This window comes from Gorilla gorilla, chromosome 21 (assembly GCF_029281585.2).
Source record: "Gorilla gorilla gorilla isolate KB3781 chromosome 21, NHGRI_mGorGor1-v2.1_pri, whole genome shotgun sequence".
Taxonomy (NCBI): Eukaryota; Metazoa; Chordata; class Mammalia; order Primates; family Hominidae; genus Gorilla; species Gorilla gorilla.
Window position 1 is genome coordinate 44,568,853 of NC_073245.2, and position 104,095 is coordinate 44,672,947.

The 104,095-nt window shown below is 42.9% G+C and overlaps 1 protein-coding gene and 1 long non-coding RNA gene across 12 annotated transcripts; one reads left to right on the top strand and one right to left on the bottom strand.

The window, feature by feature from the left end:
- The first annotated feature begins 22,247 nt into the window (after window positions 1-22,247).
- Window positions 22,248-103,144, top strand: ASXL1 (ASXL transcriptional regulator 1). Of its 11 annotated transcripts, none has more exons than XM_063702095.1 (13): window positions 22,267-22,904; window positions 30,518-30,600; window positions 33,151-33,259; window positions 55,265-55,357; window positions 91,965-92,085; window positions 92,162-92,259; window positions 93,161-93,254; window positions 93,724-93,876; window positions 95,145-95,308; window positions 95,407-95,503; window positions 96,704-96,809; window positions 97,110-97,743; window positions 98,259-103,144. In XM_063702095.1, the coding sequence occupies exons 1-13, from the start codon at window positions 22,848-22,850 to the stop codon at window positions 101,160-101,162; spliced, it is 4,713 nt and encodes a 1,570-aa protein (XP_063558165.1). In that variant the 5' UTR covers window positions 22,267-22,847; the 3' UTR covers window positions 101,163-103,144. The 11 variants fall into 11 exon arrangements, with proteins under 11 accessions (XP_063558170.1, XP_055229277.1, XP_063558165.1 ...); XM_063702097.1 differs by lacking the exon at window positions 22,267-22,904 and adding an exon at window positions 23,062-24,886; XM_063702096.1 differs by lacking the exon at window positions 22,267-22,904 and adding an exon at window positions 23,077-23,416.
- LOC109024366 (uncharacterized) lies at window positions 27,469-57,058 on the bottom strand. Its single transcript, XR_002003870.2, has 3 exons — window positions 56,979-57,058; window positions 29,444-29,665; window positions 27,469-27,688 (listed from the first exon to the last, which is right to left on the bottom strand). It is a non-coding gene; the product is annotated as an uncharacterized lncRNA (long non-coding RNA).
- Window positions 103,145-104,095: the final 951 nt, after the last annotated feature.

Consider the following 104,095-nt stretch of genomic DNA (forward strand, 5'->3'; position numbering starts at 1 on the left):
GGTGGAAGGAGCACAGACCCTGGACTCCAAGCTGGGTTTGAATTCTAGTATTGCCACCACTTACTAGCCATATGACTAGGAGGAATTTAATTGACCTCTCTGAACTTTGGGGCCTTTGTCTGTAAAGTGGAGTGATTATCCCCACTTTGAAGGGCCATTTTGAGGATCAGCGATACATTTAAAGCAGCAAGTACAGTATGGGATAGAGCAAACATGAAAAAAATGTGGTTATTGCTGTGATAAGGCACTGTGTTTAGAAGATACCATGAACACTTTGTGTCCCGAGAAACTAGAAGTCAGTATTGGACATACCATCTTTAGAAAATCCTAAAGAAAAGCTGTTAACTGTTTAGTAATGTGTATTGAGTACCTACTATTTGTCAAGCTGTTCTAGGCACTAGATGTATAGACATAACACCAGGAACCTGCCCACATGGAACTTGCACTTTAATGGGGATGGAGGATGGGTAAATGTTAAATTAACCAAATGCACACAAATATATGATTATTAATTGTGTCAAATGTCATGAAGTTATAATAGGTTTTGTTTTTATTTTTGTTGTGAGACGAGCTCTCGCTCTGTCACCCAGGCTGAAGTACAGTGGCGTGATCATGGCTCACTGTAGCCTCGACCTCCTGGGCTCAAACGATCCTCCTGCCTCGGTCCCCCAAGTAACTGGGACCAAGGTGCGAACCACCACGGCTGACTAATTTTTTAAAATTTTTTATAGAGATAGGATTTTGTCATTTTGCCCAGGATGGTCTTGAACTTATGGGCTCAAGTGATGCTCCTGCCTCAGCTTCCCAAAGTGCTGGAATTATATGTGTGAGCCACCCTGTGTGGCCAATATAATAGAATATTATAAAAGGAGAGTGGAGACCTAATTTAGATGGGATGGGTAAAGTAGGAAAGGGCTCTGAAGAAATGACAGTTACAGTGAGATCTAGAGGACAGGAGTTAGCTGGGCAAGGAGGAGGGAAGGGCATTTGTGAAGGGATGGGGGAACAGTGTTTGCGAGGGTTTTGCAGAACAAACTCGAATTTCACAAGAAGGTATCTGCAGTCCCTTTTTACCCTCACTAGAGGGTAGCATGGAGAACTGTAGAAAAGATTACAGTCTAGGACTTTAAAGATAGCAACAAAAAATGTAAAGAGCACAAAGGGGACAGTGGCCTGTGCAACTCGGGCAAACGTTTCATAATTGTGTTTCTTCATAAGACGCTTTCAAACTATGTGTAATGTCTGTTTACTCCCCACCCTTCCAAAAAGAATTAAGAAACAGCTTGGCTTAGCCTCTGTAATTACTAGTTTAGAATAGTTCAGAATCCATTACCCAGAAAGCAAGAGTTCAAAGTAGGATTTGAAGAACTGTGAGTGTGTTCTTGAAAATGACAGAATTTGCTGGGCACGGTGGCTCACACCTGTAATCCCAGCACTTTGGGAGGCTGAGGTGGGCAGATCACCTGAGGTCAGGAGTTCGAGACCAGCCTGACCAACATGGAGAATCCCCGTCTCTACCAAAAATACAAAATTAGCCAGGCGTGGTGGAACATCCCTGTAATCCCAGCTACTCAGGAGGCTGAGGGAGGAGAATCGCTTGAACTCAGGAGGCAGAGGTTGTGGTGAGCCGAGATCGCTCCATTGCACTGCAGCCTGGGCAATAAGAGTGAAACTCCATCCATCCATCTTAAAAAAAAAAAAAAAAAAGAAAAGGACAGAATTCTTGGTTGGGCCAGAGGCTAATTCATCAGGGGAAATACAGGACAGACGGGGCACCTGGCAACTTGGAAATTCCTACCAACTCAGCTTTGTTTTTATCTTTTGGATTTTTAAAATTTTAATCAACAAACTACTGAATTTTGGAAACTGTATTTTGAACTTCAAACTGATAATTTAAGTCTTGGGGGCTGTGATTTTGGCAGGCCCTCTTATATTAGAGTTACCATCTGATTGAAGCTTACCCTGAGATTCTGGTCTCCAAGGACCATGTGGTGGTCACATCTGCCAACTGGGTTGTCGGTGGCATTTGTCAAGGACGTAACTGTAGCTCTTGCCGCTGCTCCTGTTTCATCCTCCATTTCTTTCACTAGTCTTGTGGTTAACTGGTCCCTGGGTGCTTCAGTTAGGCGTGCCAACTGGGGACTTGCTGTTGGGGTGGAGGGATGGGCAGAGGGAGTGATGGCTCACCGCATCTCTGGGGACGGTGTAGCCCACAGGCACTTGTTGAGTGCCCTCTATGCACCAGGTGCCTTGCCCTGCACTGGAGATAGGGAGGGGAGTAGATGTACCATGGCCCTTCTGAGGAGAGGGGAGACAGAAACACAAGGATGGCAATTCAGAGCACTTGCTGCGTAGGAGGCCTGCCTCCTCTCCTCACACAGCCCTCCTAGTCCTCTGAGGCCGGAGCTACACAGGCCTCCATTTGGTTCCTGGGTTATGCCATGTGCTTTCCTGCCTGGCACCTTCACACCTTCACACATGCCATATGCCTTCTGCCTGAAACATTTTCTCCTCATTCTTTGCTCGGCTAACTCCTTCTCATCCATCAGGAACCAGTTGAATGTCACCTCCTCAGAGAAGCCTTCCCCAGCCATTTGTTGTGGTTTTCCCCATCTCCGCCTCCCGGCTTCAAGCAATTGTCCTGCCTCAGCCTCCCGAGTAGCTGGGACTATAGGCTGGTGCCACCATGCCCAGCTAATTTTTTATATTTTTAGTAGAGATGGGGTTTCACCTGTGTTAACCAGGATGGTCTCGATCTCCTGACCTCATGACCTGCCTGCCTCAGCCTCCCAAATTACAGGCGTGAGCCACCGCGTCCAGCCACAAAAAAAATTCTTTAATTCGTCAGGCATAGTGGCATGAACCTGTAGTCCCAGCTACTCGGAAGGTTGAGGTTGGAGGCTCACTTGAGCCTAGGAGGTCAAGGGTGCAGTGAGTTACGATTGCATGACTGCACTCCAGCCTGGGTGACAGAGGAAGGAAGGACAAGCATGCCAGACAAAGGGGACAACATGAATAAATGCAAGGAGAGTTCCTGGTGACTGCAGAATCTGATGGGCCTGGAGTGATGGAATGGGGATGGAGAACGGGGCTGGGAGGGTCTGGACTCCATGGCTCAAGTTAGAGGGAGAGCCCTTGGAGGCTTTTGTGTGTTTTGGAGACCAGGGGAGTGAAGCGCAGCCCTATTTACACTCGAGTATTTTCCCCGTAAGCCAGCCTGGCAGGCTATTATTTCTTTTTGAGATAACAGAAAGCAATTTCACTAAGTGCCTGCTTTAAGTTTGCCTGCTGTTCACACAGCTTTCTGGGCTTAGTTGGCAAATTGCATTCTGCCAGGAGCTTTCCCTGGCACAGCTCACTACCCAAGGAATTCTAAGGAGCACTTGAGCTTGACTCCAAGGTCTTAGTTCCCTAGGAATGGGGCCTAGTCTTTTTTCAGGGCAGTGGGCTGGAAGGTGGCCCCTATTCTGCATTTGGCAGCAGAGAAATTAAACTTCTGCCATTGGTTTGGGGATTTGTTTTTCTGTTCAGTCAACAAAAGATTAAATAACCTATGCTGTTCAAGACTCTACGTCATGGGCTACAGCAGCCATGAACCCTGCCCTTCCAGAACTCTCAGTCTGGAGGAAATTCTGGCCATTCACAAATAAGTAAATTTAAGGTGAGCAGTGGCACAGATACAGCACAAAGGAGGCGTCACAGATTTCCATAAGGGGCTTTGTTAATGCAGTGATCACCCTCTGCTAGATTATTCCAGGGACAGTGAGGAGCCAGGACTTTGGCATCAGATTCATTTATTCATTCTTTGAGCATCTACTAAGTACTGGGCATTCTTCTAGATCCTAGGGATACAGAAGGCAGCTCCTGTCCTAAGGAATGTCACATCCTAATAGTGGAGGCAGATGGTTGTCAAAGGACAAACATGCTGTGTCTAATGGTGGTCAGAGTGCTCTGAAGTAAAACCAGGCAGGTCAGAAAGTAAAGAGCTGGGGTGTGGCTGAGCTGGATTGGGAGGGCAGGGGAAAGCATCTCTGGAGTGATGAGATGTACATTTGAGCAGAGCCCTGAGTGAAATTAGGGAGCAAGCTGTGTGTCTGGTACCTGGAGGCAGAATATTCTAGGAAATAAGAGTCAGAGTGTGGCTGGGCATGGTGGCTCACACCTGAAATCCCAGCACTTTGAGAGGCCGAGGCAGGCAGATCACCTGAGGTCAGGAGTTCGAGACCAGCCTGGCCAACATGGTGAAATCCTGTCTCTACTAAAAATACAACAATTAGCCAGGCATGGTGACATGCGCCTGTAATCACAGCTACTCAGGAGGCTGAGGCAGGAGAATTATTTGAACCTAGGAGGTGGAGGTTGCAGTGAGCCGAGGTTGTGCCATTGCACTCCAGCCTGGGCAACAGAGTAAGACTCCGTCTCAAAAAAAAAAAAAAAGGAGTGCAAAGGAGGTGGGAGTGCATTTAGAGACAGGAAGGGGACAAGTGTGCTTAGTGGGCAGTAGGTTAGGAAGGTGGGCAGAGGCAAGTCATAAGTGAATTTTATTTTTGAGCCATTGGACACTTCTGAGCAAAAGAGGGAAATGATCTGACAGGAATGCTCTCAAAGGATCCCTCTGGCTGCTTGGTGGAGACAAACTGTAGGGAGCAGAAGGGGAAGTGAGGAGACTGCTTGGAGCAGCAGGGGGCTTGGGGACACGGGGATGGGGTGAGGGGGGTGCAGTGGGGCCGCAAAGGTAATGCAGATGAGAGAGGGCAGCTTGGACCAGGCGGTGGGGACAGAGAAGTAGGAACATGCCTTAGATTTATTTTGTCTGCTGATAATCAGAGATGAGAGGGGAGATAAAAAGAAGCAGCAATAGTTCCAAGGTTTTTGATCTGAAACTTATTGAAATTCAACCTATGCCACTTGCTTCCATGTGTTTTTTTCCCTTTTCTTTCTTTCTTTCTTTTTTTTTTTTTTTTTTTTTTTTTGAGACAGAGTCTTGCTCTGTCGCCCAGGCTGGAGTGCAGTGGCATAATCTTGGCTCACTGCAACCTCCGCCTCCCGAGTTCAAGCGATTCTCCTGCCTCAACCTCCTGAGTAGCTAGAATTACAGGCATGTGCCACCATGCCTGGCTAATTTTTGTATTTTTAGTAGAGACAGGGTTTCACCGTGTTGGTCAAGCTGGTCTTGAACTCCTGACCTTGTGATCCACCCACCTCAGCCTCCCAAAGTGCTAGGATTACAGGCATGAGCCACCACGCCCAGCCTGTTTTTTCCCTTTTTAAAAAACAAAAATACAACAAAACCCACACAACTTTATTGAGATTTACAGTCATGCATTGCTTAACAATGGGGAGAGCATCTGAGAAATGCATCATTAGGTGATTTCATCACTGTGTGATCACTATGAAGTGTATGTGCACAAGCTTACTGGTATAGCCTACCACACAATTAGGCTATATAGTATAGCCTATTGCTCCTAGGCTACAAAGTTGTAAAGCATGTTACTGCACTGAATACTGTAGGCAATTGTAACACAATGGTAAGTGTTTGTGTGGCTAAACATTTCTAAACAGAAAAGGTACAGTAAAAATGTTATTATAATCTTATGGGACCACCGTGGTATATGCAGTCTGTCATTAACCAAAATGTCCTTATGTGGTGTGTGGCTGTAATTCACTTAACATACAATTCACCCATTTAGTATACAATCCAATGCTTTTTTAGTGTATTCGCAGTTGTGCAACCATCACCATCATTAATTTTAGTTGATTTTTTATTTTTATTTTTTGAGATGGAGTCTCACTCTGTCACCCAGACTGGAGTGCAGTGACATGATCTCGGCTCACTGCAACCTCCGCCTCCCAGGTTCAAGCGATTCTCTGGCCTCAGCCTCCAGAGTAGCTGGGATTACAGGTGCCCACCACCACGCCCAGCTAATTTTTGTATTTTTGGTAGAGGCAGGGTTTCACCATGTTGGCCAGGCTGGTCTCCAACTCTTGACCTCGGGTGATCTGCCTGCCTTGCCCTCCCAAAGTGCTGGATTACAGGCGTGAGCCACAGCACTCAGCCACTATCATTAATTTTAAAACATTTTCAGGCCGGGCCCAGTGGCTCACTCCTGTAATCCTAGCACTTTGGGAGGCCGAGGCTGGTGGATCATTCAAGTTTAGGAGTTCAAGACCAGCCTGACCAACATGGTGAAACCCTGTCTCTACTAAAAATACAAAAAATTAGTTGGGCATGGTGGTGCACACCTGTAATCTCAGCTACTCGGGAGGCTGAGTCATGAGAATCGCTTGAACCTGGGAGGCGGGGGTTGTAGTGAGCCAAGATTGTGCCACCATACTCCAGCCTGGGCAACAGAGGAGGACTCCATCCCCAAAACAAAACAAAAAAACATTTTCATCACCCCAAGTATGCATTACCAGTCACTCCCCATTTTCTTTGAACTCTGTGGCCCTAGGCAACCTCTAATCCGCTGTGTCTCGTCTGCTCCTGGCTCTTTTTGGGTCTTATCTGTATTGCTATTTGCTCATCTGTAACTTCACAGGGTAACTGTGAGGTTTCAGAAGGTGATGTGAAAACATGAGAGCTTGTCTAGCAGGCCAAACAAAGTGGCTGTGCCCTTCACTGCTGCCCTGACTCCTGGTTTGCCATCCCAGAGCAGGACAGCTCTGACGATGCGTTACTGAGGCAGTGTGAGCTGTAGTGAAGAGTGTGGGTGCCAGACCCAGACGGCTGGATTGGGAATTCTGAACTCACGATTTACTAGCTTTGCAATTCTGGCAATGTTTCTAGACCTCCTTGGGGTTTCAGATTCCTCAACTGTCAAAAATGAGTCATAGCAAGTATAGTCATGCATCCCTTAATGTTGGGATACTTTCTGATAAATGCATTATTTAGGCAATTTTGTCATTGTGTGAGCATCATAGAGTGTACTTACACAAATCTAGATGGCATATACATTTTATTTATATATTTTTTATTCTCTTTTTTTTTTTCTTGAGACAGGGTCTCACTCTGTCACCCAGGCTCAAGTGATCCTCCCACCTCAGCCTCCCCAGTAGCTGGGACCACAGGTGTGCACCACCACACCCAGCTAAGTTTTTAATTTTTTGGTAGAGACGGGGGTCTCCCTGTGTTGCCCAGACTGGTCTTGAGCTCCTGGGCTCAAGCCATTCTCCTATATTTTTTCATGTGGAAAACGCAATGTCCCAGCACCGTTACTGAATATCACTCATCTCCTCTACTTGAGCTGCAATGTCAATATCAAGTACCATATGTCAGATTTCCATTTTTTTCTTTCTTTCTTTCTTTCTTTCTTTTTTTTTTTTTTAAAAAAAAGACAGGGTCTCACTCTGATGCCCAGGGGAGAGTGCAGTAGCAGAATTCTGAAACTCCTGTGCTCAAGCAATCCTCCCAGCTCAGCCTCCTGAGTAGCTAGGACTACAGGCTTGTGCCACTACCTCCGACTAATTTTTGTATTTTTTGTAGAGATGGGGGTCTCACTATGTTGCCCAGGCTAGTTTCAAACTCCTAGCCTCAAGTCAGTCTCCCACCTTGGCCTTTTAAAGTGCTGAGATTACAGGCATGAGCCACTGTGCCTGGCCTTATGTTTCTGTATATGCTCCACTATAATCTTATGGGACCACTGTCTTATATGTGGTCCTTCGTTGACTGAAGCATTATTATGCAATGCATGACTATAATTCTTAAGTTGCCGTGAGTCACACATGTGAAGCACTGGGAACAGTGCCTGGTATGTGGCAATGTTAATGTGAATGTTAATTGGTACCGTGTTATCTTTATTAGTCAATTAAGAAGTCCTGCAGACAGGTGGTGGCTCCCAACTTCATGACCAGGAGTGGACATTTCTGAATCCAGGTGGTTGCAAGGGTGATAGGTTGCAAGGGCAATAGGGTGACCTGTTTTTAGTGCTGGCTGTGCCTTTTGTTGGATCTGTACCTTTGGAAAAGTCACTTACCCCTCTAAGCCTTAAGTTGCTCATCTGTAAAATGGAGGTTAAAATCATCCTTACTTCAGGCCTGGCACAGTGGCTCAAAGCACATAATTTCAGGACTTTGGATGGCCAAGGCGGGAGGATTGCTTGAGGCACTGAGTTCAAGACTAGCCTGGGCTGGCCAGGCGCAGTGGCTCACGCCTGTAATCCCAGCACTTTGGGAGGCCGAGGCGGGCGGATCACGAGGTTAGGAGATCAAGACCATCCTGGCTAACACAGTGAAACCCCATCTCTACTAAAAATACAAAAAATTAGCTGGTGTGGTGGTGGGCACCTGTAGTCCCAGCTATTCGGGAGGCTGAGGCAGGAGAATGGTGTGAACCCAGAAGGCGGAGCTTGCAGTGAGCCGAGATCACGCCACTGCACTCCAGCCTGGGTGACAGAGCGAGACTCCGTCTCAAAAAAATAAAAATAAAAATAAAAATAATAAAAAGACTAGCCTGGGCAACATAGCAAGACCCCTGTCTCTACAAAAAAATTGATAAATTAGCCGAGTGTGATGGCACACACCTGTAGTCCCAAGTACTCAGGAGTCTGAGGCAGAAGCATCTCTTGAGCCCAGGAGTTGGAGGCTGCAGTGAGTTGTTATCACACCACTGTACTCCAGACTGGGTGACAGAGGAGAGACCCTATTAAAAAAAAAAATCCTCCTTACTTCATGGAGCTCTGTGAAGAATTCAATGACCTATTTAATACCTACTATGTGCCCAGCACTGTTTTGAACACCACAGACAAAAACCTCTGCCCTCCTGGAGCTTGTGTGGAGCTGGTGCAGAGGGACCGAAATTAATAATCATCACAGTAATCCTAATAAAATAAGAAAGCATATTTGTAAAGCACCTAGTGCCTGGCATGTGGTGAGCTCTCTAGAAGTAGTAGCAGTTAGGGTTATTATGTGAAAGCATTTTGTAAAGCTGGATAGCACAGCAGAGAGGTAGGTCTCAAGGTGACTGTGCCATGAACATGTGGCCTTCATTGAAGCCTTACCTCATCTCTGCTCAATTGAATTTCATTCAGCCTCCAAGGCCCCCATCTTGTTGCCTGGGTGAAATCTTTGTCTCAGGGTGTAGAGCTTTCTCCTTTCCTCTTTTCATCCAGCGTTTACTGAATGCCACTTTGGGCTGAGCATCCTGCTGGGCGCTGGGGCTATTGAGCTGCAAAACCCAGAAGGAGCATGGTCAGGAGCCTGCAGGAGGGAGCCCAGGGCATTCTGGGAGCCTTGTGGCCATGCACATTAGAGCTAGACTGTGAAGGAACCTAGCTGCTGAGTTTTGCTTTTATTCTGCCAGGGGAGACTCTGAAGGCTTCTGAGCTGGGTGATAAAGTTCGTGGATAAACTAAGAGTTCACAACATTCTTGTTTAAGTACTGCATGGTAAAAGTAAATATTTGCATTATGGTTAAATCCATAATCTATATTTAAGCACTGCAGTCAAACCAAAAAGCTACAAGATGGAGATGTAAAGGCATGTAGAGGAGCACAGACCTCAGGGCAAATAACGTCTCCAATCGAAGACAGTACACTACTAAATTAGCAGGAAATGTAGCCAAATGGAGCAGGGAGGTTTTGAAGCCGGATAAACCAGGGTTGGCACTTACTATCTGTTTTGAGCTATTGCACGTCTGGGGGAGGGTTAATACCCTGCAGGGTTGCTGAAGGGATTAAAGAAATATCCATCAAGTGCCTGGCACTTAATAGGCACACAATATGAGGGATATATTATTAGATATTAATAGCAATATTAAGATAAGTAGTGGAGCATCATGGAAAGAGTTCTTGAGTCAGCCAGCCCTGTGTTCAAATTCTGATACATCCAGAGCAAGCTTCTTAACCTTTCTGAGCCTTTAGTTGTCTCCTCACCTGCAAAATAAACAAGTAAGACCTCCTATGTAGGGTTGATGTAGGGAATAAATAAGAATATAGACTTTGTAGGCTATGTAATAGATGTTCAGTTAACTGCTATTTTAAAACCAAAATGCAGTGAGCTCTATTGAAATTTTTTGTTTGTTTGTTTATTTTTGAGACAGGGTCTTGCCCTGTTTCACAGGCTGAAGTGCGGTGGCACCATCTTAGTTCAGTGCAACATCCACCTCCCTGGCTCAAGTGATCCTTCCACCTGGCCCTCCCAAGTAGCCGGGAGTACAGGCGTGCACCACCATGCCCAGCTAATTTTTTGTATTTTGTGTAGAAACATGGTTTTGCAGGTGGGGCGCGGTGGCTCACACCTGTAATCCCAGCACTTTGGGAGGCTGAGGGGAGCGGATCGATCACAAGGTCAGGAGTTTGAGACCAGCCTGGCCAACAGGGTGAAACTCTGTCTGTACTAGAAATACAAAAATTAGCCGAGCGTGGTGGCGCATGCCTGTAATCCCAGCTGCTTGGGAGGCTAAGGCAGGAGAATTGCTTGAACCTGGGAGGCAGAGGTTGCAGTGAGCTGAGATCACGTCACTGCACTCCAGCCTGGGTGACAGAGCAACACTCTGTCTCGGGAAAAAAAAAAGAAACATGGTTTTGCCATGTTGCCTAGGCTGGTACTGAATATTTTGATTATAAAAGTTACATCTTCTAATGGTAAAAAATTCAAACAATACAAAAACATTTTAAGAAAGTAATTACAAATCACTGGAAACTCCGTTACCCAGAGCCAGTGATTATCTTTTGGATACCTCTTTGTGCAAACTCTTTTAGTTTGACCATCATAGTATATGTAAGTTTATTCTACCCACCTGTCCTATTTTCACTCAATGATATGTTGTGGACATATATCCAGTTAATTTAAATTTATATTATTGTTTTAAATCAGTACCTTGCATTATATTATATTATATTGTACCAGAATTTATTTAACACTATTGATGGTCATTGAAGCTATTTCCAGATTTTTACCATTTTATACAATGCTATATTAAGCAACCTTGGATAAAGATCACTGTTCGCTTGTTTAATTTCCTCCTGGAATAAATCACTGTACATGAATTACCAAATCAAAAGGTTTTCCCATTATAATTTTATTAATTTTTTTTTTTTTTGAGATGGAGTTTTGCTCTTGTTGCCCAGGCTGGAGGGCAATACAGTGATCTTGGCTCACCGCAACTTCCGCCTCCCGTGTTCAAGTGATTCTCCTGCCTCGGCATCCCAAGTAGCTGGGATTACAGGCATGCGCCACCACACCCAGCTAATTTTGTACTTTTAGTAGAGACGGGGTTTCTCCATGTTGGTCAGGCTGGTCTACCTCAGGTGATCCACCCGCCTCAGCCTCCCAAAGTGCTAGGATCACAGGCGTGAGCCACCATGCCCGGCTAAAATCTTTTAAATTGTTATTTTTTATAAAGAGACAGGGTCTCACTGTGTTGCCCAGGATGGTCTTGAACTCCTGGGCTCAAGCAGTCTTCTCACCTCAGCCTCCCAAAGTGCTGAGATTACAGGCGTGAGCCACCACTGTTGGCCTATAATTTTCTTGTGTTAGCCAGACTTGTGTTCAAATCCTGATACACCCAGAGCAAGTATGATTTTGTTACATATTGCTAACCTGCCTCCCAAATCAATTGTATGAATTGGCACTCCCATCAACAGTGCATGAGTTGTGTCTGTTTCCCTCCATCTTTGCTGAATTCTGCCAATCTTTTTAACCTTTGCCACTCTGATCTATTGAAAAATATCTCAATCTTGTTTTAATCTGTAGTTCCATTCCTAATGAGGCTGAAAATCTTTTCAAGTATTTATTTCCATTTGTATTTCTTCTTTTGTTAATAGCATGTTTAGGCCTCTTTTTTTTTTTTTTTTTTTGAGACAGAGTCTCCCTCTGTCACCCAGGCTGAAGTGCAACGGCGCAATCTTGGCTTACTGCAAACTCTGCCTCCCGGGTTCAAGCGATTCTCCTGCCTCAGCCTCTCAAGCAGCTGGGACTACAGGCATGTGCCACCACGCCGGGCTAATTTTTGTAATTTTAGTAGAGACGGGGTTTCACCATGTTGTCCAGGCTGGTCTCCAACTCCTGACCTCAAGTGATCTACCTGCCTCAGCGTCACAAAGTGCTGGGATTGCAGGCATGAGCCACCGCGCCCGGCCCCCAAGGATTTTTTAACTTCCATATTGTGCTTAGGAAAACTGCCTAATTATTAAAATATAGTTAAAAGATTAATAGTTCCAGGATTATAAAAATATCCATTTGTTTCTTTCAATACTTTTATTGTTTATCACGTGTAAATTTTTGATCTAGGTGGAATTTATTTAGATTTAATGAGAGAGGTGGAGCTCTAGCTTAATTTTTCTCCAAGTGGCTAGTCTGTGGCTAGTCCCATTCTGTTTATTGACTTCTTTTTCTCCACCAGTTGGAAATGTCACCTTTATCATACACTACAATTCCTCATACACCTGGCTCTGTTTCTATACTCTGTTTGGTTTAATAGGACTGTATTTCTTTGTTGAAATTGCTGTTTTAGCTGTTGTAGCTATCTAATGCATTTTAATATCTGGTAGAACAAGTCCCAGCTCGTTAATCTTCTTCAAAGTTTTCCTGGCAGTAGAGCAAAGTGGTTAAATTCATGGACCTTGAAGTCAGCCCGCCTGAGCTTTAATCCCAGGTTAGCCGCTAACTAGCTGTGTTACCTTGAACAAGTTATTTTTTTGCTCTCTGAACTTCTGCTTCCTCATCTGTATAATGTTAACAATAACAGTATCTACCTCACAGTGTGTTTGTGAAGATGTGATGAGACGATGCATAGCAAGTCCTCAGGATGGCACCTGGCACATGGTGAGTGGTCAGTAAATGTTAGGTCTTTTTTTTATGAAAATGATGCACCTATTTTTCCAGTTGAATTTTAGGATTGTTTTGACAATAAAATCCCACTGGGATCTTCATTGGGATGACGTTTACTTGGTGGGATGATTTTGGGATAATTAATATCCACGTTATAGGACCTTCCACTCTAAGGAAAGCTCTGATTTCCACGGGTCCAACATGTTATGCTCTTCAGTAGAGTTTCATAGTTTTCTTTTTATAAGACCTGTACATTTTTGTTAACTTTATTTCCAGATGGTGTAATTTTTTTTATCTATTACTATTATTATTATTCTTTTTTGAGACAGAGTCTCACTCTGTCACCCAGGCTGGAGTGCAGTGACACCATCTTGGCTCACTGCAACTTCCACCTCCAAGGTTCAAGCAATTCTCCTGCCTCAGCCTCCCAAGTAGCCGGAATTAGAGGCATGCGCCACCATGCCTGGCTAATTTTTGTATTTTTAGTAGAGACTGGTTTCACCATGTTGGTCAGGCTGGTCTCAAACTCCTGACCTCAAGTGATCCTCCCGCCTCGGCCTCCCAAAGTGCTGGGTTTACAAGTGTGAGCCACTGTGCCCAGCCCAGATGATGTAATATTTTAATTGCTCTTGTGAATGGAATCCTTTTTTTCCCACCATTTTTTTTTCTCCCAACCCATTTTGTTTTTTTCTCCCAACCTATTTCCTGTTTTTGAGACATGTCTCACTCTGTTGCCCAGACTGGAGTGCAATGGCATGATCAGAGGTCACTGCAACATTGAACTCCTAGGCTCAAGCAGCTCTCCTGCCCCAGCCTCCCAAGTAGCTGGGACTACAGGTGTGCATCACCATACCCAGCTAATTTATTTTATTTTTAGTATAGATGAAGTCTTGTTATATTGTGCAGGCTGGTCTTGAACTCCTGGGCTGAAATTATACCCTTGCCTCAGCCTCCCAAAATGCTGAGATTGCAGGTGTGAACCACTGTGCCCAGCCATCTCACCATTATTATTATTATTATCTTCTCCTTCTCCTTCTTCCTCTTCCTCTTTTCTTCTTATTCTTCTTTTCCCTCTTCTTCTTCCTCTTCCTCCTTCTCCTTCTTTTTTCTTCTTGTTTTTTTTTTGAGACACGGTCTCACTATGTTGCCCAGGCTGGTCTTGAATGCCTGGCCTCAAGCAACCCTACCACCTTGGTCTCCCAAAGTGCTAGGATTACGGGCATGAGCCACTGTGCCTGGCCCTCATCGCACCATTTTCTAATGAAATTATTAGTAGTACATTAAAAGTTATTCATTTTTGAATGCTTATTTTGCACCCAAAGTGACTATAATTGTTGAGTTTGGAACTAATTTCTCCCCTACCTGGTGTCAGCTTTCAGACATCCCCTTCTCTCAACTCTAACAGCACCCCAGGCTTCTATCTGCTAGGGCACCTACTACGTTGGCTTGCCATCATTTGTAATCCATCTGTGTAAACACAGGAACTGTGTCTATCTAGGCTGTAAGTCCCCAGGGCTCAGCACAGGGCTGGCATCCCAGTAAGAGGCTATCAGTGCCAATGGAAGAAGGTGCCCCATGCTGTATTACTGTTGTTTTCTGGGATAGAGGAGTCTTTCCTCTAGGATGGAGAGCAGAGCAGTGAAGAAGCAAGCAGTCCCTTACATCATCTGGCTGACTGTCTAATTTGGAGTAGACATTGAAGTCATCGTTAATGTCAAGAGTGAATTAGATTTTTCATTATATGTTGAAGAACGCATTGAGTGGTATGGGAGGATGGACGGCTTAATGAATGTAGGAAATCAGGCAAAACCTTGCCAAAGAAATGACATTCAAGGAGGCATCAAGGGTGACTCTGCAACCCTGTCTTGCTTTCCCTGCCCCAACTGCAGACCAGTCTTAGCACCCAGTTCTGCTTGAATGAATTCATTCAGCAAACGTTGACAAACACCTGTGTCAGGGCCTCTGCTGTTGGGTCTGGGGCCACAGGGTTGGGTAAGAGCCAATATATGAGCTCAGATCATAGCTCTATTGAGCTGGTTGTTACAGGAGGTGGTCAAGACTTTGCTTGAGATCTGCCCAGCCCACCTTTCTGGCTTTGTCTCCTGCTCCTGCCCCTCTGGACTGCTGGCCTGTCCCCAAGTGAACACACTTGCTCTTTCACACACAGACCCATGGAGACCACTCCCTATCATACTCACTGGCACTTCTACCCAGAATTCACCTGAGCCACCCTCTTTCCTTTGGGCTTTCAAGGCCCAGCTAAAGTATTAGCTCCTCTGTGAAGGCTGCCCTCTCGGAGTTTGTTGCTGCCTCCTTGTCCAAAAGGACCTAAGATAATAGGTTTTAATAATGTGTACAGTTATTTATTTCCATCTCTAAGATCCCATTAGACCAGGGGCCCTCGGAGTCAGTGAGCTTGTCTTTGTGTTTTTGCTGGGACCTAATACACAATGGGTCACTCAGGAATTGCAATTAAAATGGGTCCAGAGAAATGTGACCTGCAAGAATAAAGGGATAGGGCAACCCGCTCTGGTCCCCTTCCACGCTGTGGAAGCTTTGTTCTTTCGCTCTTCACAATAAATCTTGCTGCTGCTCACTCTTAAAAAAAAAAAAAAAAAGAATAAAGGGATAGAATGCAGAAGGAAGATGAAGATGCAAGGACAACTTAACTTAGAGCAGTGGTTCTGAACCCAGGCCTCCAGGAAGGCAGAACGGCAAAGGGGCAGAGGATGTGAGCTGTGTAGTTGAGGTAGTTGGGTTTGAATCCTGGCTCTGGCATCTATTAACTCCATAAACTGGGACATGTAGTTGTATTTCTTGGGGTTTCAAGAGGGGCCAGGAATACCTTGGAACACTATAGAGAATTTCATATAAATAGGTATAAGTTTTTCTGGAAAGAGAGTCCATTGCTTTTTAACAGGCTTCACAAAAGGTAAGCACCACTCAGAAGGGGAGACACTATGTCTTTATTAGTTGTCAATTGCTGTGAAACGAATTACCTCAAAATTTAGTGACTTAAAACAATCAACATTTCGGCTGGGCACGGTGGCCCTCACCTGTAATCCCAGCATTTTGGGAGGCTGAGTTGGGTGGATCATGAGGTCAGGAGTTCAAGACCAGCCTGGCCAACATGGTGAAACCCCACCTTTACTAAAAATACAAAAATTAGCTGGGCCCGATGGCAGGCACCTGTAATCCCAGCTACTTGGGAGGCTGAGGCAGGAGAATTGCCTGAACCCGGGTGGCAGAGGTTGCAGTGAGCTGAGATCACACCACTGCACTCCAGCCTGGGCGACAGAGTGAGACTCCATCTCAAAAAAACAAAAAACAAAAAACCAAAAAAAAAAAAAAAACCACCACAACAACAACAACAAAAAATCAACATATCATGTCTCACTGTTTCTGTGGGTCTGGAATCCAGCTTATGTGGATGATTCTGGCTTGGGGTCTTTCGTGAGGTTGTAGGCAAGATGTTGGCCAAGGCTGAAGTCATGTGAAAGTTTGTCTGGGGCTACTGTCATATAGACGTCTCCAGAAAGCTGCTTGAGTGTCCTTATGACATGGTGGCTAGTTTCCCCCAGAGCATGTGACCTGGAACAAGGCAGAGCTGCAATGTTTTCTCTGACCTAGCCCCAGAAGCCACGTATGCTCATTTCCACAGTTACAGAGTTTAGCCCTAATCAAAGTGGGAGGGGACTAAAAAACGATATGAATGTGAGGAGGTGGCCATTTCTAAGGCTACCACAGTGCCTTAGAAAGAACTTGGAATGAGGAGCTTGGGGTTTAAATGTTGACTCCAGCAACAACCAATTGTGCAATCTTGGGAAAGTGTCTTTTCTTTACTGGCCCACTTTTCTCATTCACCTCGTATGATGGTTTTGGAATTCAAGAGTTAAGTCCTGTGAAAAGCCATTTATATAAGCCCCCAACTTCACATTTAGATGTTAGAGGAAGAAAAGGCATTTAGGGTAGGGTGTAAGTTGATGTTTTTATTATAAATCATGGGAAACAAAGAAATAACCCATTCACCGCTCTCATCACTTTGGCACACCACCCGCTCAGCATTTTGATGTTAAAATACATTTTAAAGGTTCTTTTCCTTCTTTCACAGAGGAAATAATAGAGGAAATGGCTTAAATTGAGGCCAGAAGCATTATGGTGGATGTGAGTAAATCTCTGCATTATTAAGAGAGATTAAAAATTGGGACGGGTACCTTATTGAGGTCCTGAAATCTATACTTGAAAACCTTAAAGCATCAGAGAGCTGCCATTTTCCATGATTTCGGTAAAAAGCAGCTCAGGTTATCCTTCCTTTGAGGCCATTCTAGGGGGTCCCACAAATCTTTTTAAGCAAAATAAAAATATTAATAATTATTAAAGTTGTTTTCACATTGTTGAGGTATATTGCATTGAGAATGGAATTTGTTTTTCCATCATAAAAGTAGCACATACTAACTCTAGGTTTTGAAAATACAAATATAAAAAAGAAAAAATATTACCCATAGCTACTACCTTAATCTAAATGTTCTATGTTTTGTGGTTGAAATGAAAAAGAATTTTTTTCAATTAAAAAGTGTAATATGGGCCGGGCGTGGTGGCTCATGCCTATAATCCCAGCACTTTGGGAGGCTGAGGCAGGCAGATCACTTGAAGTCTGGAGTTTGAGACCAGCCTGGCCAAACATGGAGAAACCCCGTCTCTACTAAAAATACAGAAATTAACCTGGTGTCGTGGCACATGCCTGTTATCCCAGCAACTGAGGTAGGAAGATTGCTTGAACCTGGGAGGCAGAGGTTGCTATAAGCCAAGATCATGCCACTGCACTCCACCCTGGATGACAGAGCAAGACTTTGTCTCAAAAACAAAAGGTAATATGTCCATGGCTCACAACTGTAATGCCAGCACTTTGGGAGGCCGAGGCAGGAGGATCACTTGAGGTTAGGAGTTCGAGACTATCCTGGGCAACATAGCGAGACCCTGTCTCTATAAAAAATTAAAAAAAAAATTAGCTGGGGGTGGTGGGATGTGTCTGTGGCCCTACCTACTCCTAGCTACTCAGGAGTCTGAGGTGGGAGGATGGCTTAAGCCCAGGAGGTCAAGACTGCGGTGAGCCATGATCATGCTACTGCACTCCAGCCTGGGTGACAGAGTGAGACCTTGTCTCAAAAAAAAAAAAAAGACAATCAAAAGTTGCCATAGTCTTATGGTTACCCAGAGGTAACCATTATTGACATTTTGTTGCCAGGCACAGTGGCTCATGCCTGCAATCTCAGCACTTTGGGAGGCTGAGGTGGGAGAATTACTTGAGCCCAGGAGGTCAAGGCTACAATGAGCTGAGAGATTGCACCATTGCACTCCAGTGTAGGCAACAGAGAGACCCTGTCTCAAGCAAACGAAAAAGACATTTTGGTAATTTAAACACGTTTTCCTCCCTACTGGGAGACTGAACAGCAGGATTTAAACGATGGTGAATGGAAGGTGAGCTATGAGTTAGGGCTGCCCATCACATGGGCAGATTCTGTGACTTAATGACAATAATAAGGTCATGAAGTCTCCTATACAGGGTCTTGCTCTGTCACCCAAGCTGGAGTGCAATGGCGCAACCATGGCTCACTGCAGCCTCAAACTCTTGGGCTCAAATGATCCTCCTGCCTCAGCCTCCTGAGTAGCTGGGACTATAGGCACATGCTGCCACGCCCAGCTGAAGTCATGCTCTCTATCCATGAGCATCTTTATAACTTGCATAGATATATTTGTGTGAAATCCTGTCTTGGTCTTTCCCAATTCTCCCTGAGCAGGTTCCAAACATTGTTTAGGGCTCAAAGGGAAATTAGTCTTCAGAGTTTCTCCAACAAAGTAATTACGGAGATCGGGTCATTTATTCAACAGATTGGGTGCCTACCATGTGCCAAGACTGTGCCAGGCATTGGGGATATGATGATGAAACCAAAGATGCTAGCATGAACACAATCACTAAACCAAAGTCACACAAAGAAATTAAATGTGGGAGGGACAAGGAGAGCTATACATGTACTGATCATCTGCTATGCTGGAAGCTTATTTAGCAAATGTAATCTTATTTAATCATCTGGACCCGGGGGAGGTAATCTGACCTCTCTGAATCTCAGCTTCATGTGAAAACGGGGATAATATTATTGAGAGAGAACATTTGTTACAGGGGCAAACCCTGTTCCAAGGTTTCTTTCACTCAAAGTATAAACAATGAGGCACTTTTTACACTTTAGACACTAAAACTTTTTGGAGGCAAAGAGGGCTGGTATTTAGTGAGTATCTACTATGTGCTAGGCACTTTACAAAGATCTCATTTAATCTCAGTTCCATTCTTTGAATTTGCTACGTACCCTGCTGTCCAAATGACGGCACTGACTCAGTGAGAGGTTTCATAACTTGCCCAAGGCCACAGAGCTGGATGGAGAAAGACTGCAGAGATTCAAACCCAGGCCTGCTGACATGCAGAGCCAATGAGAATATATTATCTTGCAGTGCAGTTTATGGGATATATGTGTCCCTTTGGGAATTCCTGGGTGTCTGCTGGTGGCCTGTTAACTTGGTTCTTGAATATGCACTTTGCTTATAACTGTGCAGTTTGAAAACAGTGACTCATCCCCAAACTAGGCAGGGTTGAGTATCTGTCCTATTTATCTTCCACATGCCACCTGCACTAACTTCTGAAGATAATCTATAATAAAAGCACTGTGATTAAAAAACAGAAAAACACACACCAAAAATGTATAGGTTTGTCTGTTGGTGCTTCTGACAAGAAAATAAACTCATGAATCTCATTAACTTTAAAAAAATCACATCTACTTAAGGTTTAATGACTAAAGCCAACTTTCTAACATATCTGTACAGTTCTCTGAACATACTGTTTTCACACTTAACTACGATGTTGTCACTTGTTTCTGTTTAATTCTGCAAGGGCAGAGACCTTGAAATATTCAAATCTGGAGTCCCCCATGGTTTGACCCAGCTGAAGTCAGGCAATGTTCGCTGAAAGAAATAAAGGTGTTTCCATAATGCCTGTATTAGCTTTCTTTTGGGGCTGTAAGAAGTTACCACAGATTTAGTGTCATAAAACAATATTCATTTCTGTTTCACGCTTCTTGTGGGCCCGACGTCTGGATTCCATGGCTCAGCTGATTCTCTGCTTCCAATCTCACAAGGCTGAAATCAAGGTGTCTATATTCCTTTCTAGAGAGTTGGGGAGGGGGTATAATCTGTTCTCAAGTTGATTCAGCTTGTCAGAATTCAGCTCTGTGAGGTTGTAGGACTGAAGTCCCCATTTCCTTGCTGGCTCTTGGCAGGACTTCCTCTGAGCTTTTGGAGGCTGCCTGGATTCCCTGGCTTGTGGCCACTTTCAAAGCCAGTAACAGTGGGTTGAATTCCTGTCATACTTTGAATTTAATTCCTCTGCCTCATCTCTCCAAAACATCTTTTGCCTCCCTTTTCTGCTTTTAAGGGTTCATGTGATTACACTGGGCTCACCCATATAATATGGAATCATGTCATTTTAAGGGCTTTTTTTCCATTGGCAAAATATCTTTTGCCAAAGAATGCTGGCTGGTAATCCCAGCACTTTGGGAGGCCGAGATGGGTGGATCACCTGAGGTCAGGAGTTCAAGACCAGCCTGGCCAACATGGAGAAACCCAGTCACTACTAAAGATACAAAAATTAGCTGGGCATGGTAGCGCATGCCTGTAATCTCAGCTACTTGGGAGGCTGAGGCAGGAGGATCACATGAACCCGGGAGGCGGAGGTTGCAGTTAGCCAAGATCACGCCACTGCACTCCAGCCTGGGTAACACAGCGAGACTCTGTCTCAAAAAATAAATAAATAAATAAAAAAGCAACATATTCACAGGTTCCAGGGACTAGGGCTTGGACAGTTTTGGGCAAGGGGGGAAGACATTATTCTGTCTACCACAGTACCTGTATTAAACATGTAAATTTCAGTTATTCCCTGTAGGTCAGAGGGCAGTAAAGCTACTTCAGAAGACATCGGAAAGAAGCCAAATGACTTGCCAAAGAGTACTGTATCGGCCGTAGATTGAAAAAAAAAAAAGTTAAAAATCCTTTGTAAAAAATCAAGTCAAACAGTTTTTTGAGGGACGGTAGTTCCTCCTTTCTCTCAGGGTAAAGCTAGAGAGATTTTAAGAGGTGTCTTATTCTAACTTACAGTCTTTTCCCTTTGTAGGATTTTGCTTACCGGACTCACAAGTTTTCTGTGACCAGTATTAGAAGCAGAGAACACTGAACCCCTTGGCGTTAGAGTTTGGGCTACACCATAATGGTCTCCTATCAATACTGGCTCTCGCTACGTGTTAACATTAGGGAGTGGAGAGTGTGTTTCCTCACCCAGGGAAACCGTTTAAATGTGGCCACTGATCCTGCCTTCATAGTTTTTAAGAGCTGGCATCAATCCAACTCCGGACGGACTCTAGAAATGTTTCTGGACAACGACTGAACCTATAGTTACAGAAAACCTATGTGCTGGGCGCTCGGAATTTCATTTCAGGTTCTAAAACTAAGGCTCAGAGAGGCTAAGTATATTGCCTATTGTTTCTCAGCTGGTAATAACAGCTACCATTTATTAAACATTTGCTCTATGCCAGGCGCCAAATCATACGGACCTGATAATGTCAAGATCTCCCTTCACATCCTCTTCCAATCTGTCAAGGATTGTATGTTAATTTTAATTCCAATAATGCCATGAAATACAAGACAAATGCAGATCAGAAAACTGAGGCTCAGAGAGGTTGAGTGGACAGCCAGGGAGTGACTCAGCCAAGATTCCAGTCTAGGTCCGCTGGACTCCAGGGCCTGAATTCTCTCCAGGGTACTGCCTCTAAAAACGCCCTCAGGTGCATTCTGGTCAGTATGGCCCCAGAGTCCAAGTTCTTTACACGACCCGTCAACATATCACCAAGTTCCTAAGAACGCTCTAGGCTGCTGGTGCAGGCTCTGCAAATACACAGCGGCCTGAAAGCACAGGAAGAAATGAGGAACCGTCTAAGTCCATCAGCCGTGGAATAACCGTTTTACTGGTATGAGGGTCTTTTTGTCTCATTATTATGTGGCAGTGAGTCATTTAGAGGTGACCAAAAGGGAAAGTCCTGCCTCTCGTCCCCTACGAGAAGTGTAGGTGAGAACCGTTTAGGCGAGGAGAAGCACGAAGTGGTAACTGCGAGTCGAGCTCCCCATCCTCACTCCCCACCCGCACCCGCCCGGAGGTCCTGAAGCAAAAAGCACCGAAGGGGTTAAGGGTGGCCGGGCGAGCCCAGCCACCGCCCCTTCCCAGCATCGCCTCCCAGAATCCCGCAGGCCCCCAGCCAGTTCTCGCACCTCGCGAGACTCCACGCAGCCCCTTCCCCGAACAGCGACCCGTCCCCGTTCCTAGCTGAGGTCGGTGCTAGGCGGAGGACGCGAGAGGGAGAGCGGAAGGGGGCCGCCGGGCACGCCGGGAAGTGTGGTCCACGCGCTTGACGCGGCCATATTCTTCCGGAGCGGGGGAGGCCAGAGAGGCCGTTGGGACTACGACTCCCAGGCGCCCTTTCGGTTTGTTTTTGTTCAAAAAAAAAAAACCCCACACTCCCCCTCCTCACTCTTCACACACACTCACACACACCCACGGCAGACACGCACGCACCCGGGCGCCGAAGGGAAAGCCGCGTCTCGCCCTCCCGCCCCGCCGTCGGTCCTGTCTCAGTCCCTCAGCAGAGCGGGAAAGCGGAGGCCGGAGCCGTGACCTCTGACCCCGTGGTTATGCGGAGCCGCCGCATTCCTTAGCGATCGCGGGGCAGCCGCCGCTGCCGCCGTGGGCGACTGACGCAGCGCGGGCGCGTGGAGCCGCCGCCGCCCCTCCCCCACCGCCGCTCTCGCGCCAGCCGGTCCCCGCGTGCCCGCCCCTTCTCCCCGGCCGCACCCGAGACCTCGCGCGCCGCCGCTGCCACGCGCCCCCCCCACCGCCGCCGCCGCCCCAGCCCCGCGCCACCGCCCCAGCCCGCCCAGCCCGGAGGTCCCGCGTGGAGCTGCCGCCGCCGCCGCCGCCGGGGAGAAGGATGAAGGACAAACAGAAGAAGAAGAAGGAGCGCACGTGGGCCGAGGCCGCGCGCCTGGTGAGGCGGGCAGCCGAGGGGGGGCTCCGTGGGGCCCGGGGTGGGGGGGGCTCGCCGCGCACCCCCCCACTGGGAGGAGGGGCGAGGCCCTGCCCACCGCGGGAGGGGGCGGGGCCATCTTCCTTTAAGAACGGGACAGCCCCGCAAGGCGAGGGGTGGGGAGCGCTCCGCCGGGATGGGATGTGGCGCCTTTTTCCGCTCGCCCTCGCGCCCCCCTCCCCGCCCCCCCGCCCCGCGCAGCTAAATTCCTGCGGAGGGGCGAGCTGGCAGGCCGGCTCCTCCCACTCTGGGCAGCGGGGTCCCGTCTCCCCTCCCCCACTATTTGGCAGCGTCTGGGGGTCTGGGGCAGCTTCGTTCATTCACCAGGGGGAGTTGGGTTTCCGGGAAGGGTCGGAAGCTCCTCCCTCGCTTCCTGGTGGGTAATGGGGTGGTGCCTTTGACTCCGGGGGTGGAAAAGCGACCCCACATTCAAGGACGCCAATGGCATGTTGAGCTTTCCCAATCTAAACCAGGTGCGTGGAGGGAAGCAAGTGCTTACTCCCAGCTTGAACCCTGAGCAGCGGTTCTCTAACTTTAGTGTCCTGTGGGCGACACCTGGGAGGCGGTTAGGAACGCTCCTCCTAGGGCCCTTCGTAAGACCTGCTGAGCCTCAGGGTCTGGGATAGAGCCTGGGAATCTGCGCTTTCAGCAGCTTCCCAGGTGATTCAAACACAGTGGCTCACGGACCCCACTTTGAGAAAGGCTGACTGGGGTGCTTGCCTTCAGAAGCTGGACTGGAAATTGGTATTTTGAGGAGAACTGAATCCACTTTGCAAAGAATGTATATTGGACAAAGACAAAGTGTCTCTGTTGGGAGACGTTGTTCACTGAGGATTTAGCAAGGGAGAGCGTAATTTGAGTGTTTGAAGCCGTCTCGTTCAACTGATGGGGGTTGTGAATTTTGTGTTCAGAGCGTCAGAGGACTTGCAGGTGAAATAGCTTCCTTTTGGATTACTCCCACAAAGCTCAGACACTTTGAGACATATTCGGGTAATTATCTGCTGATACCAGTAGTAACAGGTTATACTAAGATGTCAGTTCCTAAGATCTGTCACACAGCGAGGTTGTGGTGCGGATAGCATAAGTGTCTCTTGACACTGTAGTTTATATGTAATGGTTGTAATTCAGTTTTAATGATGAGTGAAGCTCAGACTTAATTTTCTCTCTTATTTTGAAATGAGTTTTCTGCTTCAAAGGTGTTGTGCAAAAAAAAAAAAAAAGATTGTATGGGGGGGTTGACACAAACCTGAAGTACACCTTTTTCTTTCTCGAAGTCTGTAAAAGTTACGGATTTATAAAAACTGAAGGAATTTGGCCTACAGAATTTTCATTGGTGCTTGCTATCCTCTTCCCTAGTCATTTGTTGCCCAGGGAACAAAAATAGCAATTGTTTGTATGCCGAAGTTTTGTGCTTCAGTTTATTTTGGCCTGACATGTGAAGTTTGAAGATTTTGAGGTTCCGAAATATTTTTTTTCTGATTCAGTCAAAATTGGAAGCTTGGGCTAGTTTTCAGGATCTTGTAGAAATTTCAAGATTTCTCTAACGGTTCTTCACCTGGAAACAAATATAGGCCTGATGGGGAGTGGGAGAGAGCTCTCGTTCTCCTCCTCGACGATGAGTTTTGTGTGTTCATTGACATTCTCCTTGGCGTTCCTGTTATGCGGGTGTTTATGACCCTGGGCACCCAAGGAAATTTGCTTGCCAGAGTTTTACTTGTTAGAGGTAGGTGAAAGTACCTTTAAGTCTTGTGTTATTTATGTCTTGACAGAATTATGAAATCTGTTTGTCTCAAAGTTCTGTTGGCTCTTACTAGTTGACTTTAGGAATTTGGGGTCCACTGTTAAGTCTCTTTAGATTCTCGAATTTACTGTGGTCTGAACTTCAACATCGAGGTTGCTATTTCTGTTTTATCATTGACTCAACTTCAAGCCAGGTTATCAGGGTAAGTTATTCCTCTTTTTCTTCTAAGGCTCTTCATTAAAAATAGTAATATGAATAGGAATTACTTTGTTTGTTTTTCGTTTGTTTGCCACCACACCCGGCTAATTTTTTATTTTTAGTAAAGATGGGGTTTTTCCATGTTGGTCAGGCTGGTCTCGAACTCGTGACCTTAGGTTATCCACGCACCTTGGCCTCCCAAAGTGCTGGGATTACAGGCGTGAGCCACCGCGCCCAGCCTATGAGTAGGAATTACTTTGTGGTGCTGTTATACATGTGAAAAAGGATTTGCGAGACTTTGGGAGGCTGAGGTGGAATAATCACTTGAGGCTAGGAATTCGAGATGAGCCTGGGCAACATAGACCCGGTCTCTACAACAACAGCAACAAAATGAGCTGGGCATGGTGGTACACACCTGTGGTCCTAGCTACTCAGGAGGCTGAGGATAGCTTAGGCTGAGGAGTTGGAGGCTGCAGTGCCCAATGATTGATTGTACTCCAGCCTGGGTGATAGAGGGAGACCCTGACTCTAAAAAAATAATGAGGCTGGGGGCTGTGGCTCACACCTGTAATCCCAGCACTTTGGGACGCCGAGGTGGGTGGATCACAGGGTCAGGAGTTCTAGACCAGCTTGGCCAACATGGTAAAACCCAGTCTCTACTAAAAATACAAAAATTAGCCGGGTGTGGTGGTGCACGCCTGTAATCCCAGCTACTGAGGGGGCTGAGACAGGAGAATCACTTGAACTCGGGAGGTGGAGGTTGCAGAGAGCCAAGGCCATGCCACTGCACTCCAGCCTGGGTGACAGAGCAAGACTCGTCTCAAAAAAAAAAAAAAAAAAGAAAAAAAGAAAAAAGGACTTGTTGAGAATGTGATAGGCAATTTGAGTATCTTGTGTGTGTTTTTTGTTTTAGAATTTTCCATTTCTTTGAATGGGACTGGATGGTAGGTGAAGGGGAACTTTTTAAGAGTCCTAGGCCAGGCGCGGTGGCTCATGCCTGTAATCCCAGCTCTTTGGGAGGCCGAGGCAGACGGATCACCTGAGGTCAGAAGTTCGAGACCAGCCTGGCCAACATGGTGAAACTCCGTCTCTACTAAAAATACAAAAATTAGCCAGGCATGGTGATGGTGCATGCCTGTAACCTCAGCTACTCGGGAGGCTGAGGCAGGAGAATCACTTGAACTCGGGAGGTGGAGGTTGCAGTGAACCCAGATCGCGCCACTGCACTCCAGCGGCGACAGTGAGACTCCGTCTCAAAAACAAAACAAAAGAAAAAACCAGTCCTCTTAATGTTTAAAAAAAGTTGCTGTAACACTGTGCTGGAGAATTTGTGAGAGCGTACACTGGACTGAGAGAAACTTGACTAGGAGGGAACGTAGGACAGTTGATTAGAACACCTGAACACTTCTCTTTGGGCAGGTGAATTTGGAGTGCTTGCAATGGCAATTGTATGCACTTCCATGGGAAGTGCTTTCAGATTGCTCCTCACCCCACTCAGATTGGTGACTAGAGTGTTACTGGGAATCCTTTTAAAAATTGTTTTTGTAGGCTGGGCGCGGTGGCTCACGCCTGTAATCCCAGCACTTTGGGAGGCCGAGGCGGGCGGATCACGAGGTCAGGAGATCGAGACCATCCTGGCTAACACGGTGAAACCCCATCTCTACTAAAAATACAAAAAATTAGCCAGGCGTGGTGGCGAGTGCCTGTAGTCCCAGCTACTCGGGAGGCTGAGGCAGGAGAATGGTGTGAACGCGGGAGGCGGAGCTTGCAGTGAGCCGAGATCGAGCTACTGCACTCCATCCAGCCTGGGCGACAGAGCAAGACTCCGTCTCAAAAACAAACAAACAAAACAACAACAACAACAACAAAACCTTTCGTAGAGGAAAGAAGATTCTTCTTAAGAATTTCAGTATAGTGTACCCCAGGAGATTGATTTTTGCAGATGTTAATTATGCTTTTGAAAAATAGTCTTTCTTTCACACATTTTGTAGTATTGTCTTTTCTAGATGTAGGAAGTAGACCTTATGTGGCTGAGTGGATATAAATCCTCCAACTTGTTATGAACAGTTTGTTTGGGAGAAATAGCCAAGGGGATTTCCCTTTAAATCGAAGACGCTAAATGGATTCTCCCTGGCTTCGAGAAACTCTTTGTTGTGTGCTTTATCTTTTACTTTGATTCATGACTGACCAGTTCTTACATCAAACATTTTTTTCCCCTTTGAAGTAAGAGAAGAGATACTTAAAAAAAAAAATGTAGTCTAGAAAGAGACTAGGAATAGAACACTGCTGACTTGTTCTTATACCAAGAGCTGGAGGCATAAACAGTTTTAATAAAAGTGAATACTTTGTATCTTTTGATGTAACTTCCCTTTAGAGATTCTGTTTCCCCTGTCTTAAATTCTCAGGCTATTTCTGATTGCTGTTTAAATAATTGGTAGTTACTGTTTGAGTCATGCTTCTTAAAAAAAAAAGATATAAAAATTGGCCAGCTCAGCTTTCATTTAATTAGTATCAAAGAAATGATATCTGTGGCAGTGAACATTAGTAGCTTGTTCCAGGGTTTATTGTAGGTTTGTTCAAGTCAGTACTGCCCATCCTGGCACTTAGGTTCTTGGAATACAGAGGTGGATAAGGTTTGCCCCTCAGGGCTTACGGTCTTCTGGGGATGAAGAAGGTCCAGATGCAGGAACAGAATTTTACTACAGTCATGATACGTGTTATCATAGTTGTATAAATCATAAACAGATATCCCAGTTGCTGCCTCTTGTCCAGTCATAAATAGTTTCTCCTTTCACTCTCAACTGTCCTGGTTTGGAAGATAATTGTATGTGTTATGAAACAATGGGAACATTGAAAAGAGACATTTACCTCTGCCTGGCAGAGATCAGGGAAGGCTTCCTGGAGGAAGGTGCTTTCTGAGCTGAATCTTGAAGGGTAACTAGGAGTTAGGCCAATCACAGAGGGCATAAGCAGGAGCTGGTGACAACACATAGCAGGAGAGAAAGAGTCAGAGTGGGAGAGAGAGAGAAAGGGTGAGAGGGAGTGTGTGTATTTGCAAAGTGTGGGAATTAGGTATATCTACAAATTATTGGAACATAAAGTTTGTAGAGTGTCACTGTGGATGGGTAGAGAGGCAGAGACCAGATTGTGAGGGTTCCATATGCCAGGCCAGTGAGCACCTACTCTGTGCCAGACATTGTAGGCATTACTTACATTGTCTCTAATCTGTCCAACAACTCTGAGAGGAAGACATCAGTATCCTTCAAAAGAGAACCTAGGTTCAGGTTGGGTTGTAATTGCCCCAGTTTAGAATGTAAAAATTTGAATCTAACTCTAGATCCTGTTCTTTACCGGTGGGCCAGTGGACTTTGAAAGCTTCAGCTTTTGCAGTATGTGATTAAGGAGCTGTTGAAGGATTTTATTTGCTTTCTATTATTATTATTACTATTTTTTGAGACAGGGTCTCACTCTGTCACCCTGGCTGAAGTGCAGTGGTGCCATCACAGCTCACTGCAACTTCCACTTCCTGGGCTCAGATGATTCTCCCACCTCAGCCTCCTGTGTAGCTGGGATTACAGGCATGCACCACCATGCCCAGCTAGTTTTTTGTATTTTTTTTTTTTGTAGAGACAGGGTTTCACCATGTTGCCCAGGCTGGTTTTGAACTCCTAGGCTCAAGCAATCTGCCCACCTTGGTCTCCCAAAGTGCTGGGATTACAGATGTGACCCACTTTACCCAGCCATATATGTTTTTTAAATTCTTTAAAGAGATGAGGTTTCACTGTGTTGCCCAGGCTGGAGTGCAGTGGCTATGCACAGGCACGATCATGGTGCACTACAGCCTGGAGCTCCTGAGCGCAAGTGACCCTCCTGCCTCAGTCTCAGCTGAGACTATAGGTGTGCACCACCGTGCCTGGCCTGTTGAAGGATTTTAGAGCTGAAGGTGATGAGGGCAGGTTTGCTTTGCTGGGTTGACCTCAGGCTATAACATGTAAGTTCTACCAGAGCAGGGATTTGGTCTTGTTTACTGTGAATCCCTAGAATTGTGTCTGGCACAAGGTACGTGTTCCATGTGTTTGTTGAATGAAGGATGACAACAGAGTCAATGGATTTGAGGAAAGCAGGACTGGATAGAGGGATAAATATTAAGAGGCTGTTGCGTTGGGTCAGGTAAGAGACTGGTTTTGGGACTTGGCGGACAGATGAGTGAGAAAGATGACACCTGCGTTTCTGAATTAGGTGATTATACAGGCTGTCAATCAAGGTAGGGAATACAGGAAGAAGAGTGGGTCTGGAGAAGAGGTGAATTAGAGTTGCCAATTAGATGAATTAAGAGTAGAGCTGAATTAGAGTAGATAATGAAGGGGTATAGTCAGTACACAACTGAATATTTGAATCTGAAATTTGGGGGAGAGGTCAGAGCTAGAGGTAGAGATTAGGTAGTTATCAGAATTTAGGTAGTAGCTGAAACTGAGATGATAATGTTACCCACGGAGAATGGAAAATCTGAAAAGAGAAGCAAAGAATAGGACCATGGGAAATAGGGGTTTTATTTTAGTACCTTCTCCAAACCTTGACTTTGGTGCTGAGGTCTTATGTTCTTCCATAGAGAGTACCTTCCGCAGCAGACCTATCAGACGAGATCGGGCACATTCAGGGTGGTGTGGCTGTAGACAGCAGCATCCTATCAGACTTCTTTATGTTTTGCTTGTGACAGCAGTACTTGGTTATGGTAGTTAAATGGACTGTAAGATGTTAGCTTGATTTGGAGTACCCTGAGTAGCTGCACAGGTAGACAAAGTACAAAGATATTGACAGCTTTTTTCTTCCTTTAGAAGAATAACATATCTAAAACAACTCTTAAAGCAAGAGAGCTGCAGTTGCACACTAAGAAAATACTGCGATACTGCCATGACTTGGTTATAGGTGATGCTAACATAAATGGGATATTCTGTTTCTCATTGCACCAGTCATGCAGAATCATAGCATCATGTGCCAAATGGCAGAATGTACTGTGGCAGTTAACACCACAAATTAACAACACAGTGGCAAAAAGCACCGTTTAAAAATATGAGTACTTTGCCGGGTGTGGTGGCTCACTTCTATAATCCCAGCACTTTAGGAGGCTGAGGCGGGCAGATCACCTGAGGTCAGGAGTTCGAGACTAGCTCTAGTCTCTACTAAAATACAAAAATTAGTGTGTGTGTGTGTATATATATATATATATATATATATATACATATACATATGTACTAATCAAACTTCCTTGGGAAAGAAAATGTGAATACATTTCTGTCTCATACATTTCTTGTGCAGCGCTATATATTCTGTGGTTTAGCAGTATTAACAGCATCAAGCTAAACAGTAACCAGTGTTGCTAAGGTCTCGCATACTATACCATGTATGCTGAGAAGATATGCCTCCTTAGAATTGAGAATTAGAACATTTCAGTTAATTGCAGTAACTTTTCAGTAACTAGATATGTGTGTAATTTGATTTCTGAAATAATTTTAACTGTGGAAAAACTAAGTTGTCACCAGCGGTACCTCATAGCATAACTTTAGCCCATGATATATGGACGGATGGATATAAATGGAAATTGCACACTGAAATTAGGACGTTTATATTTCTTCAGGTATTAGAAAACTACTCGGATGCTCCGATGACACCAAAACAGATTCTGCAGGTCATAGAGGCAGAAGGACTAAAGGAAATGAGGTTTGTATTGTTCTTGTTGCTTAACATGAAGGTTTCATAGGATATGTGTCTTTCTGTAGTTGTGTAGTGATACGAGTAAGTACACCTGTGTATGTATTCGTGCTTCTGTGTCTGGTAGTGAGATGGAACTATCCATTTCCCAAATTGTGTGTTGTCTGAGTGGAGGGTGGCAGTGGGTGAACATCCATTTGTTTTCATTTAGAGGTGCAGTGGCTTTCCCCATCTCCTTGTTCTTCCTTAAATCTTGGCATAGAGCTTGTTTTTTGTGTAAGGAGTCAGGGCACATTTTGTCTTGTGCTGTTTCGGAAGTTTCAGACCTGATAGCCTCTATTGTGCCTAACGCTACCCTTTTCTCTATGCCGTATCACTGAAGTTCTTTCTTTTAGAATAAAAGAACAGTGGTCTCATCAACATAAAAAACCACTGACTTTTTTCCCCCTACTAATTGCAGTCATATATGATATGAATTTACTAAATTTTGAGGTGACCTTTATTTTCCAAATTTATGGTGTAGTTTTCCTGGAGAAGTAACAAGTTAGAAACATAGAATTGCTGGCTTGAAAGCCAGGACTATCTTTAATCTTTCTTTTTCCTCATCCTAACTTCAAACTTTAAAAAAAAAAAAAAAAAAAAAAGCTGGCTGTAGTGGCCCACGCCTGTAATCCCAGCACTTTGGGAGGCCAAGGCAGGCAGATCACTTAGGTCAGGAGTTCGAGACCAGCCTGGCCAACATGGCAAAACCCCGTCTCTACTAACAATACAAAGATTAGCCGGCATGGTGACGCGTGCCTGTAGCCTGCAGTTCCAGCTTGGGAGGCGGAGGCTGGAGAATCGCTTGAACTCAGGAGACGGAGGTTGCAGTGAGCCGAGATTGCACCACTGCACTTCAGCCTGGACAACAGAATAAGACTGCATCTCAAAAAACAAAACAAAACAAAAAACAAAAAAAAGTACTTAAATGAGGAAAGAGGAGAGCACTACACAGTCCTTGCCTGGGACTCAGAGCAAACTTCATGTTTTTGCTAGTCAAACTTAGCTGCTTTAATTGACCTTTTAGGGTCAAAAGGCCTTCACTTTCCAGTTGTCAGTTCAAACATTCTCAAGTTGATGTTTTGTGGGGAGGGAAGATAAGATTGTCTACATCACATTTATTTGACTTGTACTTATCCACTGTGTAGTGTTATAATTGTGCTTTATTTTTGTTTTTATGGGCTATTTCCCATCATGCTGCTGTCTGCACTGCTGTTGGACCACTTTGCCTATAGAAGGTAAATGAGTCCCTTTGGGACATATGGAATTGAGAACCTTAACTTGTTTCTGCTTCTTGTTCTTAGAGGAATTATGAAGCAGTCATGATGGCTCATGATGAGTGAGCAGCTCTGTAATTTGTAGACAGAGGTATAATATGTAGGAGTCACTGAAGAGCTGTGCCAGCATGCTGTTCCCCTTGTAGCAGAGATGCTAGCACACCCACTTGATACTCCAGATTTTGCATAGGGTTTCTTTTAGAGATTGGTTCTTGGTGAAAAATTTTTTAGCATCCAGTGTGTTCCAAGGCAAAATAAGTAATAGTTTTTTAATGGTTTTTTTAGACTCAGAATTTATTTTTAACACTGCATAAATTAGGGCTTCTAGTGCTGAAAAATGCGAAGAGGCTTACTTAAGCTATTTATGTATTTTTTAACATGCTGGGGAGAGGGAAGAGAGGGTGCACAGGTGACTCCTAGCACTGATATGCTAGTGCCAAACTCAGTTAATATTAATAATGGTCATTTGTTGATATTTTTGGTAGCTTTTCTATTTAAAGATTCAGTAAGTAGCATCCTTCGCACTGAATTGTCACGTTTTGTAACCTGCTGTTGTGGCAGGGACCATGGAACAACTTAGTATGCCATTGTTTCAGTTTAATGTTTAAGCATTACTGAGAACTAAATCCACTTGACTTACTTTTTGCATTTAGGTTTAAATAATTGTTCCTGGGTAGATACAGAATAAAACTAAATCTCCCCACTTCCAGCAGAGAAAAAAACAAATGAAATACTGTTCTTTTTGTGTACTTACTAGAAACTGGAAAAAAAGTTCTGCTTGTTTTATTGGCACAGCACCATTGATTCTGTGATTCTTTGTCATAATATTCTATGGCAGTTTTTGAGTATGGTATGTAGATTGAAATATAGAGGCTAGGAAACTTTTAATAGTAAAATTTTACTAAAATTTAATTTATTAACTTATTAAAATATAACTTGAAAAAATTGTGAGGTTTTTCTAAATTTCTTGGAAATTTGATTTATATTGTCAAAAAGCACTGAAGAAGTGTTAGTTATGGATTTCGGGTATCACATAATGTTTATTCCAGAGTTCTCTGAGTGTGATTTATGTGAATTTCATTTGGTTATTCTTTTACTATTTTCACAGTGAAATTGTCATGAGATTTTTTCTTCTGTATTTCTTGCTTAGCTTCTTCTCATTTAAGAATGAGTTGGAGGGATTAGGTCTTTAAGTAGGCAGATGGATTGTATAACCCTCATCCATTCTTTTGTGGTTTTACAGTGGGACTTCCCCTCTCGCATGCCTCAATGCTATGCTACATTCCAATTCAAGAGGAGGAGAGGGGTTGTTTTATAAACTGCCTGGCCGAATCAGCCTTTTCACACTCAAGGTAAGTGATATGAACTCTCTTTTGGCGCAGTGATTCTTGGACTTTTAATGTGCATAAAAATCACCTGGTAGGTCTGGAATAGGGGCCATGAATTTGCATTTCTCATATGCAGTCAGGTGACACTGATGTTGTTCTTTTTTTTAGACATAGTCTTGCTGTGTCACCCAGGCTGGAGTGCAATGGGGCGAGATCTCGGCCCACTGCAACCTCTGCCTCCCATGTTCAAGTAATTCTCCCACCTCAACCTCCCAAGTAGCTGGGACTACAGGCACATGCCACCACGCCCGGCTAATTTTTTTATTTTTTTTAATAGAGACGGGGTTTCACCATGTTGGCCAGGCTGGTTTCGAAATCCTGACCTCAGGTGATCCACCTGCCTCGGCCTCCCAAAGTGCTGGGATTACAGGCATGAGCCACCGCACCTGGCCAGATGCTGTTGGTTCTAAATGGCACTTTGAGGTGTTCTAATATGAATCAGATATTAGAAATTATTTAGTCATAGCAGCTCTTGTCTGTGTGTTCATCTTTTCTTGTCTATATCTTTGTAGATTGTACAAAACTGAAGCATAACTATGGGGATAATTGCAGATGTGCCTTTTTTTTTTTTTTTTTTTTTTTTATTCTGAGATGGAGTCTCACTCTGTTGCCCAGGCTGGAGTGCAGTGGTGCGATCTCAGCTCATTGCAACCTCCACCTCCCAGGTTCAAGCAATTCTTCTGCCTCAGCCTCCTGAGTAGCTAGGAGTGCACTACCACGCCCAGGTAATTTTTGTATTTTTAGTAGAGACGGGGTTTCACCATGTTGGCCAGGCTCGTCTTGAACTCCTGACCTCGTGATCCGTCCGCCTTAGCCTCCCAAAGTGCTGGGATTACAGGCGTGAGCCACTGCACCTGGCCACAGATGTGCCTTAATTAGGATTTTGTTGTAGTAATGATATGAAGTATAAATTACTGGTCAGCTAATGTAAGACCTACTCTATGGAAAATAACTGAAATGTGAACATATTTGTGGAAATTAAGTGACAGTAATTATAAAGTAAGAGTACTTAAATCAGGTAGAGTTCATAATAAAGCTTAAATAGGGCCGAAATGAACAGGCTAATTATTTTTCCGCCATTTGTGATATATATGGTAATCATTTAGACCGGGGGTCTGCAAAGTTTTTCTGTAAAGGACCAGAAAATCAATGTTTTTTTGTTTTGTGGATCCTACTGTCTTTGTCTTAACCACTCAGGTCTGCCATTGTAGTAGGAAAGCAGCCATACCCAAATGAATGGGCATGGCTGTGTTCCAAAAAAAAAAAATTAATTTATTTACAAATGTTTGTTTTACTTACGAAAACAGGCTGCAGGCCAGATTTGATTTGGGGCTGTACTTTGTCGACCCCTGATTTAGACATAAGATGACTTGTCGACATTGGAGAAACTGAAAATTTGATGCTGACCCTTTCGTTCTTCCATAGTGTGTTATAAATTTTAGCAGTCAGTACAAACTTTTTCCTTTAAGTTTTGTTTTCTTGATGGACTGTATTCAAAATAAATACCTGAACAAATACCAACTATATAACATGAAGCCATAAAACTTGGTCTTTATATATAAATAAAGTTTATCTTGGGGTCAGATGTCTGTGCTGTTTTCTATATTGTTTTTATATCCAATAGTTTGGTCTTTTTCCTTTCAGTTTTGTATGCTTTTCTTGTAATCGAGCCTTGGAAGAGACAGAGCCACTGAGCCCAAAACCTAGCTTTGTGGTCGGGTGTGGTGGCTCATGCCTGTAATCCCAGCACTTTGGAAGGCTAAGGCGGGAGGATTGCTTAAACTCAGGAGTACGAGACCTTGTCTCTATTTAAAAAAAAAAAAAAAAAAAAAAAGCCTTGCATGGTGGTGTGTGTGCTTATAGTCTTAGCTACTCAGGAGGCTGAAGCAGGAGGGTAGCTTGGAGATGGAGGCTGCAGTGAGCTGTGATCACACCACTGCTCTCCAGCCTGGGCCACATAGCAAGACCCTGTCTCAAAACAAAAACCTAGCTTTGTAACCTGGGAGGGATTTAACCCTTCTTTTTGGTGGAATGTGCATCCCTGGCATTGAGTCAGTCCTTAATAAATGATAGCCTTTATGATGATCTGAGGTTTATCATTCTTAATTGCCTGTTAATGGCATTTTTCTATTAATATTATCTATTTTTTGAGATAGGGTCTTGTTCTGTCACCTGGGCTGGAGTGCAGTAGCATAGTCACAGCTCACTGCAGCCATGACCTACTAGGCTCAAGTGATCCTCCCACCTCAGCCTTCTGAGTAGCTAGGACTTCAGGCGCATACCACTATGCCTGGCTAATTTTTTGTATTTTTTGTGGAGAAGGAGTTTTGCCATGTTGCCCAGGCTGGTCTCGAGCTCCTGGGGTCAAGCGATCCACTGGCTTTGACCTCCCAAACTGCCAGGATTACAGACGTGGGCCACACTGCACCTGGCCTATTATTTTTTAATTTAATATTAATTTATATTTTTAGAAACAGGGTCTCACACTGTTGTCCACAGCTGGAGTGCAGTAGTATAATAATAGCTCACCATAGCCTTGAACTCCTGGGCTCAAGCAGTAGTCCCACCTCAGCCTCCCGAGTAGCGTACACCATCACCCCAGCTAATTTTTAAATTTTTTCCTAGAGATGAAGTCTTGCTATGTTGGTTAAACTGGTCTCAAACTCCTGGCCTCAAGTGATCTTCCCACCACAGCTTCACAAAGCACTGGGATTACAGGTGTGAGCAACCATACCTGGCCCTCTATTATCTCATATATAGCGTATTGTTACATATGCTGTAATTATATATAGTTATAATTATTTAATACATATATGTGTATTACAAATATGCCTGTTAATGGTATATTCTGTTTTTAAAAGGAAGGATAATTACTTTTTTCTATGAGTACCTTAAGGGCAGGAACTGAGTTTTATTTGTGTTTGTAGTTTGGCTCTGGGCAGAATTCTTGGCATAGTACGTGCTTTATGTGTGAACTGAATTATATTTCTTCATCTTAATTTTACAGGTGTGAGCCACTGCGCCAGGCCCCTTCATCTTAATTTTAATATATCTTTGAATAAACACCATTGTATGAACCTGCTGTAAGCTTGGGAGTGGTCTGTTAGTCTACAGCTTGTGTCTGAGACGTGCTAATTGAATATTTGCTCAGTACCTCATCTTAACTGCCTTTGGCTTTATGTTGCTTATCCTTCATAGTATCTTGTTCATTGGCCTTTTACATCCATAGGCATCACTTCTCTGATATTCGTTGTGCTCTTTTAATGGATTAATGGTTTGCTTGGTTGGTTCCTTTAGTTAGACTGTAAACTCCTTGAGAGCAAAGTCTATTTTATTAATTACCCACAGTACTAGGTACATAGTTGCCTTCAATAAATATATATTTAATGAATGAATTTAGTGAATAATGGCTACATTTTTGTACTTCGTTATTCTTTTTTTTTTTTTTTTCTGAGACAGAGTCTTGCTCTGTAACCCACGCTGGAGTGCAGTGGTGTGATCTTGGCTCACTGCAACCTCCACCTCCCAGGCTGAAGTGATTCTCCTGTCTCAGCCTCCCGAGTAGCTAGGACTACAGGCGTGCACCACCATGCCTGGCCAATTTTTGTATTTTTAGTAGAGATGGGGTTTTACTATGTTGGCCAGGCTTGTCTTGAACTCTTGACCTCGTGATCCGTCTGCCTCGGCCTCCCAAAGTGCTGGGATTACAGGTGTGAACCACCGCGCCCAGCCTTCATTATTCTTTTGACATTTGATGATAAATACTGTTTATGATTTTCTTTTTCTTTTTTTTTTTTTTGGTAGAGACAGTCTCGCTTTGTTGCCCAGGCTGGTCTTGAACTTTTGGACTCAAGCGATCCACCCACCTCAGCCTCCCAAAGTGTTGGGATTACATGCATGAGCCACCTCGTCTGTCCTTGTTCATAATTTTGATGGGCTGGGCGCAGTGGCTCACGCCTGTAATCCCAGCAATTTGGGAGGCCGAGGTGGGTGGATCACTTGAGGTCAGGAGTTCAAGACCAGCCTGGCCAACATGGCGAAACCCCGTCTCTACGAAAAATACAAAAATTAGCCGGGCGTGGGTGTGCACGCCTGTAATCCTAGCTACTCAAGAGGCTGAGGCAGGAGAATCACTTTAACCCGGGAGATGGAGGTTGCAGTGAGCCGAGATTGTGCCGTTGCACTCCAGCCTGGGCAACAAGAGTGAAGCTCCATCTCAAAAACAGTTTTGATGAAACTGTCCCTAGATTTGCATCTGGCATCTAGCTCATATCTCAGAGCCAGAATGAAGGATGCTTCCCTCTGGGTTTGGTAAATTTTAGCTTGGTTAATTATGTGTGTGCCTTAATTTTTTTGACCTATTATAAAAGCAATATACGTAAATGCAACAGAGAAAATGAAAGTAATCCATAAAATTCTACCTGTGGCCAGCTGCGATGGCTCATGCCTGTAATCCCAGCACTTTGGGAGGTTGAGGCGGGTGGATCACTTGAGGTCAGGAGTTCGAGACCAGCCTGGCCAACATGGTGAAACCCTGTCTCTACTGAAAATGCGAAAATTAGCTGGGCATGGTGGTGGGTGCCTGTAATTCCAGGTACTTGGGGAGGCTGAGGCTGGAGAATTGCTTGAACCCGGGAGGCAGAGGTTGCAGTGAGCCAAGATCGCACCACTGCACTCTAGCCTGGGTGACAGAGACTCTTAAGAAAAAGAAAAAAAAATTCAGATACCTGTAACCTAAATAATTAATATTTGAAAAAAATTCATCATTGCTTCTTTGATTCAGTTAATATATTTTGAACCACTTGCCATGGTGTTATATATAGACATGTCTTATATATGTGTATATATATGTGTGTATTTATTTATTTTTTGAGACAGAGTCTCGCTTTGTCATCCAGGCTGGAGTTCAGTGGTACAATCATGGCTCACTGCACCCTTGACTTCCTGGGCTCAAGCAATCCTTCCAGCTTCCCTAGTAGCTGGGACTACAGGCGCATGCCACCACACCCAGCTAATTTTTGTAGTTTTTGTTGAGGTGGGAATTCACTAGTCTTGAATTCCTGAGCTCAAGCAATCCTCCCATCTTGGCTTCCCAAAGTGCTGGGATTATAGGCATGAGCCACTGTGCTCACCCAGTTTTTTATTTTTAGATACAGGGTCTCGCTCTGTGGCCTAAAGCTAGATGGTGCAGTGGCACCATCATAGCTCACTACAACCTTGAGCTCCTGGGCTCAAGGAATCTTCCTGTCAGCCTCCCCAGTAGCTGGGACCACAGGCATGCACCACTGCACCTAATTAAAAAAATTTTTTTTTATAGAGATGGAGGCGGTCTCATTTTGTTCCTCAGGCTAGTCTCAAACTCCTGGCCTCAAGCAATCCTCTGCTTCAGCCTCCCGAAGTGCTGGGATTACAGGTGTGAGCCACGGTGCCCGGCCCCTTATTCTTTTTGAAGGCTGTTTTAAGAATTCCAGATTTCCAGCCATGAATGTGTGATTACTAACTAGTCTCTTGTTATATGCCTCATCAACACCACACTTCTCCCAGAAGTTGTGCAGGCGTTTAGTTTATTGTTACTCAGGAATGGATGAGAAAGGATATCAAAGATCTGAACCAGCTGATTACCATCTTGGTCACTTGAGAACTCAGGTCTGTCCGATAAACACCCTAATCCAAGGTGGTGTTAAATACATATATATATATTTTTTACTTTACGTTTATTTATTTTGAAAAATTTCAAACCTATAGAAAAATTGAAGCAGTACCATAGTGTCTTAGTCCATTTTCCATTACTTAGAATATCCAAAAGTGAGTAATTTATAAAGAAAAGTAATTTATTTCTTACAGTTATGGAGGCCAAGGTCGAGGGGACATATCTGGTCAGTGTTTTGCCATGTTGGTCAGGCTGGTCTCGAACTCCTGACCTCAAGGCCTGCCTTGGCCTCCCAAAGTGCTGGGATTACGGGCATGAGCCACCGTGCCCAGCCACCTCTGAGCACTTTAGATAGTATGTCTTAAGAACAAAGACATAGCCCGGCGCAGTGGCTCACGCCTGTAATCCCAGCACTTTGGGAGGCTGAGTCGGGCGGATCACCTTAGGTCAGGAGTTCGCGGCAAAACCCCGTTACTACTAAAAATACAAAAAATTAGCTGGGCATGGTGGCGTGCACCTGTAATCCCAGCTACTCGGGAGGCTGAGGCTGGAGAATCACTTGAACCCAGGAGGCAGAGGCTGCAGTGAGCCGAGATGGCACCACTGCACTGTAGCCTGGGTGACAGAGCAAGACTTGGTCTCAAAAAAAAAAAAAAAAGAAAAAAAGAACAAAGATATTTTCCTATATAACCACAATGCCGCTATCACACTCAAGAAACTTAACATTGATATGGTTGTATATAATACATAGTCCATATTCAAATTTTTCTCTCATTTCAAAATTATTCTTTGTGGCCTAAAATCCTGTATCCAATCATGATATTTTTGAACAATCCAGACTAGTTGTTGTATAGAAGTAAGTAGTTGTTTTTTTTTTGTTTGTTTGTTTTTTTTGAGACAGGGCCTGGCTCCGTTGCCCAGGCTGGAGTGCAGTGGCATGATCACGGCTTACTGCAACCTCTGCCTCCTGTGCTCAAGCAGTCTTGTGCCTCAGCTTCCTAAATAACTGGAATTAGAGGTGCGTGACACCACGCCTAGCTAATTTTTGTATTTTTAGTAGAGATGGGGTTTTGTCATGTTGCCCAGGCTGGTCTTGAACTCCTGGACTCAAAGCAATCCTCCCACCTCAGCCTCCCAAAGTGCTGGGATTATAGGTGTGAGCCACCAGGCCTGGCAATTAAGTACATTTTTTAAGGACTAATAAAAATGTAGAAATCTTGGTTATTTCCGGAATCCCTTATGTTTTACTGCCAGTACTAATGTAGTAATGCCAGACAGTAGTCATGTCTACTGTTCCAGGATGTCCAAAGGATTCTGCAGCAAAGGATGAAAGTGGTGGGAAGTTTTGCATAGTGGTCGACCAAGGGCTAGTTTGGTGAGTGTCTTGCCTATGATAATGGACAGGAAGACACCAGTTATTTTATTTTATTTTATTTTATTTTTATTTTGTGTTGTGTTGTGTTATCTTTGAGACGGAGTCTCACTGTATCACCCAGGCTGGAGTGCAGTGGTGCAATCTCGGCTCACTGTAACCTCTGCCTCCCGGGTTGAAGTGATCCTCCTGCCTCAGCCTCTTGAGTAGCTGGGATTATATGCGTGAGCCACCACACCCGACTAATTTTTTGTATTTTTAGCAGAGACGGGGTTTTACCATGTTGGCCAGGCTGGTCTTGAACTCCTTACCTCAGGTGATCCACCCACCGCAGCCCCCCAAAGTGTTGGGATTACAGGCGTGAGCCAGTAATCCCAGCTGACACCAGTTATTTAACTCACATTTCTCTGTTTTCCTTTTAAAGGTAGTAGTGACACCTTTGAAATCTTTTGGCATTTTCTTTGCCTGTTCTCCCTTATGTGTTAAGGATAAGCTTATGTGCAGAATGACTTGTTAAGTTTTTTCTCCTCCGTACTTGGAAATCTCATCTGGTGGGACATTAGGGTCAGAATTTTGTATATTATATATTATATATCTATCATGATATATATAATGTATTTTATATATTATATAATATATAAATATATCTATCATGATATATATAATGTATTTTATATATTATATAATATATAAATATATATATCATGATATATAATATATAATTATATATTATATATTTTATATATATAAAATAAAAATAAAAAATTGCAATTATTTTCAAATAGTAAAACCACGTAGATAAAATATAATTCTGGCCAGGCACGTGGCTCACGCCTGTAATCCCAGCACTTTGGGAGGCTAAGGTAGGTGGATCACCTGAGGTCAGGTGATATACAACAGATATAATATGTCTATTATATATAATGTTATATAGATATCTATATTATATATAATAGATATTATTATATTAATATATCTATTATATATAATATAGATATCTATAATATATCTATGTATATTATATCACCTGACGTCAGGTGATCCGCCCACCTTAGCCTCTCAAAGTGCTGGGATTACAGGCGTGAGCCACGTGCCTGGCCAGAATTATATTTTATCTATGTGGTTTTACTATTTGAAAATAATTGCAATTTTTTATTTTATTTTTTGGTTCTGGAAATATTCGTGTGGACTTACCTATGATTGTCAGGTTTACTGATTTGCTGGAGATTTTTTGGGCATGACAAAGGGTTTCTTCTTTGATAAAAGTTTTTCTGGGTAATGTGATGGTACAGGTTGAGTATCCTTTATCTGAAATGCTTGAGACATGAAGTGTTTTGGATTTGAGAATTTTTAGCATCTTGGAATATTTACCACATACGTAGTAAGGTACCTTGAGGATGGGGCCCAAGTCTAAACACAGAATTCATTTGTGTGTCATGTTTATCTTACATGCATGAAACAAAGTTGTTTGTTTTCTTTTTTTTTGAGACGGAGTCTCACTCTGTCGCCCAGGCTGGAGTGCAATGGCATGGTCTTGGCTCACTGCAACCTCCGCCTCCCAGGTCCAAGCAATTCTCTTACCTCAGCCTCCTGAGTAGCTGGGATTACAGACATGAGGCACCATGCCCGGCAAATTTTTGTATTTTTAGTAGAGATGGGGTTTCACCATGTTGGCCAGGCTGGTCTCAAACCCCTGACCTGAAGTGATCTGCCTGCCTCAGCCTCCCAAAGTCCTGGGATTACAGGTGTGAACCACCGCACCTGGCCCCAAAATAAAGTTTTGACTCTGTGTGTGTGTGTGTGTTTTGGAGACAGAGTCTCACTCTGTCGCCCAGGCTGGAGTGCAGTGGCATGATCACAGCTCACTGCAACCTTAGCTTCCTGGGCTCAAACGATCCTCCCACTTTAGCCTCCCAAGTAGTTGGGACTACAGGTGCGTGCCACTGTGGCTGAGTAATTTTTGTGTGTGTGTGTGTGTTTTTTTTTTTTTTTTTTTAATAGAGATGGGGCTTTGCCATGTTGCCCAGCCTGGTCTTGACCTCCTGGGCTCAAGCCATCTGCCCACCTTGACCTCCCAAAGTGCTAGGATTATAGGCGTGAACCACCATACCCAGCCTTTGACTGTGTTTTGATGGCAACCCATCACGTGAGGTCAGGTGTAGAAATTTCCATTTTTGGCGTCAGGTTGGCACTCCAAAGGTTTCAGATTGTGGAGCTCCTTGGAGTTTTGGATTAGGGATGCTCAGCCTGTACATTTGACAGTTTATATACAGATGCTTGCATCAGTGCTTGGAGCTAGTCCTCAGTGGTGGGATAGGTGAAAATTATCTCTACTTTGAGTTCTTGATTTGAATTCTTTTTTCTTAAGCTTTTCCTAAAGTCATCTGTCAGTGTTGATTATTGCCCGGTTAGAGGTAGGATTTGTATTGTTTTTTTACACTTGGGATTTCCTGTTGTCATAAGATCACTGTGAACTCCCTTGTAGTGTTGTACATTCTTAGGACTTTCATGCTGAAATACTATGCTTTTATAAAATGGTTGTTGTGTCTTTGCTGAGTTTCAATAGGGTCCAGGCCGGGCATGGTGGCTCATGCTTACCCTGTCTCAAAAAAAAAAAACAACAAAAAACCCTCAACTAAATATAGTTAAATAGGCCAGGCTCGGTGGCTCATGCCTGTAATCCCAGCACTTTGGGAGGTGGAGGCGGGCGGATCACTTGAGGTCAGGAGTTCGAGACCAGCCTGGCTAACACGGCGAAGCCCTGTCTCTATTAAAAATAAAAAAAAAAAAAACTAGCCAGGTGTGGTGATGAACGCCTGTAGTCCCAGCTACTCGGGAGGCTGAGGCAGGAGAATCACTTGAACCCAGAGACAGAGTGAGACTCTGTCTCTCTCTCACACACACACACACACACACACACACACACACATACACACACACACAAATAAATAAATTGGGTTCATAAATGGTGATTCCAGCACTCACTGTCAGGTATAGCTTCAGTCTTTTTTTTTTTTTTTTTTGTGAGACAGAGTCTCCGTCTATCACCCAGGCTGGAGAGCAGTGGTGTAGTCTCAGCTCATTGCAACCTCCACCTTCTAGGTTCAAGCAGTTCTCCTGCCTTAGCCTCCCAGGTAGCTGGGATTACAGGTGCAGACCACCACGCCCAACTAATTTATTTATGTATTATTATTATTATTATTTTTTAGTAGAGATGGAGTTTTGCCATGTTGGTCAGGCTGACTTTGAACTCCTGACCTCATGTGATCCACCTGCCTTGGCCTCCCAAAGTGCTGGGATTACAGGTGTGAGCCACTGTGTCCAGCCAACATTATTCACTTTTGTTGTTACATAAGATGTCACGGCCAGGCATGGTGGGTCACACCTGTAATCCCAGCACTTTGGGAGGCCGAGGCGTGTGGATCACTTGAGGTCAGGAGTTTGAGACCAGCCTGGCCAACCTGGTGAAACCCCGTCTCTACTAAAAATATGAAAATTAGCTGGGATTATAGGCGGGCGCCTGTAATCCCAGCTACTAGGGAGGCTGAGGCAGGAGAATCACTTGAACCTGGGAGGCAGAGGTTGCAGTGAGCCGAGATCGTGCCATTGCACTCCAGCCTGGGCGACAGAGCAAGACTGCGTCTCAAAAAAAGAAAAAAATAAAAAGATGTCACTTATGGCTATTTGTACTTTATTATACTTCATGTGATGATATATGGTTCAGCATCAGGGTCTTTTTTCAGTTAAGTTCAGTTGAACCCTTTTCTTGTTTAGAATATTTTTTAAAAGTATAAAAAAACTTAATAAAAGAAATGGATGGCTGGGCATGGTGGCTCACCCCTGTAATCCCAGCACTTTGGGAGGCTGAGGCGGGCAGATCACCTGAGGTCAGGAGTTCAAGACCAGCCTGGCCAACACAGTGAAACTCCATCTCTTCTAAAAATACAAAAATTAGCTGGGCGTGGTGGCAGTTGCCTGTAATCCCAGCCACTTGGGAGGCTGAGGCAGGAGAATCCCTTGAACCCAGGAGGCGGAGATTGCAATGAGCCTATTGCGCAACTGCACTGTAGCCTGGGCGACGAGAAGGAGACTCCGTCCCTCCCATAAAAAAAAGAAATAGATAACTACATTTAAAGTATCTTCCATTTAAATCCATAGTTTACAAATAAAGGAAAAAGCAGTGGAGGAAGAGAGTGAGATAATTACTGCATTTTTACAATGTTAAATAATTACAATTAAAATTTTTGCGTACAATTCCACATTTAATAGCAATTTGCAAATGCCTTATTGCCGGGTGTGGTGTCTTACGCCTGTAATCCCAGTACTTTGAGAGCCTAAGGTGGGAGAATTGCTTGAGCCCTGGAATTCGAGACCAGTCTGGGCAACATAGTGAAACGTTGTCTCTACAAGAAATAAACAAAATTAGCCAGGTGTGGTAGCCTGCATCTGTAGTTGGAGGTACTGGGGAAGCTGACGTGAGAGGATTGCTTGAGCCCAGGAGGTTGAGGCTGCAGCTGACATCAAGCCACTAGACTCTATCCTGGGCGACTAATTGAGACCCTGTCTCAACGAACAAAGAAACAAAAAAAACCCAAATGATTTACTTACCATTAAATACCAAGAAAAGAATGACTGGAGTAAGCTTAGATTTAGATACAATAAAATCATGGAGCTTATCATTTGAAAGGCATTTTTGACTTTTCATAGGTGTGTAGCAAGCAAAGTGGTCCTTTTGAAAAATGCAAGTCACATCATGTCACTTTTCTGCTTGGCCTTTGCCTACTTCTCGAATGGTTCTCCTAGCACATTCTAACTGGTCATTATTCATTGTGTTTCAGCCATTCTGGCCTTCAACCTATTTCTCAAACACCCCAATCTTGGGTATACTTTAGGGCCCTTGCATTTGCTAGCTCGTTTACCTGGAAAATTCTGCGGTAACTTCTTGCACATAATAGGTGCTAATAAATATTGGCTGCATGCAACCAAAAAAGCTGGCTTCGGTAGTAGAAGTAGTAGAAGAGAACATTACCAAAGTCCTTTTTTTTGAGACAAGATTTCCCTCTGTTATCTAGGCTGAGTGCAGTGGTGCCATCACGGCTCACTGCAGCCTTGACTTCTTGGACTCAAATGATCCTCCCACCTCAGCCTCCTGAGAAGCTGGGACCACAGGTGTGTGTCACCATGCCTGGCCAATTTTTTTATTTGTAGAGATGAGGTCTTACTGTGTTGCCCAGAATGGTGTCAAACTCCTGGGCTCAAGTGATCCACCTGCCTCAGCCTCCCAAAATGCTGAGATTATAGGTGTGAGCCACTGGTCCAGCCTCTTACCAAAATCTTTTTTTTTTTTTTTTTGAGACGGAGTCTCGCTGTGTCGCCCAGGCTGGAGTGCAGTGACGGGATCTCGGCTCACTGCAAGCTCCGCCTCCCGGGTTCATGCCATTCTCCTGCCTCAGCCTCCCGAGTAGCTGGGACTACAGGCGCCCGCTACCACGCCCAGCTAATTTTTTATATTTTTAGTAGAGACGGGGTTGCACCATGTTGGCCAGGATGGTCTCGATCTTTTGACCTCATGATCCACCCACCTCGGCCTCCCAAAGTGCTGGGATTACAGGCATGAGCCACCGCGCCTGGCCGCCTCTTATCAAAATCTTAAACTTGTTAATTCTTGTATCTCACCTTGCTTTTATATCAGTTTTTGTTATAGAATGTGCTTTCTTTTTAGGTTATTTTTCTTCTGCTCAGCAAGTTAACTTTGAAGAATCTTTTTTTTCTTGCCTTTTTTTTTTTTTTTTTTTTGAGACAGAATTTTGGTTTTGTTGCCCAGGCTGGAGTGCAATGGCGCGATCTCAGCTAATGGCAACCTCCACTTCCCGGGTTCAAGCGATTCTCCTGCCCCAGCCTCCCGAGTAGCTGGGATTACAGGCATGCGCCACCAGGCCTGGTTATTTTTATTTTTTATTTTTTATTTTTATTTTTTACTAGAGACAGGGTTTTTCCATGTTGGTCAGGCTGGTCTTGAATTCTCGTCCTCAGGTGATCCGCCTGCCTTGGCCTCCTGAAGTCCTGGGATTACAGGCGTGAGCCAGCGTGCCCGGCCTCCTGCCCTCTTTAGAGCGGTTCTACGTAAATCTGTGGAATAATCTGCTGACATTAGAAATAAACCTTTCTCAGGGTGTGGCCATAATCTGGTTCGCTTTAATTGCTGAAGGAAAAAACTGAACCCTTAGGAACAGTTTAAACATTCTAGGTGGTTTTTAGATATATTATTTCTGTTAGAGTTTTGAACTTTGATCATCTTGTTAGAAAAAAGAGGCCAGGCACTGTGCCTCATACCTGTAATCCCAGCATTTTGGAGGCTGAGTCGTCAGGAAGTCACTTGAGCCCAGGAGTTTGGTACCAGCCTGGGCAACATATGGAGACCTCGTCTCTCCAAAAAAAAAAAGAAAAAAAAAACAAAAAACTGTTAGCCAGGCGTGGTGGCGCATGCCTGTGGTCCCAGCTACTCAGGAGGCTGAGATGGAAGGATTGCTTGAGCCTGGGAAGTTGCGGCTGCAGTGAGCTGTGATTGTGCCACTGCACTCCAGCCTGGGCAACAGAGTAAGACCCTGTCTCAAAAAAAATTAATTTTTGCATTCATTTAAAAATGAATGGTAGCAACATTTTAGATAATAACTTAGGTAGTCTGTGTGAATCTCATCAAATATATGTGATTGTTAATGCTTAGAATCCTAGAATTTTAGTGAGGGAGGAGCTCTCAAGTTATCTAATTTACTGTCATTTTACAGATAAAAACTAAACTTCTGATAGATGAAAGGATTTATACCATACATCTATATGATAATTGCATATGGCTGAGTTGAGGTTAGAACCCAGGACCCAATCTTTGATTTGATTTCTTTTCATTATGCCAATTTAGAATAAAATTTTTTCTCTTGGTTTTCTGACCTTTGGCCACTTCATCTTTTGAAGGATCTTGTAAGTTCCTTGATATTTCTCAAAATGTCAGTTTTATTCTCTTCAATGAAAGTTCTTGTTAAGTGAAAGTAGCCTTTCATATCCTTAAATGTGAACCTGTTCCTTAGGCTGGAGTTTTTGTACTCTCCATTATATTGGCATTTATAGTTGTTGGTTTTCTTTTCTTTTTTTTTTTCTTTTGAGACGGAGTCTGTCTCTGTTGCCCAGGCTAGAGTGCAGTGGCGCGATCTCGGCTCACTGCAAGCTCTGCCTCCTGGGTTCACGCCATTCTCCTGCCTCAGCCTCCTGAGTAGCTGGGGCTATAGGCGCCCGCCACCACGCCCGGCTAATTTTTTTGTATTTTTAATAGAGACGGGGTTTCACTGTGTTCGCCAGGATGGTCTCCATCTCCTGACCTCGTGATCCTCCCGCCTCGACCTCCCACAAGTGCTGGGATTACAGGCGTGAGCCACTGCATCCGGCCAGTTGTTGGTTTTCTTTTCTGTGCCAGATTGAGTGATATATGGTGGTACTAAGAGCACTGGAATAGGAGTCAAGGACTGAGGTACAGCATAGCACCTCATGTATTACTTGGTATCTCCACTTGTCTCTAACACTGAAGAGGTATAATTGGTTGTTTAAAAACTGTGGGTGTAAAACGCTAGTATCCCATGAAATGGAACTGCAGAATATAAATGGATGACTCTGAAACTGCTTTTGAAACAACCATGAGGGCTCAGTTTCTCCATCTCTCGTGGGCTCCACCATCACTGTCTGACATCCTGATCTCCTAAGGCATCTTTCCTCCATCCCAGAGCTCTGTTGAAAATCTCTTGGGTTAAAAACCAGTACAGACCTTCTGATACTCACATTCTAGCCTTTTTAGATTGTTGTGTGTGAAGAGTAAGTCAGCTGTGGATATTTTTCTTTCCTATTTTGTGATGCATTTGGTATTTACTGGAGGCTGCCTGTTTTGTTGCAAACCTTGTTCCACTGTGTACTGTAGGAGGTCTGCTCGGAAAGCCTAGTTAGTAGAGCAGTACCATTTGCTTTGGTCAATTGTAGCAGCAGTCTGTTTTTTTTTTTTTTTTTTTTTTTTTTGAGACAGAGTCTTGCTGTGTTGCTCAGGCTGGAGTGCAGTGGTGCGATCTTTGCTCAGTGCAACCTCCGCCTCCTGGTTCAAGCGATTCTCCTGCCTCGGCCTCCCAAGTGGGATTGCAGGTGTGTGCCACCATGCCCGGCTAATTTTGTATTTTTAATAGAGATGGGGTTTCACCCCCAGGCTGGTCTTAAACTCCTAACCTCAAGTGATCCACTTGCTTCAGCCTCCCAAAGTGCTAGGATTACAGGTGTGAGCCACCGTGCCTGGCCAGCAATCTGGTTTTGAAGGAGGCTTTGACCCCTCATTTGGTAAAAGGTTCCTTCTTTGACTAATTCCCAAAGGACATCTCGATCTGTCTTCAAAAGAAGGGGTATTCCATTGTCAGTATTCCTAGCTAGCTCTGGGAGAAGAGAGAACTTGATTGTTTTCAGGGCCCTGGTCAGAGTCTGGTTTTATGCCCAAGAGATGAACTGCCTTTTGTCCTTCTACCTCCTGAAGTTCAGAGCCCTGTGAAAATGAAGTGGTAAAGGTCAAGTAGCAGTAGTTTGAAAAGCACCAGCACTGGGACGATTTTGTGGTAGCCTAGCGGAGTGGGCAGGTTGCTTACTTCAGAGGTGCTAAAGATGTATTTTTTTTGAACAAGAAGGTTATAAATGTTTCTATTAAGTTTGATTTTAAAGCATGAGGGTTCTGGGAAAATGAGAAGATTGTACATACTCTAGGCTTCCTTGGGACTGTATTTGAAAAAAAAAAACTTTGCTTTGGGTCAGCCAGTATGAAAACTGCATTTGATCTCAATCCTTCAGATCAGGCTTTTGGGGAGAGTTAGTTGAAGAATTTGTTTAGTCTAAGAAAGTTGCTTCTAGCTTAGCTAAATCTGGAAGAAAAGATGGAACCTGATGTTTGAGTGCTAACTGTATTCCAGACAGACGTTATACTCCTTATATTGGTCCTTTTGAAGCATAAATATGTTTCCAAGTCCTATAATAATGAGGAAATTGCCTGTGAGAGTTTAAGTAAATTGTACAAAGTAACACTTTTGGTTGAGAGATTTGTTTTTAATACAGAGAGGACGGGTTAGGAACTTTGAAGCTTCAACTAAATGAGTCAGTTCTCAAATGTTTGAGAAGCATGCTCAAGGTTCTGGAGGAATAGCTTAATTTGTACATCGTGAGAGGAGTAGGGAGCAAAAATATGTATAATTTCTTCTGAATGATGCTGTCTTTTTTGGTGCAGTGTTGCTAAATGGGCTTTGCTTGTATGATACTTCTTAAACGCATTAGCTAATTATTTTGTTTTAGTCTTCTTTTTTGAAATACAGATGACTCTTCGAGCTGGTTTTCTTTGGAAAGTTATCTGTCCTGACAATTCTACTTCTAAAACTTCAACTTTTTTTTTTTTTAGTCTTCATTTCCATTGCCACCACCCTATCCTAAATTATCCTCTTATGCTGGATACTGAAATAGCTTCTGCCTGGTCTACTTACTTTCACTTCGCCCCCTTAAGATCCAGTGCTTTGCTCCTTTTAATCCAGTGGCCAGAGGGATTTTTTTAAAAACATAATTTGATTATGACAGATCTATGTTTGATACTTATCCGTGGTTTCCCATGGCAGTTGCAGAAAAATCCAAACCTTGTTTGGCCACACTGCCCTTCTTTCAGTAATTTGAATTCCTTAAGCTTTTTCCAGTTTCAGGATTTCCCATTTTGAACTCTTTCTCCTCCACTTTTTCCTGGCCACAGGTTTCAAGAGCTGACAACTTACCTCAGTTCTTAGGAGGATCCTTCGTTTATCTCTAAATTGGATTTTCCTGTGTCCAAACCTTACTTGTTATCACACGTTTATAATTATTTGGGTGATTGTTTGATGTGTCTCTCCTGACTGGGCCTTAGGGGCGGAGAATCTGTATTATTTTGTTCTTGTTTATATCCCTAGGAGCTCTTATGGTAGGTATTCAATAAATGTTTGTTGAATAAAGGCAGTGGAAAAACACATAGAAGAGGTGCTGTGGCAGCAGTTCTCAGTGCCAACAGTTGAATTGGTTTACAATAGTAATTTTTAGTGTCAACAAGGAGATGTGTAATATGGAATGTTTATTAGCAAGATCTTTTTCTCATGGAATGGAATGTTTGAAAACCTCCAAAGTGTAAGTTTTTTTTTTCTCAAAAGAAAAAAGTCACATTTGGGGTTACTTTTTTTTTTTTGAGACAGAGTTCTGTTGCCCAAGCTGGAGTGCAGTGGCATGATCCCGGCTCACTGCAACCTCCACCTCCCGAGTTTAAGTAATTCTCATGCCTTAGCCACTGGAATAGCTGGGATTACAGGTGTGTGCCACCATGCCCAGCTGTTTTTTGTATAATTATTAGAGATGGGGTTTCGCCATGTTGACCAGGCTGGTCTCAAGCTCCTAGCCTCAAGTGATCTGCCAGCCTTGGCCTCCCAAAGTGCTGGGATTACAGATGAGAGCCACCGTGCCCGGCCCAGTGTTACTTCTGAAATCAAAATCAAATGCCATATTGATTCCTGATCTTTTGTGTATGACCTCTCTCTCTCTTTTTTTTTTTTTTTTTTTTTTTTTTTTTTTTTGCTACTTCTCCCCGAAAGTTTTTAGGATCTTTTTTTCCACGATTATGTACCTTGATGTGGGTCTTTTCTCACCCTTTGTGCTATTAGGTCTAGCAACTCATGTGTCTCAGGTCTGGGAAATGATTTTACAGTTTTTCCAGCTGATGTGTAACTAGCCGTTTGTTCTGATACTGTCAGTATTTAACTTTATGTTAGAAACATTTCATAATGCAAATGAAAAATTTAAGCCAGGTGCAGTGGCTCATGCACTTTGAGAGGCTGAGGTGGGAGGAACACTTGAGGTCAGGAGTTCAAAACCAGCCTGGCCAACATGGTGAAACCCCTTCTACTAAAAAAACAGAAAAACAAAAATTAACTGGGCATGGTTGTGCACCCCCGTAATCCCAGTTACTCAGGAGGCTGAGGTACGAGAATCACTGGAACTGGGAGACAGGTTTCAGTGAGCCGAGACTGTGCGACTGTACTCCAGCCTGGGTAACAGAGCAAGACCCTGTCTCAAAATATAAATAAAATACATAAAAATTTAATATTATGTATATAATATCCAGCCCAGGCTTTTCCATTTGTCATGCCCTGTTTCTTTCACATCATAGCCTTACTCAGATGCCTGCTGATCCTTGATTGAGGTGTGATGCTTGAGAGTCAGGCTCTTAAATACTACTGGCGAATTCAGTGCATTGTGGTTTTGTGACTTCACTTGTCTCTTACAGAAGTGGGGAAGTGGTTTTTACTTCGATGCATGGTTCTGAAGTAGAGATGTCTATCTCCTGATGCACACTTTAAATAATCCCAATGTTTTCCACTCCATACTCCATCCTTGTCTGGTTTAAGCTCTTAGCCTGTCTGCAGTTCAGGGGATGAATCTGCTTGGTTCTTTTCAGCATCTCCCTCTGCAACACTTAGATCTCATCTTCCTTTGCTTTGCTAACTATTCTCTTTGCTTCTCCATTTGTTTCTCTGTCATTGATGACTTCCAAGTTGTATCCCCATCCTGGATATTCCTTTTTGAACGTCAGACTCATATATTCAGTTACCTCCTCAGTATCTCTATTCGGATATCTAATGGCATCTCAAAATTAACATGTGCAAAACCAACCTGTTCCACCCTTGTGTTGGCTGTATAAATTAGAGGGAACTCCATTTTTTAAGTTGCTTAAATCAGAAACCTGGGAGTCATCAATCTTGGAGTCTGTCCCTTTGCTCTTGTGGCACATGTAATCACGAATAAATCCTGTTGGCTCTACCTTCAGAATATATCTCATTTTATCACTCCCTCTGCCACCAGAGTGGTTTAAGCCACCTTCATCTCTTAGGTTATTTTAGTAGCTTCCTAACTGGTCTCCTTCCTTCCATTCTTGCCACCTTCCTCAACACCGAAGATATATTTTATTTATTTATTTATTTATTTTGAGACAGAGTCTTGCTCTGTCGCCCCAGCTGGAATGCGGTGGCTTGATCTTGGCTCACTGCAACCTCTGTCTTCCAGGCTTAAGCAATTCTCCTGCCTCAGCCTCCCGAGCAGCTGGGGCTGCAGGCATGCACCACCATGCCCGGCTAATTTTTGTATTTTTTAGTAGAGATGGAGTTTCACCATGTTGGCCAGGCTGGTCTCGAACTCCTGACCTCAGGTCATCTGCCCGCCTCAGCCTCCCAAAGTGTTGGGATTACAGGCGTCAGCTGCCATGCTTGGCCAAATTTTTTATTCCTTTGGGTAAAGGGATGTATCTTATTTCCTTTAATTTGGTAATGTAGTGAGTTATGTTAATAGATTCTTTTTTTTCCAGTGCTCAAGCATCCTTGCATTCCTAGGATAAATGGTACTTCAACATGATTTTCCTTTTAAATATACATTGCTGGATTTAGGTTATAAATTATTGAGAATTTTTGCATCTGTATTTACAAGTGTTACATTCTAATTTCAGGCCTTTTCCAGTTTTATTATCAAAACAAACGGTGCTGTTTTTCCTCTCTTGATTCTCAGTAGTAGTCTCTTTAACATAGTGATTATTCATTCTTTTTGGTAGATCATGCCTATAAGACCTGGGCATGTATGTTTTTATTGGGGGAATATATTGTTTTTACTTTCCTTGTTATGAAATATATAATTTATTTTAAAATATGTATATACAGAGTTTGTGTTCCTTTAAAGAATAATAGCTAAAAATAAATCGCACGCCCCCACATCCAACCATTGTCAAACAAAACATCTTTTACCCTCTATTTTATTTATTTATTTTCCCCCACCCCTCTAGAGTATACACCCTTTTGGAGCCTCTGAGCATTTTCCTTTCCCTCACTGCTTTAGATAACCTCTATTCAGATTTTCATATTAATGATTCTTTTGCTTTTAACCCACATGTGTTACTGAAGTTTAAGTCCTAAATAATAATTTTTCCTGCTTTAAAATATATTTTTATGTCAATGAAATCATACTGGTGGATGTATTTTCTCTGATTTGCTGCTTTTGCCTCTCATTTCTGAGCTTGATCTATGTTGGTGCATTTATAGAAATACTTCATATTTTCTGCTGTGTACCATCTTATGCTATCAACGTGCCATATGATTTACCTGTTCTTAGCATGTATTTGGGTTGTTTCTGGTTCTTGCTGTAACAAACAGCTGCATTTAGTGCTTGTGTATGTGTCTCCTGATGCATGTGTGCATTCACTTCTCTGGGGTGTATATGTTGCTGGGAATGGGACTGAGTATTGTGAGTGTATAATAGTATCTTGTTTTTGTTTTTTTTCCCTCTCAGTTTATGGCATAATTTACATACAGTAAAATTTACTGCCGCCCCCCTGCCCCGCCTTTTTCTTTTTTTGAAACAGAGTCTCGCTCTGTTGCCCAGGCTGGAGTGCAGTGGCACAATCTCGGCTCACTGCAACCTTTACTTTCTGGGTTCAAGCGATTCTCCTGCCTCAGCCTCACAAGTAGTTGGGATTACAGGTGCCTGCCAGGCTGATTTTTGCATTTTCAGTAGAGATAGGGTTTCACCATGTTGGCCAGGCTGGTCTCAAACTCCTGACCTCAAGTGATCCACCCACCTTGGCCTCCCCAAGTGTTGCGATTATAGGTATGAGCCACCACACCCAGCCAAATTCACCCTTTTTAGTGTACAAGTATACAGCTTTGTGAGAGTTTGATTTCTTTAGTTCAAATTTGTTTTAAAGTTATATTTGGTATTTTAACAGTGCTATTTAAATATATGCCATATATGGCTTGAATGCAATTATCCTAGTACAGATGGTCCTTGACTTATGATGTTTTTGTGTCCCTGTAAACCCACCGTAAGTTGAAAATATTAAGTTGAAAATGCATTTAATATGAATAACCTGCTGTAAATCCTAATTTAGCCTACCTTAAATGCGCTTAGAACACTTAAATTAGTTTACAGTGGGCAAATCATCAAACACAAAGCCTATTTTATAATAAAGTGTTGAATATCTTATTTATTGAATACTAAAGTGAAAAACAATAGTTGTATGAGTAGTCAGAGTATGGCTTCTCTTCAATGCATATCACTTTCATATACCATCGTAAACTCAAAAAATCATAAGTCAGGGTATGCTGTATATTTTATTGGTGCTAACATACTTCTTCCATTTTAAAATACAGGAAATTCACCTTTTTTTGTGTATAGTCTTGTAAGTTTTGACAGATCTATATACAGATATGTAATCCCCACCCATGATTCTTTTTTAACTTAAAAAAATATATTTTTGAGACAGCCTCACTGTCACCCAGGCTGGAATGCAGTGGCATGATCGTAGCTCACTGCAGCCTCAAACTCCTGGCCTTAAGTGATCCTCCTGCCTCAGCCTCCCAAAGTGCTGGGATTACAGGAATGAGCCAGTGTGCCCTGCCACCACCATAATTAAGATCCAGAACAGTTTCATCATCCCAGAAACTTTCCCTGTATCCTTTTGTAGTCAGCTTCTTTTTTCACCCCCAGCTCCTGGTGACCACTGATTTGTTCTCTGTCCTTGCAGTACTGTCTTTTCCAGAATGCCATATAAATTGAATCCTACATTATATAACACTTTGAGTCTGGCGTCTTTTACTTAGTGTGAAGTATTTGAGATTTATTTGTCTTGTGATGTGTATTAGCAATTTATTTCTTTTTTCTTTTTTTTCTTTTTGGAGACAAGGTCTTGCTCTGTCACCCAGGCTGAAGTGCAGTGGCACGATCATAGTTCACTGCAGGCTTAAACTCAAGCAATCCTCCCATTTCAGCCTCCTGAGTAGCTGGGACTGCAGGTGCACACCACCATGTTCAGCTAATTTTTTTTTTTTTTTCTTGGTAGAGACAGGATCTCACTCTGTTGCCCAGGCTGATTTCAAACTCCTGGCCTCAAGGAATCCTCCCACCTATGCCTCTCAAAGTGCTGGGATTACAGGTGTGAACCATTACAGTTGGCTAGCAGTTTATTTCTGTATATTGCAGGATAGTATCTCATTGTATAGATGTACCACATTTTGCCTATTCATTCTTCAGTTGATAGACATTTGGACTGCTTCCTCCTTTTGGCTGCTGTGAGTAATGCTGCTGTGAATAAATATTTGTAAGTTTCTATGTGGACATACAGTTTCATTATTCTTGGGTAGATAAACCTTGGAGTAATTGCTGGGTTGGGTGGTAATTTCTGTTTAAATTTTAAAGAAATAGCTAAGCTGTTTTCCAAAGTGGCTTCACCATCTTAAATTCAAGTTTTTGTTTTCGTTGTATTTGAGGCAGAGCTTTACTCTCTTGCCCAGGCTGGAGTGCAATGGCAAGATTATATTATAGCTCACTGCAGCCTCGATCTTCCAGGCTCAAGCGATCCTCTCACCTCAGCCTCCCAGGTAGCTGAGAGTACAGGTGTGTGTTACCATGCCTGGCTAAGTTTTGATTTTTAGTAGAGATGAGGTCTGGCTATGTTTCCCAGGCTGGTCTTGAACTTCTGAGCTCAAGCAGTCCTCCTGCCTTGGCCTCCCAAAGTGCTGGGATTGCAGGTGTGAGCCACCAAGCCCAGCCAAGGTTTTTGTGTTTTAGTAAAATTTCTGCTCTCCCTGGCAATATTTTTTTCTGAAATTTACTTTGATATTGATATAGTCACTCCAGTTCTTTTCAGTGCTTAGTTTTTGCATGGTATATTTTTTCCATCCTTTTGTGTTATACTGTCTGTTTCATTATATTTGTAGTTGGACCTTGATTTTTTTTTTTTTCCTAATTCTTTTACTTGGGATGCTTGGACCATGTGTATTTAATTATTGATATGGTTGGGTTAAGTCCACCATCTAGCTATTTGTTATTTATTTATTTTTAGAGCCAAGGTCTTGCTGTGTCACCCAGGCTGGGGTGCCAGTGGCATGATCATGGCTCACTGAAGCCTCTAACTTCTGGGCTCAAGCAGTCATCTCACTGCAGTCTCCCGAGAAGCTGGGATTACAGGCGTGTGCCACCAAGCCTAGCTGATTTTTTTTTTTTTTTTTTTTTTTTTGAGATGGAGTTTTGCTCTTGTTGCCCACTCTGGAGTGCAGTGGCTCAATCTTGGCTCACCGCAGCCTCTGCCTTCTGGGTTCAAGCAGTTCTCCTGCCTCAGTCTCCCGAGTAGCTGAGATTACAGGTGCCCGCCACCATGCCCAGCTAATTCTGTATTTTTAGTAGAGATGGGGTTTCACTATGTTGGCCAGGCTGGTCTTGAACTCTTGACCTCGTGATCTGCCCGCCTCGGCCTCCCAAAGTGTTGGAAGGCCGAGGCGGGCAGATCATGCCTGTGCTGGGAGGCTGAGGCAGGTAGCCACTGCTCCCAGCCCTAAAATCTTTCCTCTTTTCTAAGATAGACATTTAATGCACACACACATTTTGATATGCTATGTTTTAATTTTCATTCAGCTTAAAATATCTACTTTTTCTTTTGATTTATTCTTTAACTTACCGATTATTTAGAAGTGTGATATTATATTTTGGGAATAAAAATCCAGAGATCTTTCTGTTACTGATTTTTGATTTAATTCCATTGTGGTAAGAGAACATACCTTGTATGATTTGAATCCTTTTAAATTGATTGAGACTTGTTTTATGGATCAGAATAAGGTGTCTTGATAAAGGTTCCACGGGCACTTGAAAAGAATGTGTGTTCTACTGTTGTTAGGTAGAGCATTCTATTAATGTTGATTGGCTTGTTGATTGATAATGTTCAAGTCTTCTGTATTCTTACCGATTTCCTATTCTATCAGTTATAGACAGAGGGTGTTAAAGTCTCAATTCTGTTTCGCTTGTTGATTGATAATGTTCAAGTCTTCTGTATTCTTACCGATTTTCTGTTCTATCAATTATAGAGAGAGGTGTTAAAATCTCAATTCTGTTTGTTTTTGGTTTGAAATTTACTTGTAAGGTACATAAGCATTTATGATTGTCATCGTCTTGATGAATTGGTCTCTGTCATTTTGAAATGACAGAACTTACTTTGTCTCATAATATAGCTACTCGTGCTTTTCATTTGATTAGTGTTTGGCATATATTTTTATATTTTAAAAAAACTTATCACCTGTGTCTTTATGTTTAAAGTGGTTTTTTTTTCCAGGCATCATGTGTTTGGGATCTTGCTTTTATCCAGTTTGATAGTGTTTGCCTTTTAATTGGAGTTTGTAGACTATTTATGTTTAATGTGATTACTGATTTTTTTTGAGATGGAGTCTCGCTCTGTCGCCCAGGCTGCAGTGCAGTGGCACGATCTCAGCTCACTCCAACCTCCGTTTGCTGGGTTCAAGTCATTCTCTTGCCTCAGCCTCCCAAGTAGCTGGGACTGCAGGCACCTGACACCACGCCCGGCTAATTTTTGTATTTTTAGTAGAGATGGGGTTTCACCATATTGGCCAGGCTGGTCTCAAACTACTGACCTTGTGATCCGCCCACCTCAGCCTCCCAAAGTGCTGGGATTACAGGTGTGAGCCACTGCGGCTGGATGTTTACTGATTTTTTAGAGTTTAAACAACCATCTTTTCTATTTGTCCGATGTGATGTTTTTTTTGTTTTTGTTTTTTTAAGATGGACTGTCACTCTGTCGTCTAGGCTGGAGTGCAGTGGTGCAATCTCAACTCACTGTAACCTTTGCCTCCTGGGTTCAAGCAGTTTTCCTGTCTCAGCCTCCCAAGTAGCTGGGATTACAGGTGTGTGCCACCACACCTGGCAATTTTTTTTTTTTTTTTTTTTGGTTTGAGACAGAGTCTCACACTGTCACCTGGGCTGGAGGGCAGTGGTGCGATCTCAACTCACTGCAATCTCCGCCTCCTGGGTTCAAGCGATTCTCCTGCCTCAGCCTCCCAAGTAGCTGGGATTACAGGCGCCCATCACCACACCCAGCTAATGTTTTGTATTTTTAGTAGAGACAGGGTTTCACTATATTGGCCAGGCTGGTCTCAAATTCCTGACCTTGTGATCTGCCCGCCTCGGCCTCCCAAAGTGCTGGGATTACAGGCGTGAGCCACCGCGCCTGGCCTAATTTTTGTATTTTTAGTAGAGATGGGGTTTCGCCATGTTGGCCAAGCAGGTCTCGAATTCCTGACCTCAAGTGATCCCTGCCCTCGGCCTCCCAAAGTGCTGGGATTACAGGAGTGAGCTACGCCATGCCTGGCCTGGATTGAGGATTTTTTAGTGGTTCATTTTTAAGTCCTTTCTTGGCTCATTAGTACTTTGTTATTTTAGTGGCTGCTTTAGTGTTTATTGAGTTCAACTTGTGAAACTCAGTCTTTAAATTATACCACTTCACCTATATTACAAGAACCTTATTTTCCTTACACTTTCCTTTTTCTCCTTACACTTCATTTTCCTTTCAGACTTTGTGCTGTGTTTGTCATACACTTCTACATATGTTGTAAACTCCACAATTACATTATTATTTTTCATTTAAGTAGTCAATTTTTTTAAAACAATTTTTTTTTTTTTTTGAGATGGAGTCTCACTCGGTTGCCCAGGCTAGAGTGCAGTGGTGCAATCTTGGCTTACTGCAGCCTCTGCCTCCTGGGTTCAAGTGATTCTCATGCCTCAGCCTCCTGAGTAGCTGGGATTACAGGTGCGCCCCATCATGCCTGGCTGATTTTTGTATTATTAGTAGAGATGGGGTTTTGCCACGTTGGCCCAGCAGGTCTCGAACTCCTGAGCTCCAGTGATCCGACTGTCTTGGCCTCCCAAAGTGCTGGGATTACAGGCATGAGCCACCATGCCTGGCCTAAAAAGATTTTAAAAGTAAGAAAAAATGTCTTTTACTTTATATGTTTTCCATTTCTGGTGTTCTTTATTGCCTATGAGCGGTTCCAGATTCTCATCTGCCAGATTTTCTTCAGTTTTTTCTCGTCAGTTCAGATTTTCTTTCTGCCAGAGGACTTCCTTTAATGTGTTTCTTGTAGTGTAGGTCTGCTGGTGATATCTTTAAGCTTTGGTGTGTTTGAAAAAGTACTTCCTCTTGTTTTTAGAAAGATATATTCCTTTGATACAGAATTCTAGGTTGACAGGTTTTTTTCATTGTGTACTTTAAAGATGTTGCTCCACTGTCTCTAGCTTGCATTATTTCTCCTGTAAAATCTGTTGTTATTTTAATCTTTGTTCTTCAGTGAGCAAATTTATCTTTTTTGCCTTTTTTGGTTAATTTTTAAGATTTTCTTTTTATCACTGCTTTTTCAGCAATGTGTTTATTATATACTTTGTTGTAGTTTGCGTCATATTTCTTGTGTTTGAATTCTCTTGAGCTTCATGGATGAAATTTACATATTCAGCTACTATTTCTTGAAATATTTTTCTTTTGTACTTCCCCACCGCATCTGGAGTCTGTAATTACATGTGTATTTGGCTGCTTGAAGTAGTCATACAGCTCACTGATGCACTGTTATGTTTTTTAGTCATTTGATTCTCTTTGTTTTGGGTAGTTTCTACTGATCTTCATTTCACTAGTCTTTATCTTTCCCATGTTAAATCTGTTACTCTTATCCGGAATTATACCTTTTATCTTTAAAAATTCAGTTTTTTTTTTTTTTTTTTTTTTCTTTTTTTTTGAGACGGAGTCTCATTCTGTCACCCAGGCTGAAGTGCAGTGGCATGATCTTGGCTCACTGCAACCTCTGCTTCCCAGGTTCAAGCGATTATCCTGCCTCAGCCTCCCAAGTAGCTGTGATTACAGGCGTGCATCACCATGTCTGGCTAGTTTTTGTATTTTTAGTAGAGACAGGGCTTCACCATGTTTGCCAGGCTGGTCTCAAACCCCTGACTTCAGGTGATCCACCTGCCTCAGCCTCCTAGAGTGCTGGGATTACAGGAATGAGCGACCACACCTGGTTTGCTTCTTAAAAAACGTCTTACATTTCTCTGCTTAACGTGCTCAATGTTGAACATGTGAAATATAATAACTTTTCATAATCTCTTCTGATTCAGTCTCTATATCATCTTTGGGTCTGTTTTTATGTATTCTATTTTTCTTGTCATTATGGGTCAGATTTCCCAGTTCTTTGCAATCCTAATAAATTCTGTTTAGATGAAAGACATTGTGAATTTCACTTTGGGTTGTGGATATTTTTGTATTCATGTTGGTATTTTTGAGATTTGTTCTGGAGTGCAGATGAGTTAGCTGGAAACTAATTCTTTTGAGGCTTGCTTTTTAGCTTTGTTAGGTGGGGCTTATCCTTTCTGTGTTTATTTTTGTAAGGGTATACAGATATGTTTTCTTATTTCCCTCTTTATTTATTCTTATTTAATCTGTAACAATCTTTTTCCTTATATTCATAACATTCTTAGTTAGGGAGTAATTACCTCTTCCCTAACTGTTGCATTAGCTTCTTAATTGGCACTCTAGTTCCCAGACTTTTTCTGTCTCTAATGCAGTGTACAGGCTACTGTCAGAATAATTCTAAAGCACAATTCTGATATTGTCACTGTATTACTTTTCAGTGCCTACAACAGTAGGATTCACTTAAAAAAATTATTCCCCTAATGGTAATATAAAAAAATTTTTTGAGCTCAAACTCTCATTCTCTCTCTGTATACATATTTGTTTATACATGAGGTCACATACTGCTTACTAAGTTAGCATTTTTTATGTGTTCATTTTGAAATAACTCTAAACAGTGGTATCCAATCTTTTGGCTTCCCTGGGCCACATTAGAAGAAGAATTGTCTTGGGCCACACATAAAATACACTAATGATAGCTGAATAGCTAAAAATTAAACATTGCAAAAACAAAAAAAAACAAAAAAACTCACTGTGGCTTTTTTTTTTTTTTTCCCCCTGTATTTTTCTTTTTCCCGAGATGAAGTCATGCTCTGTTGCTCAGGCTGGAGTGCAGTAGTGTGATCTCGGTTCACTGCAACCTCCGCCTCCCAGGTTCAAGCAGTTCTCCTGCCTCAGCCTCCCGAGTAGCTGGGATTAAAGGGGTGAGCCACCATGCCTGGCTTTTTTTTTTTTTTTTTTTTTGTAGAGATGGGGTTTCATCATGTTGGCCAGTCTGGTCTCGAACTCTTGACCTTGTAATCCACCTGCCTTGGCCTCCTAAAGTGTTGGGATTTTTTACAGGTGTGAGCCACCACTCCTGGCCTTTTTTTTTTTTTTTTTTTTTGAGATGGAGTCTCACTTTGTCACCCAGGCTGGAGTGCAGTGGCATGATCTCGGCTCACTGCAGCCACTGCCTCCCGGGTTTAAGCAGTTCTCCTGCCTCACCCTCCCGAGTAGCTGGGATTACAGGTGTGCGCCACCACTCCCAGCTAGTTTTTTGTATTTTTAGTAGAGGCAGGTTTCACCATATTGGCCAGGCTGGTGAACTCCTGACCTCAAGTGATCCACCCACTTGGGCCTCCCAAATGCTGCTGGAATTGCAGGCATGAGCCACCATGCCAAGCCAATTGTGTTTTAAGAAAAGTTTATGAATTAGTGTTGGGCAGCATTGAAAGTTTACAAATTTTGCGTTGGGCCGCATTGAAAGCTGTCCTGGGCTGTGTGCGACCTGCTGGCCGCAGGTTGGACAAACTTGCTCTGGGACATAAGTTTAAAAGTTATAGGCCAAGTGCCTTGGCTCACGCCTGTAATGTCTTTGCATTTCATCAGTTTTTCCACTGTTATCTTTCTGTTACAGTACACGGTCAGAATACCACATTGCGTTTAGTTGTCATGTTTCCTTAGATGTGAAACAAATTTACCAATTGTAGTACGGTATTTACGTATAGATCGGTTCGTTTGTAGCCTTATAGTATCTAGTCAAAACACTGTTATAAAGTTATTGTTATGTATCCTTTTGGGTGTGGTTTCTTTCCTTAGAAAAATACATTTAAAATTCATTCATGTTGTTACATGAATCAATAGTTTGTTTCTCTTTTAAAAATTGAGATGAAATTCACATAACAAAATTAACCATTTTATTATTTTTTTAATTTTTTTTTTTTTGAGACGGAGTCTCGCTCTGTCGCCCAGGCTGGAGTGCAGTGGCGCGATCTCGGCTCACTGCAAGCTCCGCCTCCCGGGTTCACGCCATTCTCCTGCCTCAGCCTCCCGCGTAGCTGGGACTACAGGTTTTTTTAATTTTATATATATTTTCTGAGATGGAGTCTCACTCTGTCGCCCAGGCTGGAGTGCAGTGACGCGATCTCAGCTCACTGCAACATCTGCCTCCTGGGTTCAAGCGATTCTCAGCCTTAACCATTTTAAAGTGCACAGTTAAGTGGCATTTAGTACATTCACAGTGTTGGGTAACCACCATCTTCATCTGGTTCCAAAACATTTTTTTTTTCTTTGAAAGAAAACCCTATATTTATTAAGCATTTTTCTCTCTGTCCTTTTCCCTTCACTCGCTTCTGGCAAACACCAGTCTGCTCTGTTTCTGTGGATTTACCTGTTCTGGATATTTTATACAAATGGAATCATAGCGTATGTAGCCTTTTGTGGCTGGTTTTGTTTTAGTAAGATACTTTTGCTGGATTAAGAATAAGGTTGGGCCAGGGGTGGTGGCTCATGCCTATAATCCCAGCACTTTGGGAGGCCGAGTCGGCCCAGCCTGGCCAACACAGTGAAACCCCATCTTTACTAAAAATACAAAAATTAGTCGGGCATGGTACCTGTAATCCCAGCTACTTGGAAGGCTGAGGCAGGAGAATTGCTTGAACCCGGGAAGCGGAGTTTGCAGTTAGCCAAGATCATGCCACTGCACTCTAGCCTGGGCGACAAGAGCAAGACTCGTTTCAAAGAAAAAAAAAAAGAATATGTAGTTGACAGGTTTTTTTTCTTTCAATACTTTAAAGATGATATACCACTGTCTTGTCACTCATCTTGTTTCTAACAAGAAATCTGCTATCTTTGTTCTGTATTTTGCATGCTTTTTTTTTCCTTGCTGCTTTTATTATTTTCTCTTTATTACTGGTTTTGAGCATTAGATTATGATATGCCAGTATGGTTTTTCTTGTGTTTATTGTGCTTGTGGTTCATTGATGTTGTTGGATATGTCGGTTTATAGCTTTCTTCAGGTTTCGGATTTTTTTTTTTTTTTGGCCGTTTTTTTCAAATTATTTTCCATCTAATTTCTCTTTTCTTTTTAGTCAGGTACTCTTTATCCAAACATTAGGCTGCTTGAAGTTGGCCCATAGCTTACTGATAGTTTTTGTTTTAACCTGTGTTTTATTTGGAAAGATTCTATTTCTGTGCCTTTGAATTTACTTTCTTTTGCAGTGTGTAATCTGAAGTTAGTCACATTTAGCATTTTTAAAAATCTCACATATTTTACTCTTTTTTTTTTTTTTTTAAAGACCGAGTCTCACTCTGTTGCCTGGGGTGGGGTGCAGTGGCACAATTTCAGCTCACTACAACCTCCGCCTCCTGGTTTCAAGCGATCCTCCCGCCTCAGCCTCCCGAGTAGCTGGAACTACAGGCACCCGCCACTACGCCTGGCTCATTTTTGTATTTGTAGTAGAGACGGGGTTTCGCCATGTTGTCCAGGCTGGTCTTGAACTCCTAACCTCAAGTGATCTGCTTGCCTCAGCCTCCCAAATTGATGGGATTACAGGTGTGAGCCACCATGCCGGGCCATATTTTACCTTTTTTTATCGTTAGAATTTTGATTTGGTTTAAAAAAAAAATCTTTCCTGTCTCTACTTAAGTTTTTGAATATATGAAATGCAGATATAACTCTTATAATGTCCTTGTGTACTCATTCTAACATCTGTGTCATTTCAGGGTTGGTTGCAATTGACTATTCTCTTTAGTATACTTTTTTTTCCTTGCCTCTTGCCTGGTGATCTTTGATTGGATTTCAGACATAGTGAGTTTTACCTCGTTGGGTGCTGGGGATATTTGTATTTCTACATATGTTCTTTAACTTTGTTATTGGATGCAGTTAAGTCACTTGAAAACCGTTGATTCCTTTAGGTCTTGTTTGTAAGATTTGTTAGCTGGGAACGGTGTAGTAGTTGGTTTATGGCTAATTCTTCCTCACTTCTGAGACAAGATTCTTCCCAAATCTTGAGGGTTGTCTTGAGATTTCCAGTCTAATAGCTACTTGAGTGGGTAAGGGCAGAGTACTGTTCATAATTCTTTTGGGTGTTGTTTTCCTCTCCTTGCTGCCCATGGTCTTGGGTAGTTTCATCACACTATGGGCCAGTCAGTACTCAGTGAGTACTTCAGAGGTTTCCTCTCTAGATCTCCGCAGCCCTCTACTGTGTGGTATTGTCCCATGAATTCTAGCTGCCTAAGTCCTGCACTCTCAGCTGAGCTCGCTGTCTTCAATTTTGAGTTCTGCAGCCTCCATAGGGCTTCTGCTTCTGCATGGTGCCCAGGAAACTCTCTTCAGGCACTAAGTTTGGCCATCATAGGACTCATATCTTTGTTTCTCTTCCTTTGGGGATTACTGTCTCTCATTGCCTGCTGCGCAGCATCTTGAAAGCTATAGTTTCATGTTTTGTTAGTTATTTTAGTGGTTTAAGGTGAGAGGGTAAATCTGGTCCCTGTTGTGCTTGAAAAGTTTTTTTCAACTTTTCTTTTAGAAATAATTTTAGGTTTACTAAAAGCTGCAGAAATAATACAGAGTTCTGAGGTGTCTTTCACCCACTTCCCCCATGATAACATTTTATATAACCATAGTATAGTTATTAAAACTAGGAAATTGACATTGGTATAATAGTGTTAACTAAACCTCATGCCTTATTTCATATTTTCACATGAACTATTTTGAGCTGGCATGGTTAATATACAGTTCTATGAAGTTTTATCACGTGTATAGATTTCGTGTAATTGTCACTTGTCAGGTTATAGAAGTATTCCATCATTTTAATGAAATGCCTTTGTGTACTACTCCTGTGTAGTCATCATGTCCTCCTTCCAGCCCCCACCACCAATCAACCAACCAACTTTAATCCTGGCAGCTACCAGTTGTCTGAATTTTATCACTTTCGCTATAATTTTATCTTTCTCAGAATGTCATAATACAGTAGTCCCCGTTATCTGTGGTGATATGTTCTAAGACCCCCAGTGGATGCCTGAAACCAGCTATAGTACTGAACCATATATGTGTGTGTGTGTGTGCATGGTTTTTTTTTTCCCCCTTTTTTTTTTTTTGAGACGGAGTCTCACTCTCATCACCCAGACTAGGGTGCAGTGGTGTGATCTTGGCTCACTGCAATCTCCACCTCACAGGTTCAAGTGATTCTTCTGCCTCAGCCTCCTGGGTAACTGGGATTACAGGTTGGTGTTACCATGCCAGGCTAATTTTTTGTATTTTTAGTTGAGGTGGGGTTTCACCGTGTTGGCCAGGCTGGTCTCGAACGCCTGACCTCAAGTGATCCACCCACCTTAGCCTCCCAAAGTACTGGGATTACAGGCGTGAGCCACTGCACCTGGCCTACTATACATATACACCTATGATGAAATTTAATTTATAAATTAGGCACAGTAAGAGATTAACAATAATAAAAAATTATAACAATATACTATAATAAAAGTTATGTGAATGTTGTTTCTCTCTCAAAATACTGTAATATTTTCAGGCTGCAGTTGACCATGCGTGACTGAAAGCAAGGGTAAGTGGTGACTACTGTAAATAGAATCATCTAATATGTTACCTTTGAGATTGGCTTTTCTTTTTTAACTTGGCAAAATGCCTTTGAAATCGATCCAAGTCCTATGTATTAACACTGTTTCTTTTTATTGGTGAGTAGTAGTCTATTCTTGGGCACACTACAGTTTACCCATTCTTCCATTGAGAGCATTTTTCCCCCCTAAATTACAAACAGAGACGGAGTCTTGCTTTGTGGTTGGTCTCCAACTCCTAGGCTCAATCTATCCTCCTGCCTCAGCCTCCCAAAGTGCTGGGATTAGAGGCATGTGCCACTGTGCCTGGCCCCACTGAAGAACATTTGAGTTGTTCCCAGTTTGGGGCTATTACAAATAAAGCTGCTGTGAACATTTGCATGCAGATTTTAGTGTGAAAATATTTTTATTTCTCTAGGATGAATACCTACCTATGAGTGGAATTGCTGGGTCGTATGATACATGTATATTTAACTCTGTAAGAAACGACTACACTGTTTTCCAGAGTGGTGGTAGTTTTTCATTCCCAGTAACAATGTATAAGAAATCCAATTGTTCTGCTTTTTTATTAGCACTTTAGTATTGTCAGTATTTTTCCTTCTGTTCATTGTAATAGATGCATAGTAGTATCTCATGCCTTAAATTTGCATTTCCGTAGTGGCTAATGATGTTGAATATCTTTTCATCTACGTAGGTTCCATTTGAATATTCTCTTTGGTGTAGTTTATGTTCAAGACTTTTCTATTTTCAAATTGGATTTTTTCTTAATGTTCAGTGTTCTAGACACAAGTTATTTGTTGGATACGTGATTTGCAAATATTTTCTCCTAGTCTTTTAATTTGCCTAAGAGTGTGTTTCATAGAGCAAAAGGTTTGAATTCTTATGAAGTCTAATTTATCTATTTTTAAATTTTATAGTTTTTTTTGGTGTCATATCTAAGCACTCTGGCTAACAAAATTTTATCTTTTTTTCTAAAAGTTGTATGCTTTACATTGAAGTCTGTGATCGCATTTGAATTAATTTTTAAATTAAGCATAAGGTTACATCAATGTTCATTTTCCTTTTTGGGGGGCCAATTATTCCAAAACCATTTGCTTAAAATGATTATTCTTTATCTACTGAATTGCTTTCTCACCTCTAGCAAAAGTCAGTTGGCCATATTTTGTGAAAAGTTCTGTTCCTACGCACACTGTTCTGGCTCATTGACCTACGCATCGGTTCCTCTGTCAATACCGTACTGTCTTGATTACTGTAATGTAGCTGTATAGTAAGTCCTAAAATCAGGTAGTGTTATTCCTCCACCTTCGTTTTTCTTTTTCAGAGTTGTTTCAGCTATTCTGGTTTCTTTGTCTTTACATGGAAATTTTATTTATTTTTTATTTATTTTCTTGAGACAGCCTCAGTCTTTTGCCCGGGCTGGGGTGTGGTGGTATGATCATAGTTCACTGCTGCCTCGAATTCCTGAGCTCAAGGGATCCTCCTGCCTCAGCCTTCCAGGTAGCTGGTACTACAGATGTACACCACCACTCCCAGCTAATTTTTACATTTTTTGTAGTGCTGGGGTGTCACCCTGTTGCCCATGTTGGTCTCAAACACCTGGGCTCAAGTGATCTTCCTGCCTCAGCCTCCCAAAGTGCTGGGATTAAAGGCATGAGCCACCACAGTCAGCTGTGTATGAATTTTAGAATCATATTATCTACAATAAAGTTTTGGTGGAGTTTCAATAGTAAATGCATTAAACCCATTGGTTAGTTTGGGGAGAAGTGACATCTTGGCCATGTTGTCTTCCAGTTCATGGATATAATATGTTTTTTTACATTTATTTAGGTTGTCTTTTTTTTTTAAAGGTACATAATAATTGTACATATTTATGGGGCGCATGTGATATTTTGATAGAGGTATGCAGTGTATAATGATCAAAGCAAGGTATTTAGGATATCCATCACCTCAAATATTTATCATTTCTTTATGTTGGGAATTTTTCGACTCTTCCCTTCTAGGTATTTTGAAATATAAAGAAATTATAGTTAACTACAGTCACCATACTGTGCTGTTGAACCCTGGAACTAATTTCTTCTATCTAACTGTATGTTTGTACCCATTGACCAACCCCTCTTTATCTCCCTGCCCCCTTCCCAGCTCTGGTAACGATCATTTTACTCTCTGCCTCCATGAGATCAACTCTTTTAGCTCCCACATAGGAGTGACAACATGTGATATTCATCTTTCTGTGCCTCTTCCTTTACTTAACAATGTATTTAGGTCATCTTTGATATTTTTATCAGCATTTCATAGGTTTTAGCATGCATATTTTGTACAGTTTTGTTAGATATATACCTAGTTTTTTTGGTAAACTATTATAAATGAAATTGTGCTTTTAATTTTTGTTTCTAATTGCTGATTGCTAATATATAGACATTATTGATGTTAGTGTGTTGATCTATATTCTGTGACCTTTATAAACTCACTTATTAGTTCTACAAGTTTTTCTCCTAGAATCTTTGGGATTTTCTCTGTTAGACCATCATATCATCTGTTAATAGGGCTGGTTTAACATATTCCTTTCTGATATGTGTACCTTTTATTTCCTTTTCTTGCTTGATTGCCTAGCTGGGACTTGTTTGCTGTGTCGAATATGAGTGCTTAGTGTGGACATTCTTGCCTTATTCCCGCTTTCAGATAGAAAGCCTTTAGTCTTTCACCACTAGTATGATGTTAGTTATAGACATTTTATAGATGGTCTTTATCAAGTTGAGGACGTTTTCTTCTATTCCTAGTTTACTGAGAGTTTTTATCATGAATGTATATGTTGAATTTTGTCAAAGTTTCTGCATTGATATAAATAATTATGCTTTCTTTTCACATCTTATTGTTTTAGTTTGCATTTCCTTGATGATGAATTCCTTTTCATATGCTTAACTGACCATTTTATCATCTTCCTGCATGAATTTTCTATTAGTTTTGCCCATTTAAAAAAAGTTTTTATTTTGTAGCAATTTTAAGCTTTCATGAAGTTCTAAGTACAGTACAAAGAACTTTATTTTTTCCTGACCCATTTTAGAGCCCTGTTGTTCCTTACTATTTTTATTTATTTTTTGAGACAGGGTCTGTCACTCTGTTGTACAGACTGGAGTGCAGTGGTACTATCATAGCTCACTCCAGGGCATAAGCCATCCTCCTGCCTCAGCCTCCTGAGTAGCTGGGACAAGTGTGTGCCACCATGCCTGGCTAATTTTTTTAATTTTAATTTTTTGATCTTCTGGGCTCAAGCGATCCTCTTGCCTTAGCCTCCCAAAGTGTTGGGATTATAGGCATGCACCACCGCACCTGGCCCTACCCTTAATACTTTAGTATTAATGTTTTAGTGTATTTGCCTTAAAGTTAATGACATTCTCCTTGCTACCTGTCCACAATACATTCATAAAATTCAGAAAATTACACTGAGTCATTATTACCATCTAATCTTCAGATTTCATTAAAGTTTAGCTAATTGTCCATGTAATGTCCTTTTTGTCCAAAGTATCTAGGTCAGAATTATGTGTTGCATGGAGTTGTCATATGTCTTTGGTCTCCTTCATTCTAGAACAGTTCTTTAATCTTTCTTTGATTTTCGTGACCTTGACTCCTTTGAAGACTGCAGACCAGTTATTTTGTGGAATCTTTTTTAGTTTGAATTTTCTCATAATTGGATTCAGGTTTTGCATCTTTGTCAGGTATAGCAGAGAAGTGATGCTAGGTTCTTAGTGTGTCCTGTCAGGTAGCTCTTTATTTCAGTTTGTCCTATTATTGATTATCTCTTTGATCACTTGGTTAAGGTAGCATCTGCCATCCTTCATCACTATAAAGCTCCTTTTTACCCCCACCCCTTTTTTTTTTTGAGATAGAGTTTTGCTCCTCTTGCCCAGGCTGGAGTGCAATGTCTCAAAAAAAAATTAATAGTAATATATACAGTCATAGTTAGAAGCCAAGATCTAGTTTCTAAATATGTTTGCTGCTGTTGGAGTGTTGGTGATCCCAGTTCCTTTCAGTGGGAAGGGGCTAAGGAATATATGGGTATATTTACATACATACACATATGTTCACTCAATCTATATTTATATCTGTATTTATCTAAATATGTTGAAAACTATGAGCTTACCCCAATAATACAAGTTCTAATCCAGTCATTCTAGTTTTTTCCCTTTCCATATGTATAAGTCCTTTTTCCAACAATAATAAATCTGGGCTGGGCGCAGTGGCTTACACCTGTAATCCCAGCACTTTGGGAGGCTGAGGCGGGTGGATTGCTTGAACACAGGAATTCTAGATCAGCCTGGGCAACATGTCAAAACCCCATCTATACGGGAAAAAAAAAAAAAAAGTTAGCCAGGTGTGGTGGCACATGCCTGTAGTCCCAGCTACTCAGGAGGCTGAGGTGGGAGGATCACTTGAGCCCAGGAGGTCAAGGCTACAGCGAGCCGAGATTGCACCACTGCACTCCAGCCAGAGCTACTGAGTGAGACCCTGTCTCAAATCTATTCCCTAATATATTTACCTAATTATTTAATCACCCACTCTTCACTGTTGCCGCCCTTTCTTCGTGCAGATGTCCTCTTTACTTTGCTTGGACTCCAACACCCTGTGTTGGGTTGGCTCCACTCTCATCCCATGGATGAGTTCACTCAAGCTCTGACCAGTCACATCAGGGTGTTCTCCCGTATACATGCCCTCCTCAACCCGCGTGGGCTTCAATACCCTGTCCTTTGTCATTCCCTGTTTGGGCATTTCACTCTTCTTGATCTCCAACTCCCACGTCATACCACATTCAGATACACACAGATACCTTCTGTGCTCCACTCAGGCTCTGACTCTCTACTCTTGTCTACCTAGCCTCAGGCCCCCACTTTTGTATGGATGCCTACCTTGCTGTGTACCATGTAATGGAAGGGAAGACTAGTTTGGGGGAAGAGAAGGGCAGCTCTTCCCATTTAAAAAGATTGGTTTGTCTTTTTGTTTTAGGTTTATAGAATTGAAATATATAGGCTGGGCTTGGTGGCTCATGCATGTAATCCCAGCACTTTGGGAGGCTGAGGCAGGTGGATCACTTTGGTTTAGGAGTTTGAGATCAGCCTGGTCAACATGGTGAAACCCCATCTCTACTAAAAATACAGAAAAATTAGCTGGGTGTGGTGGAGGGCACCTGTAATTCCAGCTACTCAGAAGGCTGAGGCACAAGAATTGCTTGAACCTGGGAGGTGGAGGTTGCAGTGAGCTGAGATTGTGCCACTGCTCTCCAACCTGGGCAACAGAGCTAGACTCCGTCTCGGGGGGAAAAAAAAGAATTGAAATATATGTATACACACACATATACACACTCTGGATACATACTGTATCCTGAGTATGTGTATTGCAAATATTTTCTCCCAGTCTGTGGCCTGCCTTTTATTTCTTTTCTTTTTTTTGAGACAGGGTCTTCCTCTGTCACCCACGCTAGAGTGCGGTAGCACAGTCACAACTCACCGCAGCCTCAACTTCCTGGGCTCAAAGTGATCCTCCCACCTCAGTCTCTTGAGTAGCTGGGACTACAGACACATGCCACCACTCCTGGCCCATTATGTCTGTTTTTTGTAGAGATGAGGTCTCACTATGTTGCCTAGGGTGGTCTCAAACTCCTAGGCTCAAGTGATCATCCCACCTCAGCCTCCCAAAGTGCTGGTGAGCCACCATGCCTGGCCTGGCCTGGCCTGCCTTTGCATTTTTATTAAAGTGTCTTTTGATTAGAAGTTTTTTTGTTTTGAGGAAGTCTATTTTATCCACATTAAAACAATGTGTTTTTAGGAACTTTTGCCTATCTATTAATAGTAGCACAAAAATATTTTTTGGCTTTATATTTTTGGCTCTTAGGTGTGCAATTTATGTCAAATTAATTTTTATTTTTGAGAGGGAGTCTAGCTTTGTCACCCAGGCTGGAGTGCAGTGGCACGATCTTGGCTCACTGCAATCTCCACCTCCCAGGTTCAAGCAATTCTCCTGCCTCAGCCTCCTGAGTAGCTGGGATTATAAGCACTTGCCACCATGCCTATTTTTCTATTTTTAGTAGAGACGGGCTTTTACCATGTTTGCCAGCCTGGTCTTGAACTCCTGACCTCAGGTGACCTGCCCGCCTCAGCCTCCCAAAGTTGCTGGGATTACAGGCTTGAGTCACCATGCCTGGCCTCAAATTAATTTCTATGTACGGTTCGAGGTAGTCATTCAGGTTTGCGTTTTTACGTGTTTATCTTGTTTCAGCTTTATTTGTTGAAATGATGTTCCCCTCTTTATTGAATAGCTTTGGTGCCTTTGTCAAAAATCAGTTGAGTCCATACATAAGGATATGTTTTTGTACTCTGTTCTGTTCCATTAATCTATTTATTTTTATACCAATATTTTACTCTCCTGATTTTAGTATGTCATGAGATTGGATAGTGTTAGTAGTGTGAATCCTCTGTGTTCTTCCTTCTTAAAATTGCTTGGACTGCTTTTGGTTCTTTGCATTTATTTTTCTTTCTTTCTTTTTTAGAGACAAGGTCTTGCTCTGTCGGCAGGCTGTAGTGCAGTGACGCAGTCCTAGCTTACTGCATCCTAAAACTTCTGGGCTCAAGCCATCCTCCTGCCTCAAGCTCCCAAGGCGCTGGGATTATGTGTGTGAGCCACCATGCCCAGCCTTCTTTGCATTTTCATATAAATTTTAGAATCAACTTGTCAATTTTTATCAATTAAAAAAATTGGGATTTTGATTGGGATTATGTTGACTTTGTAGGGAGAATTAACTTCTCAACAGCATTTTTTTTCAATCCATGAACATGGTATAATCTCCAGTTATTATCATCTTTAATTTTTCTTAGTGTTTTATAGTTTCCAGTGAGGTCTTGCATGCCTTAACATTTTTTTCTCAAGTATTTTTATTTTTTTAATTTTTTAAATTAATTTTTTTTTTGAGATGGAGTTTTGCTCTTGTTGCCCAGGCTGGAGTGCAATGGCAGAATCTTGGCTCACTGCAACCTTTGCCTCCCGGTTTCAAGCGATTCACCTGCCTCAGCCTCCCTAGTAGCTGGGATTACAGGCAGGAACCACCATACCTGGCTAATTTTTTGTATTTTTAGTAGAGACAGGGTTTCACCATGTTGGCCAGGCTGTTCTCAAACTCTTGACCTCGTGATCTACCTGCCTTGGCCTTCCAAAGTGCTGGGATTATAGGCGTGAGCCACCATGCCCAGCCTCAGCTATTTTTATTTTTGATGCTATTATACATGGAATTTGTTTTAAAAATTTGTTTCCCAGTTTTTTGCCCTAGCAGGTATATAGCTGATTTTTCAATAACTTGTAATTTTGACATAATTTCAGACACGATTGTATTTGCTTTATAATTCTAGCTACATGTTATTTTTTTCATGTACTAAAGTGCAGACATAATGCCCCCTAACCTCTAAATAGTTATTAACAACAAGTACATTCTCTTTCATAACCACATTGCGATTATCAATGTCAGAAAATTAATGTTGATATGGTACTGCTTGCTGTCTAATGTGCATACTTTGAGCTGGGCTTGGTGGTATACACCTATAGTCCTAGCTACTCAGGAGGCTGAGGTGGGAGGATCGCTTGAGCCTCGGAGTTGAAGGCTGCAGTATGCCATGATCAACCCTGTGAATAGCCACTGTACTCCAGCCTGGGCAACAATAGTGAGATCCCTATCTTTAAAAAAAAAACTGCATATTTTACTGAAATTTTACCTATTGTTTTCTAATGCCAATTATAAAGCAAAATTCTGGTTGAGGATCTCATCCTTGATCCCATGGTACATTTGTTTGTCAAATCTCGTTTTCTTTAATCTGAAAAAGTTCTCACAAACATTGTCTTTTATGACTTAATTTTTTTTAAAGTACAGACCATTTATTTTATATTAATAGTAAGTTCTCCAATATGGATTTGTCTTGATGCTTTTCATTATTAAAGTGATGTTTTTGACAGGAATACCTCAGCATGTCCTCCTCAGTACATTTTATCAGGAGACAGGATACCTGTTTGTCTGATTTCTGATAACGATAACTTCAAACACTTGGTTAAGGTGGTGTCTGCCTTATTTCTCTCCTATAAATAGTACCTTGTAGAGAGATACAGTAGTCCCCTTTATCTGCTGGGGATGTTTCAAGACCAGTGGGTGCCTGAAATTACAGATAGTCCCAAGCCCTATATATACTGTGTTTTTTCCTATGCATACGTACTTATGATAAATTTTATTATTCCTTTATTTAGTTTTTAGAAATACGGTCTTACACCGTTGCCCAGCCTGGTCCTGAATGAACTTCTGGCCTCAAGTGATCCTCCTACATTGGTCTCCCAAAGTGTTGGGATTACAGGTGTGAGCCACTGTGCCCAGCCCCCCAAGTTTAATTTCTAAATTAGGCACAGTAAAAGAATAACAACAATAACAAAGAATAAAATATAACAATTGCAACAGTGTACTATAATCAAAGTTATGTGGATGTGATCCTTCTTTCTCTCTCAAAATACTGTAATTTTTTGGACTGCTGTTGACCACAGGTTATTTAAACTGTGGAAGGTGAAACTTCGGGTAGAGGGCACTTACTGTACTTTGAGACTATATGAATAGTCTCATGTACTTTCATTCACTGGTTTTAGCATCCACTGATGAAGGATTCCTACCTAAAAGAGTTAGTACGCTGAGGCTGGGTGCAGTAGCTCACGCCTGTAATCCCAACACTTTGGGAGACCGAGTTGGGTGGATCATTTGATGTCAGGAGTTTGAGACCAGCCTGGCCAACATGGTGAAACCCTGTCTCTGCTAAAAATACAAAAAAATTAGCTGGACATGATGGTGCACGCCTGTAATCTCAGCTACTGGGGGAGGCTGAGGCAGGAGAATCTCTTGAACCCTGGAGGTGGAGGTTGCAGTGAGCTGAAATCGTGCCACTGCACTCCAGCCTGGGCAACAGAACAAGACTCTGTCTAAAAAAAAAAAAAAAAAAAAAAATTAGTACCCTGAGAGTTGTTGTCAAGTGGTGATTTTTTTTTTTTTAAGTTCCGCCATTTATCTGACATCTATTAGTTGTGGTTTTTCAGTAAGGGGGAGAGCTTTAATTTATCCCCCCATTTGTTTATTCGTTGTGAATTTATGGATTCTTTTTTTTTTTTTTTTTTTTTTTTTTTTTTGAGATGGAGTCTCATGCGCTCTGTCACCCAGGCTGGAATGTAGTGGCACAATCTCGGCTCACTGCAACCTCTGTCTCTTGGGTTCAAGTGATTCATCTTCCTTAGCTTCACGAGTAGCTGGGGTTACAGGTGCCTGCCACCATGCCCGGCTAATTTTTGTCTTTTTAGTAGAGACAGGGTTTCACCATGTTGGCCAGGCTTGTCTCTCCAACTCCTGGCCTCAAGCGATCCACCCGCCTCGGACTCCCAAAGTGCTGGGATTACAGGCATAAGCCACTGTGCCCGGCCATGGATTCCTTTTTTTTTTTTAAAAATACGAAGACTCGCTCTGTTGCCCAGGCTGGAGTGCAGTAGTGCGATCTTGGCTCACTGCAGCTTCTGCCGCCTGGGTTCAAGTGATTCTCCTGCCTCAGCCTCACAAGTAGCTGGGATTACAGGTTTGTGCCACCACACCCAGCTTTTATATTTTTAGTAGAGATGGGGTTTCACCATGTTGGCCAGGCTGGTCTCGAACTCCTGACCTCAAGTTATCCACCCGCTTTGGCCTCCCAAAGTGCTGAGATCATAGGCATGAGCCATTATGCCCAGCCCTACCCATGGATTCTTATTTTATTATTGAGTTATAATCTTACTATCATTTTTAATGTACAAATTGTCGCTGATTTGGCCAGTGGAATTGCATGTACTCCAGCTTTTGTGTCCTTTTAATGTGTCTTCCTCATTCCTGAACACTTCTTTACTTACCTGCTTTCTGACCCAGCAAGATGTTCTGGGCTTAGCTTATATTTTCCCAGCCCCACTTCTAGAATCATCCATTTTCCTGGGGAGCTCTGGTTTCTTTTAGCTTAGAATAGTATGCATGTATACATCTGTACCTGTTTCTCTCTTTGTCTGTCTATAGGTAAATATAGTATTCATACTAATACCTTGAAATTAGTCTCTTACTGGGGGTTTCATTCTAACTTTACCTTTCTACATGTGTATCTTGCTACTCCAACATTGAACAACCTGGCTTCTATTATGTACTTTGTATCTACCTACTTGCTCAGTTTTAGTATAAACACTTAGTAGTTTTATAATTGTTAACCCATTCCACTGTGGAAGAACAAATCTAACTAGAACTCAGTATTTGTTTATTGTTCATTTAGGTTTTTAGCCTAAGGATGTATAGTCAAAATACTTCAAGAATTACTTGGGTTAGATCTGTCCTTGTGCCCCTTCAGTGTGGTTATGTTATTCACTTTATGTCAGTAAAAATTTTAAATGTATCACAACCACTTCCTCTTTTTAGTGCTGTGGGAAAACAAGCACTGTTGCATTACCCTTAAGAAAAGAAATAAATTTTTTTCTTTTTTTTGGAAACAGGTCTCACTCTGTCCCCCAGGCTGGAGGGCAGTGGTGGGATCGTAGCTCACGTCAGCCTCCCAAGTAGCTGGGACTACAGGCATATGCATCCTGGCTGGCTAATTTTTTTTTTTTTTTTTGCAGACATGGGGGTCTCACTATGTTGCCTAGGCTTATCTTGAACTCCTGGGCTCAAGTGATCCTCCCGCCTTGCCCTTCCAAAGTGTTAGGATTACAGGTGTGAGCCACTGTCCCCAGGTCAAGAAAACAAATGGATACTTTTTTTTGTTGGGGGATTTGACACTATTAACAAAATTATATTTGCATCTACCTTTTGACCGATTGTTTCCATTTGATTATTCAAGGCAGTAGTATTTGTAGTTGCAGAATATTAAAAGCCATCTAAATGCTGGTGGTACATGAGGGAGTGGTTATACTTTGATACATCAACATCATGGAGTATCATGCAGCTGAGAAGAAAATGAGGAAGTTTTCATGAAACGATAGAGTAATTTCCAGAATATATTGTTAAGTGAAAAATTGAAGTGCAAAATACTCTCTGAGGCACGCAGATTTTGTTGTTGTTGTTGTTTAAGGATGAAGGATAAATAAAACAGATGTGTATATTATCATTTGTACAAAAAGAAACACAAGAAGAATACACCGGAAACAATGAGGTTGGTTAGGGGACTAACAGGAATGGAATGGAGAGTTGGAGGGGGATGGAAATGGAAGGGATGGTGGGGAGCAGTGTCACTTACTCTGAGTATGACCTTTTATATAGTTTTGATTTGTAATCATGTTATATTTCACATAATTCAATATGTAGATAAAATAACAAAGATGGGAAATAAAAAACAAAATGGGTTACAAACAAAAGATGAAACCCAGTGCTATTAACAGCTGTACAATTCTTGATATGTTCAACGTATTGATTTCATTCTTCTTTCTGAATGTTTGTTCCTGGAGCCATCTTTTTTCCTGCTCTCCGCATGGACAGTTTGTGGTGTAAGGTGGCCAGTCATCCTGGTTTGCCCACGATTGAGGGGTTTCCCGTGGTGTAGGACTTTTGGTGCTAAAACTGGAAACTCCCAGGAAAACTGGGGCCTGTTGGTTACTCTTTTCACGTGCATGTGGCTGTTTTCCTCGGACTTTCCTTATATGTACCTTGGGAATTCTCTTCACTTTCTCGTGGTATGTCCTGCCTTTCCTAGATCTCACACAAATCTCGTTTATTGTTACTCCTTTAGTTGTGTGTGCATTCTCTACACAATACATTTATGTAGAGCAGATTGACGTAGAGTTGCTTCTAGAGAACAGGTGCCTAGGAGGTAAATTGAGGCCTTACATGTCTTTATTCTGTGTTCCACACTAGATTATTGGTTGGGCTCAGAATTCCAGAAGATGTTACTCTTACTACTACATTCTTCAGAGCTGCTTTTGAGAAACATGCCATTGTGATTTCTGGATATCGTGTGTTTTTTCTGACCGGAAGATTTTAGGATCTGTTTCTCTCCTGTGTTTTGAGATTTCATGATAATGCTGTGGAATGGGTCTTTTTCATTCATTATGCTGAGTGTTTTGCCTTATTAAACTCAGAAACTGGAGTCTTCTCATTTGGGGAAAATTTCTTGTATTATTTCTGTCTTTTGGCTTTCTTCCTCTGGACCTTCTATTTGTTGGATGTGGGACTCTCTTAATGGAGCTTCTTTTTCTTTTTTTTTTAAATCAGTTCTCTAGGAGATAATCTGTTGTTTTTGGCCTCTCATTTTTAATTTCTAGCAGAGTGTTCATGTTCTTTAATGTTGCTTTATTTTTTTAAAAAAATATTCTGGCTGAGCTGTAGTACGTGTCTGTAGTCCCAACTACTGGGGAGGCCAAGGTGGGAGAATTGCTTACGCTCAGGAGTTTGAGTCCAGCCTGGGCAACATAGCAACACCCCATATCTTATTTAAAAAAAAGCACTCTATGTTTGTTTTGGGCCTCTTTGAGAACATTTACTATGAAATTTTATTTATCTTTGTTTCCTTTCAGTTCTTCTTTTGTTTATTGTGATTATCTTTCATATAACAATGTGCTTAAATAGCTGGTGGTTCTTGATAGGTCACTCAACAGTGAGCAAACTGATGGATCCTGTGTTTGTGAGCAGTGTTTATTGGCTGTGATAGAGGGTGGGGACCTAGATGCTTTTAGGGGATCCTCCTGTTACCCATTTCTGAAAGTGTTTTCTCCTAGGCTGGTTACTTTTTCCAGGAGGAGAAATCCTTTCATCTCTTGCCATCTACATGACAGTAGGCTGTGGTTGGGGTCATAGTACTACCACTATTTGGGGAGCTTTGGGAGCCAAGGTGGGGAGGGAAGCTAGTGGTGTCATGATTTTCTGGTGTTTTTTGTTTGTTTGTTTTGTTTTGTTTGAGATGGAGTTTATCTCTTGCTGCGCAGGCTGGAGTGCAGTGGTGCCATCTCAACTCACTGCAACCTCTACCTCCTGGGTTCAAGCAATTCTCCAGCCTCAGCCTCCCTAATAGCTGGGATTACAGGTGCCCGCCATCACCCCTGGCTAATTTTTGTATTTTTAGTATAGATGGGGTTTCGCCACGTTGGCCAGGCCGGTCTCGAACTCCTGACCTCAGGTGATCTTCCTGCCTCAGCCTCCCAAAGTGCTGGGATTACAGGTGTGAGCCACCATGCCCGGCCTGCGTCATGATTTTCTATTGTTGGTCTTATTTAGAGTGTGGCATCTCACTCCATGCCCCATCCCTTGAGCTGTGCCTCTAGTCTTCTATTCCAGAACTTCCATGGTTCAGTTTAATCAGAATATAAATCTGTTTTCCTCTGGAGTGGGAGAAGGGTGTATTGCCTTACTGTTTAGGGACAGGAAGGAGACCTGAGGGGGTCTGACTATTTTATTCAGAGTTTGAAACAGTTCTCCTGTTCTCAGCCCCTGCCTCTCAACTCTTGTCTGCAGTGGTTCCTGGTGCCTCCCACTTCCCTGCCTGCTCTGGGCTTTTGAAGCACTGGCTTGCTTTTTGTGGCTTTTCCCTCTGCAGCCGTAAACTTCAACTTTCCTTCTTTGCTGAGTCAGTTACTTCTTATCTTCCTGCTCAACCTGGTCTTTCAGATTTCTGTTGACATCCCTCATCTACTGCCTTTTTCCTTCCCCTTACTCTTTGTCTTTATGCATGTACACTTTTACTATTCCCTTATAGTCATTCTAGTGAACCCTCAGGAAGATGCAAAGAAGTATATGTTCATTTTGCCATGTTTATCCACAACCCCCAAATAACATTAAACAAAAGAAAGCAAAAGAAAAAATATTTAAAAAAAGAAAAACAAAAACAAAACAAACCCTAAATAAATGGAGAGCAGCTATACCATGTTGTTGATTAAGAAGATTCTATATTGTAAAGATGTCAGTTCTTCCCAATTTGATTTGTAGATTCAATGCAGTACACTACAAATTTTGAAAATTGAGATATAATAGTTATATGTATTTTGGGGTTACAGGTGATATTTTGATACCTGTATGCAATACATAGACATTTTTCTTTGTGTTGGGAACATTAAAATTCTTCTTTTCTAGTTATTTTGAAATATATAGTAAATTATTGTTTACTATAATTTTCCTATTCTACTATTGAATATTAGAACTTACTCCTTCTATTTAACTGTAATTTTATACCCCTTGACCAACTTCTATTTTGCCATGTTTAAATATGGAAGCTCAAGCCTTTGTACAGAGAAAGTGGAAAATGCCCTTGGCTTTTATGCCAAACCCCAATCCCTCTGTCCCCACCTGCCACCCTGGCCTGTTGCCCCTGTTCTTCCCAGTAGCTACAACCACTATCATTAATTTAACATGCATCCTCCTATTCATATGGAGGTATGTGGTATGTTTGTTTATATAAGTGTATTTTATTTTCTTTAATGTTTAATAGTGTACCATATCAATATAGCTACATTTTATTTATCCAGTCCCCTGCTATGAATATGTGCGTTTTTCACTGTTTTCTAATCCCTGTTATAAACACTGCAGCAACACTTATCCTTAATCTCCATGTACAAACGTGTGAGAATTTCTCTAAGGGACTATTCCCTTACCTTTTCATATTGTATGCTTGGGCAAAATGGAAGTGACTTGGAGGCTCTTTCTATGGGGGTTAGTGAAAAGATTTCATTACATTTTCTTTGCATTTTGTAATTATGATGAGAAAAATATAAAACTTATAAATCTTTTTAAAAAGTTTTGAGAAACATGCTTTGTTATGATGATGACATCAAGTTTTATGCTTAAAAAGTCTGTAATTCCTTGTGTTTAATGATGAACTCTTCAAATTCCTGATACAGATCTATAGTCCCGTATTAACAATTCTGAAATCCAAAATATTATGAGAACTGAATCTTTTTCCCCTTGACTGATTTAGTAGTAAAACCTGACCTGTCTAAACTCATTTTGTGTCAAAACTCTGATGTAGATTGACAGGTCTAGGTTAGCTTATTTGTTTCACTTGGTCTTTGTCTACATTTTATTTTTTTAAAAATTAATGTGTTTGATTATGGGTTGCTGGTGGTGCTAATACACAATATATGCATATATTAACATTCTAAAATTCAAGAAATTCTAAATAAAAACACATCTAGACCCAAAGATTTCAGGTAAGGGATTGTGGACCTGTGGTCACCATTAGCTAGAAAGTTTCAGCTGTGAGTGGCAACTTACAAGAATTTATTTCTGGTTGATAGAAACTCCTTTCTTATTATTAATAAGAACTCAGACAATTTCTTTAAGTTATATTCCAAGAGTGTGTTCATTTTTTAAATAACAGCTCTTCCTTTTCTTTCGTTGACAGCTATAATATTGAAATTGCTTTTGATAATGCAAATGGATTTCACATTCAAGAGAACCTTTTTATGTTAAGTATTTTGTTTAAATGGAGAAGCCTTTTCTCAAGCATGTATGGAGATTGCTTTCCTAGTTTTAATTCTTCTTTAGGATTTTCATGAGAAAATTAAAACATCATTAATGGACCATTTTAGCCACAGTTTTCCAGAGTTGCATTTTGACTTTGGATCTTTAAACTTTCTGTATACTTTAATAGGTATGTGTAGGTTTAAAAAAAAATTTTTTTTTTTTTTTATCAGAATCTTTTGTTTTAGGCCGGGTGTGGTGGCTCACACCTGTAGTCCTAGCACTTGAGGCTGAGGAGGGTGGATTGCTTGCGCTCAGGAGTTCAAGAGCAGCCTGGGCAATATGGCAAGAACCCCATCTCTACAAAAAATAAAAAAGTTGGCCAGGCGCGGTGACTCATGTCAGTAATCCCAGCACTTTGGGAGGCTGAGGCAGGCGAATCACGAGGTCAGGAGTTCGAGACTAGCCTGGCCAACATGGGGAAACCCCGTCTCTACTAAAAATACAAAAAATTAGCTGGGCATAGTGGCGGGCGCCTGTAACCCCAGCTACTCGGGAGGCTGAGGCAGGAGAATTGCTTGAACCCGGGAGGCGGAGATTGCAGTGAGCTGAGATGGAGCCACTGTACTCCAGCCCACATGACAGAGCAAGACTCTGTCTCAAAAAAAAATAATAATAAATAAAATAAATAAATAAATAAATAAATTAGCCTGGAGTGGTGGTGCGTGCCTCTAGTTCCAGCTACTTGAGAGGCTGAGGTGGGAAGATCACTTAAGCCTGGGAGGTCAAGGCTGCAAGTGAGCTGTGATAGCACCGTGGCACTTTAGCCTGGGCCCGCACAGTGAGACCCTGTCTCAAAAAACAAAAACAAAAAATACGTTTTAGAACTATCAGTTAAATTTTGTAAGCCATTGTTTACCTACTTTAAGTGGGATTTAATTCATAGACCATACAGTTCACCCATTTAAAGTATACAATTCAGTGGCTTCTAGTATATTCATGAAGTTATGCAACCATCACCATGGTCTGATTGCATATTTCCATCACCCCAAAAGGAAACCCCAGTAGGTCATTCCTATTCTCACCTCCTCCTAGTCCCTAGCATCACCAGTCTACTCATATAATTACTAGAACTTTCTAAAAAGCAACTCCTCTCATCTTGTTCTTCAAGAGTATCTTGGCTCTTTGTGACCCTGTGCTTTTCCATGTAAAATTCTGTAAAAGATCGTGTTGAGAGCTTTATTGGAACTGCATTGAATCGACAAATCAAAATGGGAAGAATTGACACCTTTTTTTTTTGAGACGGAGTCTTGCTCTGTCACCCAGGCTGGAATGCAGTGGCACAATCTTGGCCTACTGTAATCTCCACCTCCCAGCTTCAAGTGATTCTCCTGCCTTAGCCTCGCGAGTAGCTAGGATTACAGGTGCACGCCACCATGTCTGGCCAATTATTGTATTTTTGGTAGAGATGGGGTTTCATCATGTTGGTCAGGCTGGTCTTGAACTCCTGACGTCGTGATCTGCCCACCTTAGCCTCCCAAAGTGCTGGGATTACAGGCTTGAGCCACCATGCCCAGCCAAATTGACATCTTTATGATATAAAATCTTCTTAATCAAGAACATGGTATAGCTCTCCATTTATTTAGGGTTTGTTTGTTTTTGTTTTTTTGAGACGGGGTCTTGTTCTGTCTCTCAGGCTAGAGTGCAGTGGTGCGATCATAGCTCGCTGCAACCTGAAACTCCTGGGCTCAAGCAATGCTCCCACCTCAGCCTCCCAAGTAGCTGAGACTACAGGTGCGCGTCACCATGTCCAGCTAATTTTTGAATTTTTTTGTAGAGCGGGGGTCTCCTTACGTTGCTCATGTTGGTCTTGAACTCTTGGGCTCAAGTGATCCTCCTTCCTCAGCTTCCCAAAGTGCTGGGATTACAAGCGTAGCCAACATGCCTGGCCTTACTAAGGTTTTAAACCTTTCTTGATGAAGTGTTATGTTTTCTTCATAAAATGATGATATTTCTTTTGTGGAATTTATCCCTGGGTAACTTACGTTCTTTTTTGTTATAAATTATATTTTTGTTATAAATTATATTTTTGTTTTCTTTTTTCTTCAACTCTGGCAAATGGATATATTTTCTTTTTTTTTTTGAGACGGAGTTTCGCTCTTGTTGCCCAGGCTGGAGTGCAGTGGCACCATGTCAGCTCACTGCAACCTCCATCTCGCATTCAAGCAATTCTCCTGCCTCAGCCTCCCGAGTGGCCGGGATTACAGGCGTGCGCTACCACGCTGGGCTAATTTTTGTATTTTTACTAGAGTCGGGGTTTCACCATGTTGGCCATGTTGGTCTTGAACTCCTGAGCCACCTCGGCCTCCCAAAATGCTGGCATTACAGGCATGAGCCACCACACCCGGCTGATGGATAAATTTTCTAATTGATGATGTTAATTGGTGATGTTAGTATCACTTGATTTTTCCTTTTTTTTTTTTAATGTGATCTCAAATGTCACAATGTGGCCAAAATCTTTTACTAGGTCTGAGTCTCTTGGATCTTTAATGTAAATAATTATGCTATCTGGAAATTATGACATGTTTTTCTCTTCTAATCCCTTCTTGTTTCTATTATGCATTGAAAGGAATTCTAGTATACTGTTGAATGGTTGGTATGTTCTTAGTTTTTCACAGCCTTCAAGTCAGCCTTCTCCTAAGAGATAGTACTTATTTTTTGCTCAGGAAAGATACAAGGAAAGGCATAACTGATATTTTGCTTTTTTTTTTACTTCAGAATCTAATCTTGGGCAGTTTAAACTTTATCAATTTAAATGTTAGCTCTCCTTTGCTCAGATTTGCTACATTCGTAGTGTCTTGTATTTTTTAAAACATCTGACCTGTGGGAGAGCATTTTATTTTGGTTTACTTATTACAGATGGTTTATTTTTTTCATCATTAGCTTCTTTTCTAGTTACCTTGCCAAACTAGTATACGTTATGCATTTTAGAAACACTTATTTGTATTAATAGATGAACGTGAGTAAAAAGTATACAGCAAGTCTTCTTTGTACTGTTTTACTCTTGCAAAAATAGAATGAAAAGCTCTTGCAGCTTTCCTGTAAAATTGAATTTCTCTCCATATAAAAATGTTCAAAATGTATTCGTAAAAGGAATACATACTCATCATCAGTATTAAAAAGGTTCAGAATAAAGACTCCCTACAACTACAGTTTTTAAAAGACAACTCAAAAAAAAAATGGGTGAAAGACTTGAACAGATACTTAAAGAGGAAGATATGAATATGGCCAATAAGCACATTAAGAAGTGCTCATGCAGCCATAAAAAGAATGAGTTCATGCCCTTTGCAGGGACGTGGATGAAGCTGGAAACCATCATCCTCAGCAGACTAACACAGGAACAGAAAACCAAACACCCCATGTTCTCACTCATAAATGGGAGTGAACAGTGAGAACCCATGGACACAGGGAGGGAAACATCACACACAGGGGCCTGTTGCGGGGTGAGGGGAAAGGGGAGGGAGAGCATTAGGAAAAATACCTAATGCATGCGGGGGTTAAAACCTAGATAATGGGTTAATAGGTGCAGCAAACCACCATGGCACATGTATGCTTATGTAACAAACCTGCACATTCTGCACATGTATCCCAGAACTTAAAATTAAAAAAAAAAACTTCAAAAAAAAAAAGTGCTCAACATCTTTAGACATTAGGCAAATTAAAATGAAAATCATTGAATTCTAGCACTCTGAATTAAAATTAAAACCACAATGAGGTACCATTATACTCCCACTAGAATGGCTAAAATAAAACTGCCGGCTTCAAATAATGGTGAGGATTTGGATCAACTGGAACTCTCATCAAGTGCTGTTGGGAGTATAATATTTTTTTTAATAAAGTTAGCTTTCATCCATCTTATGACTCGGCAATTCTACTCCTAGATAGTTATTCAGGAGAAATGAAAACGTCTACAAAAAGTTTACAAGAATGTTCATAATAGCTTTATTCATGATAGCTAGAACCTGGAAATAACCCAAATGTCCATCAAGAGAGAATATACAAATGGTTGTATATGAGAATATTAGTCTGTAATAACAAATAATGAACTACTGGTGCATGCAACAACGTAGATGAATAGCATAAACAGGCTGAGTGAAAGAAGCCAGATACAAAAGAATATATATGTATGAGTCCATTTACATGAAGACTAAGAACAGGCAAAAGTACGTTATGGAGATAGAAGTCAGAACAATAATTGCCTTCGTAGGGTGAGAGGGGTGGTTTCTTTCTTTTTTTTTTTTTTTTTTTTTTTTTTGAGACGGAGTCTGGCTGTGTCACCCAGGTTGGAGGGCAGTGGCGTGATCTCGGCTCACTGCAAGCTCCGCCTCCCGGGTTCATGCCATTCTCCTGCCTCAGCCTCCCGGGTAGCTGGGACTACAGGCGAGCGCCACCACTCCTGGCTAATTTTTTTTTTTGTATTTTTAGTAGAGACGGGGTTTCACCGTGTTAGCCAGGATGGTCTCGATCTCCTGACCTCGTGATCCGCCTGCCTCGGCCTCCCAAAGTGCTGGGATTACAGGCGTGAGCCACCGCGCCCGGCCGAGAGGGGTGGTTTCAAATGGGGTTGATTAGGAAGGGGCACAAGGAAACTTTTGGGGGTGTTGGAAATGTTCTATATCTTGATATGCATTTGTTAGAACTCATTAAATGGTACACCTAAGATCTGTGCATATCACTGTGTTTAAATTAAACTTTAAAAAAAATAGGGGAAGGATATGAGGAGGTATACATTGATCCAAGGGCATTCTCCTGCATAAGCACAATACAGTTATCACACTCAGAAAATTTAACATTAATGCAGCATTACCATCTAGTATGCAGTTCACATTCAAATATCCCAGTGTCTTGAAATTTGCTGAGAGTAGATCTTAATTGTCCTCACACTCCCCATCTCACACTCTCCCTCTCATGGTAACTGTGTGGTGAAGGATTGGTTAATTTTTTTTTTTTTTTTTAAGACAGAGTCTTGCACTCTCCCCCAGGCTGGAGTGCAATGGCGTGATCTCGGCTCACTGCAACCTTTGCCTTCCAGGTTCAAGTGATTCTTGTGCCTCAGCCTCCCGAGTAGCTGGGATTACAAGCGTGCACCACCATGCCCGGCTAATTTTTGTATTTTTAGTAGAGACGGGGTTTCACCATGTTGGCCAGGCTGGTCTCGAACTCCTGACCTTGTGATCCACCCACCTTGGCCTCCCAAAGTGCTGGGATTACAGGCATGAGCCACCGTGCCCGGCCTATAGAATTTTTGTATGTAGGATTTAGTGAAACATCACCCATTATTAATTTTTTTAAAAGCTTCATGATGAAAATTATTCTTGTAAAATGTTAAAATCTTGAATCCTAGGGCATGTTTTCTGGCACCTGTTATTTTCAGTAACCCATTTCGTTTTTGTCAGACATATAGGGTTAATGTATGAAAAGTCAATTATGTCAAACTTATAGAGTTTATATGGAAAGATTAATGATCTTTTACAAATGCAGAATTGGCTGGATGTGGCTAATTGCAGAATTGGCCTGTAACCTAGCACTTTGGGAGGCTAAGGCGGGAGGATCGCTTGAGTCCAGGAGTTTGATTTTTTTTTTTAATTTTTTATTTTTTGAGACAGTCTCACTCTGTCGCCCTGGCTGAAGTGCAATGGCATGATCTCAGCTCACTGCAACCTCCACCTCCCAGGTTCAAGCGGTTCTTGTGCCTCAGCTTCCCAAGTAGCTGGGATTACAGGTGTGTGCCACCATGCCCAGCTAATTTTTTGTGTGTGTATATTTAGTAGGGGGGGGGGTTTCATCATGTTGGCCCAGGCTGGTCTCGAACTCCCAACTTCAGGTGGTCCACCCATCTCGGCCTCTCAAAGTGCTGGATTACAGGTGTGGGCCACAATACCCAGCATTTTTTGTTTGTTTGTTTGTTTGTTTGTTTATTTATTTGAGATGGAGTTTCACCCTGTTGCTCAGGCTGGAGTGCAATGGCATGATCTTGGCTCACTGCAGCCTGCATGTCCCGGGTTCAAGCGATCCTCCTGCCACAACCTCCCGAGTAGCTGGGAATACAGGCATGTACACCACACCCAACTAATTTTTGTATTTAAGTAGAGTCAGGGTTTCATTATGTTGGTCAGGCTGGTCTCGAACTCCTGACCTCAAGTGATCTGCCTGGCTTGGCCTCCCAAAATGCTGGAATTACAGGCTTGAGCCACTGCACCTGGCCAAGCCCAGGACTTTGAGACCAGCCTGGGCAACAGACCAAGACCCTGTCTGTACAATAAAAATTATGCAGTATTAGAATAGCAAATCTTACTCTTAAAAGTTTTGTTTTCCTCGTTTTTTTACTGAAAATGCATGGCTTTAGAAACTTCTGGGTAGTTTGAATTGCAGACAACCAGGCCCTATTCCTGTTTGTTTAACTAATGAGATTTGTAAACAGTGCTTGGTTTCCCCAGACTCTAGGACCTAGAGGAAGGAAATTTTGATTTAGCTCTTGGTAAAGCATTTAGCACCTAATTTTTCTTTTTCATTGTTATTTTCTTGATCACAGAAAACAATACATGTTAATAGTAGAAAATACCCACAATTGAAAAGAATATAAAGCACTTAATAAAACTCTACCACCTAGGCTAGGTACGGTGGCTCACACCTGTAATCCCAGTACTTTGGGAGGCTGAGGTGGGTGGATCACCTGAGGTCAGGATTTCAAGACCATCCTGGCCAACATGGTGAAACCCCATATCTACTAAAACTACAAAAATTAGCTGGGCGTGGTGGCAGCCACCAATAATCCCAGCTGCTCGGGAGGCTGAGGCAGGAAAATCGCTTGAACCCAGGAGGAGGAGGTTGCAGTGAGCCAAGATCATGCCTCTGCACTCCATCCTGGGTGACAGAGCGAGACTCTTGTATCAGAAAACAAAAAAACTGCCACCTAGAGATGGTGGTGGCCAACAGCTTAGCAAGAATTTCTCTTGCATTTTTCTATGCAAACACATTCAAATTTTCATTTTTTAAAAAAGATGATAGACTCATACTGTATGAATTTAACTGCCTAATTAAGCTTGTGTATCATCGTTTCTCTTGTCATTAAATGCTCTACAGCTTTCTTTTAAATGGCTATCTGTGGTAGTGTTCCTTGAAGGAAATACCTTAAAATTTTTTGTTTTTAAACTTTTATAATTGTGGGAATGTAATACAGTGAATGCATAGGACACAAATGTTCAGCTTAACGAATTATTATAAAGTGAACACCCTGTAACTGCCACTTAGATCACGACATCGAATATGGCCAGCAGCCAGGAGCACCTCCCCTACCCCCCACTGCTCCTTCCTAGTCACAGCCCCATTCTTCCAGCTGAAGGTAACTTCTGTCTTGACTTTATGAAAGTTATTTTCTTGCTTTCCTTTAGATTACCTGCCCGTCTTTGCATTCCTAATGCTGTAGTTTAGTTGAGCTTATTTTGAACTTTTCACAAACGGAATCATCAACTATGCATTATTTTGTATCTGGCTTTCATTCACTCTTTTGTTTTTAATATTCATCTATGTCGTTAGTAGCTATAGTTCATTCATTTTTTGTTGCTGTATAATCATCCATTTATTGAATGTACTACAATTTGATTCTGCCTTTGGCAGCCACTTTGATTGTTTATAATCCAGATTTCAAATGCTGCATCATGAACATGTGGGTTGTGATTTGTGTGGATGTGCATGTACTTCTCTAAGGAATCCAAGCCTAGGAGGGACGTTGCTGGGTCAGAGGATGTTTGTATCTTCAACTGTACCAGATAAGGCCAAATTGTATTCTCAAATGGTTGGATCTGTTTTCAGTGTACTTGTTCTACTCCTAAGTAACACTACTTGATATTGTCAAACTTTAATTGTAGCCATTCTGATGGATGTGGTAGTATCTCATTGCGGTTTTAATTTGCATTATTTTGCATTTTCCTTATTGTTAGTGAGATTAAATACCCTTTTATATGTTTTGGCTACTTCAGTATCCTCTTGTGCAGTGCCTAATTCACATCTTTTATTTTTCTTCTGAGTTGCCTTTTGCCCATTGATTTATGTTTGTTCCCCCTCTCTCCCCGCCCCCGAGAAGGAGTCTGGCTCTGTCACCCAGGCTGGAGTACAGTGGTACAATCTTGGCTCACTAACCTCTGCCTCCTTCGTTCAAGTGATTCTCCTGCCTCAGCCTCCCAAGTAGCTGGGACTGCAGGTGTGTGCCACCACGCCCAGCTAATTTTTGTATTTTTAGTAGAGACAGGGTTTCACCATGTTGACCAGGCTTGTCTTGAACCCTGACCTCAAGTGATCCATCCGCCTTGGCCTCCCAAAGTACTGGGATTACAGGTGCAAGCCACCATGCCCGGCCTGATTTATAAATGTAGTCTAAATACAAGTTCTTTATTGGTTATGTAAGTTGCAAATGTCTTTTTCAGCTCTGTAGGTAATAATGTTTTGATGAATAGGAGGTCTTAATTTTAATGTAGTTTAATTGATTTGTTTTCTCCTTTGTAAGAATATTTTTCATGTCTTGTGTAAATCTTGTATTGGGATAAAAGATACATATATATTTTTTAGGTTTTGGCTAATAGTTTTCCGTTGGCAGCATGTGAACCTTTTTATGCCATTTTTACTTTCATCAAGAGTGTATGTATGATTTTCTCATTCTCTTGTCAGAACTGGAGATTTGGGGTCAACTTTGCCAGTGTAATAGACTTTCTTAATTCATTAAGGAGTATTTTATCTTAGTTTGCCCATGAGAGAAGAGAGATTAAATTTGTTTTATTATACCAAGAACATGGCAGTCAATAAGCATAACTAAAAATATTATTTAGCTTTTGATTCTGAAGACCATGTATAGCCAGTAAGGAAAAGAGGTAAAGATGTAGAAAACTGTTTTCTTTTTTTTCTTTCTTTCTTTTTTTTTGTTTTTTTTTGAGACGGAGTCTTGCTCTGTTGCCAGGCTGGAGTGCAGTGGCGTAATCTCAGCTCACTGCATCCTCCGCCTCCTGGGTTCAAGCGATTCCCCTGCCTTAGCCTCCCGAGTAGCTGGTACTACAGGCACGTGCCACCACACCTGGCTAATTTTTTGTATTTTAGTAGAAACAGGGTTTCACCATGTTGGCCAGGATGGTCTCAGTCTCCTGACCTCGTGATCCACCTACCTCAGCCTCCCAAAGTGCTGGGATTACAGGTGTGAGCCACTGCACCTGGCCTCTTTTTTATTAATTTAAGATACATGATTTTGGCTAAAACTAATGAAAATAAATTGATGAAACTTCAATGTAGTGGATCAAGAGACTCATGAAATTGATGAGTTAGATCGTTGTGGGCACCTGTTTTAAATTTATGGTGCCTTTTTAGCAGAATCATGACTATCAACTCTTTTTCACATACTTTTATTCAAAGAAGACATTCTCCTCCTCTGCCCCAACTTATCTTCTTCTTGTCTCCAACTGCCAGTATTCTCATCCACACTCTTTGTAGTTTTGAGGTGTGAGATAACTCCTAAGTTCTTCTTGGGAATGGGTAGAGTTTAATTCTGAGTCTACATGTAGTGAGTCTATTGGAAGAAGCTTTTCTTAGGAGGTGAAATTTGGGATGGAGTTCTCCTCTACACTCTAGCCCTGTGGCCACAATCTTTGGTTTAGATCTTTGGCATTTTTTGTTGGACATCTTTCATAGTGTCTACCTCTTCTTCCTGCCTCTAGGCTTCCGGCGATTGCCAGATGAAATTCCGAAAACTCAAATCATTCCTGTAGTTAATATTCTTCAGTGACTCCGGAACAATCAAATTCTTGATCCCTCCACATGGGTCTTACCATCTGCCCTTGTGCCCTCTCTAGCTTCCTGCATATTGAGTTCCCCACAGCCCTAGTTTCCCTGAGTTTGGAATATTCTTTCACATTTGCTCATCCCACTATCTAGAAACTTCCTACAATCTCTCTACTGCCAACCTGTCTGTCTAGTTGCTAATTTATTTTAAAACCCAGCTTAAGCAACACATCCTTTTGGATGTGTTACTTCCCTGATCGTTATTCACCTCCATGCCGTCTTCCACTCAACTCATTGAAGTTAGGTGCCCCCTCTTCTGGGCTGCCACGGCTCTCCATGTTCACCTATGTACTGTACTTTGTATTGTAATCAGTTTAATTGACCCTCCTACTTATTTGAGCTCCTTGAGAGCAGGGCCCTGATTCCTGCTCCTTAGCACTCCACCCTCCCCAGAACTAACATGGTATAGCTTATAGGAGGCACCCTATAAATGTTTAATGAATGTTTGAATGCAAAAGTGTATCTAACTTTCTTAATGATATATTTATGAAAAGAACTTGCTGAGAAAAAGGTAGTTAGAAAGGGTTAGGAACTTGTCAGTATTCTAAATCCCTCTTTTTCAAAAGCATACACATTTAGGAATGACTGCCTTGCTTTAAGAATTTGTAGGCTTTTGTTCACCTGAGTTGTACCTTGCTGTCACAGAAGGATGCCCTGCAGTGGTCTCGCCATCCAGCTACAGTGGAGGGAGAGGAGCCAGAGGACACGGCCGATGTGGAGAGCTGTGGGTCTAATGAAGCCAGCACTGTGAGTGGTGAAAACGATGGTAAGGACCCTTTACCGGATGGGTGAGGGAGCCACAGCAGGCACTAGGGACTAACCTTTATTTTCCTCTCTTCCAGTATCTCTTGATGAAACATCTTCGAACGCATCCTGTTCTACAGAATCCCAGAGTCGACCTCTTTCCAATCCCAGGGACAGCTACAGAGCTTCCTCACAGGTAAGGAAGAGGTAGAGCCTAGCCCGGGAGGATGAATGATGACAGGTATAAGGCAAGATCCCTCCTTCTCCTGTAGTGAGCTATGAACGTGTTCAGAGAGTGAAGAATAGAAGTCTGGTCTCCAGCTGTTAGTAGCATTTAGCAGGGGGCCGCAGGAAAAGTGAACAGTAGGTTTGAGCAGAGTAAGTTTTTTCTCTTTCTTTACCTTGGCTGAGTGATTTTGTTCATTCTTTTTTTTTTTTTGAGATGGAGTCGCGCCTGTCGCTCAGGCTGGAGTGCAGTGGCATGATCTCCGCTTACTGCAACCTCCGCCTCTGGGGTTCAAGCAATTCTCCTGCCTCAGCCTCCCAAGTAGCTGGGATTACAGGCACGTACCACCGTGCCTGGCTAATATTTGTATTTTTAGCAGAGATAGGGTTTTGCCATGTCGGCCAGGCTAGTCTCGAATTCCTGACCTCAAGTGGTCTGTCCACCTCAACCTCCCAAAGTGCTGGGATTACAGGTGTGAGTCACCATGCCCAGCCTGATTCTGTTCATTCTTGTAATATACACGTGAACATTCAGGGAGAGGTGTGGTTAGTGCAGAGTAGAGAGAACAGGAGATTGGGAGTGAGCAGTTTGAATGATAACCCTGCACTTACTAGCCTTGAGACTTGGGGAAAATTCCTTACCTGTAAAATGGGGATAACAGTACATTTTTGTAGCTTGGAATGATGCTTGGCACAGTGACCAGCATGTAGCTCAGTAACATTAACCAGTGCTCTTGTCAGCATTATTTGACAGATCTGGTTGAAGACGAGCTTCATTTTACAAGAGAGTGAGTAGAGATAGTGTCGCCAGGGAATGCTTTTGTGGCTCTGCAGTTGACTTGGGCTCTCTTTTGTTCTGTCTTGGAACGCAGGTGAACAAACAAAAGAAAAAGACTGGGGTGATGCTGCCTCGAGTTGTCCTGACTCCTCTGAAGGTAAACGGGGCCCACGTGGAATCTGCATCAGGTATGTGTAAACTCATGGTTGTGATGCTTTTTCCTCAGGTCCTGGGGACCTGGCCTCCCTCTGTCAGCAGTTTCTGACCTAATAGTGTGATACCAGGAGAGCTGTCGGGCCACAGGCAAGAGCCCTGCCAATGGATGAGGCCTGCCATAGGTTCTAGTGCTGGGCTCTGCTGTGTGCCTTCCTCTTTGTCTCCCAGGGCAGTCGTGAGGATCCAACGGAGGATTTGATTGTGCCAGTGCTTTGTAAAAGGTGTAGTGCTATACAAATAAAGATGGCAGTTTGGCACCTGTAAGGTGATATTTTAAAGCCAGACCATGAAGTGGTGGTTTCTCTCAGCCTAAGGCTGGGAGATGGAAGCATCCCAGTATTGCTGGTAGCATCTCAGGGAGAGCTGGGAGAAATGAGCTTGTCTGAGAGCCATGGGCGCGGCTTGGTGATACTTTTGACCAGTGGAATGCTGTGCCTTCAGGGTTCTCGGGCTGCCACGCCGATGGCGAGAGCGGCAGCCCGTCCAGCAGCAGCAGCGGCTCTCTGGCCCTGGGCAGCGCTGCTATTCGTGGCCAGGCCGAGGTCACCCAGGACCCTGCCCCGCTCCTGAGAGGCTTCCGGAAGCCAGCCACAGGTGAGTGGCTTGGCACTTATTTCTCTGCCTGTAAAGGGGGCCCCTGCGGGCCTAGTGAGAAGATGATGTTTTCTATTCCAATTCCTTTACCAGTTTATTTTTACTTCTTGGGTGGCCCTCTATTTTTTGTTTATTTTTACTTTGTAATTTGGTTATTTCATTTGTAGCTCTCTGCTAAACTGTGAGAACTCCTTTCAGGCAGAGATGATGCCATACTGTTTCTCATATGTCCCTGTAGGCCTAGTCTGTGCCTGCCTTGTACTGCGTAGTAAGTGTTTGAGTGAGTGAAAACTGCTTCTGAGCTTCTCAGTGAAGAATTCCAACACCCCTTTTCTCTCTTCGGTAGCATCTTGCCACGTTTGTTCCCAATATCTGTAGTCTGTATCAGACGGCTCCCTTTTTTACAACCTAGTCAGTATGTTGAGTGGAAGCATGTGTTGAATTCTGGGGATGCAAACAAATTCAGTAGTGCTATTATCTATACCTCCCACCCCTCACCCCACCCCACCCCCATTAGGGTTATTTGCAATATTAGTATGCTCTTTGCTATTTCAGGATTTAATTCTTAATGACCCACATGCTGGTTTTTTTTGTAGATGAAACCATTAAGAAGACAAGCTTTTGCTTCTGAGAATTAGAGTAAACCTTTGCCCATGTGAGAACTAGGTTTGCTGTCTTGCTGCTTTTCCAGCTCATCAGCAGTGCTCAATCTAAGGTCTCACAGGTCTCTAGTCCTAGTGAGTTTTTCAGATAAAAGTAACATTTGCTGAGGCTTCTGTGAGAGGTATTAGCATCTCAGTTGGCTTTGAACAGTCCTTAGTACATTCCTGCATGGAGATCATCCCCCTCCAGCTCATTCACAGAAGGCTTCTGCAGATTTTTCTATAGTATACTAACTAGATTTACTTTTAGATAATTTCCATGATTTCTCCAGTTGAGCTTTGTGGAGCCTGTTCTCCAGCTTTGGAAGGAAGCTCAGAACCTGCCCCTTGCCTGATTTTCTGTGGGAAGTGTCCTTTTCAGGCTGTGACACAGCATGGTACAGAGTTTTGTCTGAGGGGATGCAACCCCAAGTGTTCTCCTGGGTTTGATGGCAATGACAGTAACCTGGAAAGAATATACAGGTTAGGATGGACTGGACAGTTGAGCAGATTGTGTGCAGATAACTTCTGGGTAGCTTGGGTGCTGTCACCAAAGTTTTCCCATCAGTTGGCATTTGTTTTTTCTTTTAAAAAGCTGAAATCTATACCGTGCTTCAAAAATCATAGGTCAAATGAAGCGCAACAGAGGGGAAGAAATAGATTTTGAGACACCTGGGTCCATTCTCGTCAACACCAACCTGCGTGCCCTGATCAACTCTCGGACCTTCCATGCCTTACCATCACACTTCCAGCAGCAGCTCCTCTTCCTCCTGCCTGAAGTAGACAGACAGGTGCACATGGGCAGCCTCCCCTTTGCCTCTCTCTGGGTGGGCTTCTGTTCTCTTTTAAGTTTATTTATTAGGATTTTTTTCCCCCTTGATCCTTCTAGGTGGGGACGGATGGCCTGTTGCGTCTCAGCAGCAGTGCACTAAATAACGAGTTTTTTACCCATGCGGCTCAGAGCTGGCGGGAGCGCCTGGCTGATGGTATGTAGACTTGATCATCTTGGACGGCTTGCGACGCACCTGTCATGTGGTGTTGCATGTCTCCTGGTATTTAAAACCCAAGCTCGCTCTTCTCAAACGGTTATTTAGTATAAGACAGGCTTTCCTCATTACTAATAAATGTGGTGGGTATTAATATGCCACACAGCTCTGAAGAAATAACAGGGTGTTTAGGTTTAGACTTTCACTATATTGTATGTATGTACTCATTCATCATCTCCTTTTTATTATTAAAACTATAAACACCTGTTCCAGTAATCATGGCATGGTCTGGAAGGGTGGAGGAAAGTACACTGTGGAGTTGAGAAGCTCCACCATGCTCTGTCTTTTTAGGCATTGTCACTTGGAGTGATTGTTAGCTTCTATTAATTTAATTTTGTGGGGAAAGTGTTGAGAGGGCTCTAAGAACACCCCTAGGTTTGATGATTTGCTAGCAGGACTCAGCATATGGTTATATGTACAGGGCTGCGGTTTATTACAGCAGAAGAATACAAAGTAAAATCAGCAGATGGAGAGGCACATGGGGTGGGGTCCAGGGGAAACCATGTGTTGGCTGCCAAGGTCCTCTCTCAGTGGTGTCACACAGGACACATTTAATTCCCCCAGTAACAAGTTATGGTAACATGTATGAAATGTCTACTAGGGAAACCTGTTAAAGACTTGGTGCCCAGGGTTTTTATCAAGGGCTGATCATGTAGGAAGCCACTGCTTGGCACATACCCAGCTTCCAGATTCCCAAAAGGAAGGCAGATGTTCAGCATAAGCCATAATGTTTGCATAAACAATTTAGGCACAGTGAACAACTCATATCAGTTAGGGTGGTTGGGAACCCTCCTGAAATCTAAGTTCCCAGATGTCAGCCAAGGGCTGTTCTTTTAAGTAGGCCTTTCTAAGAGTAAACAATCAGGCCTACCTACTATGTTAACTTTTTATCTACACAGGAAATAAGAATGGTTCTTTTGTTTGTTGTTTTGCTTTTCCGATCAAGGAGTTGCTTGGTCTTACTTTAAGGAAGAGTGAATTTCCCTTATAGTAGACGTGTTAGCTCTGTCCCTATAAGAGCATGGTGTGAGAGAGCCTTTAGAAGAGACATGTTGTTTTAAAACTGGGAGATTCAGCTGTCCATAAGACAGACATTAATATCTCTAATGCATTTACTAGAAGAGGTTTATTTCTCCCTAGGCGAATTTACTCATGAGATGCAAGTCAGGATACGACAGGAAATGGAGAAGGAAAAGAAGGTGGAACAATGGAAAGAAAAGTTCTTTGAAGACTACTATGGACAGAAGTAAGGCAGTTGGAGCTATGAGTCCTGGTCTGGGGTTTTGAGGGGATAGAGGTAGATGGTCTCAAAATAGCATATACTTATGTGTTGGACAAGAATGTGGAGATTGCAGTAACACTTGGGTCATTTATCTTAATGCCATTCATAGTGAAGCTAACAGAAGTTTTTCTGTGGTTAGATTGTGCACCACACAGATTTATTTTGTTCTGAGATATCTGTGTTTCTGGGTCCATATTATTCATAGAAATAAAAGAGACATGTCCACTCTGGCCTGAAACTGATGGCTGTGATTTTGATTTGCAGGCTGGGTTTGACCAAAGAAGAGTCATTGCAGCAGAACGTGGGCCAGGAGGAGGCTGAAATCAAAAGTGGCTTGTGTGTCCCAGGAGAATCAGTGCGTATACAGCGTGGTCCAGCCACCCGACAGCGAGATGGGCATTTTAAGAAACGCTCTCGGCCAGATCTCCGAACCAGAGCCAGAAGGAATCTGTACAAAAAACAGGAGTCAGAACAAGCAGGGGTTGCTAAGGATGCAAAATCTGTGGCCTCAGATGTTCCCGTCTACAAGGATGGGGAGGCTAAGACTGACCCAGCAGGGCTGAGCAGTCCCCATCTGCCAGGCACATCCTCTGCAGCACCCGACCTGGAGGGTCCCGAATTCCCAGTTGAGTCTGTGGCTTCTCGGATCCAGGCTGAGCCAGACAACTTGGCACGTGCCTCTGCATCTCCAGACAGAATTCCTAGCCTGCCTCAGGAAACTGTGGATCAGGAACCCAAGGATCAGAAGAGGAAATCCTTTGAGCAGGCGGCCTCTGCATCCTTTCCCGAAAAGAAGCCCCGGCTTGAAGATCGTCAGTCCTTTCGTAACACAATTGAAAGTGTTCACACCGAAAAGCCACAGCCCACTAAAGAGGAGCCCAAAGTCCCGCCCATCCGGGTAGGAGACTGTTTGATTCCTGGCTGCCCTGGAGCCAGGTTTTCTTTGAGGGTCATGAGATTATAGAGCCCTTAACTCTGGGGCCCTGAAGTTAATTATGTGGGAATGTAGAGCTTTTTATGAGAGGTTTGCTTGAGACAGCCTTCAAGTTTAGTGAGATAGGTTCTTTTCTTCCTCACTTTTTTGTTCGCTCTGTTGAAGTTACCTTGAGAGGTCAAAGTCCTTTGGGGTTTTAAAATCTTTTTAAGATAGCATTAGATTCTTTGCTGTAGTGACTCACACAGTCCCACCAGAAATTAAATTTAGAAGTGTGGCATATAACAGCCCTTGAGCAGAATCTTCTCTGAATGGTGTGTTATGGCAACCATTTTACTATGATGATTTCATTGTTTCAAGGAAATTATTTGATTCTGTATGCCATGACCCTTAAGCTACTAGAATCCTAGTTTTGCTTTACAGTCCCTAGGTCAGATCACCCAGTCAGTTAAAACTATTTTCTAATTCTTTTTTTGCAGATTCAACTTTCACGTATCAAACCACCCTGGGTGGTTAAAGGTCAGCCCACTTACCAGATATGCCCCCGGATCATCCCCACCACGGAGTCCTCCTGCCGGGGTTGGACTGGCGCCAGGACCCTCGCAGACATTAAAGCCCGTGCTCTGCAGGTCCGAGGGGCGAGAGGTCACCACTGCCATAGAGAGGCGGCCACCACTGCCATCGGAGGGGGGGGTGGCCCGGGTGGAGGTGGCGGCGGGGCCACCGATGAGGGAGGTGGCAGAGGCAGCAGCAGTGGTGATGGTGGTGAGGCCTGTGGCCACCCTGAGCCCAGGGGAGGCCCGAGCACCCCTGGAAAGTGTACGTCAGATCTACAGCGAACACAACTACTGCCGCCTTATCCTCTAAATGGGGAGCATACCCAGGCCGGAACTGCCATGTCCAGAGCTAGGAGAGAGGACCTGCCTTCTCTGAGAAAGGAGGAAAGCTGCCTACTACAGAGGGCTACAGCTGGACTCACAGATGGGCTAGGAGATGCCTCCCAACTCCCCGTTGCTCCCACTGGGGACCAGCCATGCCAGGCCTTGCCCCTACTGTCCTCCCAAACCTCAGTAGCTGAGAGATTAGTGGAGCAGCCTCAGTTGCATCCGGATGTTAGAACTGAATGTGAGTCTGGCACCACTTCCTGGGAAAGTGATGATGAGGAGCAAGGACCCACCGTTCCTGCAGACAATGGTCCCATACCGTCTCTAGTGGGAGATGATATATTAGAGAAAGGAACTGGCCAAGCTCTTGACAGTCATCCCACTATGAAGGATCCTGTAAATGTGACCTCCAGTTCCACACCTGAATCCTCACCGACTGATTGCCTGCAGAACAGACCATTTGATGACGAATTAGGGCTTGGTGGCTCATGCCCTCCTATGAGGGAAAGTGATACTAGACAAGAAAACTTGAAAACCAAGGCTCTCGTTTCTAACAGTTCTGTGCATTGGATACCCATCCCATCGAATGATGAGGTAGTGAAACAGCCCGAACCAGAATCCAGAGAACACGTACCATCTGTTGAGCCCCAGGTTGGAGAGAAGTGGGAGAAAGCTGCTCCCACCCCTCCTGCATTGCCTGGGGATTTGACAGCTGAGGAGGGTCTAGATCCTCTTGACAGCCTTACTTCACTCTGGACTGTGCCATCTCGAGGAGGCAATGACAGCAATGGCAGTTACTGTCAACAGGTGGACATTGAAAAGCTGAAAATCAACGGAGACTCTGAAGCACTGAGTCCTCACAGTGAGTCCACAGATACAGCCTCTGACTTTGAAGGTCACCTCACGGAGGACAGCAGTGAGGCTGACACTAGTGAAGCTGCAGTGACAAAGCGATCTTCGGTGGACAAGGATGAGAAACCCAATTGGAACCAATCTGCCCCACTGTCCAAGGTGAATGGTGACATGCGTCTGGTTACAAGGACAGATGGGATGGTTGCTCCTCAGAGCTGGGTGTCTCGAGTATGTGCGGTCCGCCAAAAGATCCCAGATTCCCTACTGCTGGCCAATACTGAGTACCAGCCAAGAGCCGTGTGCCTGTCCAGGCCTGGGTCCTCAGTGGAGGCCACTAACCCACTTGTGATGCAGTTGCTGCAGGGTAGCTTGCCCCTAGAGAAGGTTCTTCCACCAGCCCACGATGACAGCATGTCAGAATCCCCACAAGTACCACTTACAAAAGAGCAGAGCCATGGCTTCCTACGCATGGGATCTTTACATGGTCTTGGAAAAAACAGTGGCATGGTTGGTGGAAGCAGCCCCAGTTCTTTAAGGGCTTTGAAGGAGCCTCTTCTACCAGATAGCTGTGAAACAGGCACTGGTCTTGCCAGGATTGAGGCCACCCAGGCTCCTGGAGCACCCCAAAAGAATTGCAAGGCAGTCCCAAGTTTTGACTCCCTCCATCCGGTGACAAATCCCATTACATCCTCTAGGAAACTGGAAGAAATGGATTCCAAAGAGCAGTTCTCTTCCTTTAGCTGTGAAGATCAGAAGGAAGTCCGTGCTATGTCACAGGACAGTAATTCAAATGCTGCTCCAGGAAAGAGCCCAGGAGATCTTACTACCTCGAGAACACCTCGTTTCTCATCTCCAAATGTGATCTCCTTTGGTCCAGAGCAGACAGGTCGGGCCCTGGGTAATCAGAGCAATGTTACAGGCCAAGGGAAGAAGCTTTTTGGCTCTGGGAATGTGGCTGCAACCCTTCAGCGCCCCAGGCCTGCGGACCCGATGCCTCTTCCTGCTGAGATCCCTCCAGTTTTTCCCAGTGGGAAGTTGGGACCAAGCACAAACTCCATGTCTGGTGGGGTACAGACTCCAAGGGAAGACTGGGCTTCAAAGCCACATGCCTTTGTTGGCAGCGTCAAGAATGAGAAGACTTTTGTGGGGGGTCCTCTTAAGGCAAATGCCGAGAACAGGAAAGCCACTGGGCATAGTCCCCTGGAACTGGTGGGTCACTTGCAAGGGATGCCCTTTGTCATGGACTTGCCCTTCTGGAAATTACCCCGAGAGCCAGGGAAGGGGCTCAGTGAGCCTCTGGAGCCTTCTCTCCCCTCCCAACTCAGCATCAAGCAGGCATTTTATGGGAAGCTTTCTAAACTCCAACTGAGTTCCACCAGCTTTAATTATTCCTCTAGCTCTCCCACCTTTCCCAAAGGCCTTGCTGGAAGTGTGGTGCAGCTGAGCCACAAAGCAAACTTTGGTGCGAGCCACAGTGCATCACTTTCCTTGCAAATGTTCACTGACAGCAGCACGGTGGAAAGCATCTCACTCCAGTGTGCGTGCAGCCTGAAAGCCATGATCATGTGCCAAGGCTGCGGTGCGTTCTGTCACGATGACTGTATTGGACCCTCAAAGCTCTGTGTATTGTGCCTTGTGGTGAGATAATAAATTATGGCCATGGGAAACATTGTATATTTAGTGTGTGTATTTTGATAATGATTGATCTTAAATCTGTATACAGAATATCATTGATACAATACTCTTTTTAGGCAGGAGCACTCTTGCCTTCCCCCAAAATTTACACTGCTAAAGCCCTCTGTCACTTGGCGACCCTTCTGGTCTTGCTGGAGGGGTTTCCTGGGTATAACCCATTGGGCTGCCCAAGGCCAGCCAGCCTGAGCTCTCCTGCAAGACAGAGCCTGATGTGGCACGGAGTGGGGTTGCGGGGGGTGGGGGGACTGCCTGACTCCCAGAGGGACTTGAAACTGAAGCAAGAAGGTTGCATTCTCCACCAAGGGAGTTAACCTACCTGAACTAAGTAGAAATGCCAGTCTTCCACTGCCCCCTCCCTGCCATCTTTTCTTCTGCTACTTTGGGGAGTTGATGGCCAGGAAAGAAGCCAGCACAGGGTTAAAGTAACTCCTGGCATTGCCCACCAGGGGGCTGGTGCACCTGCTGACCTCAGGGTCACAGTTGAGTCATTTGCCAGTTGACGGAGCAAGTTTGACCTTGGTTCTGTTGCTGAAGCAAATTTGGAACTTTTCTGTCTCAGTGTGATCCACTAACCCACAGGATCATTTGGAACCTTGAATAGCTCTGCTTGGACAATGGGGTTGGGGATAGGGTTGTCTTTCCTATGAAAATGCCATCTGTAGACCTTGTGAGTCAGCCGTCCAGACGTTTGCAGGTGAATTCCTCTGCTTGACATCCTCCCTGTCACTTTGGACCCTATGGGAGTGGGCATCTCCACGCACCTGTGTATGTGAAAGTCATTTTACATTTCAAAGCAGTGTGTGTTTCTTATTTTTATATTTTTAACTCTTTATTCTTGGATGTATAAAGTGAACTTTTTGGCTTCTGTAAGTATGCTCTATGCACCTCTAATGTTTTATCATGTATTTATATGTTGTACACAGTACTGGCTGATTCTGTAAATGGATGTATTGTACAGAGAACATGAACGTCTCTTCCTAATTTTACATCTTCAGCATCATTGCATTAAAGTGGTGTAATCTCCTTCTCTACACCTGTTGTCAGAGCCACTTAGTGCTGTGCTGCTCGACGTGAGGGTGAAATGATTGACTTGTGACCTGCCAGGTTGCCCGATGCCCTGTTGGGTCACCGGCTGGACCTGCTGCAGCCTGCAGAGCCACAGTCAGCCTGCCCACACGCCACCGAGCAAACGCATCTTGCTTTTCACATCTCTCCTCCTACAGCCTTAATGGCTGCTCGCTGCCATATGTGACAAATCACCACCACCAGTGTTAAGTGCTTCTGGATTCATGGGTGAGTTCCCTGGGCAGCCCCCAGGAAGGCCTTCCAGATCTGGCTCCAGGGTCACCACCTGTCACAGCAATACCTGGGACCGTGCTCTCCTGGGACTGTGAGGCTCCTTTTGACGTACTTTTGACATCAGGCAGGTTTGGGAAGAAACAAAGTCATGCCTGCTCCTGCCTCTCTCCCAACATGTTTCCAGCAAGTAGATGCCCCTGTGTGTGTTTTCCCTTGCCTTGTTTCCTGCCTTATATCTTGTATTTCGACTTATTACAGAGTTGAGGGTTCTTGCTTAATTTAGATCAAGTATAAAATTTGTATGACTTCAAGTCTCATTTTATCTGAAAGGTTTTTTTCTCATTTAATCTGATGTGGCATTTTCGTCATCTGAAGCATGAGTGACAAGTTGGGAATGATGTGGTGATTTAGAATGCAGTATTGGCCAAGTCCAAGTTGTCAACTTAAGCGTCTGTTTACCAAAGACCGGGAACAGGGGCCCAAGCATGTCCAGTCCTCTTCTTCCCTCTGCTGGAACCTTTGGGGACACTCAAGGGTACAGTTTGACACTGATCTGGTCCATGGGGCTGCCCAGAGAAAGCACTGCTTCTGTATGTCTCTTGTGGTATTGGAACAATAAACCCGTACAACCTGCAGTTGTGGTCTCAGTCATCTGTGGCTGCCTCGCTGGTGTGGGAAGGTCAGCTGGAGTGCTGAGCTGGAAGGGAAGGAGTAGACGCCAGCTCTCCTCACCTTGGCTCTGGAGCTAGCTACTCTTCTTATACTTGGAGCTCTTCTTTTGGGAGGTTAGTCCAAAAGGAATGACTTGGCAGCTTCACTGGTCTTTAGCCGTTCATGACTTGGCGGACTTCACCACATAGACTGCAGTCAGCGATCTACTGAGAGCAATGAGAATGTTTCCCCTTGGGAGTGCGAGTCACAAACTGTGACATCCCTCTGCAGCAACTCATCCAAACAGCTTCACAGAGGTTGAGGTTGCCAAGTGGCTTCCTAATGGTTAGTGGTCTTCTGTGGGAGGGTGACTAGCTCTGACCTTGGAAAACCTTAACCACAAGCACCTCTTTCTGTAGCCTCTGGTGGCAGTGAGAGGAAGGTGCTGGCCCAGGGTGGGGTGTCTGATGCTAGTTGAGTGAGCCTGAGTAGATGACGTGCTTCAGGGATTGACTTCTTGATTGAGAAGTCCTCAGACGTCTCTAGAGTACGTAAATACATTGACTTTGTGCTTATCAGAAATAATTTTATTAGTATATAAATAAGCCAAAAGAGCAAAATGATGGGAGTTTAAACATATATTCATTAATTTTTTCCTGTGAATTGGAGGAAAAACTTTGTGGTGGGATATCCTTTGGGGAGTTCAAGCTGCCATTTTGTATTGCTGCCGTTTGATCGACATGCAGTTTTGAGAATTGATGATTCGGAGGCCCTGTAGTGTGACTGAGCAACTGCCTGCTGTTGGTGATATGTCCTTGTGTCACAGAATCCATTTGCCCACTTATGTCTGCAGGAGCTCAGAATGCATTATGGTCCCAGATCGGGACCTTCCAATGCCTGTTGCCTCTCCTCAGGGAGGCAGAATGGTGTAGTGA

Bases quoted from the DNA above. Each gene is read 5' to 3' on its own strand.
- ASXL1 (XM_063702095.1), top strand. From the start codon at position 22,848: ATGAAGGACAAACAGAAGAAGAAGAAGGAGCGCACGTGGGCCGAGGCC. The intron at 93,255-93,723 runs GTATGTGTAAAC...CTGTGCCTTCAG, and splicing joins CCACGTGGAATCTGCATCAG to GGTTCTCGGGCTGCCACGCC. The intron at 95,504-96,703 runs GTATGTAGACTT...ATTTCTCCCTAG, and splicing joins GCGGGAGCGCCTGGCTGATG to GCGAATTTACTCATGAGATG.